Here is a 140,767-nt window from a genome sequence, read left to right on the forward strand (position 1 = left end):
TCTAGAAATCTCTTATTAGAAATAAAGATTATATAGGAGGAGTTTAGATTAGAGTTAATTTTTTCAAGTTAATAACAAATGACGAACCAGTGTTTAATGTATTAGAGACTTTAGATAATAATTATATCTTTAGATGATAATTATATAAATTTGAAATATATGAGTTATAAGATGTCATATAATTATTATACAATATAATATGTATCTTTATAAGATAGATTGTTACTTATAATTAAAATCATTCACTTTTTATTAAGATTAAATCTTTTATATAGGGTGCTTTATTTTGATTTCCTTAGGCGGATACTACGCAAGATATAAAAAAATGTTTCAAATTAAAATTGTATCTCGGAGAGAAACAGAAAAAGGTATCATTGATTTGACTTTCAGTGGCGTGGTCAAGATCAGGTCAAGATCACATTAATTTTTATTTTTAATAAAAACCCTATTTTTGATTACAGATTTTAGTAGCTGATGTTAAGAACTTTTCGAAACACTATAATGAAGTTTACTTTCATTAAATACTTTCGAGTTGTGAGACTCGAAAGTCACAGTATTTTGATACATACAGCTATATGTTTCTCATTTTTCTTGTTAGCCTCTATTAAACACCACACATATGTCTTTACCGAGGGGGAATTCACAACCCAAAATTTTGTACACCAATGCCGATTTTTGGCATTGCTGTAAAACACTGCCGACATTTTTGTACACTGCCGACAATGCTTATTGTTAGTCAATGCCTACAATGCCGTCAATCCTATATTAAAATTAAGGCAATGCCATGCAATTATGAACACTACCGCGTGCCCATTATCATACGCCAATGCCTGCACAAGAATTCTAAAGCTTTCCCGAAGTATTCAAAAATTTTTGTGCTCAACCCCATGATCGAAAAACCGACTCTGAAGTGAGCTCACCACTCCCCAACCACTGACGACAATGCCGTCAATATTATAGATCACTGCTTACTTTTTTCGGCAGTCCACTGCCGAAATTTTGTACACCAATGCCGGCTGTGAATTTCCCCTCGGTCTTTACCGCAACTTTTCGAGACAATATCAATATTATAATAAAACTTTTTCATGTAATTTTCTTAATTTAGTGCCTTTGCATTCATTATATTTTCTTAAGTATCAAAAACCGAGCTTTTATCGTGATTTTTCTGTATAAATAAATTCACTGAATAGGAGGCTTTTAGAAAGTATTTATTAGCAATTTTATATGTTGACATATTTAATAGCGTATCGAATAGACGCTTAATAATGAAATTTTACGGCTGTTTTGTACGTGTCATACAATTATGTTATTATACATTTATACCTATTCTTTCCTAAAAGAAGTAACGTATAGAAAATTATATGTAACTAACAAGTATCTATTTGAGAAAAATATTCGCGTACATTCATTTTTTTTCACGCGCATATGCGGAGATGCAGTATCTCGCATCGTTCTTCCTTTTTCAAAAATTTATAAAATTAAATAAATCAATAAATTTAATCTCTCTCTCTCACACACACACACACACACACACACACACACACACACACACACACACACACACGCACGCACGCACGCACGCACGCACGCACGCACGCACACACACACGCACGCACGCACGCACACATATTATCTTTGTTCTCAGATTTCAAAGAGAATCTTCTGCAATGACTCGCTTGTGACACTTCCTCCATTTACACAATTCTAGAAGGCCTCGCGCATTTCCCACGTTCGTTCTTGCCGCAAACAGAATCAACTAGCTTTTCTTGATATGCGACGAGATCGAGTCGAGGATTCCTCTGATCCATCAAGGACTAAGACAGCGTGGCGATCTGACAGGTCCTCTGTTCAAGCTCGCTATCCTCGTCGGATTCGCTGGCCCAGGAGGACCGTCGCTCGTGTCATATCTCGCCATCGCTGTCCCCGGGACAACGGCCTGGTCCTGACATGCCGTCATCGAGAACCTCCGTCACCTCGTTAAATAGACAATGATGGATAGATGATCGAGGAGAGAACGTGTACACACAATAAATCAATATTTTATAAAGAAAAGAATCAAGAGAGGACTGTAAAATTAAAACTAATTCACGGATTACTTCTTGCAAAATTATTCGAGTGCCGATTTTGGCCACACTTACCAGAACTTCCTCGAAACGATCGTAATTCTCCTGCCTGGAATTCAAGAGGCTCTCACCTACCGAATCGGCGCCGGCGCTCGATTGGCAAGCATCTCGTCGTCCTAGCGCGCTTGATGCAATATGCAATAGGGACAGCACCGCCAACAGACCGGCTGCAAGCACAAATGTCTGTCAGGGGCTCACGGGAATAGAGCCGAAGGAGTCGGCAAGAGTCCTTACCCGCGACATAGGATAGCCAGAGTTTATTGGGTCGCCACGCCAAGAGGCAGGACAACGGTAGGTAAAACAATGCTCTTCGCCAGCCACGCGTGGCCGACAAAACACTGGACCAGCAACGCGTGCAGAGAGAATCCTCGTTCCTAAAAAAAACAAAACGTCGAACACATACTGGGTTTTTTTAAAAAGAGAAAAATCTTCGAGTTCGTAAGATTAGAAAAAAAATAATTTTTAGGACAATTCCTGTAAGTATAAAATCAGCATCATTATTATTACAACAATATTCAATAATATATAACATTTTAAAATGTCATATTTAACGTATACAATATCAATTAATATTAATTGATACAAGCAAACTTTGACCACGGAGCTAATATACGTTTTTAAAACATTTCAATAATGTCTAAAAAAAAATCATGTATCAAATAATTTTTTTTTAATGTTTATATTATTTTAAAACATTTAAAAGATATACATATGATATCAACATTTCTAAATGTTACTCGTTCGATTGTTTCTTGTTTACTGGAAATGCATTAAACGAAGAGAATTTATATAAATAATTTGATATATCTAAAATATTTGTAACTGAATTAAATTAATAAAGCTCTTACGAATCAAAATTATTTCATTATTGCACAATTTTATTTTGGTTAGATGTAATTGCACGTTAAGAATCAAATCTATTTCAGATTACATCTTATTCCACTTGCCAATATATAAGTATTTAAGTTGACGTTTGGTAAGCTCCTTCAGAGCAAGCGAGATGTTCCTCGAATAACTCACGCAAACATTTGTGAAAGTATTTATACGAGTTATCTGATGTTCGCGGAAGTAGAGAATTTGCCCGATTTACATTCGATAAACAGAACTTTTTGCGAAAACGATGTTTCTTCCGCTGAATTCCGCTTGCGAGCAATCAGCGTTTAATCCTGTTTATGGCCATCAATTCCCACTTGAAGAGTCTCCGTCTTAAAGAGGCGCCGCAGTAAGACGATTTTTCTCGATACAACTTTCCGAGTACTCTCGCACACTTTTTACGCGATTACCAAATTGGATACTTGATATTACCAAACTTAATTATACTTATTAAATAGTATTTAAAAAAATAAAATTATTTTTAGTTACTATTAAATATGACATTATTATAAAAATGTTATTAAATATGTAATTGTACAGAGAGAAAAAGATTTCATTGGAATTAGTATTCCCAATGATATTCGACTGAAAGTTGTTTCATTGAAATAACATAAGCTTATACAAAACATTAGTAAATATATGATTAAATATATAATAATATATCAAATAAATAATGACATTATTAAATATATTATTAAATATATAACTGGCATTATTTCATTCAATATTTGATAGCTATCGTCAAACCTTTTTTATCAGTGAATCAGGTACTTGGATCATTATTAAAATCGACCTGTTTGATTTGCAATATTATTTCTATAGCTTCAAGTTATTGTATTCGGTGCGCGGTTCGTTATAAAGCTGAAAATGTATTTAAAATTTACATATAAAAATATAAACATAAAAAAAAATATTATTAGATATCCAGCCTCGCTTTGTTAGCGCTTTTCACTTCACTCGTTCGTGCGGTACACTTACGTAATTTAAATTATTATTGTTTAAATTATATTTCGTTGCGTGGCGGCAATTACGTTCACCGCGCAATTTAGGGGAAATCGTTAAGATAACTATATCAAGTATACGAGAACACAAAATTGCCGGAAAGCGATTTGCCCGAGCCCCCGGGATTATCGGGGAAATTTCCGCGGAGTTAATTATCACGTGTGTTTCGGAGCTGTTATTAATTTGCAAAATTGGCAGCCGTGGTAGACGTAAACTTTCGTAATCAATTCGCGGAGGATTAATATCATTAGGACGGCGATGAAAGGCGTAGAAAGCGCGGCGATCATCTCTGTACAGCGTGCGAGCCTTAATGCAGAGACAAAACCTTCCTTATTTACCTAAACCTTGAAAGACGGTCGATGAGATCGACAAGAGATCAATCGAGGGAGGAACGCTCGCCTTTCAATATTCCTTCGACGATTAACTCGCGGAGATATTTTTTTAATTGAATTATCCTCGATCGAAAGGGAGAGAAAGAGTGGTACTGATGGGACCTTCATCTCCGGGCGCGGTGAACGGATATAAAGGAAGATGTCTCTGTTGGAAATCCTCTTTTCCGCGACGTACGTTATCTCTGCCACCCGTCGTTCGATCATCTCCGTGTAGATCGGAGTGATCGATCGCTCCGGCCAGCGGCGCGGCAGTTTTAATGGCACCGTCCGTCGACGAGGACATAAACTTCCGCAGCAGCAGCAGCGTCGATTCCGGATGGATTGCTAAGCTAAGTTACTTCGATAAAACCGTAGACCCTTGCGAAACTTCTTTTACTACTTGCTCCTTCATTGCTAGCTCGCGAAGAACCCTGGCGACGTCGTCGTCGTCCCATTGGTCGCCGTCCCAAGCTGATCGATATAAACTTGGATGGCAAAAAGTAGCCGCGCGATAATCGAGATCAAATTCACCGAAAAATATGACATACATAATTTACTGACATATTAAATAACCGAGGGGAGATGTACATAAAGCAGAGGATACCGCACGACCGTGTATAATATCTCGAGAAATTAATCGTCGACGAGGAAGCCCGCGTGAGGCGCGCGCGCGCGCGCGCACACACATACACGAGGGAACGGAATACTCAGCTTCCTAATTAATTGTGCGCACCTCCGCAATTAACTTCGAAGACGCGAGGAAGTTTCTGTCTTCATTTTGCGGCTTGCGTGACACATTTATCTGGCTTAAAGATAACTACCGCGCGCCGCCACGCTTCACCGCCACCCCTTACGCATCGTAAAGCGTTATCTAGTTACTGGTAGTCCACCGCGCGTTTTCCGCGCATTTCTCCTCTCGTTGGTGAATGCGGGGAAAACTAGGGCGAACTTCCAACCCCGCTTAGTAATTGCCGGGCTAGCTTCGCGCCGCGCCACGCCGCTTCTTTTCCGTGTTATCCTGTTCGGACCGCGAACGAGTTAATTCCCCGAGGCATCCTCCTCAGCCTCCCGCCGCTCGTGTCCGCCGAGCTTGTATCGTCCCCGATATACCTACATGCGCGGGTCAATTTCCAGCAATTTGCGAAGTCACAGTCGTACACTCGCGTTACGCACCACACCGAGAGACTTATTGAAATTAAACGCTATCTACACAAGAGAAAAAGATTTCATTGGAATTAGTATCCCAGTTACTTGACTGAAATTTGTTTCGTGGAAAAATATAACGTATGCTTTACATTATTTGTACAATGAAAATTTGTATAATAAATAAAACATTATTTGTTTGAATGAAAATGTCGTTTTATTCAAATAGCATCTATTATTTGAAAAAAAAATAATACTATTATTAGTCGTGCTTATTGATTCAAATGTTGGTTTGTTTAAACCGTTCCAAATAAATTTGTTTGAATATAATAAAATTTATCAAGTCCAAAAAAAAATCGTTTTCTCTGTGTAAAATCTGATATATCTGAAAAACCTGATCCTTTTATGTATTTCATGAATTAATTATTTTATTTCTTATAAGTATTTACACATCAAAGCTCAAGCCTATTATTTATAAAAAAAAGAATAAATAAATACATAAGAGATCAGCAACGAGCAAAGAGTTAGATGAAGAGATAAATTGATATATTTATTCAAAGATATTCAAATACAATATCATGAAACGTTTCAACTTTACCAAGTTCTTTTCAGCACAGAAAACCATTAACTTAAACGTCGAATGCAAATAAATTTTACACGATAGAAAGGGCTTACTGTCATTTACATTATAAATTGCATTCGATCCACGACGTTGATCTCAAATTTTTAGTATGTTATTTTCGATCTTTTTATTTTTTTAACTTTTATTATTTATATTAATAATTTAATGCTGAAAAAATTTTAAAATAGTCAAAACGTTTATTGTATTTAAATTTCTTTGAATAAACGTACCAATTTATTTATTTTTTTTTTTATGACCTCTTAGGTCATTTATTCTTTTATCCCTAATATATATTATTAATTCGTAAATAAACCTGCATAACGAGATCTAGAAGCAGAGAAATAAAATAATTACGATTCTATTAAGGTATCTAAAAATTTATCTGAATATAAGAGTTGAAAATTATTTTGATGGTCTAACTAAATTTTTAGATACCTCATCAAAACCGTTCTTTCCACGTAGACCACATCCTTTCCTAAAATGTTAAAATTTATCCAAGTTCATAAAAAAACAAGAAAGGAAACGTACCTGACGCAGACCTGTACGAACATCGTGATGGCCCAAGTTATCTCGAGGAAGAAGATTACACCCGATGCCGCCCTACGATCGAAAATGCACGAGAATTAAGGGACGAAGCTACGTCTGGAGAGACCGAGTGTGTGATACAAGATTTCGCGTCACGTCGATTGAGCATACATCGCAAGCTCTGGCTCTGTCAACGAGGACATTTCGGAGAACGCGGTGGGGAATAAGAGGGAGAGACTGCTCGTCAACGAATTTACGGTCTCTGCAAACAAACTGCCTCTCCATGCGCAGCTGTTTTTCATAATGGTAAATAATTACAAGTGAGGTAACACGGAAAGAACGGTTTTGCTAAAGTGTCTAAAAATTTAACTGCGCGCAGCAGATCTGAAAGTAATGTTTTTAAATCCTCGAAATAATTTGTGAAGAACGCTCAGTCTGGTAGCTGAAATGTCAAAGCTTTTTGCAGCATTGCTCGTCACGCTTGATTATTTTTCATAATTATTTCGACGGATCGACAAAATTATTTTCAAATCTGTAGCCAGCTAAATTTTGTGACATTTCAGCAAAACCGCTCTTTCCGCGTGACAATTCCATCAGGCCGAGATGTATTCGTCCCAATGTTCATATATCAGCCTGTATCGCGGGAACGTGATCCAAATCTTGTCGATTTCCGAAAAAATCGCGATCTCTCCTCCTCGCGCAGCCGCGCGTGATCAATGAGTAAGAGCGCGCCGACGTATAGAACCGCGTAAAAAATGTAAGACATCTCTCTCAATTTCCCACTCCGCGAGATTCTCCACAGCGCCTTTGGGTAATGCCTGTGAAAAATTGCAATGGTCCGGGATATTTTCATTTATTTATTTATTCGTTTCTTTTTCGCGTCGCTCGTTGCGTATACGCGCCCTGCGGGAGATACAGGAGGGTATATGTTTAATCAAATGATATCGCTCTCCTGTGCGTAATGTCGGCGGTCGCAACGTCGCCGACGTCGATTCGTCGCCGTCGTCGCAAACGCGTGGTCGATATACCGGTTAAAAATTGACACGCGGTTATTTGCTCGACCCGAGAGTCGAGCTTATTCCCACAATACGTGAGAATTCGGGACAGAATTTTTACTTATTGATCGCGCGAGAGAATGAGAGATTGTGAGAGATGCTCCTTTAATTCTCCTCAAAATCCTCCTCTCGTGTGTTTCTTTGTACCGCGGGAGCTATAAAATTGCGAAATTGAGGACGAAACATTAATTCTGTGGTTCTGGGGTGATCGAGTGCATCTTTTAAAAGGCGAGAACGCACGAGGACGGGGGGAGAGCCCCGAGATCCTATTAAAAAAGTTATAAGGATATTCTAATGTATGTGCGCGCGTTAATGTTTGAGATCCATCAGACACTGTCGGTCTTCCCATTTTCTCCGTGACCGAATAAATACCTCGTCTTAAAAGTAATTTCATTCGCGACCTCGCGCTTCCGTTGCCGATAATCAAATCGGCCCTAAATTAGATCTCTCGAGGGGTTAAAGAGGGGGAGGGGAGGGGGGGGGAGAAAACGGATCGAAAGTGGATTGCCCGACGAGCGAGATGAGGACGATCGGAGAGATTTTCAGAGTCGTTCGTCGTGCTTAATTACACGCCCGGCCTGGCGTCCGACAAAATAGAATTTTATCGCGGATAAAGGACGCGGCTGAGAAGCTGCGCAAAACACATAACAACAATCTACGAGTAATGGGGAGTAACGTTGCGTGCAAATTGGACTCTCGTGTTTCACCCTCTCTCGTATCACGTTTAGCTAAAAGTGGAATATTCTTTCGCTCTGTCCGATCGATAATTCGCACGTGCGTGAATATTTTATCATTTACACGGAGCGAGAAAGCCGAAAGAAAGGTATTCGGTTCGCGCGGTGAGTTTCAATTATTCTCGTCGGACTGTCCGAACCAGTTGGACGATATCGTCCTCCCCGGCCCTCCTCCCGTGAAGAATCTACCCGTGAAAGCTTCAACGAGCGACGACGTCAGCAGCAGCGGTGTCGCGACTCCGTATTTTTCAGCGTTGAAAACGGCGACACGTAGGTTCTAGGTCAAATAAACGATGGCTCTGTCCGGGAGGGAAACATCCGTTAGCAGTTAGGCGCCTCTCGGGCGAGCGGGCGGGTTCAACAACTCTCCGAGTGTACCGAGTCGCTCGCGTGCAACAGTCGTCGAATGCACGACGATAAATCCGCCGTCTTTGGAACGGACGGATAATAATCGTCCCGCCGCGCCAGTGAGGAAAGGGTAAATTAAGCGAGAGAGAGAGAGAGGAAAGGGGAAAATCTCTGTCCGTAAAAATCGAACTTCTTTGCCAAGCCCAATCGGCTTCTCGAGGGGGGTTGTGCTCGGTCGTCGCGCGGGATGACCTTCCCTGTCGACGGTCTTTTCCTCTCGCGGATCTCCTTCCGTTTCGCGGACTAAGTTTCCAAGTCACCAGTAGAAGATTCGAGTCGGATCGCAGAGTTGGGTCAGAGTCGACCAAAGGTACATGTAAACACAGCACATTTGATATACATACAGCTGAATTTTTATTTATCCCCTTGGCAACACTGCAGTAACCTCGATCGTTTCCACTGAATCTCATTTGGACACTACCCTTAACATTTTATTAGGCAAGGTTCATTCAATTTCAAATTTGATGTTTCCGCCGTAAGAGCGCTCACCCCAACCCGACTCTGACCCTGCTCGAACCCTCGGTGGCGACTTAGGTACTCACAGTCGAGTCTTATATTTAAGATCGTCTCGAGTATCGTCTTAAAATGTCATGAACCAATGGGACAGCCGCATCAGCTTCTCAAGGCGTTATTTAAGACGGTCTTGAAAGAAGAATCGACTGTGAATACCAGTTTTAGTCGCGCGCGAACAGCCGACGATTTGGTCTCTCCCGTGGCGCGAGTGTCGACGCGAGCTAGGATCGCGATCGGAGGGCTGATAATGCGTGAATTGAATTACGGTATACGCATGTTGAATTATCCTCACGTAACGTAAAGCCCCATGACGTGTCGATGGTACGCCACATCCGAGCCGACGCCGCACACAACTGCAACAGATAGAAAAAGGATCAAAAGGATTGCATCCCTGCCCGTCTGACCCTTACATCTCGGCCCGGCGATATATTCAGCCAGGCATCGACCTCTTCGATCGGATTGCTATTTTTTTTTTTATTTTTTTTTATTTATTACGCCGAACGAGACCCGAGCGTAATTTATAATCAAAACTGCAACTCTTGCATGCGAATCGTGCAAGATTTCCCGATACAATAAATGGTTAAATTTGACAGATGTGACGACGTTACTTTTGATAGAAAATGTGAGGAAATTGCGTTGCGCTTTTTGTTTACCGTTATCTATATAAAATTATCTACTAGAAATGACTTCATCTTATTTTTATCTAAATTATTAGAACGTATATTTTCATCATTGAATAAAACAAGTCTCTCTTTTTCAAATTATTCAAGTTATTAATGTAAATCACTACGAGTACGAGTATTATTTTTAGCAACTTTCAATCTGCGAGTTATCATTTATTCTAACAGAGAAATTTTTTTTTAAATGACGACGAAGTAACAACAGATTGTACAGATCAAACAATAATAGCTCAATGTAAAAATTGCTGCAAAACTATAAATGGTTCGAAATTCAATCAAATAAAGCATGTATATTTTTCAACTTTAATTTTTTATCTGCGTATTGATCCATATCAAAAGAGGAACATTTTTCGTCAAATTGAATTATTATAGTGAATTATATTGAAAAATTCTTGTTTTTAAGAAATAAAGATTTGATGAATCTATTACTTTCGTATTCTAAATTGTGTTGCTTAATTGCGATAACTATCTTAAAGTTATCTAGATAAAACGATAACTAATTTTTTCTTTCATTTACACTGAGAAAAAAAAGTTGTTAAATTGACAAAATTTGTCAACTTAATTAAATTTCTTTATTTCAAGTATTTAACTCAAATACATGAGATATTAGAAATTTAAGCATTTATATATTTAAATTAAATACGTAAATACTTGAATCAAAGAAATTTAATCAAGTTGAAAAATTTAGTTAACAACTTTTTTCTCAGTTTAAATAAATTTAAATTTAAATCATCTATTTTTTCATCTAAGATACGTTTACATGTAATTTATCTTATCTTATCTTTATTTAGATACTTTTAAGTTATCTGTGCGCTTCATTCAACATTGCACTTCTCGCATTGTTCTAAATAACACTTATAATAATATTTCTAAGATTATCTCTTTAATTCTAGGACAGTTTCTCGATTTTCTAACTTTTCTGCCAAAATATAAGTACTTTTCTCTTTTTCGCGTCGTCTATCTGTTATCTCCCCGTCAAAGGAAATATATATTTTCGGAATACTTCGCGGCACAAGTTTCGCTCGCTCGTGCACATGCCGGTGAATTAATTAGATTATACTCGTGGAGCAGATATGCACTTGTATATTCCAAACGTGTAGACGCACATGCATTACGGTATTTTTCGCCATTCGATAATGTGATAATACGAGGCGGAACGACACTTTGCGACTTCGAAATGGACGGGAGAGAAAGCTCTACGATATCCCGTGTGCGATGTAAAAACGCTCGCCGTAATGTTCCTTTTAAAAGAGAGAGAGAGAAAGAACAAGATCTCCATTTTCAGGGAGAAAAAAAATATTATTTGAAATGCAACCTGAGAATATCAAACAATACCGAAACACACACACACACACACACACACACACACACACACACACACACACACACACACGCACGCACGCACGCACGCACGCACGCACGCACGCACGCACGCACGCACGCACGCACGCACGCACGCACGCACACACACACACACACACACACAGGGTGATTATTAATGAATGTTCCCACTTTTTACCATAGGAGTATGATTTATCGACGGATACATATTTCTAACATATTATTACATTAGAAATTACAAATGCGTGCTCCTATGATAAAAAGTGGAGACATTCATTGATAATCACTCTGTACATATATATATACACAATATATAATACATATGATGGAATACGAATCGCCCGTGGCAAGATATCGAGAGACCCCGCATTAATCTCCGCATCTCTGCGAATATAAAATTATTCTATTGTATACGCCGGGGGAGAGTGTACACGTTCTGTGCAAGTATCGCGTACACAATGGATCGACTATATTCCTGCCTGACGGGAAATCAATACGCAGCAGGTTCGAACGTCGAATAGGATTTTTTTCTAGCAGAGCGACGGATCGACTTGAGCGTCTAGCGGGGGACAGGGGCACAAGGGGGACACGGGATACAAAGCCGATCATCTCGGATCATTGTAATTGCCCCCGGGAGAAATCGCACGTTTTGTATGTATCGGGAGAAATGTATCGAACGATTGTTCGTAGAAGGATGTCGCGATACGTGAAGCTAATTGCGAGTGAGACGCGTTAGTTGTCTCAAAGTCACAATGACGAAAAAGAAAATTGGTTAGTGATTTGCCGCTGAAAAGGTTGAGTTCTTAATTTCACATCGAATTAATCGAAACGTGTGATAGGAATCAGGAATTGTGGGATTAAAAAAATCGAATTAACAAATAAAAAAGACGAGCTCGTTTTGTGCTGAGCAAGAAAGAGACAAGTCGGCCAATAACGAGCATAAGAAAATTTTATTTAAATAATCAAATTACTTTCAGATAAATGAATGCATATGTTTGAATATGTGTTTCGACTATGCTAAGTTTTCCTCAACGTTAAGAAAATAATTGAGAAATACGATTTTTCTTAATCACGGATAGTTTTGTTTCTTTAAACGTACATTTTTACCTTTCCGATTATTTTTAACATTTGATTTAGCCACGTAGCAATTTTGATTATATTTATTTATTTACTTGTGGTTTTATACCAGAATACTTACTTGTAAATATTTGTTCTAATACTATTCAATTTATTTTTCTAACGCTGAAGACGCGCACAATTAATATAATCGAAACATATTCGAATGAAAGTACTCAATTATTTGAGAGTGAATTAAATTTATTTAATTAAATATTTTTTATGCTCATTGTTGGTTCATGTCTTCTTTGATTAGTAAAAAAAAAATTAATTATTGAATCGTTCTGAGTGTGTTAAGTTAGCATCTCAAGTGTGAGTATCTCACGATTAAATTGCGTATTAATTAGCATCCAGCATAGTTCTTGATAAGTTTTAACAACAGTTTTCTCAAATTTGCTATAAAAATCGCGGTTTTAAGAAATGAGATGCTAACTTCGAACAATGTCAAATAGCATCTCACCGTATCTTGAATCTTTAACGGTGGGAGCGAAAAAATCCGTAGAGCTCTGAAGTCTGGATAGGTTCAGTGAATAGTTTTGATAATTAAAATCCAATAATTATAAGTAATTATTAAAAGAAATGTACAACAGTAAGATGCTACAGTTCTGACACGACTTCTGGGCTGTACAAAAATTTTTAATGGCAAATTACGTCTCCACACATAAGCTCGTGAAAAGTTATGACAACTAGCGCACTTCTAACAATTATAAATAATTATTATGAATCAAAAATCCACATGACAGAGAAATAAAGTGACACTGCCGCGAGTTTTAAGCCGCAAAAATATTTTAAGCCATGCATTGTGCCGTCATACACTAGTTCGTAAATAGTTGCGGCAAATAAATCGCTTCTGATAAAAATAATTAATTATTATAAATAAAAAATTTATATGATAATGAGATGCTGTGACATTGGCGCAAGTTTTGAACCCCATAAGTATTTTTCCTACAGCTCTCGACATATTAAAGCGCCTTCCGAAGAGTTGCGGCCGATTCATATATTAGTTAATCAACAAAAAATTAATAACTTTCGAAAAAGCCGATTTTTCGCATATATGGGTGAAATGCTGATCTTTTTCAAAGAATTCTGTATACGAAAAAATATTTTTCCTACAGATTTCAACATATTAAAGCGCCTTCCGAAGAGTTGCGGTCAATTCCGATATTAGTTAATCAACAAAAAATTAATAACTTCCGAAAAAACCGATTTTTCGCATATATGGGTGAGATGCTGATCTTTTTCAAAGAGTTCTGTATACGAAAAAATATTTTTCCTGCACTTCTCAACATATTGAAACACCTTCCAAAAAGTTGCGGTCGATTCCGATATTAGTTAATCAACAAAAAATTAATAACTTCCGAAAAAGCCGATTTTTCGCATATATGGGTGAGATGCTGATCTTTTTCAAAGAGTTCTGAATACGAAAAAATATTTTTCCTGCAGATTTCAACATATTAAAGCGCCTTCCGAAGAGTTGCGGTCGATTCCGATATTAGTTAATAAACAAAAAATTAATAACTTTCAAAAAAGCCGGATTTCGAACTCCACGTATTTTTTAAATTTGACAAAATAAATTTGACAAAGCTGGTGTTAAAACTTATCAAGAGCTATGCAACTCTGCTGGATGCTTAATACGCAGTTTAATCGTGAGATGTTCACACTTGAGATGCCAACTTCACATACTCAATCGTTCCTAAGAAAGTTAATTTCTTTTTTACATAATAACTCGGAAAAAGTCGGTGATAGAAATTATTAAATAAAACGAGTTAATTATTGCATCATCTTTAAGAAAATTGATTCCTTAATTAGACATTGATTTAATCGGATCGCGTGACAGGGGTCGCTAAATCATTCGATACGATCTCCATAATGTCCAAGTTGTCAAACAACGATGACGAGCGCGTGATGATAACTATAAGTGCTCTGATCTGTCTGGAAATTGTGCTCTCCATCAATCCGCCCCGCCGTCCGTGACGAGTCGACGAGAGGCGAATTGTCGCATTCAACACAACATTTTTTTTTTTCAAAACTCAATCCTCGGAACCATCGAGGCGCGATTTCGATCAATTCCACGAAAATCGCAGGAAAAATTAATTAAATAGGAATCAAAAAAATATCTCGATTTTTCGTCCTCACTCTCTAATTCGGAATCAGTGTATTATTCACTGAAAGACAATGAATAATTTGATGTAAGTGATATAACTATATTAATCAGTGATATATCCACTTTCTTTCAATGACAATACACTGGTTCCGTTTCCCATACAGCACAACATAACGAAAACATTGCAAAACATTGCTACAATGTTGCAACAATATTGCGACAATGATAAAATGTCCGCTCCAGAAATATTGATACGCAATGTTGCTGTTATATTATATACATATGTTGCTGCAACGTTGCTGAAATGTTACATATCAATATTTATGAAGGTGTTTGCTGGACACTCCAGCAAACACCAAGTTATAGTTACATAAACGTTAGTTGTAATTTTCCACTCAACAATATAACTCTGTTATATAACACTCGTTATATTACATCAGTTATATTGTCGAGTGGGATATTACTTATATACTGTAACTTTGTGTTTGCTGAGTGTTTACTTTACCATTGCTGCAATGTTGCTGAAACATTGTAGCAATATTTTGCTACATAGATCAGTGAGAGCATCCCCTTCCGAATCACCAAAAAAACGGTGAATAATCATTGATGATCACTGTTACAAGTATAACACTGCATTGTAAATCAGAAAGATTTTACTCATTCGGATTTAGAGAGCGCGCAGGTTTTACCGTTGCACCCAACAAGCGAAGTTTATCTCAAAACCCCCGGAAGTCGCTTACTGAATCTTCAAAACAGCTTCAAGCCGGCTTTCCGGGGATTCCTGAGAAAGGCGACAGAAGAATATTAGAGAGCAGTCCGTGAAAGTCCGTTCTAATTGCGAGGCGTACTCGATCAAAGGGCCTCTAAAATGAAATAACCGGCATACGAGCGAAATAATTACGCGAGCCATTAGGGGAACTTTCATGACGCGACGCGTTGCGAATGCAATTACCAATAACGATTTTAAGAAAGCCTCTCGTCGAGCCTCGGGTTTCAACTTTAATGGACAGGCGCTTCAGTAGCGATTTCAGTGATCCGATACGCGAAGATCTCATCCGACCGGGAAATCCTGCGGCCCTGGTCGCGACCGATTGACATTACAGTCGTTGATTATGTTAACGAACTCGCCCGTTAACTCCGATCCTCCGCGCTTGTGTTCCCAACTTTTTCCCCGATTCCGGAGACGAACCGCCCGCTCTCGTCCTGCGCGCTAAATCGCTTTGGATCAAAAGCCCTCTAAAAGACGAAGTTTCGCAATTATCGCCCCGCAAACGCAAACGATGTACTCTGCACGTTTCGCAGGAAACTTAACACAACAGAGGATGCGACGTAGATGCGCCTCCACATGTGTGAGTGTGTGGACACGCGAGCGTGCATGTTTGTGAGTCGTGGTTCGTGGGTCCAACGAATTTGGGGAAACGCGAAAGCGATGTATTATTCAGAGGACGGAGTCGCGCAACTTTAATAAAAGGAAAATCCGGCCCAGGCGACGCGCAGCTGGGATACTCGCCTGTCGTCGGGAAGGAAATATTTGCGGAAAATTTTACACTCCTTATCCGGCTACCGTGGCGTCGCGTCGGTGTGTGTTCCTGCTTTATGTATTTATGAGCCAGGGAGCCGGGCGCCGCCGGAAGAAGCCGGAATTCTGCGCGAAATAAGCGTACATGCTGATGATTCACTCGCTGCGGACCTCGCTGCAGGCGGGATGATGCGGAAAACGTGGGTATGTAAGACCGCTCATTAAGCACCGAAAACATTATTCGATTAATTTAACGTTTACTCGCGGCTCTCTTCGATTTCCATTTCTCCGCGCGGTTTTCATTTCCGCTCGACTCGAGTTAAAATGTATAGGTAGAATCTCGGAAAATTCCCCGTGCAACTTAAATTTCTGTCTACGTTTAAATTTTTCTAGACCCACATACACACACACACACACACACACACATACACGATATACGGTCTTCGGCGATCGTTTCGGAAGCTCGCGAGATTCCGGATACGGATTCTCGAGCGTGTTCGCCAGCCGGACATTGTCGGACGGAGGTCCTGCGACTGGCACATGAATTGACCACCTGCGGTCGCGCTGGTTCGCGTCGCGAGTGAATTTCCGGGGTTGCATTGTCCTCCAAGATGCACCGTCGGGATATCCATTATCCTTCAACCGACGAGGGAGGGTCGCCAATCATTTTTCTCGAAAAATCAGATCTCTACGGGCTATACAGACGGAGAGCGCGTGAGTGATCCTCTCATATACGAGCAAGATCTTTATATTACTGCGACGCGGACGGTTAAATCAATTGAGCAATTAACAGTCATTCAATTGCGGATAAAAATATAACATTTTAGCAACGTAGTGGAGGGTCGCCAAATGCGTGCCACTCAAGTTATTTTCGCATTTGTTGTTGATTTGGTACAAAATTGGACGTTGGAAACTGCTTGATGTTTCAGATACCTATTACTGTAATCCTTTATCAATAACAAATTAGTTATATTTAAACCTTTATACAATTTATAGAAGGTATACGTTTTAATTAATCGTCTAAATCATACCTATGGGTTATAAATCGCGTCGCCTTCAAAAGCATCCAATTTATGAATTAAAATAATTAAAAATATAAATAATTATTAATAAATATATACTTATTAATAATTTTAAAAAAAGGATCAAATATTTAATAATTAATACATAACCATAATAAAAACGTAAGCTTGCATTTAATTGCAAACAACAAAATTTTATACGTACTTAGCAATTGTGAATTTTTCATATCAATCTTATATTAATATCGTTTATAATAATATTGTAACATGTTAACATTAATTATAATAAAATTTACGGTACATAATGTGATTTAGGAAATTTGATAAATTTTATAAAAATATCAATTTAAAATTTATAATAATTGCAAATGTAAATACAATAATGTAAAACATTCAACAATAAATCTTGATTTTAAAAAATATAAAAATATAGTATAAAATTGCATGTGCTTACATTATTATCAACTACATAAATTGATTAAAAATCAACATCGGTTGTATCTGATTGAAGTGTTGTTAACACGAGCAAAACAAGATGTTTGTTCAATTTCTGTATATGTGACTCGTTTCTCATTTATTTCGTATTTTTATCGCTAAAATGTTACATTAAGAAAAAATATAAAATATTGACGGGGTATGATGTAGGTGGCCGGTACGCATTCAGCAACTCTCTCCACTAATAGCAACGTCAAATTGCATCGAGACCGTAAGCGGAAGCTGAAGAAGAAACTCAAACGGTGGCGACAAAATGTCGATGAATCCTGGGGGTACCGTTCACGGGCAGCGGATAGGGAAGCAAAAATCTCTCCCTAAGGATGACTAGTGACCCGATAGGTCGTCCTATCTCCCTTAATTTCTTTCTCCGTCGCGGAAACGAAGACAGATTGGCGCGATCGGATTGCTATTTCGCGATCGCGTCACTGCGTTTTTCTCTTTATCCTTTCTTTTTTTCTTTTTTTTTTCTTTTTTTTTCACCGCCTTCCGCCTTCCTCGTCCTCGTTTTCCAGCTGATTTCGACTGTAGAACGAGTTTTCGCGCGCGGTCAACGAGAGAAATCCGAAATTCCCGGGTGCCGAGTTCAATTAGAGAACGCGACGCCGAGGCCTTCCGGTGATGCGTCCCGGCAATGCAATTAGCCGCGGACACCACTCTCGTGTCGTCGAGGGTGCGCCAACAGAATGGGGGCGAAAGTGCGCGCGATAATTAAGACGCCAGACGCGAGGAGACGGCTCTCGAATATAATTAGGCATCAGCTGGCTTCGCCACACTTCGCCGACCGATATCGCTTTGTGCGCAAACAACTCGCTCGCTTTCTCCGCGGGAGCGGAAGCACGCTCGCTTCTCTCCACGGCCAGCTGAGGATCTCCGAAGAGGAAGAAGGAAACCCCCTGAAGGGAATTAGAAATTCTCGGTGTGAGAATGGACGAAAACTTTTAACTCCGGCAAAGAGTATCCCGCTTCTCGACTGATAATTCGATTACCAACTTTCGCGTGTTGGTTCACGATTCGCAATCGGCTCGTTTCGAGAGGACCCAATTCTCTCTCTCTCTCTCTCTCTCTCTCTCTCTCTCTCTCTCTCTCTCTCTCTCACTTTCTCTCTATCTCAAAAAGTCTTGGATTACAACGCTAAGAAATCAAGGAAGTTTTTCCGTACCCGCCGGGACATATAGATATACATTACGGGGAGGAAGCACGCGCGGTGGACACGCGGAGTTCACTGGGAATTAATTTCATTCGCGACGCGATCGAAGGAAATCCGCTCGCTCGCCCGTCCGTCCGTCCGTCGCCGAGAGGATCGCATGCGTCGAACGTTTCCGACGACGGAGCACACGATGGAAATTGAGTTTCGCTGAGTTTTCCGTCGCGACGATTCGATTTGTCCCGCGACATCGTGACGAGCGGCACGAAAAGTTTCCACAGAGAGCGAAAGGGTAGAGGAGAGGAGAGAAGAACGACTCTCTTCGAGAGTACGCTCCCCGAATCGCGCGATCGCGAAAAAGCGAACGAGGGGATGGGAGGGGGGGGGGACGAGAGGAAAATTGGTTGAACATTTCGCGAAATGATGGATGCGCCCTCCGTAGACAGCATCTCCGACGCATCTCTGGCGTGTCTCTCTTTGAGAGATGCCGACGGGCGATATCTTTCCGAGCGCTTGATAGGAGTATATTCATCATAATTTCCAGCGCATTTTAAATCTATTTGCTCGGCAAAGCTCGCTGAACGCGAGATCCCCCGGGGAAAAACCGCTTCCGGAAGCTCAGCGAAAAAACTAACCGGTAACTATGTGTCGCGCAGAATTTCTCTCTCTCTCTCTCTCTCTCTTTTCCTCCCGTTCCGCATCGCATGTAGAATGCATCAACGCGGGAAGTGCAGCGCATCCGTGCGCATCCACTCGTCAGCGGCGGCGAATCTCGTATATGTTTCGCAATGGCCTGCACTTTAGGGAAGGAGAATAAAGGGAGGACAGGACACGGCGGGGTGTAACAAATGCGGCTCTCACCGAAATTAAAATTGAAGAGAACGACTCGCAGTTAATTCCCGGAGTGTCGTGAAAATTTTTGGCTCGTTGCAGCGCTGCGCTGCACCGCGCCGCAACGGACGCACCAGAAGGCAGACTTGTCCCGTAATCTTTTAAATTCGCTGTTCTTTCGCGAATAAGCTCTGCTTCCCGTGTAAATCCAAATTTTAGTCAACGAGCTTAACGTGGAAAAATCTCCGAAAACTCGGTCAATCTTTAGGATCCGAGGTATTTTGTACTCACAATCAGATCCTCTCGTGCCGTTCCGTTTTCAATTCCCGCATCCTCCCAGCTCCCGATCGCTACTTCCTGTGCGTGATATCGCGCGGCGCAATAAAGACGTTTTTATATGACCGAATAAAAATATTTTTACGTCGAGCGGTAAAAATGCATCTACCGCCGGCGCGCATTATCGTAATATCTCGGTGCGCGCATTTCGCGATATTTTTACAGAACCAACTTCAGTGCATGTGAAGACGTAAGAATTTAATACGCCAGGTGTCTCATTACTATTATTTCGCTGTTACCACTTCCGGCTGCCGTCACTCGCGCTATTGTTAGATTATTTAAAGCTGTTGGCCATTTTACTTGACGGATAAAAACCCAGTCCATATTTTATAGAAAAATATCAATATCTCATAAAAGTGTTTAAAATTAAGTTTCGAAGTTAAGTTTCTCCCACTAGAAAAGGAGTAAGTAATAGTACTATTTTTAAACGAATGTCTTCGTCATACCACTTCTGATATAACGAATATGGATAGTCTTTATTTAGAAATCTCTATCTTTCTGTCTCATATGTACTTAAACAAAATTGATTTTTTAAAAATACAATACTGGAAAATTTTTTCTCGTCTTATTGTTATCAAATTATATTTTACTTCTCTTGTTATATTTTATTCCTCTCTTTTTTAATTACTTTCCTATGTTTTTATATCATTGTTCTTATGTTCTTTGTATTATTCTTACTTATATTCTTCGGGCCATAATTTATTGCTTTTTTTATTTTTTTATTTATGTATTTTTTTAACGTTCTTAAACGGTTTGCCATAAAACGAAAATAAACACCTTCTCTGTCTTCTTCTCTTTCTCTTCCTCGCGTACACTTAAACAAGACTGATTTTCTAGAAATATACGTCGAAAAATTTTGTTCTCGTTTTATTTTTTTCAAATTTTATTTTACTTGCTGTTATTATATTTTATTCTTTTCTTCTTTATATTCCTTTTTATGTTCTTATATCATTGTTCTTATGTTCCTGTATTATTTTTTTTCTTATATCGTTCGTGCCATAATTTGTGGCTTTTCTTGTTTCTTTATTGGCAATCTCGTTAACATTCCAAAAGAGTTGACTGTAAAACAAAAATAAACGCCCTCTCCATCTTTTTCTCCCTCGCGTACACTTAAACAAGATTGATTTTCTAGAAATACACCGGATCGAAATTCCTACCACTAAACTGTCTACCATATTAAGCATTAATCTTTCGATTTACGATAGTAAATGGGGATACATATGACGCGCGCCTTCCTTGGCCATTTCTTCGTCCCAAATCGTGAGCGTGACGGTTCGCCTGGCGGCGAAAAAGGTCGATGGCCAATCTCGTCAAGAATAAAGTCTTATTATCGACGACCTTTACGTCCGAGCGTGTGCCCTATATGTTAGAACAAGGGATGGTGCCGCAGAGCCGCAGAAGCCGGAGAGCTCCTTATTCTCCCTCGCCCCGTCGGGCCTTAAACTTCACCGCAATGAGCCTCTGCGGATATAAACTTATGATTCACAGTATGTCAACCCGCGCAAACTTCGCAGCTGCGCGCGTGTTCCGCACGGTTTGCACTGGCTGCACACGATCCCGGATCCTGCAGGTACCGAGTATAACTAAGGCGGGCATTATCTCTTTACGGCAGGAACTCCGTTTTCCACGCCGACGAATGCGACGAGGCGCGCGTCGCTCGTGAAAAATCGCGAGGAACGACTCTTGGGAAAGGAAGAAGACGAAGAGGCTCGCGATTCCTTTTTCCTCCTCCCATTCGCGCGAATAAGCGGAAGGTAACAGAGAGACGCGCTCGGCGAATCGCTCGATTTGTCAAGTTGTCGGCAAAAAATCGGTTGCCACCGCCGTGGAAGACCTCGGTTTTCCTTCGCGATTAAAGAAGAAACTACATTTCGGTAGAATATCTGAGGCCGCGAATAAGCCGAGTGCGGATTGAAGGACGCCCGATTGCGTCGCGGGCGAGAATGTGTACGCGAATTTTTCGCTTGGAAAATTTTTCCGGGGCGAAACTTGCGCGTAAGCGACTCCGCGAGTTTCTCGAAGTCGCGTTTCATCGGAGGAAAGATGAGATGCGCTGTTGCAACGAGAGATTATATTTCAGAGATTCACGTGGTACCTACTTACTGCACCGAAAATATGCGCACGGCAAAAAATTTTATGTTACATTTTACATTGCACGTTCCCTCAAAACGGTTTACTCAAATCTTTGCGTTAATTTGATATTATATAACAAGAAATATGTTAGAAGATAATACAAATATTATGTATGAAACTAATACAAAAAATGTAACACTTTGATACAATCTGGAAACAAATGTTATATGAAACACAGAGAAAATTTTTTTATATATAATTATATATATATATATATATATAATTATACATAAAATATGTCCATATATTCAAATATATATAAATGTACATATTTTATATATAACTATATATTAAAAAATTCATATGTATCTTTATATAAAAAATATCATAAATGTATATTTATTTATAATTCTATGATTATGTATAAAATATAAATAATTATTTAGAATAAAGGCCTTACCTTAAATCTTTAAAAAAATATACTCATTTGATGCGTATTCACTCACAATGAAAAAATCTGGAAGAAAAACAAGGCGATCTGCTACGCGAAGCGAGTTATCAAACGTTAAAGTTAGCAAGTTAAAGCTGCCATACGGGCTAAAGCCATGGTCCGATTCAAAGCGCTATTCACATCTATTTTTATTATTCATTAAGCATAAACACAGGAATATATAGAATGAAGCCAATAGCGGTTTGAACGCGAATCGGACCGCGGTCTAAATGTATCGACATGACGCAATGTGTATTTACATTACCTCTATTGAGCTAACCCCTCCACTAGCACAAAATTAATTTTCAAATATTTAAAAATTAAATGCTAATTAGGTGCTGATTTGGTGCTAAAGTCCGAAATTAGGTGCTCGAATCGTTCGGCAGAAAATTAAACAAAAATTGAATGGGACTAGCTTAACATTAAGCTAGCCCCTCCGCCCTCCTCCAACAAAGCAAAATGAATATTTATCATGTAAACAATAAACAAATACAGTAGAATCAAATGCTAATTGCGTGCTTCAAAAAATGATGAAAATAAATCCGAGATATATATATATATTAACAGAATTTAGAAGCCAGTCGTTCATAAGAAAGAAGTTGTCTTAAAAAATTAGATGCTAGGACAAATTTGACACTAAAAAATTCAGCTCTGTCTCTGCATTTGTTTTCTTTTTCTTATCGCTCACATGGAATGGGATACGATATTTCAAACCTTAAAGAAATTTTACAACTCACCGGACCGATGCGCAGCAGCGGAATTGTAAACAGCTACATTAATCTGTAAAGTACATATAAATCCAAATTATAATAGCGTCCAAAATAATGAACGTAACATTTACTTTCATATTGAGAGTAAAGCAGTGAGAATAATTTGACTACATTTTTTTAATTGAATAAATTTCTTTAATTCAAGTATAACATTTATGTATTTAAATTTCTTCGGCAATTTCAAGCATATTTAACTTAATACTTAATTATTTGAAACAAAGACATTCAATCAAGATGGAAAAATTAGTCAAGTTGACAATTTTTCTTAAATACAAGTAATTTATAAATAATGTGGGAAGTAAACTCACCCACAGGGTTGTTCCGCCGTTGCCCGATGCTCCTCCCGAGCCTCCGCCTCCTCTCAAATTCGGTTAATGCACAACACAACACTCGACTCGCGAACGAAAGATCAATTACGATCACGCACTAATTATCACATCAACGCGCGACACTTTGTTGACGAAAGCACTCCCGGCAAAGCGACATCATCACGTAACGAAAGGGAGACACGACCGCGCGACGATGATCTAAATCGATATTCCGTCGGACCATCTCATCGTCGCGCACAAAAACTCGGAAGTAGCTGCGCGTATAAAAATAAACCGTCCGACATCGATGATAACACACGAACTGGTGCGCGATGCACGTCGACCGGTCGGAGTCCGCGATGATTCGAGCGAGGTGAATTAACGATGACTTTTACGTCGTCCCGCAACAAGAACACGTACGTCTGAGAGCGATCTCGCTGTGTTGTCCGAACGTTTATCTCATTTGCAGTTACTTGTGAAAACTCGTACGTGCAAAGAGATCTCCGTCGACACGATGACGTCACGCGAGGAGGTACACGTACGAACCGTGTGAACGTTGCAGCGAGAGAAGCTCGCCGGCTAACTTAACGCCACTCGCAAAAAAGAGGGGGCAGGGAGGGGGATGAGAGACAGCAGATCGTCGTTCCGTGTATGTATTGAGTACATTTCCTGTGGACGCTCACGCACTGTAAACGTTTATAAGCATCACTTTATCATTCTGTTTATGAATATTAAAGAAGGCGAAATGATGTTTACAAGCCCTGCGAGCGCAAAAGTGAACGCAGCCGTTATCATACACAAGAACTCCGATATACATACGAGGCGAATCCGCTCGACATCGATGACGACACGCGAAGGAGCGGGTGTACGAATGCTGCGAAATATATCGCGAACCTTCGAGGTTACCTTCACACGCGTCGCCCGGCACACAGCGAGGAGTCAACACGCACACGTTTCAGGACGATCGTCACCGTATGTACGCCGACACTCATTTATTCACTCCACACTGCACGTAAACTGTATTCGCTCGACCTGTATGTGCCGAGATACGCACGACGAGATCGGAGCACGCGACGCGCGGTCCGTGCCGGTCGGCCGCGGTACCCGAAATGCGTAGTTGTTGCGTCGCCGCCATGTCGCCGGCCCGTAGGACGAACTGCTGCGTGTTTACGCGCGAATTCAGTTACCTCCCGCGACATACGCATATCGCGGCGAGTCCTCGTCGCACGATTGTCACACTTGCGTTGGAATCGAGCTCCCCGCGACTGTGCTTACAGCGATGAAACGCGTCGCGACGACCGTCGACACGGGACCGATCCCCCGCTTACGCCGTCGACTGCCGCTCCACTACTGCCCAGGCTGTCCACTACTAGCGGAGTGTCGAATAGCTCCGAATAATTCCGAAGCGTTACCAATCGACGATCGGTAACGTATACACTTTCCAGGAAAAATTTTTTCCTGGAAAAAATTCTTCCTGGAAAGTGCGTATGTCATCGATCGTCGACTGGTAACGCTTCGGAATTATTCGGAGCGAATTCGTATACATTTTCCAGGAAGAATTTTTTCCAGGAAAAAAAATTCTTCCTGGAAAGTGCGTATGTTATCGATCGTCGATTGGTATCGCTTCGAAATTATTCGGAGCGAATTCGACACGCCGCTAGTAGTGGACAGCCTGGACAGTAGTGGAGCGGCAGCCGACGGCGTAAGCGGGGGGTCGGTCCCGTGTCGACGGTCGTCGCGACGCGTTTCATCGCTGTAAGCACAGTCGCGGGGAGCTCGATTCCAACGCAAGTGTGACAATCGTGCGACGAGGACTCGCCGCGATATGCGTATGTCGCGGGAGGTAACTAAATTCGCGCGTAAACACGCAGCAGTTCATCCTACGGGCCGGCGACATGGCGGCGACGCAACAACTACGCATTTCGGGTACCGCGGCCGACCGGCACGGACCGCGCGTCGCGTGCTCCGATCTCGTCGTTCGTATCTCGGCACATAGAGGTCGAGCGAATACACTTTACGTGCAGTGTGGAGTGAATAAATGAGTGTCGGCGTACATACGGTGACGATCGTCCTGAAACGTGTGCGCGTTGACTCTTCGTCGGGCGACGCGTGTGTGTAGATAACCGCGAAGGTACCGTGTCCGCTTCACGATATTTCGCAGCATTCGTACACCCGCTTCTTCGCGTGTCGTCATCGATGTCGAGCGGATTCGCCTCGTATGCATATCGGAGTTCTTCTGTATGACAACGGCTGCGTTCACTTTCGAGCCCGCAGGGCTTGCAAACATCATTTGTCCTCGTTTAATATTCATAAACAGAACGATGAAGTGATGCTTATAAACGTTTACAGTGCGTGAGCGTCCGCAGTAAACGTAACCAATACATACACGGAACGACGGTCTGCTGTCTCTCATCCCCTCCCCCCCTCCTCTTTTGTGCGAGTGGCGTTAAGTTAGCAGGCGAGCCTCTCTCGCAGCAACGTTCACACGGTTCGTACGTGTACCTCCTCGCGTGACGTCATCGTGTCGACGGAATTCTCTTTACACGTAAAAGTTTTTGTGAGTAACTGCAATGAGATAAACGTTCGGACAACACAGCGAGATCGCTCTCAGACGTAGTACGCGTTCTTGTTGCGGGATGATGTAAAGTCATCGTTAATTCACCTCGCTCGAATCATCACTCCGACCGGTCGACGTGCATCGCGCATCAGTTCGTGTGTTATCATCGATGTCGGACGGTTTATTTTTATACGCGCAGCTACTTCCGAGTTTTTGTGCGCGACGATGAGATGGTCCGACGGAATATCGATTTAGATCATCGTCGCGCGGTCGTGTGTCCCTTTCGTTACGTGATGATGTCGCTTTGCCGGGAGTGCTTTCGTCAACAAAGTGTCGCGCGTTGATGTGATAATTAGTGCGCGATCGTAATTGATCTTTCGTTCGCGAGTCGAGTGTTGTGTTGTATATTAACGAAATTTGAAAGGAGGCTCGGGAGAAGCATCGGGCAACGGCGGAACAACTCTGTGGGTGAGTTTACTTCCCACATTATTTATAAATTATTCGTACTTAAGAAAAATTATTGAACAATTTGACTAAATTTTCCTTGATTGAATGTCTTGGTTTCAAATATTTAAGTATTAAGTTAAAAATATAAATGCTTGAAATTACTGAAAAAATTTATATACATAAATGTTATACTTAAATTAAAGAAATTTATTCAATTAAAAAAATGTAGTTAAATTATTCTCACTGCTTTACTTTTGAAATGAAAGTAAATGTTACGTTTATTATTTTGGACGCTATTATAATTTGGATTTATATGTACTTTGCAGATTAATGTAGCTGTTTACAATTCCGCTGCTGCGCATCGGTCCGGTGAGTTGTAAAATTTCTTTATGGTTTGAAATATCGTAACGCTTATCTTGTTCCATGTGAGCGATAAAACAAAGAAAACAAAAATGAATGCAGAGACAGAGCTGAATTTTTTAGTACCAAATTTGTCCGAGCATCTAATTTTTTAAGATAACTTGTCTCTTGCGAACGACCGGCTTCTAAGTTCTCTCATATATATTTTCGATTTATTTTTATTATTTCTTGAAACATCTAATTAGCACTTGATTCTGCTGTATTTGTTTATTGGATTACATGATAAATGTTTATTTTGCTTTGTTGGGAGACGGGGGAAGGAGCCAGTTTAATGTTAAGTCAGCCCCATCCAATTTTTTTTTAACTTTCTGCCAAACGATTCGAACACCTAATTTTGGACTTTAGCACCAAATTAGCACTTAATTAGAATTCAATTTTAAAATATTTTAAAATTAATTTTGCGTTGGTGAAGGGCCCAGCTCGATAAGGGTAGTGTAAATACATATTGCGCCATGTCGATACATTTAAGCCGCAATCCGATTCACGCTCAAACTGCTATGGGCTTCATTCTATTCCTCTTTATACTTAATGAACAATAAAGACATAATTATTCATATTTTATATATAATTCTATATAATTATATATAAAAAATTGTTTCTCGAGAAATAATTTCTTCAGTAATTATTAATATTTATAATATTGTGCTAATATTTTATTCGTTTACCTTAAAACTAACGATTTAAAACGACATTATTTTTGTCATTTGTTCATTTTTCTATAAATTACATTATTTTGACACTAATAAATGTTGAATATTAATTTAATACAACAATATTTAAGTAACACAATCGTACCACGTTAAATTAACACTCCGGTAAAAATTCTACACAAAAACTTTTAACAGAGGGAGACGGTTTTTAACTGAAATACAAATTACAAAATATTTTCTGCGAAATGTTCTCGAAAAAATGATGTTTCGAGGGTTTAGCGAAAGGTCAGTGGAACTAACCAATCAGACTAGTCAGATTCAAGTGGTAGAATGGAACAGTTCGTAGGTACAGTATTTTTATATTTCTCTGACATCTCATATTTCCCCTCGATGCTTGTGACATTTATATATTGTTTTCTCTCGCGCCAAGCAAAATATAGGAGATTCATTCCCGAGAGGGTCTTTTTTTACGATGGGCGACACGGTATTGAGTTTCACAGCCAGTTAATTAGGTCAAAATTAGGTCGTTAGGCGGGCGCACGTGTCGAGCCTTTTTTCGCGAAAGTTCACTTGAAAAAAAAAGGGGGGGCGAAATAGCACAGAAGAGTCGGGCTTGTTTTACGGAACTACTACGGAAAATATCGAGTGGCACGTTTCCGGATACGCGCGCGAGACATGCAGCGCAAGATGAATACAAAAGAGAATGTGAAAGGAGGGCAATTGCGAAAATGCGGGAGTAAACGTGAAAATGTATTCGTGAATTTAAAGTGATAAACCGATAAAAGCCAAGCCGAAATAACGAGCAACGCGATGTAGTTTTACAATAAATTTATTTTCATTGATAATAATTAAAACGGAACATTTCAACCTTGCTTAATCGTCATCAGTCGTCGAACATAAATCAATCAATATATTTATATTTTACATTCATATTTATATTAACATTTCTATTTATGTAATCATGTAAATAAATGTAATAAATATATTGATTGTATTTATCAATATAATGATATATCCCTAAAATTGTTCTAAATTAAAAAATTATTAACATTAAATAGTCGTGAGACAAAACTGCGAAAATTTAACTTCGAGTTTTACAACCGTTCATTGTAAAATATGTAATATGTTAGAGTTCTAATAGCATCGAAAGTGTGACTAAGAATTTGTTACACAGAATGTCGGTTAGTAATTTATCGTTGTCTCACGAGAAAATTCTGTGTCCCCGAAATGTTGATACGTGCTAATAGTTAAACTATTTGGAGTAGTAAATAATGGAGTAGTAAATAATCAGGTCCATCATTGTTTGTATTATATAAATAGATAATAAAAGAAGAAAAGTGACTTTTTGTTCACAAAAACTTCGAGATTATTTTACTCTCCTTAAACATTTTTCACGTAAAATCTCGATGATATATTTATCAAGATTCAAATGTAAAACGTGATATCTCCGTAATGTGAAAAAGTTTCTGAAATGAATTTCTCTGCTGTAAAGCATAATTAATTTTAGGTCATATAAAATAATTTCTTTTTCCTCTAATTTCTTATTTCGCTGATAGAAAATTGAAATTGATTGCAGAGAGAGTTTCTCAAATTGCAATATCAATTTACTCTTTGCATTAAAAGGCGAAAATTCTGCTTAATGCCTCATTAATAAAAAATCAATTGCAAATTTATGAAAAGATATGTCTGGTATTGGTTTTTTTTTTATCAGGTTGCAAATGTAAAAAAAAGAATTATAATGAGAGAAGAGAGAGAAATAAAATACGAGAGATAAAATAATTAATAAAACACATTACAAACAAGTATGTGATAAAGTATCTCTCCCTTAATTTCGCAAAAATATTATTTCAGTTTTCGCACGTGCGAAGGTAATTTGGGTCATTCGAACATCGAATCTGACGCAAGAATATCTGGGAGAGGAAATATCTGGCCGTGGAAGATTTTAATGAGATTTTTGGCACGCGCTGCCTTTGGCTCACGTTAATTAACAAGTCGCAAAGTGCAAAGTGCAAAGTGCAAAATCCACCGTGAACATCCCGACGGCGGCTCGCGAGAATCGACTCCTCCACGTTCGCGACGTTGGCAAATTAAACGCTTAACTTAAAACACTTTGCCGCGACGGCGGCTCGCGGCGGAGGCATCAGCGGGGATAAAACATAGTCGCGAGCCGTAGTGAATTCGCGTCAACACGAATTCGCACAGTCGCGCGCCCGGGGACCGGCCCGGTCCGTCTGCATTCGCGTCGCCATACGTTACCCTCGAGTTTCGACGTATCTCTCCGTCAGCCTGGACTTCCCGTGATACCGTTTTATAAGTCGTATATAGGGACGAGGGGAGAAAAAGGAGGGCGAAGAGGAGGGAAGAAACTCGATAGGTTAAGATTCAAAAACACAGTTCGAAAGAATTACAAATTGTATGTAAAATCGCGCAAGAAACTATTATTTCAACAGATCTTGCTACACCGAGAGAAAAATTCTGTTTAAATTGATGAAATCTTTTTTTTCCTTGCCTTTTTTTAAATCTGAAGTGAAAATACCTTTGAGGAAAATAAAAATTTATTTAATTTCGAGAAACGAGATTATTAGCCTTTTTAAAATAAATAAATTATTTATTCAAATTATTACTTTAATTTAATCAAATAATTTTTAATTCAAAAAAGTACTGACAGAGATGTGAGAAATAATTTAGTAGTTCTGGTTTGAAAAATATATTTCTTTTATTGTATTTTAAAAAAAGATTTTTACAATCAAACTGTTTCTTTAATTCTAATGAAAGGAATAAACAAAAAATTTCTTCAAATAAAAAAAAACTTTTTTTTAATTATATGACAATGCACAACTATTTTTTTATTCAAACAAATATTTTTTAACTCCAAGGATGCACCCAGAGAAAAGTTATGTTTAAATCGATGAAATTGTTTCTTTTATATTAAATTTTTTAAGTTATTTAAAATAAAAATATTTTTGAGGAAAATAAAAATTTATTTTATTTCAAGAAACAACAATTATTAGCCTTTTTTGAAGTAACTAAATTATTTCTTTAATTTAAATAAATAATGTTTTAATTCAAAGCAAGCACTGACGGAAATGTAAGAAATAATTTGGTTGCTCTAGTTTTAAAAATATATTTCTTTTATTTAAAAAAAGATTTACGTTGCGCAACCAAAATATTTCTTTAATTCTAATGAAAGGTGAACAACCGAAAAATTTGTTCAAATCAAAGAAACTTTTCTTTAACTGCAATGTACGAGCATAGCAATGCACAAATTTCTTTGGTTCGAATAAATATTTTTTGACTGGAAGAAACTTTTCTCAGGACGTATATTGATCTTTCTCGATTTTAATTGTACTGTATACAAATCACGGTTTTGATTCCAATATTAATTATTGTAAAACTCAGAAAGTTGATCATTTTATTTTTAACCAATTCACAGGCAATCGCGATCTGTACATCTGATAACGTCGATCGAGAATGTCGCGGCAGTCTCGTCCGGGGCGTGTTTAATCCGTTTTCAGCGCAACGAATGTGCCTCGCGAATGCATAATGCACATACCAATGGTGCACGAATGGAGGATGTAATTTGTACCGGCGACTGATTCTCGCCGGCGTAATCGCATCGCGCAAATTAGCACTGATTTACGCTTCGATACGAATGGCAAGTGCACTCGGTGCGGGCGGCTATAAATTATCGCCGATCGCCTAATTGCCGTTTTACATTTCCGTCGTGAATTTCGAGAGAGTAAGAGAGAGAGAGAGAGAGAGAGAGAGAAAGTGAAAAAGCGGCGGATAATTCAATATCCTGAAATCCGTTTATCTATTTCGATCTATCCACGATTAGCAACAGAATTGAATTCAAATTAAATGTATTTAACAATAGAGTCTCGGAACAATTTTTGTACTAATTAGTATTCGATTTATCCTTGTTCATTCGATATGCCTCATTTATACTCACTTGTGAAGAGCTAATTTGCGCGCGCGCGCGCGAGTGAGATGCGCGAGACGATACGTCCGAATTACATTTCAAACAGCATATTCGCTAATTGTCATCAATAAATATGCTCGTCGCGTTATTAACTCGTTTCCCCGACAATTTAGTTCATCGGGCTCGAAGGACGCTGACGGAGCGTACGCGGGATTATAAACTGGAGGGAAGCGGGGGAAGAGAGCCCGCGTCCGATATTTGTGTTGTAAACGAGCCAGAGATGCTCAGAGAGAGAGAGAGAGAGTGAGAGAGAGCAGGGTTAATCCGATTGCAGTTTATAATTTCAGGGGATGCGCGGCAGCGATTTCGACGGGTGCCCGCAGACTCCCGGAAACTAATTAAAGTACACGAATGCGAGATCGCGCGGAGCGAGCACGCTCGTCTAGCGGCCGAGCTGCGGACGAGGCGAGGCGAGGCGAGGCCGCTTGCTCCAGTTACCTGGGGTATCTATCTCCCTTACCATCTCTCCGTGCCTCCGTCGCAGCTCATTAATCCCGAAACTCTGCATGAGGACATCGCGCGGCCGTAGGTCGATCCCCCTCTCCTGCCGCGCGCCGCGACGGATCGCCGGAATGAAATCGGGACCTCGATTTCACATTCCGAAAGAGACGCGACTCTTCTCGCTTCAACGGACAAAGACGAGAAGAAGACTCGAATGTGAATCTTGCTATACATACATTCGGATCTCATGCATTTCGCTCTCGCCGCGAACTCCGAACTCGGGAATGCGCGGGACGAACCGGGGGGGAGTTCGCTCTCGGGTTACTCGCGTAACAAAATATCCCCGGTTTGTTACGACGAGTTACGAGCAATCGAAAGTTCGTGCCCCCCGGGTCGAATCGGGTGAATTGCCCGCGACACCGACGGAATGTATGCCGCTGCCCCGGCTTTGCTATAGCTTTCCCGATGCTCCCCTCCGTCGCGAGATCGCTCGAGATCTCCGGCGATGAGTGTCATCACGCGAGTTGCGACTCGCGACGACGACGAGTCAGCGACGAGTCGAGTACGTGATATGTCATACGGATGTTTTCCAGAGCTCTTCTTCTGGTGACGGCTGATCTTTACTCGAGAACCTTAACCGGAAGCTTTGCGAGAAACTTGTGTTTTTTTTTTTTTATTCGAAAGTCAGGTGCCTAGAAACTGAGAGAAAAAAATTTGTTGAAAACTAAAATATTCAGTCCGATAGGTGCAACTAAATATTGAGTTGGTTTAATTGGTCTTGGTTAAAAACCAGTTGAATAATTGACTTGAATGGATTTGAATAAATTATACCATTTTTTTGTGTAACTAAATAGTACAGATCAACTAAATATTAGATTGGCTCAATAGTTAGGATCACTTCACAATCAACGAAATAAAAAAATTGAACTAGTTAATGAACATGTAAATGATATTTTAATATAATTACACTTTGAATTGTATTTTAGTAAAATCATTATGAAAATTAGATTACAAAAGATACAATTAATTCGAAGTTTATTAATTTAAAGTCTTATTATCTTAATACTTTTCTGAAACGGTCATTTACTGGTGATTGTTCAGCGACTGATGCAGTGATTCTGACTATTGAATGAATTCAATGTTCAGTTGGTCGTATCGGACTAAACATTTTAGCTTTCTAGTAAATTTTTTGTTCTCAGTGCACACGACGTGATGGTACTGGACGTCAACATTGCACACTTAAAGAACTTCATTACGTTATTATTTAATTTGTAACTCGAGATAAATCTGTAGAATGAAATGCTAATCTCTAAATCTCATAGAGTGACAAATTGCACTCGAAAAATTGTACAGGGTTAATTTTCACTCTTTTAAAGTAGATTTTTACTCTACGAAATAACGCTCGTACGCTACCGTTTAAAAAGAATAAGAAAGTGCGTGTAACTAAATGTTAAAATGTACCTTGGAAAAATTTCAAAATGCTCAAAAGTGAAAATGTCTGGATCTTGTAAAATGAAAAATCACTCGAAAATTGTACAAGCTTAATTTTCGCTCTACAAAATTGAATTTATATTTTTATTAGAGCGATAAATCACTCGAAAATTGCACCAGCTTAATTGTCATTCTTTTAGAGTGGCGCTTCACTCTGCGAAATTTTAAGAGTTGTAGCAAGTATTAGCTATTGTGTGTTGGCATATTAGCTACTCCATAACTGGATGAACTACTAAACAAGTGATTCCAAAAATTATAATCACTAGAACTCCCAATAACGGAGATATTGCAAGTATCCATAATACAAGGGCCATAATAATAACACCTTCTCCTCGGCAAATAGATGTTTAACCCTTTTAATCCCGAATTAATTCTATATAAAAGAAAAAATGTTTTTCTCTATTATTGTTCTTAATAATATAAAGATGGTACCTGATTTTTTTCATAATTTTCCTATTAACGCAAATTTTGAGAAATCAAAATATTGTTGTTGTTATTCAAGTATCGATTAGTTTGGCGTCTGGATGAATCCGAAGATTGTTAAATTGCCTCAGGGCGCAACGGCGGGTGCGAAAGAGTTAAAAGCATAAAAAAATGTGTGCAACAGTTTTCTTTAAAAAAAAAATTCCCAAAGATACTTTTCCGCATTTTAAGATCAAAATACCTTTTAAAAAGATTTCGGCCTCTCAACATCACGTGTGAAAGAGCAACAATCTCGCTCCCGTAATTCCGCGAGCGGACCAGTCTCGCGATAGCGATTTCCACGTGCTCCTGTCGTATGTGCTCATTACTTTAAGAGAAACAAACGCACCGAGCGCGACACATTTTCGCTCGCTTAACGGCGCCGCTGCCTGCGCAATTCCGCGATAAGTCCTCGACGGTAAATCAACGGCGTTTTATCGACAGCACGTCCAAAGGTTGCGAGCGCGAGCAGGGTTGGAAAGGGGGAAGGGGGAAAGGGGAGGTAGGTGCAGGAGGGTCGGCGGGATTCGCCATCCACGTCCCGAGATGGATGGCTCGCGTGCTGGCTTGTTTTCCGGTTGCAGGCGCGCAGACGACCGACCGACCGCGCGGGATGGCCACGAAAAAACGGCCGTGGCTTTTCCGCGCCGTCGCCCGGACCGAGATAACGAAATGCCGATACCCAGCCGCACGTAAACAGCCACCCCGCACCGATTATATTTATATCCTCGCGACGCGATGCCCGCGCTCGCGATCGCCGCTCGGCCCCGGCGGAAATTCTGCGAATTCCGGCTCGGAGCCGCGAGCTCCACCGCCGCGAGCTTATCCGCTAACGTAATCCGAAGATTCCATCCACGGGAATATTATACAAGAGTATATACCGCAGAAGAGAGAGAGGAGGGCGGGAGCACGTGGAATCCTATCTCGAGGTCCCCGCGTCCTTTTCAATCATGGATTCCTCGACAAACGGAGCTTATAGTGGCTTCTCCCTCGACTCCGTATTGCTACGCCGGGGCGGGATAGAAGAAAGAAAAGTAATAACACCGCGTGAATGATTTACGCGTCAATTCGCGCGAGCGCGTATTATCAGCGTCGAAATTCTTCTATTTTATCTCCCCCCCCCTCTCTCTCTCTCTCGCCTTTCTTTCCTTCTCTCCCTCTCTTTCTTTTCCTTTCTTTCTTGTTGTCTTGCTCGAGTGTTCTTTTTTTTGCTTTTATTTGGATTAAGCGAAAAAGTCGGGTATCGCGAATGCGGGCAGAGTGACTCCGGTACGCACAACGCGCCGATCGAAAACTTAATTTATCAAGTATTATTTATTACGTTCGAAAAAAATGAACTGTACCAATAAAAACTTCTACCGCTATAGAAAAAAAAAAACTAGAAATACAAAATATTTAATTTTCTTATATTTGGAAGGAGAACTATGCAAAGAAAAACCCTTGCATTTTTTCCTTGTATTAAAAAAAAAAAAAATGGCGAGATTTATTGGCCAGTCGAATTTTTATAACAATCACAAATTGGACAAAGGATACCAAGGGCTAAGCGCGTGTATTTTCGTGCGCTTCATCCTTTATTATCTCACTACACTTGTCGTATCATGAAACAATCGATAAACCTTTTACACCCTGCAAAAGGAGTAATTATTTTACGTAAATTGTAACGCATCGCTGCACCACTCATGCACATTGACAAATTGATTCAACTCCCAATGATGTTGTTCATATCGAAAGCAAAAAAAAGAAACTAAAATTGCAACGCAGTACTAACGTAACATGAAAGGTATGTAACAAAGCAGTTGCAAGCAAGTTATCTCCGCTCCTTCCACTTTTTCTGACTTTCGCGGCGTAAATACCGGAGTTATCCTAAATAACGACTTGATACTACCGTCAGCGGTTTCGCGTCGCTCGCGATTACCGGGTGCACACTGCAGTCGCCGTTGCATTGTGCACTCCTGGCATGCTCTTTATCCGCCGACATCGCAAACATCGCTTCCGGAAAGGGCACGAGGCCGCAAAACGTGGACGGGATGGTTCGAGCCTCGAGCGCGGCTTGTGAGCGCATGATAATCGATAAAACAAATTTAAAAAAAAAAATATATATATATATATCCTGAATACAATAAATACCGAGCCATTGTGTACGACTGTGTATGCGTGTGTATTAGAGGTGCGGAAACTGTCAACGAATTCGAAACAGGCGCGCAATAAAAGCAAACGCGAAACAAGCATCGCACGCGACATTATTACGCAACATGGAAAAGCGTGCATGCGATTCGCGATGCGCCGAATATTCTTCTTTTTTTTGGGGGGAGGAAGGGGAAAAAAATATTTCGTTGCGTTAAATCGCGAGCGAAAATTTTCATAGCCCACTGCGCCACCCACGAGCGTAAAATATTTTGTTTTATACTCGCGCGAACCAATTAAAAAGCGTCCGAGCGAGCTCTTCAACGAGATGCCGAATGGACAGCAGAATTAATCGTTAAAATGAGACAGAAAAAAAAGGTGTGTTTGTTACACTGTACAATATACGATTTTCACGAGACTAGAGCGTTTATTGTTCTGTATAAAATTAGCTGCAAAATTATCTGGATGAAAAAAATGGCTCTTTATCTTTATCGAGATTATCAAAATGTACAATATATTATCTCTATCTCTGTCCTGTTGTTAAAAGAAATGTTTTCTTTTTCAATTATTTAAAAGTCAATGTAAACAGTAACGAGTAGTACGAAGTACGGTACTGTTTAATTTGTTAGGAGAATTTTTTGTAGTGATTTATGCAACAGATTGCATAAGTAAAAAATAGCAGCGCAATGTAAACATTGCCTCAAAACTTGTATAAATGGTTCGAAAACCATTTTATAAGGAACTTTGTCAGAGAGTCATCTTAATGTGAATCATACATTCCCTCTTTTTCAACTTTGATTTTTATTTGCGTATCGATCCCAATCGAGAGAGAAATATTTTCCTTCAGATATTGAATTATTTGAAAAACTCGCGTATTTAAAACAAATATTTATAAATAAAAATATGGATAAATTGTTTTTATATTGTAAATTGTTTTGCTCGACAGCGATATTGTTTTAAAACTATCTAGATAAAATAACATGTGATTTGATCTTTTATCTATAGATAAATTCCAAATTAAATCATTTCTACGTCATCTCAAGATACGTGTGTAATTTATTTTATATTTATTTAAATAATTTCAAGTTATTTTAGCGCGAGCACGCAGCATTCAGCAACCACAATGGCCATAAAGAGATCGCGAAAGGGAAAATCATTCAAAGGCATTCGTTAAACGAGCTAAAATGCGACAGAACTGCGCAAGCACGTTTCATGATTTCGATAATGTTTCACGACCTTTCGCGGTCATTTGGCACCAGGAATAGCACGTAATTAAATGTCAATGGTCGAATTCGAGGTCCGCAGTCCAACTCGCTCTCAGACGCGATTCGTGCCATTCATCCGTTCGATCGGCCACACGTTCGCGCGCGCGCTTACTAATTGCCAGGGATTGGACGCATTAAGCGTTATCAATTAAGAGACGCGACCGAAGCGCGACTGTCGCGTACAATTTATCCCCGTGTCGCTTCCTATGGCTCGCGATGGATGATGAGTCAGCGGCGTCGCGACACCGAGCGTTTCAGCGGCGCGCAGCGTCGCCGTACTAAAAACTTCCGCCATTCATTCGGAGATAATGGATCGTGGGATCCGCCGAGAGTATTTTTCGTCATTGTTTGTCGCGACAGGGGGGGAGATGAAATGGTACGAGAAAACGGAAGAAACACGTGTTATTGGCAGCCGAATCTGATGGAGCGATTTTAAGCGTCCGCAGAGGTCCATTAGAATATTTCTGTCGTCGCTCAATTATTTCTAGAACATTAGGCATTGCCAAACGGCGAGGATTATTTTAGCTCGTGCACAGAAATAACGGTTCCGCTATAAGGTACCTAAAAACTTCCCCCGAGTACAGATCTGCGAATATTCCGTTGGACCGTCAAAATAATTGCGAAAGACGTGATAAACAAAAAGTTTTTGCATGCAAAAAGTTTCGACGCATATAGCAATTAGCTTGGACGTCCTACGCAATCAGCAGACAATGCTTTTTAAATCTTTTATAAATATTGAGAAAATGTTATAATGAAGAGAGAATAAATATTGAAAGAAACATTTATTTAGTACACGATTGTTTTGAAATTTAGTTTTGACATAGGCAATTAAGTCTAATCCCGCGGATGATTTCGCTTGTTGATAACTTTTGTTCAGTGCTTCATTAACATTTTCTCCAGTTCGAACGTCTCGGCTGTTCTTTCAGCCATCTTCAGCGATACAATATAAAGTAATAATGATTTTCTCAAATTGCACGGTGAGATTACCGTCAATTCCAATTGCAAGTGGGTCTTCTGCGATTTTTATAAAAAGAATAAATCAACTTTATTCATTGTTGATATATTCTCTATTCACGCTTTTCTCGTCCCGGTTTCACTTACACCTTCGATTTACAAATAATTATTCTGATGATCTAACAGAATTATTTTCAAATCTGCATTTAGCTAAATTTACTTTGAGTACTTTAGCCAAGCCTTGTATATATATATATATTGAGAGAAGGGCGTTCGGTGTTTGTGACTCTAACTGAATGTTAAAATAATTATGGTTAAAAATTTCATTTTATATGTAATTACTATAAAAATGTTAGCAATAATAATAAACACAACAATACGTTAAACCGATGAAAAAAAAATGATTGCAATTAATTGAAGTGTAATTCAAATGTAATTAATTACTATAATTTAAATATAGTTAACGCCGAAAATAATTATGATTTATAATTATTTTCAGTGCTAGCAGTAATAATTATAAAAATGGAGCTAACTATAATTATTCTAACATTATAGTCGCAAAATATACTTTACAACGTATCTACTTTTTTGTTTAACGTTGTTATATCGTTTCCAAATTATCATCGTGTTATCGTTGCTTGTTGCTTTACTTTTCAAACGACTTGCTCTAAGAATTCAGATAGTCTGGAAAATAAAGGACGAGCTCTGGAATTTTCGCGGAGGTACGATAATGTGCGCGGCTATTTAAAACGGAAACCCCCATCACCGAGCGGATCGCGAGGGAATTCGTCTCGAGTTAATGTCTTCGACTAAGCTATAACGACCCATTAATATTAAGAAGGTGTTAAAGAACTTCGTCGACAGGTACGGAGCCCTTTTACCTTCCCTAAGCGGTAATGAAAAAAGCAGTGTCCGCGCGCCATCCCCATTCTCATTCGAAGCAGCAGAGAGGATCATTTTCATTCCGCTGCCACCGGCGCCGACTACCCCTTCCTACCGAGATGAAATTTATATTCAAACAGCGATAGTTCCCCCTTTTTTTGTACATGTAGTTATTTTGTATATGTCGCGCTATTAATCCGTGGCCTACCTTCTCGTCTAATCATTGAATTTTTAATTAATAGTTAGATATTAAAACAACAATCGGAATAAGACCGCGATGTGTATAATACAATCAAAATTGAGAAAAGACCGACAACGATTATAGCAGGATCTTGGTGTTCAAATAATATTTTTTATTTGATTTCATATGCGTTTTCTAATTCTGCGCGCCGTTACTTTCGGTCTTGAAACACTTAAATTGAATCAGAATAGTAATATCACAATAATGTGTTAAATCGATAATTAATTTAATAATATTGATACTAACAGGCATCTATACACAGTTGGGAAATTTGTATTCAATTTAATGTAAATTGCATATTTAATATATGTATATATTGCATATATATTTAATATATGTATATTTAATACATATTTAATATATATTGTGTTTTCCAAATAGCCCACTAAAGTTTTCATGTTAATTTAACGCAAGATGAATACGTTAGAAAGTAATATAAATATTTAAAAAATATAATGCTTCGATACGATTTGGAACCAGAGTATGGAAACATATGTTTCCAGTATAATAATATTAAAATATATATAATACGTTGACGTACATTTTATTCGTTTTTCTTCGTTTTTATGTTTTAAAACTACGTTATTTTCACGTTATTTATTTGTAAATTGAGTTATTTTAACACTAAGAAATGTTGAATATCAATTTAACATAAAATATTAAAATAACATAATTACGTAAATATTATAATAACATAATTATGTAAAATTAACACTTGGGCGTGTTAAAAATTCAACACAAAAATTTTAACAAGAATCAACATTAACATAAGTGTACAAAATGTTTTCTACTGTGTAGGATCCCTCTTCCCCAAAAAGTAAAAAAATTCAATATTCTTTTATTAGTTTTATTAGAATATAAAATTAAATTTCTTAAGATAATTATATATTGATATTATTAAATATATAAATTAATAATTTTTCAATTTCAATCTCGTGTACGCTCTACGATAAAAAGTTCAATCTTTCTTGACGAAAAAGTAATACTACCGTGATTGTACATCGGGAAGATGAAATGTACGCGTTAATAAATGCAATATAAGTAATCCAAACTCACCAATAGCGGTGCACACCCCTACGATCCTCGTTATCGTCGGCAAATGCGCTTCGCACGGCCTGTCATAGGGAGACATATCGCCGGTATTTTTCGCAAAGTCCTTCATCTGCGTTATCATGAGTCGTCCGATAGTTTCGCACCCTTTTGCGCCTCTTCGCAAAGTTCCTGCGGGAGTACATCACTTGTAATTACTTGAACGATATAATTTTATAAAGGCCTTTATAAAATTATTTTATTCCTTCAAGCTCATTACACATAATCATCCCCCGAAGAACGCGTGGCATCGCGACATTTACATCCGATATCGAAAACAAATTATTGCTTTTTACAGAAAAGAATTTAATTGAAAATTTATCTAATCAACGGACGGTTTACTTTTTTCCCTCCGATTCGAGGGGATAAAATCGCTTGCGAATTGTTAAAAATCCGCGTCGGACTCTCCGTAACTTTTTTCCCCCCTTTTCCTTTCTCTTTCCGTTGTCACAGCTAATGCAATCCGATCGTATCGCGTTATTTATAATTCCCTCTTGACATACCGAAACCTTTCACCGGCCGTTAAAGCGTCCTCCGTCGTTGCAAGCTCGCGCGAAACTGAATCGCGCCGCGACGCCGAAGAGAGGAAAGCCCGAACTTGCGCAAATGCCGTTTCCCGTTCGAAACTGCTGCGACTCTGTTTGTGCCATGTGCCCCTCGAGGCGAACATCGGTGTGGCTGCAAGAACACGCGGATTATTTATTTAACAAAAGATCACGCGTTTGACACACACGTGTAACCTTTGCTATTTTATTTCCTCTTCACACGACACACATACTCGTACACACACATATCGTGCAATATATATTTTTAATCTTAATAATGTCACATGGCGTAGCCACGTGACAAAAAATAATGACCTTATTTTATATTTACAACGCGATCGTCTATAATACACCGTTTCAAGTTTTAATCTTCGAACATCAGAATTAGAACAGCGGGATCAGTAATGCGATATTGTATTTATTCAACAACAACGTTACAATATATATATATATATATATATTTATTCACATCCAATAAATTTGTAATTGTGCGGCTTATACAAAAATATATCCATTCGCGATAAGCGTGTAAAACACGGATTGAACAACACGGATACGTGGCGACGAGGTAGAAACAGTTTTGCAACTACGGAATTGCAACGGTATTTAAAATACATACGCCGTCGCGCATACGCGTACGCGCGCGACATTCATCTTCCGTAAATATTTCACAGGACGCGGTAAATACACATATATATTTCATACTTTCAAAGCGTTTTACCGTGCTCCAAGCGTTATCCTGCTGCGAAACCGAACGCGTCAAAGCGGCACTTTGCACTCCTCGGTTTACTCGCAATTACACCTTGCAGGATACACGTGTCCGGGTCGCATGGATTTTAAAAAAAATATATATCTCTCGCATGCAAGTGTTCAAAGCGCTTCCGATTGCGTCGCGTCGAGCTCTCTCTCAAAGTCTCTCCTTCGTTCGGGCCTTCTTCTTGCTCTTGGCCGCTCTGGAACTGCAGTCCCAGCCAGCCGAGAGCAAACTGATCCTCGATTGCGCGGGAACGATATGCTTTCCTTGAATCGCTAAAAATTCGCCGCCACGATCGTGAGTCGCTTGGGCGGATTTCGGTATCGTGGAACGAGAAATCGGGCTCAATGGTTTTCGGTAGCAGTGCAGGGCGACAGGCGACGGTGCCAATGACCTGAAATTTAGAATTCCAATCATCCTTTGTCGCTTAAATTTCTCGATTATTTCAATACAATTAAATTATCAACTATTTAAAGACCATTTAATTATATTATTGTTAAATTATTTTTTTAATTTCTCGACTATTCAATAGCTATATAAACAAACGTTTTCATCCGTGCAGTCAACGCACCTATTTTTGCTGCTAGGAAGTCTCGAAGTATCTATAGGAGCGAGTCGTATATTTTTTGGCCAAACGGTAGGAGAGACGGGAGCCTGCCAGACGGAATGATTATTCGGATTCCTCAGAGCACTCGACTTTCTCGCGGAACCTTGGAAGCCAATGTGTCGAGCTGATCCTGAAAATATTAACAATTTTTTGCGAACGTTAATCTTAACGCATTCGTCATCCGATGTTGAGGCAACTTGGTGTGGCGTCTACCTTGGCAAGAAGAGATTTCCAAATTCTCGTTCATGAATTTAATCGGGATAGTCTTTAGAGTAGAGAAGCTCTCTCGCGTAGATACTTTAAAAGGCACGGGGGTCACGATGATCCTCTCGTTGAAGATAGTGCCGAGCTTATTTCTGCCTATATGTGGCGTGCACTCCTTGAAAGAGTCATCGTCTTTCGCGTCATCGAAGTCCCTTAGTTTATTCGCGGAGATTGAATTCCTCGATTTCCTGGAAATCAAATTACATTAAATAGATGCAAGGACATCCGCGACACTATCGATCTTACTTCTGGGCTCGTTGATGGTTCGCGTCGTTCTTTATTGTCTGAAGGGAGCCTTCCGTATCCAGCAGTCGGTTCCTTATGCTTATAGACTTGTTCTCGATGTAATTGGGCGAGATCGCCTCCTCCGCCCAATTCGCTTTCGAGTTTCTCGACGAGGAGTTTCTGTTACCGTGAACAGGAGCGGGAGCTATTCTCAGGGCGTCGCTCAGTTCGTCGCGCAGGGACTCTTCTGTATCGCTCTTCTCGTCGGGAAACAGCTCTGAGATAACGCGTTCCATCATCATGTCGAGGACGTCTTCGAATTTTGCCCTGTTCACTTTGTATTGCACAGAATCCTCCCCTTCCTGCGAACAATACGAATACGGTACACACGTATAAAGAGATTGTACGCCTCACACGCGAATGGGAGCCTCCTTCTTTACCTTCATTAAAAGATCGCGTTCCGAGAACACTTCGTCGTTCATCTGCGGATCATCGAGCCCCTTCGTCTTCCCGTCGGCCGAGCCGACGACGTCGCGCTGCGTCGCACCTGCGTTGCTGTCGCAGTCCCGACTATTCCTGCCGACTATTCTCAGGTACGGTATCTGCGTTCTCCACTGCGTACACTCGTCCAAAACGGCCGCCTGGGGCAGCTGATCGTCCTCCTCGTAGAAGGTCCTCTCCACGGCCGTCCATTGCTCCTCCAGCTTCTGAGTCGCCACGTTCTCCACCTCCTGCGACCAAGAGACGGACGTTGCCGCGCTGTTGCCATTGGACAGGACGTCGTCGTCCCTCCACGACTTCTGCCGCGGCAGGCTGGGCAACCGGAAACGTCCGTCGTCCCGTTCGTCCTCGCACCCGTCATCCACTTCCTCGTCCTTGAGTCGCAGTAGGTGCTGGGGGGCCCTTACCTTCTGCGTCGTCAACGGACTGATCCTATCGAAATAAACAATTCGGTACAATCGACAAAAATTTCCTCGACGATCACGCGAGGTAAACAAAAAGGGACTCACGCGCTTCTCCTGAGACTGTTCCTTCGCATTTCATGCTTTCCCCGAGGGTCTCCCCCATCAACCAAGATCCGATCGGCGACACGGGAGTGCTATAACGACAACCCCCGCGTAACCGATTTCGGCGAAAGAGAGAGAGAGAGAAGATGACTCACTGACGCTCCTCCGATTTCTGACGTTCGTAACGTCCTCGACCGGGACCTCTCAGCGGAGCGGTGCCGCGCCTATTTTTGCCATTCATAATTTCTGTTTTACACCGTATCTCTCACGCGAGCCCGTTATCGATCCCCGCGTGCGACTGAAATATTGACCACGATACACAACACGAGCGGGCTCGCGGACTCGCTCCACGAGGCTCGCTTCACCCCCGCGCGCATGATACTGTGGCCACTCAGGGCCGCGCGGCGTGTGTATTATTCAGCCAAGACACGAACCCACGTCGACGATACGAATCTTTTCCACTAACGACGTAGGGAAGAAGGTTAATTTACTATTGCCGGTAAGACGGTTTTAATTTATGCGGCATACCGGGTGTCCCGTGAATCCAGCGCCTTGGGAGAAGAGTTAAAAAGACGAAAGGAGGGTTTTTAATCACATAACCTTATTCACATAACGGTGTGTTCACTGGATTATTTTCGAGATGGACAGTTGGATGTTTTACTCGGTGAAACAGCAGACGTTAATGTCATCGGAGATGCTGACGTTACATGCATTAATGAAAGATATAAAAATATATGTTAATCCTATAACGTTAAATTTACGGGACACTCTATATAGTCTATATAATGCCATTGGTAATCAAGGTTGGGCGTTTGCGGGATAAAAAAAAATATAATCTAATAAACTCTATGTTTTGCGTGTCATTTATGCAAATAATTCCTGGATAAAAGAAAATTCAAATTTTAAAAATAGTGAAAATTATATTTCACTTTCTGTCTTTAATGTATATGGTTATTTTATAAGCAATATAAAATCATTTAACAATTTTATAATTTAATTTTTCTATATTATTCAATTATAATTTACATCGCTTGTATTGTCTACGTGAAAAATTTGTGTAAATAATACGTAAATAATTCATGGAGATGTAATCTTGTTGAAATTTACGGCAACCTTGAGTAATATCCTCATCGAGAATCTAAACTTTGAAATTTAATTCATTGCAATTATGTGCATTAAGTACATTTTGATTATTGTTACTCATTCTGTAATTTAAAGCAATTACTCGTCGATTACACACTTATTAACTGTGCTTTATAAGAAATTACAATCATTTTCTGTACGGGTGTTCATAAAGTTTAAAATAAAATTTTTAAGGCCGGTTTCGCCAGCTCTAATTAACTAAAAAAATTGGCCGAATAAATTTACGATTTGCCAAATGCAAAACTTAAAAGCTTAACATCTATAACCAAATTTTTTAATACATGAATTATAATTAACAGAAAAAAATGAACAAGGAGGACGAAATGATACAATCAGATTCAAGTTCTGCAATTAGCAATTCATAAATTCTAAATCCAATTTTTAATTAATCGGAATTAGTGAGGCCTTTGTTTATTACTCCTAGATATGTATGAATAAAATTACATTGCAAATGATGTAATCGGATTATTTTGTATCAATTGATGTGTTCTTTATTCACCATCCCTATATGCACCATTTGTGTAAAAATATAATTCATTATAATTTATTTTACAATCGTTGTAGGACACAGCTTTACATATATCGTTAAAAACGCTGAACAACCAACGTGATTATTTTATTCACAATTATTCATTTGATTAGTCACTTTTTTTTTTACAATATTACATTTTTATTACTGTATCAGCAACATTGATAATTCAACATATAATCAGTGTCGATTCTAGATATACAGAGACTGGGAAGTTAACCCAAGTTAACAGAAACTAGTGCGTGCATAATAACTATTTTAATTTGCAAATTGTATGCTGCGGTGACCGCAATGGAATAAACAATGAATCAAATTGTTAGTAAAAGGTTCTCTTAGTCTTAAGTTTCATTATAGATCGCTTTGGTTCACACCATTCATACGCACGAACTGAGCGTAAAGTCATTTTATTAAACATTGAAATAAATTTGCTTTACACATTGAATAAAAGATTACACTACTCTACTTATATACTGACTAATATCACCAATTGATATAGACCAATAGCACCTCTCTTTCTCTCACTCTCGAAGGAGTGTATTTCATGTAATTATTATTGAGAAGAAGACACAATTTCAGACTTGCCTCATGTGTAAAACTCAACAATTGCAAAGTCTTTTTGCGAAATAACAATCATTCATATTAACTATATACTGATCTTACAAAAAGAAATTATATTGGTTGTATACATTTGCCTATTATTATTATATTCGATGTAAGACTTAACTAAATTGGCGAATTGCGATCAGATGATATCACGGATGATAATGAAAAACAGTATAATTTTAATGAAACTGTACAATTTGCATGAAAAGTACTTATCACATAACGATGACCAGAGGCAACAATATTTTATAAACGACATGCTTGAATGTTAAAATATTTAAACATAAGCAAAGATATGCTAATCTAACTCATCTTGTTTGCAGAATATAAAAAGTTTAGATAGTCCAAAAGTGATCTCTTACATTTGATATAAATTATTGCAAGATTATAAAATTATTATATAAAATAATCTTATAATCATTTTATAGATTAGTGCATTCTTGATAAGACACCATATCAGATAAGAATATACATATGTGTGTGTGTGTGTGTGTGTGTGTGTGTGTACACACAGCAAAAACTCAATAAGTTCGAATATTTCAAGATTGTGAAAATGAAAAATTAATGAATGCTCTAAAATGGTCTGTGATTGTCACGTATGTATTTACTACTTTTAAAAAATCGATTTTTTAATATAAATTTTTTATATAAATTGTTTATATAAATTTTTTATATAGCTTTTTTATATAACTTTTTTATATAACTTTTTTATATAAATATATAATTTAAACATTTAAAATTTACTTTGCTTTTTACAAAGGCACAAATAGCAAAAATGCATCCCAATACAGTTAAATACCTTGCACAAACTTCAAAAAAGACTATACGTAATGCCGTCTCTGGCTATCGAACGTAATTCAACTAGTTATTCTATTTAGCAGGACATGATGAGATGAAACTCACCAGATGAAAATTATTGAAGATATATGAGAGGGGATTTGGCTGAATATCATTACTAATGTCGCTTGAACGAATCAAGTATCAACTTTTGACTCTCACACTTAAAAAAATACTTCTGTATCTTTCTTTATGATACCATTAATATGGCTCAACTCCAAACATCACTAGAGTATCGCTTCTGCGACTCCATTTTCTTGATGTAATTTGCGGCGTCAACTTCCGACATATTGCCACGTTCCTTAACCATTTTGAGTAATATGTTGTGCACGTCGCGAGCCATATTTTTTGCATCTCTGTAAAAAAAAACACAAGTCACCCATAAAAACTTGAATACATGAATTTACTTTTCGTAATACAAAGATGGATATTTTAAACTAACCCGCAAACGTAAACATGTCCATTTTGCTCGCCAATGACACGCCACAATTCTTCCTTGTTATTCTCGAGCAAGTGTGTGACATAGACTTTTTGCGCTTGCTCACGGCTGAACGCAGTGTGTAACGTTAATAAGCCACTCTTCACATATTCCTCTAACTCATCACGATAAATAAAGTCCTCTTGACTTTTTCTGCATCCGAAGTACAGTATCGTGTCGCCCACCTCTTTACCTGAAATTAAAAGATTCAAATATTGGTACACTCCATCATGGTAACAATGTCGCGCATCACCGGATATCGAAAACATAACGAAAAAAACAGGCTCACCTTCCTTTCTCGCGAAATCCCGTTCTTGTATAAAACCTCTGAACGGCGCTAGACCGGTGCCCGGACCAATCATGACGATAGGAGTACTCGGGCGTGTCGGCAAACGGAACTGAGACTTCCTTACAAAAATCGGTACGAGACAGGGCGGATCGGTGGGATGTTTCTCCTTCAGCCAGGTGGTCGTCACACCCTTGTTTGTTCTGCCAGTCGGGGTTTTGTATTCCACCACCACTGCCGTAATATGAACTGAATTTGGATAAATCTGAAACGAAAATTATACTTTTTACTTTAAAAAATCCAGTTTTTAATAGAAAGATTTATTCTCTTAAGATCGATAGAAAGAGATACCTTCGGAGACGAGGATATTGAATAGTATCGACACTGTAACCGTGGCAAAATTTCGCACAAATGATCTAATGGTGGCTTCAAACTGTGAATATCCTCCAATATATGCACAATGTTGCGATTATCTTGAATTATCCATTGTTGATAGGCCGCTTTGCCCTCCACGGTGGTCGACGCCATCAGCTTCAGCTTCTCCTTTTCTGCGGGATCAGTCGCGTACTCTGCCAACTCTTTAAGAACGTGGGTGCGCGGGTTACTCGTAATGTCTAAATAATGTGTCAAAGCAGTCCTGTAGCTACAAGGGCAAGGGAACGGATGCTTCTTCGTAGATTCCTCTGTAAAGCGAATGACAGATTGTTTAAACGAACGAATCGTCGCGTATAAAAATTTGGAAAAGAAAAACGAGAAAAAGTAAGAAAAGGATAAATAAAGCAAATAAATACCATCTGTATTCGTAAGGGTGAAAACAGTATCCAGATTCACGCCGCATTGTTCGCCAATTTTGTTCACTAGCTCTGGGTTGTTCACAGGATAGACGGCCAAGTGATCGCCCGTCTCGTAACGCATCTTAGAGCCGTCGATGTCGAACTCTATATGCATGCACGATCTGTCGGACGCCGGGCCGTGCAATTCGCGATTCATTTTCACAGGAGCCAAAAATGGGTTCTTCGCATCATACGGCCTACAAATAAAAGATGAAAAATACTGAAAATAGGAAGAGAGACTATTTCCTGCAATACCGCGTAAATGATTAAGGGCTTACGGTCTCTGATTCGTGAAGGAATGAAGACGCGCGATCTCTCCGGTGTAGATACGATCGTTCGGCAGATCCACGTGCTCTGTGAGCTTGTACTGTCGAATACTAACATCCTCGCCAGCTCCCTCGATGCCAAAGAACTCGCAGACGGCTGGCCAAAATTTATCTTTCCACGTGATAAAATCATCCTCTATGCTGTGACATTGAAATGAGTTGTAAGAAAAAGAAATTCTAAATTGTAGAAATTAGGAATGGATGATAAAGTAAAAGTGAAATACATTTCTTTTAACACACATTTCAATTAGGAAATTGGCGCTGCCATTCGAAAGCGAATTAATGCTCAATAATAATATTTAGCTTACATTAGTAAACTATAGAAATAAATAATGAGGATGAAAAAGAAGCGCAACAGGAACCTACTTTGCGTCGTCATCCCCAAGACCCAGCTCGACAACGCGCGTAGCACCCAGTTGCTCCAATCTATTATCGACATATACGCCTATCTCATTATAGTGCTCGTAAGTCTTGTTACCCAGTCCGAATACCTAAGAAAAAAAATGATTAAAATTTTAAAATAGAGCCAGACATGCAGAAGCGCATAATTCATTTGTACAGGGAAATCAATATTCATTTTCATCAATGTAGATTAACTTCACGTTTAATTGATAAAACAAGTCTGTCTTGTTAAGCCGTTCCTACACGATCAATAATACTGTACGATATTCCTCTATAATTCAATATGGCCTTCAAGCGATCAGTAATATTGCGCAACAATATTGAGCGTCTACAAACTACTTTATATAGATACGCAATTAATTAATTTTTCTATGCATTAAACGGTTATGTAAGTTCGACTGAAAATAAATAGCCTCAAAAACCTGTTTTATGAAGACCGTTAATTTATCGGTAAAGTTCAACACTGTAGAATTTCAATGCTTTTTTGTTAAATAATATCCTTGAAATGTTAATAAAAAAAACCATTAAATGTCCACTCGTGATAATATATGAATATTATATGAAGAAGTAAATAATATTGTTTAAATGTAATAATTATAAATTTATGAATATTTTGTGGATAATAATTCACATTAATTTTTTACTATAATAATATTCGTAAAACATTTTCACAATATTTCGCGGATATTGAAGTAAGATACCAATTATATATAAACGGACATATATAACATTAACACACAATTTAATATTAAAATAATATTAAAAATACTGAATAATATTCTCGAAACGTTATTTTAATTTTTAATAATATGCGCCCCATATTTTAATAATATTGCATAAACTTATAGAGAAATTAATGGTTACTCTACAAATTAGGCTCAAGCAACCAAACGATGCGATTGTTGTCGACCACGTGCATGCGTGCCTACAAAGGTCAATTCTCAATTTTCCAAATACTTACGCGTTGAAATATTTGAAAACGTTTGTAATGCGTATTACAATTACGAAAAATATTCCGTGGATTCGAGAGACGCGATGGATCGTGCCGGATTTTGCCAACGCGCGACGATTCGAATGCTCGTCGATTCTCGAACCTCGATACCTCGTGGAGTATCGCAACGCGCCGTCGCGTCATGATACCGTCGGTACGGTAGCGATGCCGCAGAGCGAGATGGAGGAACAGTTTGCTGCACGACATGCGTCCGATGTTCATGACATACGGCGTGTCATGCACGTATCCGATCAAGAAGCGTGATATCGAGAGCAATAAAGCAATTACGCTCAATATCCACGTACTTCTGATGTTACCGTACACCGGGCACTTTCACTTCCTATCAGAGAAACTGCGATTTCACACATCAGGATCACACACGTTGACCCATGGCGCTCGTGCGCGAAGCGCTATACTACTTCAACTGCTTGACGAGCCATCTACTGGCATCTAGTATAAAATCGCGACTTCTATTATGCAACATACACGGTATGTGTATCACATTGGCGTAACAAACGAGAGGGTTCCTGAAATGGCCGCGAATAAATTTTAATAAGCGAGGCTTTCGGAGCATTGCGAATTTCTTTCGTAGCCAGTGGAGGGGACGGTTATAAAAATGACTCTTGACTATTATCGCTAATTTTAATCATTAGATTAAAACGAAGAAGTAGGAATAAATACGAGTGTGGGAAAGCAGAGTTGGGTGGTAACTAGTTAAACAGTTAAAAGTTAAATAATAAAATAAAAAAGTTAATTTTTAAACTTACAAATCAATTTTAAATGATTTAATTTTTAACTTTAACTAATAATTTTTTAAACAGAAACTTTAATCTATTAACTTTTCGTAAGTTAAAAATTTCAACCTTTATTTCATGTAAATTACTTACAAATTTATAAATAAAGTATTAAGTTTATTTGATGATCCATATTATAATTGTTTTGAGTAATCTGAGTAATCTTTAAACATTTATGATTTTCTAATTCAGCATGAATAAAACTTTTTAAATTGACTTTTCACTTACCTTACGTTAACTTAATCTTAACGTAACTTTCAACAAATTAGTTTTGTGTTTATGTAATCTTTAACGTAATTAAATTAAATTTTATAAGCCATTAACTTTAACTTGATGTTAAAAAAATATTAACTTACTCAACCCTAAGAAAGCAAGGAAGAAAGTAAAAACGAGGAAAAAAAAAGAAAAAGAGTGCGAAGACATAGAACGTAAAGAAGAAGGAAAACCAATTCATTTTTTGCATCATTTGCAATCTTGAGTTACATCCGCATCATTCTTTTGCCATGCTCATTATCACGTATATTATTATTATACTATTATTATCGAGACTATCACAGAGTGCTCATATAAATTAAATGCAGAAAGCTATACTAAGACGAAGGACGAAATAATTAAGATAATTAAGTTCACGTGATTGCAACGTGATGTATACCATCCGGATATGAGAAAGTATATGTACGTACCGCGTAATTTAGTCCTGTGAGATCGCCGTCACCGTTCTTGAGCCAATCAATGAACTCCATCGCATTATCAGTGGGATCACCCTCGCCATAAGTGGCCAAACAAAACACTGCCAAACTGTTGGGGATAGTTTTCAGGCGTACCAGCTCTTCCTGTCGTATCAATAAAAAAATCATCTCTTGCATCATTGTTATTATGTCTTTGCGTCGCAGATGATAAATGAATCATAAATCATTACGGCAAGGTCGACGCGAGGTTGTTTCCTACAAGGCAAGACTACCAATTTACATGTTTCAATACACGTGCGAGAATCGTGTATATAAATTACATAAATAACGAGAATCTCTCAATTGACTCAACAACAGCTCGACAAATCTCGCTCGATAAAGTTGCCGTTGCTCGGTCAATTAAGTTGCATTGGAATAAACGTCTTCGTGCATAGAATGAATGTATACAGAATCCGCAAATTGCGACTTGAACTAATCTTTTTCTTGCTCTCTGTCTTTCCCTCCTGAGATTAATGATTCATAATCAGTCTAGTTTTTCACGTACCATGTCACACTCCTCGGGATCGGCCACCATACCCTTCATCTTGTACCTGATGCCCTCCTTGGCAAGACGACCGGCGAATTCTTCAGCCGTACCTGTCTGGCTGCCGTAAAATACTACCAGACTTCGCCCGGAGGTCTTTAATTTCTTAATAAAGGAATTCTCTGACGGTGGCACCGCGGCGAATGACGTCGGTCTACAATTAATGAATCGTTGGCTAAAGAAAAGTCCGAAAACGGTCATCCCGATCTTTCTCGTGTAACCGATTGTGTCCGACAAAGTGGATCTAGCATAGACAATTGCGCATCACGTTCACTTTTGACATGACATTTTCATTGGCAACGTCGCAAAATGAATGTGATACACAGTATCATAAACAAAAGTGGACATCATGATACTAATGCGTGAGAATTCAATCAGTTATACGAAAAAAAAGCCGGGATTTCCGTTCTTAGACTTCTCTCTGCATAGGCGTTGATGGCGCATTACTATTGTAATCATCCTTGCGCGCTCGAGAATACGCTGGGTAACGGATCTGTTTTATCAATTAAATGCGCTGTTTGTCGCAACAAAGTAATCTTTTTGTTGATTACACAGGAATATGAATCCTTTTCCACAATTAAAGTGTAAACATTAATGCAAGGTGGAGTCAACAATTTCATAGGAAAAAAGAAACAAAATGGGGGGAAAATATTAATCTTGATATTGACGTATGGCGTCGACTCGTGACAACGCTTACTTTATATTAAAGATGTGTACTTTGTACGTATAAAACAAGCATAGTTTCCACTCAGGATAACGTAAAGAAACAATCAGGCAGGAGCTGTGTTTTTAGAAATCAGCTAGGAAAACCCTTTGTCTCTCTCTGAAAATTTACGTATACGTGTACGCGCGTTATCAATGAAGTATTATGTAACATGTTTACTATTACAAAAATCGCACACGTAGGTCAAGTTCCAGTTGATAAAAATTAAGTGATCAATATTTTCTCAAGAAGAATCTCTGTTCTATCCATTTTGAACATTGTAGATTAATCTCGGTTTATTTTTACTTTTCATCTTTTTCTAGCTGTAAAAGTTAGTCTTATTTGCCTCAGTAATTCTGCCTCAACCAAAAAAGTTTGAGTGATTTCGAAGGAATCCCGGACTACCAGCTAATGTTAATATTCGATTCGGATCTACAGATTCTCCTTTCAGGCAAACCAGAGAGCTACACTCGAAGGCTGCGTTTCGAGCAAAAGAAAAAGAATAATTACTGGATAGAGTAGGATTTTGTCACTTGTGTGAGGTCCTCCCGCTTTGTCCTCTTGAAGAGCCACCATGCCGCCACTAACAAGAGACTAGCGATCAACACTATGTCCAGGATGGCAAAGAGTGGTTCGTCGAGCGCCTCCGGCTCGTTCTCGCTCTCCGATGATCCTGGCATTCTTATAGCCTTTGGTTGCGACGCGTCCGCGGTCTGCAAAAAATCCAAGACGAAATCCAATTGATTAAAACGTTCAATCTCGATAGAGGATCGATTTCTCGGGCATAAGCACTACGGTAGTTTCAAAGTTGTATTAACTCGCTCGCGACAAAAAGATAAAAATAGGATTCGATATATTGCACATTTCATTATCTTGCCAGTCTCGATTTAAAGACGTCGCTATATTATAATTAGCAATGCAATTTATTCGCCATTAATGCAGAGTGCATTATAGAATATATGTCGTCATCGTCTTCAAGCCGGCTTTCAGATACAAAGTCCGAAAATTATCATAAATAAGAGCGTGCTTAGACTACAAATGAATATTAAGAAATGTTCCTGACCCCCTTATAGTATTAACAACTGCATAAATAGTGTAAAAAAATTCACTATGCACTCAAAACAGACACAGCATGACTCGACTTTTGCTATCTCGTTTTTATCAAGGTTGAATGTCAGTGATAATGATAACACTAGTTGCACAAATTGTCCCGTCGAACCGACTTACTTTAAACCGATACACTTTATATTCTGAATTTGAAATCGTCGTTATCTGAACATGTTTTCTCTTTCCTTTCCATCTTTCCTCATCCCCTCTCACCTTCCCTTCCAAAGTGAGAAAAATTAACAAGTATAGCGAAATTTGTGTAAACGATAATAATTTTTTGATATTAATTTTGATAATAATTTTCTTTCGCAGGTTTTAAGATGACATTCGTCTGCCATTATTCTAAACGTCGATTTTGTATTTTGTTTTCGCGCCAGTCGTAACTGTCTAATCGTCTTATAAAAAAAATTCATACGGAATTCGCAGATGTTTCAAAACTATCTTAACTCCCCATAAGCAGGTTCCCATCTTTTTCCTTTCAGTTTTAATCATTTTGACGAATTTCTTGACTTTAAGCACATTTTTTTGTTTGTTTTCATAGAGTCCTTAGTGTATAAACAAGAACAAAAAAATATAGGCAAATTTTTATTTGCATAATTGTAAACAAATAGTTAAAACAATTTGCGTTTTTTTGTAAAAACAAAAATACTACTAAAAAAAACAATTATCAATATTGAAACCGTAATTTAGGCATTTATTTAGGATACTCAAAAATAATTTTCAAAGTTTTTCCAAATTTTTTTCGCTATGCCATTTTTTTTATAAATTAATAATCTTTGAAAAATCAATATTTTCTACTGTAAATCCAAAGTAAATATTGATGTTTTGAAGGTTTTATAAATTACTGAATCCTAATCTGAGATAAAAATTTTCAAATATTTAAAAATCATGATAAAAAAAAACAAAAAAATATTTCCATTATTTTGAAAATCTTCTTTTTAAATTTTAAAATACTGCATATTGATTATAATCGACCCGAAAAATGTCTGGGTACAAAATCTATATATAAAAAAAAAAAATCAATTTGATAAAAAAAAGTCACAATGCTGAGAGTTAAAAATATAAGAATTAACTATGAATAGCCGGCCACAATGAGCGATAAGAAGAGGGGGCATCAGTTTTAAACACAAACTATTATCAACTGTATTTAATTAAACAAACAAACCGGGAAATCAGTCAAATCAAGCGGACAGTGTTAACTCCAGAGCTCGACTTTCATGGACACGTGCACTAGAACACTTCTGCCTGATAACGACAAAGAGAAGCGAATGACGGATTCGAAAGATCATCGTGACGGACAAACATTAATGGTAGCCATGCACTGCAAATCGCTTTGTCCGACGCTTATCGCAATTATTCAAAAACAAAGTATCGAGATCCCCTCACCGGCTTTAAACGATGAAGACGCTGTTTACTGGCGTCGCCGCGTGTTGCTACTGTATTATGTGGAATGACTGGCTCACGTTGTCGGCACGATGGGACGACGGATTCCAAATCTCGGCATTCGGGATTCTGAATTATCATTCGTGCGACGTTCGGTCGAGATTCGACAATAGCGTGTCATTGTCTCGGGATGACTCAGGCCCGCGATCACGACGATAACAACGATAACGATTATAACGCGACGGTTACATTATTTCGCGATATTACACGTTACCTTTTATTGCGCGCTTTGTCATCTTGTCGCATATTATTTTGTCATTCTGACATTGAAAAAACAGTCATTACGTGACGCAGCGAACACACACACACACACACACACACACACACACACACACACACACGGGCGCGCGCGCATACATACACACAGAACTTACACAATTATTATTGTCCGGACTTAACGTAATGCGAATGGAATCTAAATCCATTAGATTCCCGATCGAGTCTTGCGCTTGATGAAACGAAAAACAAAATTACTTCACATTGGTCCGAGAACCATAACGTGTAAGAACAATAAGCCCAAAACACTACCGCTCATTTGCATCTCTATATATTAATGCTGGTTTATATTGTCTATCTTCTCTTGTTCATATATCCGCCTTGTCTTAAGTTTATTCCGTAATTTACTTTGATAGCTCGAAGTAGCGTCACGATGACTTCTAAAAGCCCTCCGTGCTGAATGAGAAAAAAGTCACGTAACCTGTCTGCTTTAGTGTGCAATTAGCTTTCCACTCTATTGTGAAAACTTGACGAGCGTCGTTATTTTCCATAAATTCTCTGTGATTTGAATCGTCGATGATCGAAACATACTCATGAATGTTGATAATATATTCGAAATTAATCGTTGTTAGTTAACAATTTATAAGCCAGCCGAAAGCCGATCGTTTAGCAAATCACGTGCCTTATGAGTGTTCAACGAATTAATATCAATGATTATGTCACGGAAAGTTACGCGTTTATTTTCTAAGAAATAGTAACATTTGCAAAAAAAAAAAGAATACGGAGTTGATAAAGTACAGCTCTACTCGTTCTATCTTATTAAATATTTATATAGTACTTAATATACAGTCTTCAAGCGTAGATACTCATTAACTACTTACTAAGACAGTCTCTCGCTAAAAATTGCTGTAACTAAAAAACGAAAATCAAAATTTCGAAGATTGGTACTCGGTCCTCATTTGTCGATTAACGTATAATCTCGTTTGATACTCAACAAACTCCTGATCTGAAAATTATATCTGTTACAAATTTAGAATATCTATCGTGAGAAGGTATTCATTTCTCGAAAAGATTTTTTCTCTCGAAAGTATCCTTTTTCTCGAAAATGAGTGAATTGTCGACATTGCAGGATACAAAATTCTTCAATTTGCTTTATACTGTTAAGAACTTTGAGCTTAAGAACAAAAAAAAAGAATAAAAAAATTATCGACATGCTAATTTTTAATTCCTTCTTCTTCTTTAACTCAAGTTTATGATCCTGTGGTTTATTCTTTCTTGTGTATACTTTACACATGTATAAAAAAAAGTTTTCAATTCTGTGAACAAGATTTTACGAAAGATTTATTTTGTATTATTATATTTATGTGCTAAGAGAAAAACTACTAAATTTCAATGAATATTTATTCAAACAGTAATGAAATATTTACTAAATGTAAATATTTATGTATCGTAAGTAAATATTTCATTAGTACTATTCGAATAAATACATATTAAAATTTAGGACTTTTTTCTCTCAATATATTAATTATAAATTATTATTATTGCTCGGACAGAGTGTTTCAATGGCTCGCTTGGTTCGTAATGTTCGTATCAGATAGCTGTGTATCGGAAACTCAAGAGCGAAAGTCCACCGATTAAATTTCGTCACACGTACGCACGTAAAGAAACAAACATCCGATGCAATAAATTACTATTGTCAAACTCATTGATATTAATTCCCTCATTCCCTTTCATTCGTTTCACTTCGCATACGAAGAAGGTACAAGCTAAAATGACTAGTGACCACGCCGCATTAAATTTCGAACGGAATAATTTATCGTTTTCGCCCGTTCGAGTCGCAATAAATTTTATCATTAAATCGTCAAGTGGCACGATTAAATCGGGTAACACCCAATTCCTACGTCACTAATTTAACAAAACCCCCTGATTGTCTGTTCCAAGAAAGAAATTGCGCTGTAAATGACTATGGTCAATTGCAACGTGGTCAAACGGAAGGCTCCCATTAAATTTCATAAGTTACATAAATATTCAAGAAAAATAACCAGAGGTATTTTTAGCAAAAAAAAAAAAGAAAAGAAAAGAAATGAAGATCCAATATTAGAATACCTTTTGGTTTACTTTTGATTTTTTTTTTTATGTGAGTTAGAAAGAAGAAATCAGCTCTTAGTATAGCCAACGTGTGACAATGCATTTCGCAATCTACGTTTGGCTTTCACAATTCCCCAACATCGCGATCACGAATCGTACGTCTCCTCGCACGTCATCGCGCGTACACAGTTCATTGATTCGCTTACCGGAAGCTCCATGCTGTTTGTGCTTGAAGGAATGTATAAGGAATGAATAACGATCGTAGAACGGTGTAAATAGTATCTTAGAAGCGGAGTGCACGTGTCGCCGCACGACGTCCGGAGCGCACGCACGAACTTTCCGCGACAGCAATCGGCGTGCAACTGAAGCGCAACGCCTTGTACAGCAATGAGGCGAGTGCAAGCTGCGAGCTCGCGAGAATTTCGCGATATCGTCGCCGACACATGCATATGCATACATCGCATATACGGGCATCGCCGTTGTCATTGCCGTCGTCGTCGTCGATGACGTACGCCATTGGATCGCGACAAAGTGGCAAGTCATCATGCTTGAGTGCAATCAAACGTCCCCCCTCCCCCCCCGGACACGTGTATCTCTGCGTCGCTTCTGCCTGAAAAATCCGCCGCGACTTTCCCTCGCGCGAAATTAGCGAAATCTAAGGATTCCGCGGCGATCGCTCAGAATCGCTCGACATCGCCCGCCATCATTCGCGCGCACGAGAAACGCTTTCCAGTGCCACTGGATCAATGAATGGTGTGCATACGTGTGGAGTCACACGTGCCTATACAATCTCAAAATCTAAAACCCCGATTAAATTTTTACGATTAATGAATCCGTACATGACAAAGTTATTTCGCGAACTTGTGATTAATCCACGTACATACACTGAGGAAAAAAAAAGTCGAAACGTTAACAAGCAAATGTTATTTTCGATATCTATTGGTTTTTTTTTTTTTTTTGTTGATTGTGATAAAGAAATATGTCTCATTTTTTTATTAGTTGGTTTATTTGCTATAAAATAAAATTTTATTTTACTGTGTTTAAACGAAGATTTATTTCGTTAAAATAAATATATATCACTAAAGTAAATTTTGAAAAATCTTTTAAAAAAAATTCTTTTTTTTCGATGTGATTATTCTCTCTCTCTCTCTCTCTCTGTAGTTGATTAATCTTTGGAAGTTCTATGCAAATCCTACTCGATATAATAGGCCTCCACGATGAATTATGTAAGAGGAAAACCAACGAGTGATGCTATCGTCATTGGATGAACTTGAGTTTCGTCATGTGTACGTGGCGATTGATTATTATTCGCGAACGTTTAATGGCACTTCGGTTCAAACTGCAATAGACAATTACTTTTTTTACTTGACTGAAACGTGCCTTTTATTTCTTTCGAATTTTCCCCAATGTATTTCGAAAAAAAATTGCATCGTTAAATTTTTAAATAAAGAACATTGTGTACACGCAGGGACGGCATTAGACTTTCAGTGCTCCTACATATAGGAAGAAAATGCTGTTGAATCAAGAGCAGCAGTCTAATTTGGAAATATCTTCTTAATTCAATAACAGTTTTAATGAAATAAAAAGTTTAAAAGTAATGACAATAATAAATATAGTTGAATGAATAAAATTTAGATGAATTAACTACATATATTGTGACAGCTCATAATTCAATGTTTAATTGGATCAAACTACGTTTCAATTCATATTTTTTTTAAGCAGCATTTTTTTTAATGTATGCAATAAATCACCTGAAAAATTTTTTTCCTTAGTTTTAGTCTGACGATATATAAAACTATACAACTTTAAAATAAAACAAAAAATATCGAAAGACACCATTTTTCATTTTATATTGTAGTACTTAATTTAGGAAAAATGTTTTAAATAGACTTTTTAGGTTCTAAAACAGTTCCTTGAAACAAATTGATGCAAATTTTATTTTCCATTTCAAATTTAAAGTGAATAAAAACACGTGTACCGTTTGTTAGAAGGTCATGCACATACTTTTAACGGTAATTTTTCGCAATGATATTAACTTTCTTATATAAAAGCTCTTTTTTACAAAATGTTTTTTTAACTACGAAATTAAAGAGTTTACAAAAAAAAGAAATAAGAAAAAATTTTCTGTTTTATTAAAGACTTCTTTAAATTTAACTTTTTAAAACACATAAAAAAAGTCGCAAATATTCCCGGATTTGTGAATGGTAATATATATTTCAGGAATACACTAAAAAAAAAAAGTAATTTAATTAAAACGTTAACGGCCTTTAAAAAAAATGGCCTGCCATCTACTTAATTCGCTTATGTGTTACGTTATCTCTGTACGCGTTATGTATTTCTAGCAAATTCACATTTATAGAATATACAGTTACATAAAACTCTCCGTAATACGCATTACGTCTCAATGCATTATGTCTCTATGAATTTTTCTCGAGATCTTAAACTTTCCCTATGCTGGAAGGTTCCGTATTTTTATGGTATTGAATATTGTTAAAACATAATTATAACGAATTTAATTGTATTTAATATAATTTAAGTAAAAGAAATTGTAAAGCTATGTGTATTTCAGTAACACATATTTATGATATAATACATTTCAGTAATATTTTGTAAATTAGAACAAGAAATTCTATTGCCAAAATATCGTCTTCAGACGAATTATAAATTACAATTAATTAGTTGTAGAGCTTATTTTGTTCTCAATGAATTTCTAATTACACGTAACTAGATTATATGCATACACGTGGAATCACTCCTAACCTGAACCTAATAGAAACCTTAAATCATTGCAAAGCAACTTTTAGCAAGCGGTACAAAATTTAAACAAAAGATTTTTAAAGATTGTCCACATATATAATTAATATGAAAAGAGATCCGACGTCCTTAAACCTGCTCCTGTTATATCGAACAGTATCAAAATCTCCTTTTTGTTGTGGAGGACCAAAGATTGTAAGAGAGTCATCGATACAAAATGTCTAATACGCCGTTGTGCTTTCTTTCAGTTTGGTAATCAAACATATACAAGCAATTAACACGCAAGCAGTTTACTTTCTACGTGTTATTACTGAGATGAGAAGACTGCTCAATTGCGGTCAGGCAAAAACATAAAATTACATTCGGTCCCGGAATCCCCGGAATTGCAGTAAATGCACTCGAAAAACTCGACGGCGTGTATGCAGATAGAAGTCGCCGTCGCGATCGAGAAAGTGAAAGCCAATAAGAGGAGGCAAGTGAAAAGAGATATGGACTTGCGTCGTGCTAATGTAACTGCGTAATTAAGCGGATTTTGTTATCCGTCCAGCCTCGCGACACCGATGAGAGGAATTTCTCAATGTGTTTCGCGTCCGGCTGTCCTCAAACCCATTTATCTACAATGTTATACGTCCATGTGCAGATCAACTTTGATCTCGATTTGCGTCTTCTTCCAGCTTGTATCTTTTACGTATATTAAAAAGAACAAGCTCTTAAATCGATATCATGTTTATCTATTTATGTTGATAACGAACGTCAAGAGAGTGCGAATCTATTCTACGCAGAGTTTACGTTCTGCTCGGTCCCTCTCTTTCCTCTCCTTCCGACAAACGGAGGAAAGGAGGATAGCTATACTGTCTGCAAGCACGAAATCTTGAAAAAGTCTTACGGTCGCACTTTTATATCTCCTCTGAACTGAACGAATCAAATTATTTGATCAATTTATCAGCAAGAAATAAATGACATATTTCTCTCTCTCTCTCTCTCTCTCTCTCTCTCTCTCTCCACTTCGAAGCGTGCTTCGCAATAGCCGTCCCATCAGACGGATCACAGTGCACGTTTAGTTAGATATATCACGTAGTAGCGAATTACGAATGTTAACTGCAAGGTCAGTTTTTTAAACACGTCCGGCGGTATATTCGCGCGTACGTACGTCATGCATCTAATCTGCAGCAATCGTAGAGGCACGATTGTACTATGTATGTACATACATGTATTTATATGGATTGTAGGCCATTTTACGAGCACTTTGCAATAAGCATTTCGTTGAAAATCCCGGAACTACCATTCAGCTAGATGGCAAGGCGGCAGCGTGTCGAAGTATTAAATCTAAATATATGTATGACAGTGTCGCCTTTGTGAGAATACCGATATATCGAAACTTCGGTTGTTTTATCGTCCGTTCGCGACGAGAGCTCCGTTATGATGCGTGCTTCGCTTTTTCGGATCATCATGTGTCTCCCATCAAAATTTCGTAGATAATTCTCACGGACATCCGCGATCCAATAAATCTAATTATCAATGGCGCTAATAGATTGGGACTGTTTTAATCACAAGTGCATGCTCGTCATGATGTCTCTTCACGCGCTGTCAGCCTTTATTCTACTCTCACAACGGAAACCCGCAGGCGAGTTATAATTAATTTATATAACAGCTGAACTACTTAAACTCCATAAACGACACGGGACATTAAACGCGATTAAATAACATTACATATGCAAAAAATGTTCTCGTCTTGAGAAAAGGCGATTACTCAATTTTAGTTTTCTTCTTTCAAGAAACGTTATCTTTGCTAAGAATATTTTATTAACAATAGCAAAATTCACTCACCATTTACTTGAAACAAGTAATATTAGAACAAACTTTTGCGTACACACAGAAAAATGCATATTGTAAATTACTCGAATTAGGTAAATATGATATCTACACTGAGAAAAAAAATTAAAAAATTGCATTGGTTGCAATTACAAGAGGACAACCATACAAATTTTATTAATAGAATTATATAGTTAAGCGAACTATATTATAGTTATTGCAACTAAGTTAATGATTGAAAGAACTAATAAAAATATAGTTGTAATATGCTATATTATATGGTTGTCTCAAGTTCTCTTAACTTAATTGCAATAACTATAATATAATTACAATAAAAGACATCGATGTATAGCACTCTCAAATTATCAAGTAATCAACTATTAGTGAGCTAATAAGAGTAACCGCGGTTGTTGGTGCATAGAATTAACAATTTTTTTATTCAAAACGGACGTGTCGACTCAGCTTCGAGTCATCTTCAGCTACAATTTCTTCTCTCTCGAGCGCAGTATACATACGTTTGCTTTTACGAGATGCTCCTCGGCTGAGCAATTCATCGATTAGGACCCACGAACAACTTTCATGGAAAGATATGGGCGGAAATTAATCTTCCCATGAAAATTGTTCGTGGGTCCTAACCGGTTAATTGCCCAGCCAGGGAGCATCTCGTGAAAGCAAACGTATGTAACTGCGCTCAAGAAAGAATGGTAGCCGAAGATGACTCGAAGCTGAGTCGAAACGTCCGTTTTAAATTAATAAAATTGTTGATTCTATGCACCAACAACCGCGGTTATTCTTATTAGCCTACTAATAGTTGATAACTATAATATAGTTCATTTATCTATATATTATAAATCTATTAATAAAGTTTGTATGGTTGTCCCCTTATAGTTGCAACCACAATTTTTTTCTCTCAGTGTACCGTAAGTTCATCAGAGGCATCAAATTTATTCAAAATATATGAAACGAAAATTCGATTTGTTTATTATTCTGACTTTTCTTCGATAAAATTTTACAGTATTTACCGAAAGAGCATGAATTTCTTTTCAGTACACGATAAATGAGTTTTTTTGCGCATATTTTAAAACAATTATTCAAAAAATGTCCTTTGATCAAGATAACAGTTCCTTGCTGAAAGAAAAAAAAAAGATAAATAAAGTAATCGTTTTTCTTGGAAGCAAAAAGTTATTTGAATTTCATATTTGCACTTTCACAGTTACAATCGAAAAGGAAATTAAACCACGAGTTGACAGAAGGCGAGAGTGCTGATTAAAGCAAAGCAAAGTTTAGCAAGGCAAATCTCTGTTTCCCGAGGCCTAAATATTTCGGCAGACAGTCAATAGTCATGGCAAGCGAACCTGAACGGATGACTAAACCCGATAGAGAAATAGCGGATACTACAGTAAGCGTTCTTTATGTTTACATGCTGTTTATGTACTTACGGGGAGACACGAAATTATCATTTCACCGATAATGTACTATCTCCCATTCATTGAGCATTGATATTGATATTGAACCCCCCAACCTCTGTATGTTATTCTTTATTTACTTCAATTTAAAAAGCTTTCTACAATGATAGCAATTAATCTTAATATTTGAAAACGACTCCAGCTATCAACTCCAGCTTATACAACTGAATAATAACTAAACATGCCATTAGCATGCAGTTAGCATGACAAAATAAGAAATAAAATTATTTGACTGGAATACATGATTTACTTTCATGAAGTAAGGAAGTAGATGAATATCTAATCAGTAAATACGTACAGTTAAAACTTGTTATCGAGAAGATTGCATCAAAGTAAAAAAAAAAGTTGTTCAACAAAATTCCGAGCAAAATTCCTACTAGTGACCTTTCGATAGTAGAACATTATTTCACATGCGATAAATACTGCGCTTAATAGCAGGGCTTAATGAATGACGAAACGCAGAACGAAGAAAACATCGAGATCGAGACGACGTCGGTAAATTTGAAGCAGCAGAACAGAAAATCGACTTCGGAACAGGAAAATAAAAAACTACTAAAGGCCTGCGACGAGGATCCTTATATCGTGAAGCTATTTAAAAGTCTAATGAAGCCTCCAGAAAATCAGGAAAGTAGGGAGGAGAAAAAAAAGTAACGTGCAAAGCATGTTAAAACTTCTATAAAATTTTCAATAAAAACTAGACAAGCAAAAAAGCAGATGAAGATTATTATAATTAAAATAATTATACATTTTAGATTATAATATAAATTATAATTTTAAATATCCGTGCGAAATCTTACATTTTATCAGGACCGTATCGATAATTAAAAAAATTGATACCTTTATGCGATAATTATTTTCAATAATTGCACAAGTCGTGTCTATATTAATAGGATTATATATTTGACACTTTACACAGTAATGATAATTTTATTATTTTCGCATGTCCCAGACAGCCCAATCTAAATTTTAAGTTAAAATAACTCAAAAGTTAAGTTAAAATAACTTAAAATAAGAGTTATTTTAACTTAACTTTGGAGTTATTTTAACTTAAAATTTAGAGTGAACTTTCTGGGACATTTTATTTTTTTACTGTGTACGTAGACAATGGTTTAGTGCAATATGTGTCAGTGATTTAACTTTAAAGCGGTCCTCCAAGACGCTCAATATTACTAATCGTTTGTAGGCTATACCAAGAATTTGTGCAATATATTGTGTGAATAAAAAGTCTATTGAGATATATTCCCTCTTCTAAAATAAAGACCTGTCTGCGGATACAACATTTTTTCTCGTCTATGTAATAAAAAGTGATACCATAAATCAGTTAATTTTGATGTCTGTTAAAGTCAAAACAGTTTATAGTTGCATAGTATAATGTTGAAATTTATGATGCTCAAAACTGGTTTTAATTGGTTTTTAACGTTAATAGATACATTATCAAAAATGCTAGTGCATAGAATCACTTTTGATCACGTACATTGAGAAAAAAAGAGTGATCTTAATAAAAATGTTCTACTTGATTAAGTTTCGTCAATTTAAGTATTTATGTATTTAGGATAAATATACAAATGCTTAAATTAAAGTTCAAGTATTTTATATATTTGACTTTAAATACATAAACACTTTTGAACCAAAGAAAAATCAAGTTGAAAAATGTATTCAATTTAACAACTTTTTTCCTCAGCAGAGCATTGAGCATTAACATAAAAAAAGCATTTATATTCGTTCCGGTTATTTAAGAATAATTATAATTTGCATTATTTGAGATCTAATGGTAATATGGGTAAAATTCAACACAAAAAATTTTAATAAAAATAGTTTTAATACAAATGCAAAACATTTTCTGCTATATATTATAAGAGTTTAGTATCTAACTTTGATCTTATCTAATTATTAACATTATTTATCTAATTGCCTTTAAAAACACATAGCGATTGCGTTCAATAAAATATTTATGACAAGGGTTAATCAACGTCTAATCATCGAGCAAGTTAAGATTTAGTGGAAATAAATTGCACAATATATTATGTATAGTCTCCAGATGATTAATAATGTCCTGCAATACAAAATATTGCACAATATATCTAATTTAATTTCTTATAATATATAAGAATAATTCCGAGATTTATTTTATTAAAAGCAAACAAGAAAAGAGAGATCAAACGACGAGCAAGATTTATTATTACTAAACAAAAGGTTGTTTAGTAATAATAAATCGCAGGATACTTAAGAATGGAAAAATTAAAAAATTATATATTTATAATTAAAAAATTTTTTCCTTAAAAATTCAAGTTGAATATTCCGCAATTTATTCGTGTGCAGATATAAAAAAATACATATAAAAAATGCATGAAAAAGTTTGCGAGTCTATAAAACCAATTCGGAGAATTTTGTAATGTCGAGAATTCTGTCATTTTAAGACACGTCGACAATGCAACACACAAGCCTAATATAAAAATCCAAACAACATAATAAATAAGGAACATTTCAATATACGTTGAATAAAAAAAAGACAAAACATTCCTTATTATTCAACATACCAAACTGTTTTTTACTCCTTGTTTCCTGTTTCTTATTTCGTTTATTGTTTTTAGTTTAAAAATTCTCTGAAAATATGTGTATCGCGAGAAATGGCCAAGGTTGATACGTGCTCACTCATGTTCGCATATTTGAGGATTTCAAACGCGATTAAAGTGACGATGTGTCTGATGTAACTTAAGCTCTCCGGCGAGACACGACGCCACGACGTCGACGTCAACATCGATAGCGCTAGTGCATATCGAACCGGTGTTCCTGAATAATATTATCTTGATATATTCAGGATCAAAGATCAAACACGTGTTCTTATTTGACTTATTGTCTTGGCATGGGACAAGTATCTAATAAAATAACAAGTATCCAGACCCTGGGCGAAATTTAAAATTATCTTGACTTTAAGTTGTCGCAAAAAGCAATCACAGGTATTCATAATCGAATTTTATTTCAAGATCATCTTATATTACGAGTAATATCCTGAGATGGTAATACAGCTCTGTGATTGGTTGATAATATCTCAAGATAGTATTCGAAATGATCTTATCCATAAAAAAGTGTTTCGATAAATAAACTGAACTGATGAAATTAATACGGTTATTGATACGGTACCTAATCAGTTTATCAAAACACTATCTCTTTTTTTATTCCCCCCAGGGAAAGCCCAAGAATCGACTACAGAGCCATAGTATCTCAGGACAGTACTTATGTCGATTTTGAACGAGACCGGTCTTAAGAACGAAATATGAATATCGAATTGGAAAAAAAAGAAAAAACCGAGTCACAAAAACTTGGAACAACTTTCGAGAGATCGCGCCGGTTTTTTTTTTGTCTCGTTTTTACGAAGCGCTTTACGAAGCGGGCAGGAACAAAAAAGGCAATAAGAGAACGATTGTTATTCAGAGGACAGCTAGATAAATAGGTATTCATGTAAACTGAAAGATAAATTTCCAATTGATAAAACACGGAAACTTATCCTTATCGGACCGGGTGCTATCTCATCCAAAAATAAACTTCAACTTGAAAATGCTAAGTGGACGCTGACAAATGCAGTCTTAACATAGCTGTCACGTAGGCCACCCATGAGCGCGAGCGTCTACTTATATATTTTTATATATTTCACATTCGTCACGAGTGACGCCCAGTGAGAAATCGTGCGTCGAATCGACGTTGACTTCGTTATTTCTCACTAGGTGAAAGCGAGCTTGACTCCCCAAGGAAAACTAATGCGCGGCTGCGACTCGCATTGTCCACTTCCACGCGCCAATTGTCGCGTTTCACTCACGCATACGCACGCGCGCGCACACGGATGAAACAGAAAAAAAGGGGGGGAGGAAAAAATACGCACGTGTTCCCTTATCACGAACCACTCCGCACTTGCCGAGCACTTTTCGGAAAAATTTGCGCGTTATCTAACGACGGATACGAGCTTGCGTCGAGAAATGCAAGATGCCGAGTCACCGCTTTTGCCACGCGCGCTTATATCATTCGCGGAAATAATCGAGACGGGGATCGAGCGCAACGACGACGCGCGTAATTTTCCGCGTATCGTTTCCCCCAGAATAATCGTTTCGATCCTCGTTTATCTTCGCGTGTCGCTCGACGCAACACAGTCGGAGGAGTTAATAGTTCAGTCGTCAAATTGACGTCTATTCGGGGCTCCTTCGAGCACGTTTAAATCCCGCGATTAATTATGCAATCAATTGAGGATACGCGCCGTTTACGCAGAGAGAGAGATCCGGTTGTCCGATAGCAAGCGTCGTGCGCAATTCGATGTATCCGTTTTACTGATAACGTCGTACTGATATCGGGTATCTATGTTACCTGTGTCAGCTAATAATTGGCATCCCTATCGATAGACCATCGAGCTGACGTCAATTCGCGCGATAGCGAAATCGGGACGCGAGCACTTCGGATTCGACTCGGTTTTTTAATCGTTTGTCGAGATTCATGAAAGATCCGAGCGCACACCAACGCACTGACCAACACAGACGCGCGTTGCACTCGATCACGTGCTTAGATCATCTCGTCCGTGTTTCCCGCGTAGATCGTACAATTCGCGAGAGTCATTCGCGCAACTTCGTGTTCCGATTCCAAGAGGCGGTCACGTGACTGCTGCAAGCCTCTTCTCCCACTGCCTGCAGCCCGTCGATCGCTGCCGCTGCCGCTGCCACCGCTCGTCATCCCCACCGAGATTTATCACCTGTCGGAATGCGGTTTAAAATTTACCTGTGAAAAGCTAGCCGGTTATTCGGGTAAACGTTCGATGAACAGTCACCGGTCTCCAATAGCGACAGCCAGGTGACGGCAGACGCTGCGCTGTGCTCGCGTCGCAGCAGCAGACTAGTTCGATGTTGATCGTACGTGCGTGTTTGAGAACCTGAGCGTCGCCGAAGAGAGGCCACGACGTCGTCGCGATCGAGAGCGACGCATACGTGCGCCGCGCGCGACCGACCGGACGATCGGCCACGATCGGCGACGGTCGGCGCGGCGGTGCACCGTATAGCCTTTTTTTTCATGTCTCTTCTCTAGAGCGGAAATTCGCAGGATGGTTGATAACAAAGTACGCGTGGTGACGGTGGCGCCGCGCGAACAATGCGCGAAATTTAAAGGGGTGCGGTCCAGATTCCCGCTCCCGCCCGGCTAGGGTTTTGCGTTTACGCGTGAAATGTAAACTACGCGTAAACAACGTAAATTATGTTAACTATGTATGAAACGTCATCTATGTAAACTGTACCTGATGAACATTTTTTTCAGAATTTTTCAGAATATCTGTATAATTTTACGATAGGGTCGATTTCTAAAAATGATTTTTATCTTTTTTAGATTTTATAACGTTCATCAGAAATTGTAAAACAAAAAACCTTGGAAATCTTAGGATATTTCATATTTAACATATGTAAAAGAGTCTGAGAAAAAATGTAGAGACTTTCTGAGTTTCTTCGGCGTGTTTCTGATAAATGTTCCAATTCGTTTGCAGAATCTTAGATATCTATAATTTTAATATTTTATTTTCTCAAATTTTGCAAACGAATTGGAACATTTATCAGAAACACGCGGAAGAAACTCAGGAAGTCTACATTTTTTCTCAGAATCTTTTACATATGTTAATTATGAAATATAAGATTTCCAAGATTTTTTGTTTTATAATTTCTGATGAAACGTTATAAAATCTAAAAAGATAAAAATAGTTTTTAGAAATTATAAGATGAGAAAACTCAGAATATTTCAGAATTTACATGTATGAAAAATTTTGAGAAAAGATGTAGACTTTCGAGTATTTTTAAGTATTTCTGAAAAATGTTTTAATTCATACAAAAATTATGACAAAATTTTTCACCCGAGATAACCTATGGATCAATAGAAGATTGAAATTTGATATGTAATATAATGAAAATTTAATATCATTTTCTTTAATTTTTAATATTATATATATTTAATATTCTATATTTTTATTATCAATGCATTAAAATCGGATATATTAACAATTTTAAAACTCAATTACTTTTCACTGTATTGTGCTCTGTATGTATCATCAAATTTACATATTTTACACGTTTGTATTGTCTACATGAAAAAGGTTCGTGTAATACATCGAGTATTATTTACATAAGAAGCACGTAAAAAGCCGTGTAGATAATCTTGAAATATACGACACAATTCTGTCGAAAGCTGTTATTTCCCAGAAAACGAAAATAAATTTAAATGAATTGAAAACTACAATTTATTTTAGTTTACTTGTGTTCATGCTTTAAAATCCCGGAGTATTTTTATAGACCCAAGTGGATTCAAAGACAAAATGCATTATTCATCATTTAAAATTCGAATGGATTCACGTCCCCATTATAGTATTTTTTGATTTAATTTAAATCAATTGAAATACGAAAGGAGCTATTCATCACGTTGAATTCGATTGTTTTAAGAAAACAAGTTGCAGGTTTCTTAGAATTCTTTTTTTTTTTTTTCTAATCAACAACAACATTATTTGGGTGAGAATATCAAATTTTGTCCCGACATTTGCCACAAAGAAGAAAACAAAAAAAAAATTTATAATGACTATGTAGCGAAAATAATATTTGCTGTGCAGTTTAAAATAAGTAATGTTTAAACGAGTAAGGATCCAATGAATTTTTGCACGAATGTTCATTAGAGTTTTATTAGTATACATAAAAAATTTGATTTGTTTTATAATGCAGCTCCCTGAAATTTGCAAGCGAGTTTATTTAAAAATCAAGAGAAAATAAAAAATTAAATAACTTTTAAGAACTTTAATAAGAGAATCAAATTTTACACAGATACTCAAACGTAGTAAAAAAAAAGAATGTATCAAAAACTTAAAATATTTGCGTTTAGGAAAAGAATTGTTGAAAAACTAAAATATTTAGCCCGATATGTTCAACAATGGATTGATTCAACAATTATTCAGTTGTACGAAAAAAAGGTGTAGGTCATTTATGTAAAAATTTTTTAATCAAACATTAACTAAAGCAATTCAATATTTAGTTGAATGTGGATTAAATATTTAAATTTTTTGACAATTTTTCAGAGTGTGGTAATCACTTTGTGACATAACACGTACATCCTTAAGCGGAGAAATCGCGTTCTTGAAATTGTGATTTGATTTTTTATTTAATATCTGGATCCTACGCACGTGTCCTCTCCATTGTTAGTATAGTAAGCGTATATTTTCTGTTTAATTGACCGTTTTTACATATTTTCTGTATTTTATCATCCATTCTTTACATATTTACATTGTCACGTCGAACATCTGGAGCACTTCGGCGCTCTCTGCCGCTTCATCTCGGCTTCCTTTGACTGTTTTTTTAACGCTGAAAAGAGAGAAATTTTTATTCTAGCTACAACCGACCTCTTCTCCGCTGTGTGTTTATGTTTATACTGTTAATATGATGAAAAAAATTTTTCTTTGAAAATTTCTTGCAATTTTTCAAAATTTTTGTATGTAAATTTCAGAATTTCTGTATATTTTTATCTATTTTTAAAAAATGTCTTTTTAAAAAATTGTAATTTTTTTATATGAATTAAAATGCTTTTCAGAAATATTTGAGAAAATCTATAACTATATAATAGCATTAACTATCTTTCGTACATCACAGAATGATAGAAGAATATTTATAGAAAGTTCAAATGTTAATAAGATGTTAAGAATATTACATAAACGTTTCTTTTGTACATGTACAATAATTATATAGGTATATAAAATATTTTTTATACAGTCTAAACATTCTGATTATTTATAATATACAATAATTACATCTATTTTAATAAATAAAGGTGCCATCTAAAGAATTCATAAAATTACTATAATTTTTTAGAATATAATGAATATCCTGAGGAATATTTTAAATTAAATTAACAAATATTAATGCACATCTGTCTAAAAAGTAGCACGTGGATTGTCCTATAAATATTTACATGCTTGACCATTGAATATTCGTGAAAGATTCAAAAATGAATTAAATATATTACAAACATTTGAATATTATGTGCTTTTATACTTAAAAAATATTCCGGAACATATCGGAATATTTTTGAAATATTACTTTAGGAGCATCTCGTGAATATTACAGAAATATTCAGCGTAAGCTGAGTATCTTTTCTAAAACTCTTCATATATGTATATGAATTCTAAAATGTGAAATCTATGATTTCTAAGGTTTCTCGTTCTACGCTGAGAAAAAATTGTTAACTTGAAATTTTTTAACTTAATTAAATTTCTTCTGTTTAAATATTTTAGGTATTTAAGTTAAAATATAAATGCTTAAGCTTAAGCTCAAGTCTTTTATATATTTAAGTTAAATACGTGATAACTTAAGAAATTTAATCAAGTTGAAAAATTTAACAACTTTTTCAACTTGAGTGAATATAATTTCTGCTAAAATCTTCTAAAATATGAAAAAAATTTAAGAGTTTTTTTAAAAAATTATAGAATATGAGAAGTCTTAGAAATCGTAAAATACTTCATCCACATGTACAAAAAAGTTCTACGAAAAGTGTAGACTCTCTCAACATTTTTAAAGGCGTTCTTCCAACAGCAACAAAAATTCTGAGAAAAATGTTTACCGGGAAGACAGTCGAAATTTCTACCTACTTATCATTGCCGAGCCGATGTTGATCGGCTCCAGTTTCAGGCTCTGCATCTCTCGCAGGGCCATCGCGTGAAAGGAGAGCGCAGCGACTCGCGTGAACAGTTCGGACACTCCGTTACCTGTTCTCGACGAGACCGCCCAATATTCCGCCCGCATCTTCCTCGCTGCCTCAATCGCCCGTTTCTCAATTATCTCATATACTGGATGAGACTAGAATTTTCCCCCCAAAAAGGCGACAAATTATAATATTTACCAATAATTTATTATAAATCTTTCTTAAAAATATTCAACTGTCCTAAGAATCCTACACGAAAAGAATAATTTTGCTAAAGTGAGATAAATGGCTCAGAATCACCGATAGTGTCCCACAATATTAAAAAATCTTACAAATGCTTTTGTGATATGTAAATTATGTTATTACATAACTGTATTTAATTGTACTCTTCAATTTTTAAGGAATCCATTTATTGTTATAACATTTTGTTAAAAGTAAAATTGCACTCGTTAAATTAAATTTAAGATTGAACATTTTAGCATTTGGCCTGCTTATCCTATAACCTAAAAATTTAGCTAGATACAGATGTAAAAATATTTTTGTTAGACCATCAAAATAATTATGCAGCTCAAGCTAGAACGTCAAAAATTTTTTGTAGCATTGCTCCTCACGCTCGTTCTCCTTCATAAATCTGTATCGAGCTGAATTTTTAGATACTTTAGCAAAAAACCTTTCCGTATATGTATTACTAATAGAACTTACTAAAAGGTCCTTCTTAGCTCCGACCAGAAAGATATGATGAGGACCGACGTTGCTGCGGCTCGCCTCGTTCAACCATTGCTGGCAGTGCATCAGCGACATCAGGTTCCCCAGGTCGAAAACGACCATGATTACTAAAATGAAGTACGCGTGGGAGATATGGGATAAATAAATGAGGTTTGCGTACAGAAAAGAAGGAATTTTTACCATTAGCGCCGCGATAATAGGACGCCGCGATGCACTTGAACCTTTCCTGGCCCGCGGTATCCCATCTGCAAGTGTATTACGTTTCAAATTATTATAATACATTCATCAATACGTTCAATTCAATTCAGCTCATACGTTCAATTTAAGCTCGTAAACGTCTCTGAACGCCTATGCGACTTTGATTACATTTGTAAGTGGAAAGGCACGCCGAGGATGTCGAATCTCTCCACCTCGAAGTCCACGCCGATGGTGGCCTTGTAGTTGTTGTCGAAGTGCTTGTGGCAAAAACTGTGGCAGAAACAACGAGATTATCTCGTCTTATTATCTTGAGTTTTCGGATCACAACGGAGATGAATTAATTCGGCCTTGCGAGCAAAGTTTACTAAACGATTGTTGATCGCCGAAATATTACCGGTTTACTAATGATGTCTTGCCGACGGCGACGTCGCCGATGACGATAACCTTGCAGATTCGAAGAGTCAAGCTCTTGCTGTCGCAGGTCCGCCTGATTAAGCTGCCGAAATCGTTCTCGCTGTACGGCGTGGTCTCGGACGAGAACGGTGGCGGCCAATCGGTTATCTGCATAGAAAAAAAATTTTTGTTAAAAGCAAGTTTTCAATCTTCAAGTTAAAAAGAAGCATTTAAAATTGTGTCTTCGGTATTTGGACCATACACCTATTTAAAAATTCAGTTAGATTGTTAGATACATATAGATATGAAAATAACTTTGTAAGATTATCAAAATAATTATGTAGCTCAAGCTGGTTGCTAGAATGTCAACTTTTTGCGGCATTTTTGTTTTGAAAACGTCTTTACTTTCAAAATGTTTAATATAAATCTTTTCATCGAAAAGAATATTTTTTCAGTATTCATTAATAATTTTTATGAGTTGAACGCAAAAAGTATCATAGAAGAAATAACAATATCTTTAAATCAAGAATTAAAACCATTATAAAAATAATTAAATTGTACTCTTTAGATGACTCTATTATAATATTGAAATAAAAATATATAATATTTTACTAAAATTTAGGATGATCAAAATGTTTTAAAGAAAAGATTAATTATGTATATCAAAATTATCATTGTTTCATATTTCATGTATAAGTGACAACATAATTTGACATAAATGATTGTTAAATAAAATGTATTAGCTTTAAAGTTGATACTAATTTTTGATATTATTTTTATCTGCACTGAGAAATAAGTTGTTAACTTGACTAAATTTTTTGATTGAATTTCTGCAGTTCAAACACTTTACGTATTTAAATTAAATATATATTACAATTTAAAAAATGTATATAGTTAAGTTAAATATATAAATATTTTACTAAGTTTTTATGTAAGTATTTTATGTAAGTAAAATGCATAAATAGTTGAACTGAAAAAATTTAATTGAATTGAATAATTAATTTAGTCAAGTTAATAACTTTTTTTCAGTATAGGTATGTGTATGTGTGTGTGTGTGTGTGTGTGTGTGTATGAAGAAAAACGTGGCACATTCCACGTTCGTGCATTAATTTATTGTATTAATTAATTCAAACGTGTGCCCTTACCTGTCTCTCATTGTGGGCTTCTTCCTTCATCATCTTGTAAATCGCGGAGCGCGTTTCTAACATCTCTCTTCGAATTCAGGAAACGGAAAATAAAAACACGCTTCTTCTGTTCACACGCGTAGCACAATTGCGATTTTTGCGATTACATATTACTGATTGATTTTTTTATGCGCTGTTATCCGGCACCGTCTACGAAAGACTGGCGTACGTCGAATCGGTATAAGCGGGATGCAATTGATTCCGCCATAAGTAAATGGGAAAACATTGGTTGCTGTGGCAGGTGTCCGATTACGATGCGTGTGGGTTGTAATTCTGAAAAACGACACGTGCCACTTCTAGAATAAGTTATTGTGTTATAGGGACCGTACACGATCAATAATGCTGTCACTACCGACAAATATTGTCAGTATTATTAATTATGTGTGATTAAGATTGGTGAATGCATGTAAAATATTGACATGATGATACGGATTTTTTGATTCTCGAGCATCGCTCTACGATAGAAATATTATCAGTAATTATGATGAATGAATTATTTACAGAAATCATACGCAGTCAATAATGTTGATCAGTAATATTAAATCAATAACACTCATAGTATACACAATATTTGTAAAAGATTTATAAAATATTTATAATTATTTGAATATCTTACAAAATATTTTATAAATATTTTTGTGACTTTGAACAGGTCATAAAAATTTATCATAAATCTCGTAAAAATATTTATATTAAAATATGTACAAAATTAGTAATTTTTGGTTTATACTTATGATTGCTTTTACTATATTAAAATATTTATTTTATTTTTACATTTACATTTTGATATTTTACTATAGTAATATTTGAAATTATTATAGTTTATAGTAAAATTTTTTTATATGTTGTCGATAAAGCTATAACCACAAGATTAATATTAACATTATAGCAGTATAATACTATAAAAATAAAAGCTTTTAATCATAATTCTTTCGATATGCAATTGTAATCAAAAATATCAAACACTTTTCTCTCAGCATGTGATTAATATTAATCCATTAAAGCCCATGGCCAGACCAGCAAAGATAGTAAAAAAATAACAATTAGAAATAAGACCGAAACATGAAAAAACATTATTGATTTAACTAAGATGTAATTGAGAATTTGATTGGCGCTATTAGTTTTCCTCTACAGTTAATTTTTAATAATTTGTTTATAACAATTAGTTGCAAAATTTATATTTAAAAAGAGCTTTTTATGTCAATAACGTTTTTTTATGCTTTGGTCTTATTTCCAATTATTATTTTTTTGCTATCATTGCTGATCGATTTGGCCATGGAGTTTAATGGGTTAATGTAATACATTGTATATACATGTATTTTCTATTTATTTCTTCTTGTCCTCGTTCCAATTTACGTAACTCGATTATTTCGAGACCATCAGGATTTTTCTTAAATGAGCTAATCTATTTTTATTAATATATTTATAAATTTAAATTTAACCTTGGGCTAGTCATTTAATTCATTAATTAATTAATAGTGTGATTGATGGATCGGTGAATTAAAAAACTCGATCCTTTTTTAAAGTCGTCTTAAGAACGTTTTGTGGCTTTATAATACCAGTTAAAAGTTATCGAAGTTTAAAGAATGTAGGTTTTCTAGATTTATTTTTTATATTTCTTACGACAAAAAGATTGGGTCGTAAATATCCAAATTTGTGAATTTTGAAAATCTAAAATTAACTGCAAAAAAGAAAACAAAGACAAAGGTTTATGTAGCGAAATCTTTAGCAACAGCTTTAAATAAATAATTTTTAAATGAGTAAAAGTGGACCCAAATAAATTTTTGCACGAATATTTATTAGAGTTTTTGTATTTAAAAAAAATTATTTAATTTGTAATAATACTTTTATATTAAATGTAAATATAATAAATATAAATAAAATTACAAAACGTAATATTAATAATAATTATTTGAATAATTTACAAAATATTTTATAAATATTTACGTAAAGATCAAGAGCAAAAAATTAAACAATTTTTAATCAATAAGAAAATTACCAATAAGAGAATGCTTAAATTTTACATATATATCAAACGTATTAATGTAATAAAATAATTTATAAAATTTTTAAATTTTTAGTTTAATATTTAATTACTCTTATTTTAATAACATTGAGATGTGACACATACATCCTTAAGATTGACATATTTTAGAGAGAAAAATTACTAAACTCAATTTAAATAAACATTATTAATACTATTCAAATAACTATTTTCTTTCAAATCAGTAATATTTACATCAAATAAGTAATATTTACTACAAACAAATAATTTTCATTTGTTTGAAGTAAATAAGTTAATTGGGCAAAACTAACATATTTATTTAAATTTAGTAATTTTTTAACATATCTAAATAATTTTATTTTTTATGAATTACATTATTATGTTAATAAAAATATTTTATTCTATTTAAAAAACGTTGATATCAAAGTCTATAATTAAATAATAAGCATGAAAAGAACGCTGTCTGTATTATAATATTTATCTCTTCAAAACAAACTTTTTTTTTTTTAGCATCATTAAAAACAGCCGAGAAAAAGAAATATTCTAAAATGATTAAGTTATAAGAAACGTATATCCTTATAAAAATGTTGCTTTAAGTAATTTTTTAGTTTTTGAATTATTTCACTAGAAAAGGTGATATCAAATGACGTTTAATGATGGTTTATTACGTTAATTTTTTAATAATCTTCTATTTATAAAATTGTAAATTAAATTGCTTTTTGCTTCTAAATTTCTTAATTAATTTATTAAATTTTTGTTAATATATAAAAAAAATTTAAATCAACACTAAATAAGTTAAAATGATTAGAAAATTGTTTAAAGTCATTTAAATTAATCAGTTAATTTAAATTAATTAATCAACTTTCTAAGTAATTTACTATTTTTAAATAAGGATAAAATTAATTTTTTATTAACATATGAATAAACGATTAAATCAATGATAATGAGTTAGAGAATCTAGAAAATTTATTTTAAACGGAATTATCGCGCCCGATTTGATTAATGACTGATTTAGATTAAATAAGCGAGTTTTTTTACTTATCGATTAATCAATCGCATTATATGTGCAAATGCAACTTTGCTTTATAAAAACTGCATTTGCGAATAATACGATTGATCGATCGACTAATGCCTGTTTCCACCAACGTAGATTAATTGTAATTTTATTTACTCTTTATCTTTTTTCAATTCTTAGAGCTTAGAAAGAAAGATAAAGAGATAAAAGTACAGTAAGATAAACTGATATTAAAGTCAATTTGTGTAGGTGGTGGAACTCAAGGTCCGTGGATTGGCGTTGGAGGGGAAGGAAGGTCGTTGCATCCACTTCAGGCTGCGTTCAGATTCCTCACCCGGGTGCACCGTGATGTCGTTTTATCTTTGTTGTTTACCAAATGTTAAACAAGGATAGAATGATGTCTGGGTGCACCCTGGTGGGGAATCTGAACGCAGCCTCAACGATGTGGAACGAAAATGGCGGCGGCCATACTTTTACTGCACACTCGCTCACTCACACAACTAATAGCTGTAGTACCTTACTATCTACGTACATACACTAACACTGACTCGCTGTCTCGAAAATGGCGGCTATGCAACGACCTTCCTTCCCCTTCAACGCCAATCCACGGACCTTGGTGGAACTAAGTGGCAGAATTGAAAAACTCGTCTTTAATCGAAGTTTGAACGGAGTCGCCCTCTTCTGTCTCGTCGATCAACTACGAACAACGAATGACTAGCGTAGTAGGTAGTAGGGCCGGAAATCATTGGAGATCCGTGCTTCCGTAGATTGACGTTCCTTTCTAGTAAAATGGCTCCGAAACCGAAGCCCACGGAGAAGGCAGGTAGGTGGTTTGAAGACGATTTATCTTGACGTTCGTCCCTTTTTCCTTCGCGCGCACGTTCCTCGGAATAAACGACGCCTCGTCGATCGATGCAGACGTGGCATGTCAATATCGCATCGCGTCGCGACGACTCTACGCGTGACTCGTGGTATTGGGCCGCGCGGTCCATGACCATGTGGTCGAATAAGCATACATGTTTTTCCAGCATCGTGTTTGTAACGACGATGATCCTCGAGAAGAACGTGATTTTATTCGTTGTTTCTCCGCGCGATGTACTCGGCAGCGATCTTGGCTGATGTACGATCGCAGCCGCGTGTATCATAACCTATAAAGGGGTGCGAGAGATTTCTCCCGTCCGAGTACAAAAATGTTTGTTATTCACACAGTTGAATAACGAACTTCTATGCTTTTATCTTTCAGTTTTCCAGTTTTACCTTAAGTACGTTTAGATCCTCTACTCGAGTGTCTCCAGGAATCATTTTATCCTTATTGTTTACTGAATGCTAAAGACATGATATTTGAAGGCACTTGATTGAGGAATCTGAACACAGCTTAAGGTAGGACTGGAGAACCGAAAGATGAAAGTACAGTTTTTTCTGTTGGCAAATAATATAAATTTTTGAAAATGCACTTTTGATCTTTGTTCTCATCAACATGTCTATTTGATAATCAAGAAAGAGAGAGAAAGAGTATCTCAGATTTGTATTGCTTTTTTCTACAGGTAAACCTGCGGAGAAAAAGACAGAGAAGAAGGCTGAGAAGAAGCCAGCTACAGCGGCGTCTACCTCAAAGGTGACGAAACCTGCAGCCAAGCCTGCAGAGAAAAAGAAACCAGCGGCTGCCAAGCCAGCAGCTGCCTCCAAACCAGCTGCCAAACAGCCTGCAGCGAAACCTGTGCTTAAGCTTGCCAGCAAACCATTGATTAGCAAGCCCAAGAAAAATGTACAGGCTACCAAAAAGACCCCAAAGGGTGGAAAGCCAGCGACTCCACTTCAAAAGGCTCTTAAGGCCCAGAAGAAGGTAATTATAATGGAATTTTTATTGAAAATTGTTTGATAATTTTAAGCAAAGCATATCTTTTTTAATGATGAATTTTACTGTGGGAATCTCTTTGAATGTTTGTGAAAAGACCTTTTTAACACAATACTGAACAATCGAAAGAACGCACTGTGCTCAAACATATTAGACATCATGGATTTCTTACAGTTTTATTTTTTTACTTCACAGATCTTGAAGGGAGTCCATGGCTCCAGAGTACGGAAGATCAGGACGTCCGTCCACTTCCACAGGCCCAAGACCTTCAGGCCGCCGAGAATGCCTAAATATCCACGCAAATCTGTGCCAAACAGAAATCGGTAAAGACTTTTGAATTCTATTTTGTTCAGAACCATTGGAAAGAGTTCTACGTATGATTCTCTTATGAGAACCTTTGTGACTTTTATTTCAGTATGGATGCATTCAACATCATAAAATTCCCATTAACGACGGAAGCGGCGATGAAAAAAATTGAGGACAACAACACCCTAGTCTTCATTGTGCACACCCATGCTAACAAGTATCACATCAAGGCATCGATCAAGAAGCTCTACGACGTTGATGTAGCAAAGGTGAACACTTTGATCAGGCCAGACGGCAAAAAGAAGGCGTATGTTCGTTTGACGCGCGACTACGACGCGCTCGATGTCGCCAACAAGATCGGCATCATATAATTTCCATCTCCCTTTTTGTTTAGAAATAAAAATAATACATCTTGTACCGATACAATAAAAAAAATATCGATGCGGATAGATTGAGCTTCATTAGTTATTTTGCAATCCTTGCTCGACATTATGAGGAAAACATTTTACGAATACACGTGTAAATGATACAATAAAATTAATTTTTTTCTTATTGATACTTTTAAGATAATTTATTCATTAAAAAATTAAATCAATTTATTCATTAAAAAAATGATCCTTTTCATCAGAAACTTTATAATAAGATATTTTACCAACTGGATGCAAAATATCGGCTGTCGATATTTTCGAGAACATTGCCATCTATCGCGAATAGTATGACACACTGATTAGCTTTATGTTGCACTATCCACCTTCTTGAGGGTATCAAGTGTCAGACGTGTCAGCTGTGTTAGCTGAAGTTGAGTAGATTAACGATGATAGACCGGATACTGTGCGGAAACAGACAAACGCGCAGTGTAGTTATTTAAGTTCGAATGCATAAAATAAGTAATATAAAAACACACGTGTACGGTAGATGAGGTAAGTTGTTATACATCAATTAAATATTTTGTTGAAAGAAAGTAATAAAAAAAGAGAATTCTAATATATGTTATTTACAATATTACAAAATTACAGCACATGCATTAATCATAAAAATTCTGTAATTAGTGTGCCAGCAATAATTGTCACAAATTGTGCCGAAGTCGCACACAGTAGATAAAAATGATAGAGTCACCGGCGTGGAACTCCAAGAAGGATGAGAGCATTTACAAGGCTGCAGGTGCCATGCACTTGCGGAAGTACGGGGAATTCTTCGAGAATCTGGTGGAGAAGTCCTGGAAGGGTGATTCGACGTTGGAATATATCATAGAGGGTCCTCTGCGCCTTGTTTACAAAATGACAGAGGACATCGGCATCCTCTCCCTGGTGGAGATGGAGAACAAGGTTCTATCAAAGCTGCTGGCAGCGGTGGCAGGAACGTGCAAGGAAGTCAGATTGCTGAAGGCGGAGGCCGCTGGCTTCTATGCGAAGCTCTTCGCCCATGGGGAAAGGTGCATGGACGACGATCTCGCCGGCGTGGCCAAGCTACTGTCGGATCTCCTGGACCTGTCCGTTTTTGCCAATCGTATGTCAGCCGTCGTGCACCTGACCACACAACAGTTGGCGAGTCTATCCGGCGCCGTCCACGAGATTTATCTGCCTGTCCTGCTGGAAGCATTCATAGATCTATTCGTGATCCTCGTGATTCTCGATGAGATCGTCGACGCTCAACCGGCGATATTAGACCAATGGAAGAAATACAGGATGCATGCGCGCTCCATGATGCACAATCCGTCGCAGTTCGGCGTTGCCGAGACGAAGCTGGAAACATTCGATCATTTGCTGAAGGATCTGCAGGAGAAGCTGTTGCGAAAGAACATGTTCCTAAAGGCGATCGAGCACGTGATGGACGTGAACAAGGGCGCGGTCATGAGCGAGCAGGTTGTCAGTTATCTCAAGAATCTGATTGCAGACGTGGAGAGCAAATCTAACGACCACGCCGCGCTGAATAGGAACTGGATAAGGGTCAACGTCGGTGTCGCTGTAGTGATAAAGCTGTTCGGCGCTTGCGACAAAAAGCTGATCAAGAGGGTGCTGGAAGCCAACAAAAGGTTCTACGCGGTCACGCTGGTGGGAAACGTGATGTGGGTGCCCAGCAAGTTCCTCAGCGACGTCGTGCCGAAGGAGACCGGCAGCGCCGTAAGCCCGCAAGTGGGCGAGAAGATTCTGCAGGCGCGAACGCAAAGATTGCCGATCACGGTGAACAATCTGATACAGCGTGGGACGACCTGGTGCGTGGAGATGCAGAGTATTCTTACGAGGACGAATCTCCAGGTATCAGACATCGGACAGAAGCGTACGCTGCTGACAGACTTGCTGGCACTGCTGGCACAGATGCGGGAGACCGTCGCGTTCGTGACGAATCTGCACGCCTCGCTGTCGAGACCGATGAGCCGCGGCACGGTGCAGCTGATCTGCAGACTCGTCGAGCTGCAGAAGTCTCTGCAGACGACGTTCTACGCGCTTGGGCCGGTCGTGGTGCAATCGCAAGCGCAGGTGCTGCAATATCTGGCCTACTACGTGCTAGTTATGCTGGAAACAGCGCGCAAGGCTCTCGTTCAGCGGGATAAGGGCTACAGCAGGGAACGACTGGACGCACTCTCGCTGATAGGACTGAGTATGCGACTAATAGGCGGTCCGGCAAGCCCGGACAGGCGACTGATAGTGCGTTGCGCGTTAGCGTGCGCCACCCAGCTGACCGACACCTTCCGCGAGGAGGATGTCGTGAAACTGCGATTTCTGCTAGACAGTTACGACGCCGTGGCCGAGTTGTACGAACTGATCGACGAGCACAGCGACTACTCACTGCTGCTGCACCATCAGAACATGCTGCCCGCCTATCTCACCTCGCTCGTCGACGGCAATACCGGCGTCTACCACGTCGCCCATCTATTCGCCGCCTTCAATAGCGCCGTGGGCGAGCAGGAGTTCGCCGAGCTGAAGATAAAACGCATCGCGGAGCTGCGGGAGAGCCTGGTGAAGACTGTACTGAAACCAGCGTGCCACGAGATCGAGACTAGCCTACGACTGCACGTGCACGCACATCTCAAACTGGACTCCACGAATCCCTTTAACATCGGAGCGAAAGACAGCGGCAGGGTGGTGCGAGCCCCGCCGCTAGCCTTAGCTGAAAACATGGTCTGCGCCAAGAGATTTGTGGAGCATTACCTGGACGATATGTTCTACAATCTGACGACGGTGGCCCTACACGATTGGAGAACCTATCGGATGATGCACGCGTTGGCCAGCTATAAGATGGGCCTGGACACTGTGCAGGACCATCTACCGACGCAGACTCTCGAGCAGGGTCTGGACGCTCTAGAAATTATGCGCAACATCCACGTGTTTGTTTCCAGGTAACCAGAATTGTTAATAGTAAATTAAATCAATGGTAAATTGATAGCATAACAACTTATTATGTTTACAATTAGTATTTAAAAATTAGGCGATATATACAATTGTCCTTCATTGTAGGTACTTATACAATCTGAACACGCAAACGTTCGTGGAGCACAGCAGCAACAACAAGCACCTAAACACCATCGGCATCCGACATATCGCCAACTCAATTCGCACCCACGGCACCGGTATCATGAGCACCACAGTGAACTTTGTTTACCAGTTTCTGCGCGTAAAGCTACATACCTTCTCGCAGTTTCTCTTCGACGAGCATATCAAGTCGCGGCTGATGCGCGACATCAGGTTCGTCCGAGCGCAACGAGAAGCGGGCGCCGCTCCATACACGTACGAACGAGCGGAGAAGTTCCAGAAAGGAATCCGGAAACTGGGAATGACCGCCGACGGGCTGAGCTACCTGGATCAGTTTCGTCAACTGATTACGCAGATCGGTAACGCACTCGGCTACGTGCGGCTGATCCGTTCCGGTGGCCTTCACGCCAGTTCCAAAGCGGTTTCCTTCCTGTCGGATATCGAGAGAACAGTGCCATTTGAATCGCTCTGTCGTGGACTAAATTATAGTGCTACTACGCAAGCTGCAGCCAGACGACTAGAAAATGACATCGCCGATTTAGTGCGTAATTTCACCGAGGGTATTCAATACTTCAAGCTACTAGTCGATGTATTTGCCTCGGCATTTCGCGACACCAAGTCCTACCATCTGCAGCAGTTCTACGCTATCGTGCCGCCGCTAACGCTCAGTTTTGTCGACAATTCCGTATCCAATAAGGAGAAGATGTTTAAGAAGAATCAGACAGGCGCGGCTTTCACCGACGATGGCTTCGCCATGGGTATTGCCTATATCAATGCATTGCTCGATCAGAGCACTGAGCTGGACGGCCTTCATTGGTTTAAGACGGTGGAACAGCACATCGCCCAGGAGAAACTTGCCGCAGAACGCAAGGACGATCACGGCGACGAGAAACTCCAGCAGACCAGGGCACTCACGCTCCAACGTCTCGCCGAGAGAAACGCCGAGTTCCAATTATTGTATTATAGTCTCTCCGGTGCCAGAGTGTTCTTCAAGCAACCTGATACGTAACGCAAGACAATCTGTTCATTTTGATACTTCGATATTGTACTCTTGGACACCAGTTATAAATCGACTTCGTGTTTATTAGGAGAGAGATGGTTCGCACGAATCCCGAAGATTTATATATATAAATGTGCGTTTAAAACCATTTTTTCCCTAATTTTTGAGTGCAAACAAAATTTTGAATAAATACAATCCCCGTTCCAGCATCTCTTCCAATTTATTCTCATATGTGTTTGTCATCATAGCACATATTGTAAATTACTTAGACTGCCTACGATCGTTTTTATAAATATTTTCTACATTCACGGTATCGTTACAATATCAGAGCTTTGTTCAATAAATAATGGCTAGACTGAATGACTAGGTTTTACGTCTAAAGGAGGTGCAATTACTACTTGCAATCGCAAGTAGGATCGAAAGGATAAATGAATGAAGGCATGTAGGATCTCGAATTTTGAATTCAAATCGCAATATATTAAACTGATAAAAACTATTTAACAACGATTGAGGTATTTTGGCAAATTATTTGTAGTAACGCAAATTTCGTAAGAATATAACATAAGCCTTCATCCATTTTTTTTTTTTTTTTTTTTTTGAAGAATTAATTTCTTATTTTACCAGATCTTCGTCTTCCCTAGAGAATCGGATTTTCAAAAGAATCACAATTTCTTTTCAACAATCTGAACAATCGATGTTGCGTTTTTTAATTTTCAATAAACTATTGTGCCTAATTAATATTAACGCACTATCGGCGTACGATGCACATAGATATATATATATATATATATACAACATCAATTACTTTCGTAGCCGTATATGCTAGAAAGCAAATGCCTCGCGTACTTTGCATACAATAAAAATTTTATTCCGTTTCAATTGTCACGCTTACGTGAAACGGTGACCGTCGTTCTCTTAATTTGAATTTATATGTTTCCAATAGCAATGATAATTCTACCAATATTATCGCTCAATAGATTTCTGCAAAAACTTTCTTAACTGTCAGTCTTCAAACAATTATACACAATAATACAGATAATCGCAAGCAACGTACGTCACAACAAAATATAAAATCTATTAAAATAATATTTACGTCACAACATCGTAAAATATCACACTGAATTTTTTATCAGAAACAGATCCTGCATCCTTACTAGAAAATACATTAAGATTAATTAACGCACTAAGATTGATTAATGCTTTAAGATTAATTAATTCTTTAAGATTAATTAATCCCTACGTATATCTGCGTAATTATCGAGATACGGATTTTTTGATAATTTTTTTTTCGCTTCAAGCATTTTCCACTTGATATTCACTCTGTCCGCTGAGACTTTCCGTCTTCTCACTGACGCACCTTCAGGTCTTCAACCTTGTAATTCCATTATCTCTACTGCTAATTGTCAGCCGTCAAGTGCGCTAGAAACTTGAATAGCTAATTAACTTACATCTTACACGACCCTGACGTAAGTTATCTTGTCTCTCGCAAATTACGGCATAGATATGCTTCTTTCCACGACATGTGACATTTAAATTACATTAAGCTGTAAAATGCCATTGAATTTTACCAGTTTCCTGATGACGAGAGACAAGAGCTAAATATTACAACAGGATCGTATAGGAGATCTCTTTCTTTAGGATTGAGGTTTGGATGATTCTTCTGGGTCCAGGAGATCGTCGCAAGAAGCCGTCGGTGGTAACAATTGCCTGCCGCCGCGTTTCTTGCTGCGAGTGAACACCTTCGTAAGTTGCGCAAATTTACGTCGGGATACTGCAAGGATATCGTTCATCATTAGAGAATCAAGTGAATCGCATGCTACATAGCTTTAAATTTAAACAATCATTTCTTAATCTATCACTTACGTTTGCCCATGTTTTTCAGTCTTTCTTTGAACAGATCCTCGTCGTCATGGCCAGTCGTCTGGCTGCTGCCTTTCTCCAACTTTGTGTCTACAAGAGAAAGAAAACGTTTCATTTTTTCCTTTGAGCTAAGCACTTCTGCAATTCTTTACCATGTTCTAACGTGGACAGAAAGTCCTCGTTCCAACGGAGCTCCGCCATAAACTCCTCGTTCTGCAGAAACATGGCGATCCTCTCGTCCTCCAGCATAGAGTTGTCTTGCGAGTACGCCGAGTCGACGCCGTCGTCCGACATTTGCTGGGGGAGCCTGAGAAAGGTGTCCGGCAATGGTCCCAGCAGCGGAGGCTGCCACTTTTGAACACTGCTTTTTAATAATGAAGATTTGCTAGTATCTTTCCTGGGTGACTTTGTGGTGCTCGGAAGCTCCTCCTTCTGCTCCAGCTCACTCCTGATCTTCTCGTTCTCGTTGTCAGTACTCATAGTGAGCAATTGGTCGATTGTGGTGTCCACGGCTCCCTGATTGGATCTTAGCACCGCCTACGATAGACATAGTGGATATAACAGAATGCAAATGTATTATTGAAATAAAATTTGGTTGACAGGGCAGTACGATTAGCCTGTCTCAACGTGGCCCTCTATGCTCTCACCTCTATCACGTCGTCGTCCATCTGCGGAAACATGTTCTTGAAGTCTGCCATCGCCTGGTAGAACTCCAGCGTTGTCTGTTGCTGCTGCTGCTGCTGTTGTTGCTGCTGCTGCTGCTGTTGCTGCTCCGTGGCGGATGCCATGGTGACGTTTTCGGAGGGACGGCGGAGCTGTTGATACGATCGGAGTTAGTTACTATAATTTTATTATATCGAGCATGTAGAAATACGTACAATGATCTTCTGACGATTTTCAAGAAGTGACAGCCACGAGAGCATCGCCCATGCCTGTGAACACCGGTGTCTGCGTCGTTGCGCCCCAAGTACGCGTCAGTCGGCGGAATTTAGCACAATGTCATCCTTCCGAATGGTCAGTCGGTCGAGTGGACTGCGCGCGTGTTCAGAATGCGACGCCGGTGCCGGTTTACGTCATCATACGGACGCGCGTTACGTCGAGAGCACCTTGGAGGTGTCAACTGTCAAAATCTACACCCACTCTCGGCGTGTTTCGACTCGCTCTTCGTGGAACCAAGACTGGAGTAACTCCAGATCGTTCACCGCTCGTGTAATCGGGCCACGGTCGCGCGTCGTGATTGGCCACCCTCTTCTGCCTTTTCAACCCTACGATAGTTGCAACTTGAACGATCGGATATTTCAGTTTAGATTTTAAAAGGGCAGCAATATTGTGGGGAAGTAATTGCGCCTTCGAAATGTCTTTCAAATATCATTCCTTCTGGATTTTGGCTTCAGGGGCGCTGAGCAAATCAAGCATGGCATGGGGCGCCATTTTTTTTTAAAGCCGCCTATATCGTCACATACACAATTAAATGTTATTTTTACACAGTGTAATTGGAAAGCTACTTTTTTATCGCCATCCCTTATATACGTATGCTGCTCATAAGTTCGAGAACATTTGTGATTTTTTCTCGCATTTCTTGAAAAGTTAAATTTTAAAAAAGTCTTAGAAAACGTTTAAACGAATTTATGACACTAATAATTAATAAAATTTTTTCTCTTTTTTTTCTTTTTTCTTCTTTCTTCTAACTTCTTAATTTAAAAAATAAGAATCATTTTATTTACTTTCAAAAATAATATATTTTTAATTGTGAAAAATCATTGTCAAAGTATGTGCAAAACTTTATTTGTAACGTATTAATTTATCCTTTAAATTATTTCAATAAAGCATAAAAACCCTACTTATTTTTTTCGAAATTACATAATTACATAAAATTGAAAATTTGTGTTTTCCAATATTTTTATTTTACTTTGAAGCGCTAAAGCATGAAGTCTTATCGGAAAATTGAGGAAAAAGTATATGTATGTTTATAAGGGCACCGAATAATCTAGCGCCGTTCCTGGTTCTCAGATTTGCATAGTCATCTGATTGCCAGTCGCTGGCGAATAATTTAAAATCACCGTAGCTTCGCACAATGCAGAGTTCTACATTATCGACATTGCTTGCAATCTGTATTATCAACGTTTGCTAAAAAATCATTTGTCTCGGCCGATAAAACAGCGAAGCGCGCGAGCGAGTGGCGAGATGACGAACGGCATGAGACGATCGGCCGGCGTCGCACGCGCCTTCCTCGCCTTCCTCATCCCTGCGTGCGAACGCGCAGGTTGCGTGTTCATTGGCGTGCGTCGATGCGGGCCTGCGGGCGACAATGAGCGGCGTGCCGGGATCATCCGATACGCATGCATACGTAATACACGCGTAATCCGTCGCGTCGCGTCTGACTGGCGCGCGCGGAGGGGTGACTTGTCGCGCGACGACGTCGGACGTCGGAGTTTGGAGTGGTGATTCGTAGTGCTTTGCAGTGCTTTGCAGTGCTTTGCAGTGCTTGAGTGTCGCGCGCGAGACTTGCGTCGTCGTCGTCGTCGTCTCGAGCGGAAGTCGGCGGCCCCGTGGGTTGCTCGGAGTCTCGTGTGTCTGCCGTGAAAGTACCTGCGGGTCGGGACGCGGTCCCGACGCACGATGAGCCGACGTGATAGACGATCTTACGCGCGGTGCAAATAAGGAAAGAGAAACACGTTCACCGAGAGACGAGGCCCGGCACCCCTTCGCGCCGTAGATACGCGGTTAGCGACACGACTTCCCGGAGCGAGCGTCGTTAGATTTGCGAAGCGGTGAGAGAGACTCCCGAGAGAGATTCCCAGGATGTATCGCAAGCTGAAGTTCGAGGTGGAGTACCTGACGGAGGAGCACCTCACGGGGTTCGAGAGCTACAAGGTGAGCGCGTCACCGCGATTTTGGCGATGTGTTATATACTTTTCGCACGTAGGAAATATCGATTCGAAGAAATCAGAACTGTATCAATGTATTGCATAGTCATAGTGAGTCGCGCTCATTAATGCAGAGTTGTGAAGACCGTCCCCGGCACCTAACCGTTTGAAATTCGACATTGCGTTAAAAGCGACTGTACTCTCTCAAAAGAGTAGTCCCTCGAAATGATCGAACACACATTTTGCGTTTTGTATTCTCTGATTTTTCTGAGGAACCGTTTCTGGGGAATGGAAGTAGATTTTATAAATATTCTGTGTCATACAACGTCAAGTCTATAATTTACAATGAATATTTTATCATCACTTATTATATTATCATTATTTATTCTTATCTTACGTATGTTTTTATAAATATTTATGAAAATATTTTATAACGAATTTCTAATGTGTAAAACGACATATAAATATTTGATTCGATTTGAATCAAGCTACTAATACTATGTTGTATGTAACATTCAACTGCGTTACTCATTTCAAATATTCTGATTTCAGTACAGCAGCCTGGATACAAATCCCCTGAGCGTTTATATTATGCACCCCTTTTGGAACAAAGTGGTACAGGTACAATCTCCCCTTCAATAGTGAAATAATTAATATGCCCATAAGATTGTTTTTATTTAATTCCATAGCATTATAGTAGAACAGAGCATTTTTTTTCTTCACGTAGTATTTTTATTGTGAATATAATCAATATAATCTTATCTAGTATATGTCTTGTTTTAGTATTGTCCAAAGTGGATTGCTCCAAACGTACTAACTTTCTTGGGATTTCTTTTTACCGTGCTAAACTTTATGCTATTTGCGATTTACGACTACTACTTTTATGCGTCCAGCGACGACAAACCGGAATACCCTCCGATAGCAAGATGGGTCTTTGCCGTGGCAGCTTTTAATATTTTTATGGCATATACGCTTGGTACGTTTATTTAGAGCTTTATACGTAAATTTTAATATTAACATACAGGATTTGAATGAATGTAAAAATTATAAATATATATATAAATAATAATTGAGATATGTTTAATTATATATGAAATTTACGAAAGATAAATTATATTTATCTTTTGTATTCGAGATAGACACACAAACTCAGTGTTAACAATCCATAAATTTGATTTGAACAATTAAATGTAATTTTGTTGAGAGAGGTAAAATTTCATTGTTTTAATTGTAAAAAAAAGGGATAGTTATGTGTAATCAACAAAAAGATTACATTGTATGAAAAATATCACAATTAGTAAAGCAAGCCTTAGCTTTTCTTTAAACAATAACTTAATTTCATTCATAATTACAGATGGAATAGATGGAAAGCAGGCACGACGCACACAAACGTCTAGCCCCTTAGGAGAGCTGTTTGATCACGGATTAGATAGTTGGACTGCCATGTTGATCACGATGTGTATGTACTCGGTCTTCGGCAGAACGGATCACAGCGTCTCGCCACTGCGAATGTACTTCATACTGTGGAATGTATTTATTAATTTTTATCTGAGTCATTGGGAGAAGTATAACACCGGCGTATTATTTCTTCCCTGGGGATACGATGCTTCCATGCTAGTAAGTTTGCCCAAACAATGTGACTTTTAATTTCAAAAAATATATTATCTTTTTTTATATTATTAATTGACTTTCGTCGTTTTATCGATTTGTTAGGATTAACATCAATCTTGTTTGATTTTGTAGGCAACTGTCATTGTATTTACATTCAGTAGCATAGGTGGACATGAAGTCTGGAAATTTGAATTGCCGGGTGGTATATCGGCGGGAATAATGTTTGAAATGTTGTTCTACGTTAGCGCGCTTGTGTCCAACTTACCGGTTGTTCTTTGGAACATATACAAGTGAGTATTATTACAGCAAATAATATAGTTTTTATAATTATTGGCACTAAAAATATTGTTTAAATAAAAACAGAACAGTGTCGAGATTTTTATTAAAAATAGTTATAATAAGTATTGGTTGAGTAATCTTTATTCAATTATCTATTTCTCCCTTACAATTCTTCTTTAAAAAAATTATTTATTCCTTATTTAAAACATAGTTTTTTTTTTAATAAAACAATTTTTTGCGTTAACATAATTATTTTGGATCGTCTTGCAGATCGTATAGAGATAAGACCGGCAAAATGCGGACATTTCCAGAAGCCATAAGGCCCTTGGTGCCTTTAGTTTTATTCTTTATAATTTCCACAGTCTGGATAATGCATTCTCCGAACAACATTCTAGAAAAGGATCCAAGAATAATATACTTTGCCATTGGCACTATTTTCTCCAATATATGCGTAAGATATATACATAACTTAGTAATTCTCTCTATTAGCATTTTTTATTTCTCATATTAAATGAATAATTTTCATGTTCGATGTTTATGTTGCAGTGTCGATTAATTGTATCGCAAATGAGTAGTACTAGATGCGAAATATTACCGTGGATATTATTGCCAATTGCAGTGGCCGCTGTTTTTTCGTTTATCTTGCCCAGTGTAGATTTGGAAATTATGTATTTAGTCTCCATAGTGGCCTTATTGGCACACATTCATTACGGAACTTGTGTGGTAAGTTTAACAAAAAGTTATATAATCATATATAATTTTACCAATGATTATATAATTATGATGAATTACGTATGATACTCATATATTTTCAATTACATAGAGAGTATCTAGAGTCTCTTATCATATTCATTACCGGTATATTTATGATTCACAAGGTACTTTCAAATATGCCAACGTCATTAATATATTTTGTATAATTACAGGTACGTCAAATGTGCCGGCACTTCCGTATTCAGACGTTCTCCATAAAAGATCATTCCGAATGACTACTTGCCGACGACGCATGTTAAGAACGAAGAGAAGTATAAAAAAAGATCGACAAAGAAACTGACACCGGAAAAGCAAGCAGGAAGAAGAGATCTGACACACACATACACACGGACTTTTTAATAGAATTAATCACGAGGAATTAACTATCATGACAAAAGCACTTGTAAGAGAAAATAAGGAATTCCTAGAATCACGTCCTTTACGAGAACACACGCGCCATTTGCGCAAAAATACGATAGTAATGCTGCTCGCAGAGATTTGATAGTGCGCCATTTTATTCCACATATCTATAAAAAAAGAGATAGTGCCTGCTGGACCGCCTATTTATTTCTATATGCAATAACAAAATTGCCCGAAATATGTTTGACTACTGTGATATACTTATCCGTATCACCGCTTTATCTCCAAGAGCAGCGGTACGTCCATAAACGTTCTCTTCATCGTGGTATTCCGCTGGCTTATAATGTGTGTACAAATACTTTTTCTTTGAATGCTGCCGAGCTCATTGAGCGGTAAACTAAAGATGCACCTCTTCGTTTTCGACGTGTGTCGTCCCTCGGACGTCGTTACTCAATGTACTAGTATAACATTGTATCTATTTATCTAACTTCTTTCCTTTTTTCTTTTACTTCTTTCTTCCTTTTTAGTGTTGGAAAAGCTGTGTGTAAATTATCGGCAATTTTATATACATATATATGTGTGTGTGTATATATATATATATGTGTAAAATTACCGATATATATTCTTTTTTTAATTGTAGAATATTATATGTGTTGTGTAATACTTCAAGCTGCATTTAGTACAATGTGTACATTGAATAAGGCAAGATTGAGTGCGAGTCATTGTTTATATATCGAGTGTACATTTTTTGCGTTAAGATATGTGTACAAACAATTTTACCGTGTATGATTTCCATAAATTGCAATGTAAAATTTTGCTACAATTGAATGTAATGTTGCAGCAATATTGTTATAACTAGTTTCTCTTTCTTCTATTATACTTTAAAACATCTTTTTGATCGCAATTGTAGATACGTCAAAGTAAAGCGTTTTCTGAGCATAATGTAAAATAAAATGCGTTAATATGTACCGCGATAAAAAGTATAGATGGTAAAAGTGAAAACAGCAGTTTCTTTCCAATGTGAGTTTAATAAGTTTTCACGCTTATATGTAAACTTTGTTGGACTATATATACATACGTAATATATTAGTGTAATATAATATTGCGAGACACCGAAGGAGATATCACGGAATAAAAGATATTTTTACAAAGTAAGGCGTATGTGCGCGAATCAATCACTACCTAGAGTTTAAGAAGTCAGCCTTTATCTTGACGCGCTCCTCCAGAGGTGGCAGATATGGTTCGATGCCCTTCAATTTGCGGTCTTGCTGCACGGAAGCCTGTAAAGAAAAATGATCCCGCTGAAGATACAATCTCACATGGACCTGGATTTACAAGAGAAATTACCCAGAAATTTTTACAATTCTTGTAATTAAGAAAATAAGGCTCGCACGCGTTGCGATCTGCCTGATTGGACTCAAGGCACCTTAGGGACTGGAGGTGCTCCTGGAAGTTGAGAAAATGCAACGTGTTAACAGACAAAATGATCACACGAGCTTTGGGTAGCAATCAGAAAAGATAGAAATAGATAACTTTATTATAAAATTAGATAAAAATTTTCAATAAAGATTAAAATCATTTATTATACGTATAAAAAATACAAAATCTAAAAAAAATTAAAGTACATAATACACGTCATACACAAAGTGAAAACAGTAAAATATCAAAATTTAGACAAGACATTATAGTCACATAGACAAAATTTAATTAAAGATTACTAAATTGTAAATATAGAAAGAGATAAAAATTCTGATATTTACGAACTAAAAACACGATAGATTTATACAGATCTTTTCTTATCTAATCTTATCGGATTTTTTTAACAGAATTGTATCGTAAAAAGAAGCACCAATAGTGCGAATTTGCGTTCGTGCGACTGGCGCTCGATAAACGTGTTTGGATACCTTGTAACAAGGATTGTCCGTTTCTTGATTGCGTCGTAATGCGCGCCTACTCGTAACATTCGCTCGTTCTTCAATATCACTTGAATCTCTCCGTGTATCCATTTCGCCGACAACAGGACCAATGTGTAATGTAAACACCTCGTGCCTTCTCGACAATCATGGCGTTTTATTTGCACTTTGCACACTCGGATGTTTCGCTCTTTTTCTTTCCTTCGATGCTCGAGTGTACAGCCATCTCCTTTCGAATGCAGAAAGTATATGGAAGTGCTATTACTCGAAAATCAGCTGATGAAAGGGCTGCTTTTCGTGCATTCTAGCTGCACTTTCCGTATCCGAAATGAAACGAGTACGCGATTACATTAACAAGAAAAAGAAAAAAAAATGAAAAAATGGAGAAATACAAAATACTGGTTCATTTCAATTGTGAGACATCGTTTCAACCTTGACATTTCTGCATGCGATGGCGATGCCTATCTAACGTCTCTCGAGACCGGCTGCACGTGGTCGCCGTGCGGCAGTTTTTAGGTTAGGCCAACACGCAGTGGAGCTTCAAGAAAGTTGTGGTGTGCGGAATGAGCTAAAAAACTCTGAAAGACTTTTTTCTCTCGCACTCTTTCCTCGGGATGGAGGTCAGCGTGGGCGACGTAGTGATGCCGGGTGACAAACTGAGTATCGTCGTACCGGTCAAGAAGGAACGGGGAAACGAGAAGGAGGTCGTGATCCTGGGTCCTGGACTACGCCGCGAGGGCGATACCGTGCTCGTCTGCAAGGCGGGTGTCCTGAGAAAACGCGAGCCGGCCGTCTATTACGTAGATTGCTATCAGAAACGGTACGGAATGTCGCCGTCCAAGATGTTTTCAGACTTGTGTTCCGAATCATAATACTACGCGTGCCGGTATCATCCTCTCCTGCCCCCGAGAAAAACTGATAGATTCTGATAAGACACCGATTTCCTCGTATTGATTATCGGGATGAAGACGAAAGGGAAAGCGGCTCCTTGTAATCACACTCGTATTCATTATCTTTCTAGAGTTAGGTCTGTTTGATTAAGAGGCACTCATTAATTTCCACCAATAATTCAAAATTTATAATTAACGGTTTGTCAGTTATCATAAATTTAGATTTTGTTATAAATTATGAATTACTATTATTATCAAAATAAAGACTTGGCATTTATTCTTTTTTATACTAGTTAGGTCAGTTTGGTTTATTGAAATATCAATTGGTGCTGTTTAGTCAGCCTAAATTAAATGAGTGTCACAGACCAAGCTTCAGTAGCTGTGTTACAAATGTCAACTTCTAGAACTTTATATTTACAAAATATATGCGTTCCACAATTAAATGGAGAAAAGGTCAACAATCAGAGCAGGACTTAGTACTTACGAATATTTCTCGTATGATTTTGTATACATTTTCTTTTACATTACTTTCAGTCTTCAAACACAGTTCTTAAATTGAACCGGACTATTATAATATTAAATTGATAATCAAATTTTAGCTGTGAGGTATTTTTTACAATAAGCTCTTTGCAGTATCTTAATGTGTTTATTTTACCATCAATGTAATTACAATGATGCTTATCAGCATCAGTATTATTAAATTATTAATTTAATATTATGATATTACTATTCTGGTTCAATTTAAGAACTATTTTTCAAAAACGAAAATAGCAGCATAGTTTGAAGAACTAGAAGATGTGTATAAAATCACATAAGAAATATTATTAAGCTGAAATCCAGCTCCATTCTTTAGCTCTCCTCTATTTAGCAGTGTTATGCGAATCATGGTTTTATCTCAATTATTGTATACATATTCCTTTCTATTATTCTGTGTTAAATACACATGTAATTCAATTCTGCAACTCTAGCAAAAACTGGAACTAAATTCGAGTTAATTGGCCCTTTTTTGAAAATGCTAATCGCGATTGATCTATCTTGAATTATTCTTTTATTTTACTCGCAGATATATTCCCAATCGCGGCGAAAACGTGATTGGCATAGTGACGCAGAAAAGCGGTGACATTTACAAGGTGGACATCGGAGCGAGCGATCAGGCGACACTATCCTATCTAGCCTTCGAGGGTGCCACAAAGAAGAATCGGCCTGATGTGCAGGTCGGTGATCTGGTGTACGCCAAACTACTGGTCGCCAGCAAAGACATGGAGCCGGAATTGGTATGCGTGGACTCACACGGCAAGGAGAACGATCTGGGTGTGCTAAGTTCGGATGGCATGATGTTCACCTGTTCGCTGAGCCTCGTGAGAAAGTTGCTCAATCCAGAGTGCCCGTTGTTCAAGTTACTTGGCCAGAATCAGATGTATGAACTCGCCGCCGGGATGAACGGTAGGATATGGATCAAGGCGCGATCGGTTCAAGAGACAATAGCTGTGGCGAACGCTATTCTAGCGGCGGAGTACACGATACCTAGTGAGATGCAAAAACTCTGCACAAAAATCGAGAAAATCTTTCTTTTAGGGTAACGTCTCGCTTGACTTGGACTGTTAATGCGAAAAAATAGATATTTGTTCGAAGGTTCGATGTTTCTTCCCAATAAAGCTGAGAAGAAATTAAAATTTTCTCTTATACATAAATGAACACAAATGCTCTTTGAAAACAATCCCACCATGCGAAATAACAACTACTTGCGGTTATCAATGACAGTTACATTTATTGTATCAATATTTGTAATAAATTCTTTAAATAAGTCTGGAATTTTTCTTAATTGATATTTCATGTGTAAAACTATTATAGACTGAGACAACCATTGTGACAACCTGGCGATCGCGGACTAAAACTATAGGTGCAATTATCACTAAAAGCGGAAACGACAAGTATATGATTGTACAACAATGAACGCAAAACAATATAGATATTGATGTAATTTAGCGATTATAGAAATGAAAAAGAGACTCGCTTCTCGTAGGAAATTCAATGTTTAATTTCATGTTAACAAAAGAAACTTGATGACATTCGGATATTACACATATCGATGTTACACTAATATCGCAAACGGTATCGATACAAAGATACAGAGTGCAGAGCGCCGCTAATTATGATAATTTCCATTACGTCTTGCTGATATGTGCCTAGTAATGCTCTCCTCGGCCCGCTTGTGCCGTGCGCGCGACTATATACGATGTTATTTGCCGTGATAATCTAGACAATGACGGTATTGCACTCAAGCACAACCATTACTTTCATCTTGTAAAATGTTACCTTGAAAAAAAAAAAAAAACAATATGTCTAATTTAGTAAATATATCATTACATTTCCACATAATTCCCATTTAATTAAGATTGCACTTTGTACTTGGTGGAATGTATTCATTGCCATCGCATTTTAATCAACCGTATAAAAAAAATTGACGAAACAATCTCATAAACATCATTCTTATCGTTAATAAAAAGACAGATGCAATAAAATAACAAAATTATCTTCATCTAATCTCTGAGTAGCATGTTATGCTTTGTAAAACTATTGAAAGGCATTTATCGAATTGCTCATAATTTTTTTACGAACTCTTGACGTTGCATAGAGAATGTTTTTGCGCCAATAAACAACAATAACAACTTATCGTTAATTGCATGTGTACTATTTGACTGAGATTTATTGACAGTAAAATAATATATAATACATAATACAGGTCAATTCAAAAAGAAGGAAAACAATAAGTTATACATAAACGCAACAGAGTGTATACGCGAGAAAAACGATAAAAGATCTAGTAAACAAAAACAACAAGTACTGGTAACAATAGAAGTATACTTATTAAAGCTAAACTATTTTTTTGGTCGTTTATAGCCCCTATTCTCCATCTCACAGCGCCGTACTAAAATAAAATTCTATAAGATATTATCTAAATACTATGAAAGAGTACACTGTGATACATTCAGGATCGGATTTTTCTTCACTGCCTACATCACAGATTAAAAAAAAAATCTTAAATCCAACAGACATGCAACAAAACAAGAAAGCGAAGAATTTACAAAATACATAGGCTTTCTAATGGCTTCTGTTTTAATTTACAAAAGGTTTTTTTTTTACAGAGGATAAAAGGAAATAAAAAGTAACAGAATTTTAAAAAGAAGATAAATGGTTACAAACTTAAAAGCTGACTAGTTAAAATCATAAATTAATTACATATAACTATAAATAATTAAATTTATAATTAAAAAATTATAAATTTAATGTTGCAAATAGAACTACAGTTTTAAAAAATTATATTTACAGAATCAATTAGAATTAATCAGAATTAATATTATAATACATAATTATAACTACAATTTTTTCCCTACATTGCGGAATGTATACTAAAATCCGATCCCGAATACAGTTTGTTATACACTAATCATAACAAATTATTGCCAATCGAATCGAATTACACATTCACGACATAAATAATTTGCGATATTATTTGCTGTAACACATCTTTCCCTTCTTCGCAGTTGTCTTCATAAATATAACGTTTAAAGGGTCTTAACAAATGGTATCGTGCCGACGATATGCGGCAAGTGATAATTTTCACGAAAAGAAACAAAGAAGGTTCGCTAGTTGTACAGTAGGAAAACACTCAGTATCCGACATTAATTATATACTATGAAACTATCGGTACATTCTGTCATATCATGGAAGAAGCCGTAGCGTTTTTTTTTCTCTTTTTTTTTCTTGTAGAAACCACACGCGTATGTTCATCGCACGTCGGGATGTAATTAGGCAGGCAAATATGTATGTTGGGGACGATACATGGTGGCACTAGCAACCATAAACATACTATTCTATTGGCATTGTGCTTCGCTTAATATATACGTTTTTCATCAAAGAGTGCACTAATCATCGAGGTATACCGAGGGCAATTATGCATATAGGAGAACGATTGATCGTGCACGCGTACATCTAACGCGGCGGTGCTGTTATATAAGCGATGCAACGATAGTACGCAGATTAACTGATAAAAAACGAATTTCTAGAGAAGCGGGGAGAACTATTCGCGGAAGAGGATGAAAATGCGTTGATGTAACAGAAAGAGGAAAAAAAAGAAACAAATTTAAGATGAGACATCAATGAAAGAAATCACATTGCTTAAAAAAAAAAAAAAAATCTAGAAAAAGATCTCACAAATTGATTTTTTCCCAACGTTAGAAAAATTTTTAGTACTTTTTGAAAAGAAATATTCGTTTTCAGAGTCTTGTATGATATCAAAAGAATGTTTTCTTTACCAAGTTTAATGATAGTTATATAAATTAAAGATACTACACAAAAGAATTAATAATTGAAAGTAAAGCTGAAGATCGTAAGAAGTTATTCTCTCAGGATTGCGTTCTTTCAATGTCTCATCTTAATAATTACAAATATATTGAGAATTGCATCTACAGGAATGACTACAACAGCACATAGATTATTACCGTGTTTATGATATGAATATAAAATATCTGCCATTATTACTGTAGGTATATGTTTACACTTGCAATTATATAATCTCATCATTTTATCAAGTATTTCCCTCTACATCTACGATTCATGACCCAGTTCATTTTTTTTGCTCGCGTTCATCTATCATCGGCGATTTTCTTATACAATCCTAAACTGTAGAAAGGAATAGAAAATATATTTACTATATAAATATATATAAAGCGCGATTGGTGCACGTGTTAATTCTTCATTCATCAGAATGTCATTTCTCGCTTGCTATAGTGATAAGAATTAGTAACGGACGCGTTTTCCATATAAAAAAAATAATCTCCATTACACGAATACGTTTTCTATGTGTGTAGATATGCTATTCCCCCCACACAGTACAATGGCAGAAATTCCATGACGCACGACGTTTTTTACCGCAATCTTTATCAGCTTAGTAGTAGTTATAAGAATAATTTGTGTTGGATTACACTACTGCGCCGTTTTGTCTCCGAGACAAAACGACTCTCCTTAGTAGTTCTTGCTATAGGCATTAGGAATGTTTAATATTACATTTAATAAAAAGCAAAGGGTTACATCTAAAATTTCTAATGTCGGACATCTGAAGAGTCGTATTAGTTAAAGAATCAAGTAGCTTCATTCACAATACTTTGTAAATCGTAAAAGAAATTAATCATAATCAACTATATAATTACAGATGACAATTTTATAATTAGTCATAAATAATCATTATTATATATAATAAAAACTCAGATCTATAATCGTGTTAAAAATCCAAATCATCATAATTTTTGGTTTAAAACACATATATTATTGTTATATATGCGGTTTGCATTTTTTATGTCCTAGACAAAAATAATACGACTCTTCTATGAAAAATTAAGGAGGGATGCACTACATAAGTAACTTTCGTGAGCGAGATTCGTCGATTAGCAAAGCCAGACGTAGTATCGCGTTATAATATAAAGTCTATATATTTTTTATATATACATATATATGTATATATATCGACATATAGATAAATATTATCATCAGGTTTCAGCATTATCGTAATGTATATAAAAAATTGTCTTTACTTATACCTAAAATAGCATGATGTCTCGGTTATATAAATATATTATATATGTATATATATATATATATGTGTGTGTGTATACATATACACATATCTTCATATCATTATTATAATTATTATTGTATTATTTTCTTATATGTATATATATCTATACCATTCACAACACAGAGTGCATAGTACGAAGCTGAATGTCGATTCGCTTACTCTCATATCACCATTCTTTCACACACATGCATGTGTATTCAAGAATGTGTGTTAAAAGGAGAAGCAAATCCAAAGCCTCAATGTAACAACGCACAACCAATTTTTATACAACCTGCGTGCATCAAAGTATCTCGTCACTTTACAGTTGACTTGAAACTTATTTGTGTGTACATGTGTGCCACTATTCTCTGAGTGGATTTAATAATTTCAATTAATCAAACTGTCTCTCACTGATACAAAGAACAGGAATGTCAAATTATTATTTATAGTAATTTTACAAATTATATACAAATTACGAGAATTCAACATATCTAGGAAAAAGCTAACGATATACAAATTAGCGTTCAACTAACATCTCAGGAAACAAAGTGCTGCGTTTCTTTTAACAAACAATCTGTGCAGATAAATCAAAGCAACGGGGGAAAAGTATAACGGACATACAGAAACAACGTATTCATCGACTGCTGCTTCTACATCAAACATTCGTTTTCATTAGCAGAAATCAAATCACATTCATCCGTCAACTGCCACATCGAGCATTAACATTGAAATCTCGTGCATACACGCGAGACACGTAGTCCCGACGCAGTGTTGCAGACTGTCCAGTCGCTCAATTGGAGTAGAGATTCATTCATGTCTAGTACGATAGCGTTATTCAAAATAAGTAATGTGTTTTATCTCATCTTATTTAAACGTTAAATGTATAATTAAGTGCTAGTGATTATTGAAATCTTATTATTGCACGCGATGCAAAGAAAATGCACGTTACTCCTCGCGGGCGCTTATAGGCTGCTGTATCAGGGCGATCCACTTCTCCACCGTCTCATTTTCCGACACTGCTAATGAAAGGTACAAGCGGACTTCTTTCTCAACTAGAAAACACATCGATCGAATATCGTCGGAAAAAACGGTGCCACCGAAGTGGAACGCCATGCATCTCTTCTCATTACGGTTCATTATACCTGATACTTGTGCTTTGCAGAGTTATCTGTTCGTTTCTTTTTTTCCCCCCTTCCTTATTAGTCGCTGTTTGGGAAAATTTGATTTTTTTTTTATTTACGAAACAACGTGTGAGTAGGTGAGTCACAGACGTAGTTGTGATGGTTATTATAAGATAGTGCAGATGTGTGCCGAAGCGATATTGCGCATCCCTCAAACGATCGCATGCGGATTATGGTGAAAAGTATTACGGGCAAATTCTAACGTAAAAACAATAGCTCATACACTAACTATTAGAAATTAAATATTCTTCTCTCGTCTTAGAAAATTTTTTCGAATTCACGGGATTTTTCGCACAAAGAGCACATAACGAACAGTAATATAACTACAGAAATGCAAGAAGTGAAAGTATCTATATATAAATCTATAACAGAACGGAAAGAGACTCTCGCAGAGATTCCTAGGAAGGATCTTTCAACGACTTGTGCACACCTTAAAACGGCAGTAAATTCGTCATACTGTATATATGTATATATATATACGTACGATCCGATATGCTTAAATGGTAAATGAGCATGTTAAAAAAATCTCAATATTCGCATGCTATTTGAGCACATTGCGTTATATTTCCCAAAAAGGTAAACAAGCGCAAAATGCATATGCTTTTTCTTTTAAATATCGTCCGATCATCACATGTGATTCACTTCGAGAGTTCTTTTAGATTATACTCTTAGAGTTACAGTCTTACTACATTTCTTTTGGCTCACAGAAGTTCCACTTCCTCTTAAGCTCGATCACTGAGCAATCATTTGTGAGTGTGTCTCATTAAGAAACTATACGCGAGGGAGACAGAGAACGTCTTGCAGTAAACATCTCTAAAAAATCTACTACCTCCTCTCGCGCGAAGAAATCTGACGTGAAGTCTTACATTCTGGTTTTGAACACTTCATTGTTGCGTTGTAACATCGGAGATCGAACGAGAACGAGAACCTAATTTTCTTTTTTTTTTTCAATTCCTTCCGCTTCGACAGTCTCGTTTGTTTTTATAAGTTTGAAATCATGATTTAATATTATTACGTTTAATATTATAATATTTTGACAAGGGAAGATCTCCCGCATTTTTCAAAAATGAGCTTTAATCTATCTAAATTACCTTCTTCTCTATATTACTGCACATATAAAAATCTACTTATGCCTTATCCTTGAAATTCCTTGTAAATCTTCCAAGAATAATGGAGCAATTTTCTACAAATCTCCCACGGGAATTCTTAAAATCACATTAAAGAGACATGGACTCTACGAAAATTTTAGAATAGAAGCCGGTTCTCTCTCTCTCTCTTTCTTTCGATCTCCGATTGCAAGAGAAGTCTCGAGGAAACTAGCGAAATACTCCGAGCTGTCGACGGTTCGGTAACTCGAAAGCGTTTCGAAATTTCCCTGAAACGCTATTCTCTTTTCGCCATGATCGTTAAGAGTCTTGCATTTAACAGTCTATCGACAAAGTCGATCATTGCTTTTCACTTTTTTTTTTTTAGACAAACTCGAGGCCTTTCCGATAAATTCGGTTACTTACGTTCGAGATGACGTGGAAAACTGCGTCCAATTTACTCACTTTGGAGCGGAGCAAAATGTCTAAGCTAAACAAAAAACGCTAAAGCCGTCTAGGTTGCACGACGCTGTTGTTGTTGAGGCGCGTAGTCGTCTGATTGTTGAAGTTTTCGTCCTGCGGTACGTGCTCGGTGCGCTCGTCGAAAAATCCCGGATTCAGAATGATGTTCGGAACGAGCTCAATCACTTCCTGCTCCTCCAGCTGCGCTGCAATTTCGGAACGGAGATTAATTTTCATTAGTCTAGGCCACGGGTCTTATTAGCTTCTACCCTTTCCCTTCACCGGTTTTTCTTTGTCAGGTATTGTAAAACATTTAAGCCTCACGAAATTTTGTATTACCGTTTTCCTAGATCATTTCTGATTATCGATGCAATCAATAGATAACAGAATACCAGATTTCGATGCCAAATTGAAAGACGTCGTTTGCCTGACAAATGAACCTGCTACCTTTGACCTACCTACCTCGATAATGCCAGAGATCTTATCGATATTACTTAACTAGACCATAATGCTTTCTATGACTATTATAATATTTTCTATTCATTCATCATCACTAAATTATTATCGGCAGGCTCGTTAACATTATGTACAGCATATAAGTGGTATCTAATCGATATAATAGAAAATATTCGTATTCAGTAACCAGATAAGTAAATCTGCGGAAGGAAAATTCTATTGAGAAGTTCGAGATTTCATTCCAATGAGTGCCATATATCGTAAAAGATAAAAATATTGGTTTTACTTGTGTTGTGCTCGTTGTTAGTGTTTGGTGCGGCAATTTGAAAAGTGTCATATTAATATAACTGATGAGATGACATCCTCGCTAATTGCTGTCGTATTTGACGGTAAATGTTTAATCTAATGAAAAGTTTGCAAGGTGCTCAGAATATACAGAAACGAGAGATATTGTAAAGGTATTAATAATTTCGAAAAACATGGCTGTCGCGTAATAGAGAGAAGCCAAAGATCACAGGGTCATAAATAATTGAGCTAGCCGGCTAAGATGCTAACAAGTTGTTCGTTTAAATGAGTATGATGTATGTTATTCAGCTAACTTGCACGAAGGCTTCTATGGAGAGAGAGAAAACGATTTTCTCGAGCATCGTGCTTATTAGAGAGGCCATGAATATTAATGATCATCACCAGCGGAAAGAAGTAGTAGTAGCAGCAGTAAAGAGATAGAGTAGAAGCGGAAGCTCTTACGGTAAGGTTATCAGATAGGATGCTTACAGGGTGCCTTGCACTCGCGATAGAGTAGGTAACATGTACCTAAACCGAGAATCATAAGTGTGCCCATCACAATACCTACGGCTGCCACCCAGACGCGTGTATCGAAATTCTCTACGCCGGCTAAGAGATGTCGGGCGAGCTCTGAAAATTAGTTATAGTCGTATAATCAAGTTGCGTTAGTCTTAGTTCAGAGGCTGTACAAAAAAACGTTTAACAGAAAGGTATAGCTTTGATTTCTACATTGTGTGTGTGTGTGTACGAAAAATATGCTAAAACCATTGCCGTTCATTAAAATGAATTTATAACAACTTTAATTTCTTATTTCGCTTTAGAATAGTCTCGATATTCAAATAAATTTAATAAAAAAGCTACTTTTTAATCTTTTTCTTTTTAATTTACACATTAATTTAGCGGCAACAGTTTCAGCTATAAATCTGTATACAGTCACGAATTTTATTTTCTCAATGAGAAAATCTCCACACAAGAGTTCCAAAGTAATTATATATAATAGTAATTGCAACAAAATACCCAATTCTTCTACACTGTAATGCGTATGACCCTCGACCTCCACGATCTCTCCTTTTCCCAACTGATTGGTTGCCCACACTCGGAACGAGTATGTAGTGTTTGGCACCAAATGATACACATCTATCTGTCTCTTTAAAGCAATGAAACACAATCGTTAGTCTAGTTAATCTTAATTTAATTAATCTTTCTTCATATAAGGGATGAAATAACTCTGTAACGTTATATTAAAAGTATTTCTTATAATCCAAAGAACAATTAAAACTGAAGTGGATACTATGATAAAAAAATTAATATTGCTATTACAATGACAGCGGTATTATATAACATTATCGAGTTATCTCGTCTTGATTTTCAGCATCCCTATTCTCTATTATGCTCTCTTAAGATTGAGATATTTACGGAATTTGGAGGAATGTGTGTTGGAATAATCGGCTTCCATTCTTCTGGTTCTTCACCCACAACTGGTTTCAAACGGTATTCGGCAGTAAAGTCTATGATAGGATACCCGCCGGTACCAGCCACCTCCCAGAGAATGTTGGCCAAAATCGTGGATGGCTTCACCCATACATTGTGCAGGGCTGGAGGGGGTGCTGCAGACAAAAAAAGATACGTTACGCTAAGATAGTTTATGGTCTTATTCCAATGTCTCGGATGATTCTTCGTCCTAAAACATGACGAATAAGATTCTCGAATTTAAAACTTGAATCATTAAAAATTTCCAATGAATCTAAAACTCGTGTTACTCATTGGCTATTTTGTTCCTTGAAATTTTTGACTGCATTTAAAATCTAAAACGCTGTCATATCTATCACACGCGATTATAAATTGTATAGAATTACAACCTACTTTTGACTTCCACACTGATTCTAGCTTTCACAGCGTCGAGATCGTCGTCCAAGGTGCACGAGTAATTGCCGGCGTCGTCCACGCTGACATTTGACAGCTCCAGTATGCCATTCGGATCGACTTTCAACCGCTCAATCTGTCCATCCTCCCGTCCCTCCCTTATCCACATTACATTGGATTCCTCAATATGTGGAAGGGCACTCTCCTCGGAACAGGCCAATTTCAGGCTCTTTCCCACGTCCACAGCGACGTGTCGCATCGGCATGGCCACTACTTCCTGCCATCCTGCAAGTTCACAGATATTTGTTAACATTTTGCCTCTTGCACGAATATTAAATATATTAATGATAAAAATTAATAACAGCTATCAATCTAAGGAAAAGAGATAAATTTATATTAATTGTCTAATATTTAAATAACTAATTATCTAATAGAAAGAAATGCTCAGTCAAGCACAAATATACAGTGCAATAAGTAACTATTCCAGCTGAATAAACATTAATTCATAAATATAAATATAAAAACTATACAAATTATAAAAATCTCTACTTTCATATTCTTCAGCCTTCCCTCATATAAAATGTGAATGTACATTTGTATTATTTCAAGACGTAATTAAAATGAATAGGTCTGTTAATCCGGATCGTCCAACGATTTGACCAAAACGCGTCGTTCTAAGATTTCTGGAAAAAAAAAAAAAAAAATCGGCGAGGGGAGGTACGACAAATAAAGACTCGCGTTGTCATCTCGGCAGGTGGTTCCATTCTCTGCCATTATTTGCGCGGTGACAAGTGACGCAGGTAACGATAGAAACGGAAGGAAGCAGTGCAGCGAGTTACGAAGAGCGGCGAGATAGCCTCTTTACATAACTCGACCCTGAATCGTAACGATTCGTCCTGCCAACCGGTCGCGGATCGCATGATCATCGGATATGGATCGGAGCGTATTATTTCTTGACGGTAGCACGTCTCTTTCTCTATCTCTCTCTTTCTCTCTTCCATCAACCCCTTTTTCTCCCTCTCTCTTTCTGTCATTCGCGATTATTACTCGGCGAATCAGTCCTTACCTGCCAGGAGGAGTATCAGCAACGATAGCAATTTACGCGCATCCATTCTGCCATAATAAATAACCACCTAGACGCCTGGCGAGACCTGTTTCGTCACGGGACTCTCCTCAATTCTATCCCTCTCTCTGTCATGTCGAACGGCCGCTCTCGCGATTTTTTTTTGCTCGCGACAATCCTGGATGCAACGGGAGCGGAGAAGGAGGAGGAGGAGGAGGATCGAAGGTGGAGAAGGAGGAGGAGCAGGCGCGTCACTCGTTGTCGATCGCCGCCGCAGTCGCTGTCAAACTCATCGCGCCGTATGTCGTTCTACGTCGACCGTCCGTCACCCGCGATTGCCCGCGATCGTGCTCCGCGAACACCGCCCGTCGACGCGCCGCCCCATTTTATTGAATTACGTCACCGACGCCCTCTAGCCGGAGTCGCGCGCCCTTCCTTATCCATCGCCAATATGGGATGCGGAATGGCGAAACTGCGAAATTGCGAAGCGTTTGCGATTGGTAGCGGCTTCATTCCGCCGATTACCGCCGTTTTCTTTTTTTCCGTTTTCAGCGGAATAAACTTTAGCGTCATGATGTATTTGTTTTCCACACGTGTTGTTACAAAGAAAACAAAAGACTTAATTATTATAATTAATAAATAATTAATTTATTAATTTTACTAATTTATCAAATAATTTTGTCATTACGATATCGATTTCATGCTATCTCCTGATGCTAAAAACCGCAGTGTTATGTGTAGTCGAGTTTCAGGCGAAATGGGATTACGAATTACTTGTTCCTTGGTAATAGAAACGAAAACTCGGGATGTGAGGCAGCGGAGAAGATGCTAAAGCACGATTAAACGCGACACAACTTCGCACAATGCATCGCATCCGACTGACGACAAACGTTGGCACGAACGCCCGACAATTTACTTCACTTCCGACACTCCACGAAACACTCGCCCGCGTCAAAAACTCGTACGGGACGATGAGGATGCGAGTTGAAATGCGTCGCGACGCGCCACGACATTCCGCCGTCCCTAACCGACCGACTGCTGGCACTGCGTAGCAGCGGCGATAGCGACGCAGCGGCGCGCAGGCGGGGGAGTGGGGGTGACACGCGCCAGTCATGCAGCTACGCAGTACGCAGTGCCAGCAGTCGGTCGGTTAGGGAGCACGGCGGAAGGTCGCGATGCGTCGCAGCGCATTTCAACTCCTATCCTCGTCATCCCGTACGAGTGTTTGATGCCAGCGAGTGTTTCGAGAGTGTCGTGGACTGCCAAAAGTAAAGTGTCGGCCTTCGTACCGACATCCGTCGTGTCGAATGCATGGTGCGAAGTCGTGTCGCGTTCAATCGTGTTTCGCAGCTTCTCCGTTGCCTCTTATTTCGAGTTTCCGACACGCGTGAACACCGGGAGGGTTTCAAGACTTCCGAAAACGAAGGCTCGCGCGTTCGTGCCAAGTATGAATCAAGATGAATCGTCATGAGGAGAATCTTGCATTCTTCGTGTCGCTTAGATGACAAAATGATCGGTCGGGATGGTACGAAATCGCGTCGCGCGCGCATTCAATCGCGTCTTCTCCGTTGCTCCCGTATCCCGTATCTCGAGTTTTCGACGAGCGTGAGTATCAGGGTGCCGAAAACGAACCAAGTGTCGCGCGTTTGTGCCAAGTACGAAAATCGAGAGGAGGAGGATCTTGGATCCCCGAAAGCGGCGACTGAGACTACGAGACGGAGCTGGACGGAGCAATCAGCGAACGGTGAGTCAATTTATTTGTACGAGTGTCTACTGTTTATTTGCCCCCTCATTTCAGTATTTGTGTCTCGTCCTGATTGCGCTCGCATAATAAATTGCGCATAAGTCATTAGGATAGGAAAAATTTAAAGTTCGTGCAGCACTCATCCCTTCGCCAGGTGTGCCAACATACGCGATTGATGTGCTTTTCGAGGTATTGACCGACTGTATGTATATACATTGACATCGTAGTGTATGTTCACGTTTTAGAGATGGCGTATGGCGTCTGATGGCGTCTCGAAAAATCGTATGAGCTAAATCGCGGACATGGCCATTCTCAGACTTTTTTTTTCTCTTCTTCCTTTCGATTTTCTCGTAAAATCTATCCTATCCAAGTTTTTTATGCGTACTTTTATTTTACAGAAGGATTATGATTTTCTCTTTTTTTTGCAATTGTATACAGAATATACAATTTACAATCTTCTGACGCAGTCTTCGTTGATCAAATGCACTATGATTTTATTTTAATTTTTTTAAAAGCCCGCAAATAATAAATAATCTATCAAATTTTATTGCTGAAATGGCAGATAAATAACCGTGTTGTTATGTTGTATATGTATATCTGTCTTTTTGAAGCAAGAGCGAAAATGTAAATCAAAATCGGTATACAAACACAATCGGTACGCAGGTGTCCCTGTGTCCTATAAGAACTACAATATTTTTAAAATAATATACGAATATTAAAATAAAATAAAATTAAAATAATATTAAAATAATATTCCGACAATATAATATTTTTTAATATTAAATCTAATATTTCAGGAATATTATTTAATATTAAATAATATTGTGTTATAGGGTGTTTTTATAAAAAAAATTTTTTTTTAAGTTTTCTGTATAAATTGTGTGCAGGTGTTTTTTGTAATAGTTACGCAACGATGATGACATCGTTAAGGTTAAAGTTACAGAATTGACCCCATCAAATTACAATTTTTTTCTGTCTTATCAATAATATATAGTCAAAGAAATAGTCGATAATGTTTAAGTAGATCACTTAAAGCCCCTTCTACATGAAATGCATAACAGAGCATAAGCACAACATAAGATCGTTGGACCAATAATCATCCAGCGTTAAGACGCCATTAATTTATATAAGATTTTATTGGTCTAGCAGCCTTCTGTTACGTCTTACGCTTGTGTTATTACTGCATTTTATGTAGAATGGATTTAAAAATCTATAATTTACGTAACGTATACTATAGATACTACAGATCTTTTGTATGCACTGTACGTACATAGCAGTAAATTTTGAAACGTAGCCAATAGCCAGCAGCTTTGCGTAACTTCGCCAAAACTCGCTGGGTCCGTTTTATTATATTGTTCGCTTTTTCATTGGTGTGTTTGCTGTTAATTTATAAGGATTTTGGAGTTTTTTTGGAAAAATATTGGAATATCGATTACTCGACAGATATATTTCTTTTTCCTCGAAATCGTCGCGATAATTCATGTAGTTTTAAGGTTTTAAGAGTTGTTTAGAGTCATGTTAAGCGCACATGATGAACCCACAAAAATGAAAAAGAAAACAGAGAGCAGAGCGTACCCAAAGTATCGTTATGAGAGTCCATTAAACGCTTTTAAAAGAAGGTAATGATTGACAATTGGATTTTTATATCGAAAAATTTTATAGTGAAGTCCAATGAAGTCTAATGGTTTTTGTCAACCAGCTTGGAGGATCTTACAACCATGGTTAGCAGGTTAACAGATGAAAAGCTGCAGAAATTGAGTGCAGGACAATCTTCTAGAACATCATCGTTACAGGATAGTGTAATTATTATTAATGACAGTGATAGTGAAACAAACGATGGAGACAATGAAACAAATGATAAAAATGTAAACAACACCTCGGTCAGTATTATTGAATGTAGCTCAAAACTGGCCTCCCCTTCAAAACGAAGAAGAAAATTAAGAATTTCTACCAAACAAGATGCGAAAGAACCCGAAACATCGTCTCATAACGATTCATCTATCCTTTGCTTGTCAAACACTCAGGAATCTTTGTTAGATGGAGAAAATATAGGTGAGTCAACTCTATTCTCATACAGCACAAAAGGCTGCAGAAATATTGTTGCAAGTTTTGTGCTTTATGGGTTCAGTTCCCTTCATAAAAGATTGTGACAAGATGATCTATTTTACTCAATACTATTCTAAAGTAGTACTTATATATCCTATGACATCTAGCTCCAACACAAACGGAGGATGATGTAGTCGAATTGTGGTCGTGCCTGAAGCAGAAGCCGAGAAAAGTAAAAATAAAAAAAAAAAGAAGTTCAAACTTTATAATAGACAAAAAGCCAAATCTGAGCCTTCTCAGTTGTTTAATGACTGAAATGGAAAATTCACAGAAAAAGAAGAAGAAGAAGAAGAAACTAAATCTATTACACAAAGAAACTCCAGTTAAACCAGTTGTTAAACCCTTTGAGCAAAAAACATTGAAACATTTGAGTTGCAATCGAAGAAAAAGACCATGTGAAAATGATGCATCAAATTCAAATGAACCCCCCAACAAAAAGAAAATTATTTCAAATGAGGGGAATCACAAAACAAATTCAAAACATAAATTAAGAGAAATAATTGTTGATGGTTGCAATGTGGCAATGGCGTATGATTCTTTTTTTTTTAATCATGCATGTTGATAAATTTTCACAAAATGCAAAATTGGTTACTTATAAAATTTAGACTGCTGCACATTTTGATCTGTATTCAGAAGGCGCTTATAAGAATATTAGCACACATTTTTTCATTCTATTCTTATTTTAATGACCGATAAAATGACAAACGGTAAAGATAAAATGACGAAAAAGTGCCCTCATATTTCTATAAGCATATTCTGTTTACAAGCTTATGTATTCTGTTTCAATTTCGATTTGATCAGCATATATATATATTTTGCTTACTTTATATTTTAGTCATACAAACGGTAAAGAATTCTCAGAAAAAGGAATCGAAATAGTGGTAAATCATTTTAAAAATCGGGGTCATGTTGTAAAAGTTTTCTTGCCGCAACACATTCGAAGAAAAGAATATTTGCTTCTTGAGAAATTATACAAAGAGGGTATTGTCATTTTTACACCCAGCCGTAGTGTTGCTGGCAGACAAATTACATCGTATGATGATCGGTATATATAATTCACATTTTTTATTAAATAAATATATATTTTTTACTATATTTTTTTAATACAAAGTAGAAATTATTTCTGTACAATAAAGTATTCTTTTCAATAATGTAATACTATGTATATATACATTTTTTACAGTAATATAAGCTCATTAATATCTCAATAATCACAATAGCTTCAGTTCTCATTTTAATCTGTTAACTTTTGTTTATAATACAATGATATTCAATTAAGTTAAAACTCAGCAAGAAATGTATATTTCAGTAGATTTTTAGTTAATGTTATTCCCCTTACCTCGCAAACTTACACACAGTCCAAACGTCAATCAGCATTTGGATTGTGCGGAAAGTTTTAAGTTGAAAATCAGCCGAAAATTGCATTTTTTGTCGAGCTCTAAGTTAAGTGAATAAGTTGTAACAAATTTTGTCTTTTTGGTTTTATTGTTATATGGAAATAACTAAAAATTCCTTTTATATATTAGAATGCTTATTTTACTTTCTACCGCAGATTTATCTTGAAATATGCAACATTATGTGGAGGAATAGTGATATCCTCGGATCAATATAGAGACTTGTACAAAGAGAAACCGGAATGGCGGGATACAATTATGAACCGTTTACTGATACCAACCTTCGTCGGGGATTACATCATGTTCCCGGAAGATCCGTTAGGCAAGTTTGGACCTAATCTCGAGAGATTTTTGCGACACTAATTACTTATAACATTATTTCAGTAAACAGGACATGTCAGAACTGATATCAAAAGTGTATGTTTTTTGTACTATATTCTGCTTTTTCATTTTTTGTATGTATGTTTTTTTCAAAATGTATAAAAACACATGCATATTCATTTAATAATAATTTATAATAATAATAATAATTTACATTCTTACATATGCATTTTTATAAGAATGGAATTATATACTACAAAGAAAAATGAGTTAATGAATTCGTTTTGTATAAAACGATGTATGAAATATTTATATAATTTATATTTCTATAATGAAACGCATTTGTATTTACAAGGGATACAGTTGTATGTTATATAAAAAATCATTTACTAAAAAAAATCTTTATACTGTTAAAATATTGTATTCTGCAATGCAACTAACGTATATGAGGTAAAGTTGTAAGGAAATAAAAAAAAAGATAATTACAAATTTTATTTTAAATGATGTAATTATGATTTTCTCACAGCACATCTTTTTTACTTGAATTATGAAAATACTATCTTATAGGTGTATAAAATTTATGTAAAAAAAAATGTACAAGACTGCCACAAACTATATCGTTTGTTTCTTATGCTGGTCTCCAACAATATTTTCCTGATTGATGAACGAAATCCATGCTTTCTTGCGCCGATTCACGTGCAAAACGTTGCATTGTACTCTCGCTGTCGCTATTAAGACGCGCATTTGATAATACTGCTTCGTGTTGGAACGCTGAACTAACAGCTGAAACAGTTTAAAAATGCAAAGGGTATTGTATAATATTAAAAAGCATAATTTGATAAAAATATCAAATATAAGTATTCAATTCTCTACGAATTAGTAATTAGAATGTTTTATGAACTATTTATAAAATATATCGAATACTATATAAAAATATTTTTCTATTAAATAAAAAATTAATAAATACAAATATAAAATATCCTTTTAAATATATAAAGTATTTCTATTTACTTGATTTGGCGAATAGCTTTCTCAATACATAATCGTCGTCCATGGTCGAAATTGATTCTTCTCTCTCATTGGAACGTCCTAAACGACGACCGATCAAGCAAGACACGCGTTCTCCTTCAAACATCGCGGAAACATTCCTGTCCGAATGTGAATCTTTTTTATGTTTCTTACGTTTTTTAGTAGACGATATCGTGACGTTATCGTTATTTAAAACAAACTCTTTACTCTCCTTTTCCACTGAATTGTTATTCAGAGCTCTCACTGGAATTACATCCTGTTTGCAATTATTCTTAAATGTATTTTCATTTTCTACATTGCTGTTTTTTTCAATGTCTGCATCAGAATTCGTATTGAAATCTTTATTACATTTGCTCGAAGATTCTTGTGTATTGTTTTGATCGGAGGGTAAATTTTGGTCGACAGACAAATTGTTTTCTGTATTGAAAGTTTCGACGCATCCTGAATTGTCATTTTGTTCATCGCGTTTTTCTTCGCAAGTGCTGTTTTCTACATTTTCACTTTTATCGCTCGTCAATTTTACATTAGCGCTTATCTTCTTACTGAGAACTGACGCTAACTTTTTCATTTGTTCGATCTTACTAAGAGAAAAGCCACTGGGTGTCAACTTAGATTCTTTAAATAAGCGATCCGATTCGGAAAACTCACCGTCCATCGGCACATTCAGATTGAACAACTCCACCAGATCTGTCGTTTTGAATAGACGACGTTGATTTGGTTCGTCAAGAACTTTGTTCGAAAGCAGTAACTTAAAGATCTGTCTGTGATATATCTGAAAAGAAGCAGATTATTATTACTCGACTGATCAAATCTTATAAATACATTGTGTAACATCTTTCTTTAAAATTTGTGAAACATGTTAATCTGCTGCTACCAACCTTTTCCTCGATCGTACCAGCGGTAATTAACCTGTAGACAGTGACTTGTTTATTCTGGCCTATTCTCCATGCGCGTTCCCTCGCTTGAGCATCCGTGGCTGGATTCCAATCAGGATCGTAAATGATCACTCGATTCGCCCCAGTCAAATTCACTCCCAGACCTCCTACGCGCGTCGTCAGCAGGAACACGAAATGCGACGTGTCCTTTAGAAAAAAAAAAAATTAATTTTTCAGGAATATTTATCTCAGTCACAAATCTGTCCAACGATTAGCATGTACATTGTTAAATTTGTGAATCGTCTGCTGTCGTTGAGACATCGCTGTTGTTCCATCCATTCTCAAATAAGTATATCCCTCGCGTTGCAAAAGAGACTCCAAAATATGTATCATCTGTACAAAGAAAGGGAGGTATTTAATAGATTAATTAGATAAATATATCTAATATATCGTAATTCTAATAAATAATTTACAAAAACTGAATCTTTCTAAAACCCATCTGAAAAATTATCTTTTGTAAAAGAATTATATCACTTTGATTTGTTTATCCAAATTGTTTATCATATTTTAATTCGCTTGTCTTTTTTTTAGAAACATTCTATGCTATTGATACTTTTGAAATTCAATGAATATTTCAAATATATAAAATCTATATGTAAAAAGAGAAAAGATGAATTACCTGTCTTCCTTGAGTAAAAAGTAGCACCCTGTGTCCTTGCTTCTGCCAGATTTTCAAAAGAGATCGAACCACTGTCATTTTTCCAGAACGTTTCCAATAACCAAACTTCTCTAAATTTTCTTCGGACAAATCGATATCTTCATCAGAATCCTTAAATAGGAAAAAATAACATTTATAAATCTTATAAATTAAATGCTATGTAAGTTCATGAGCTTACTTGTTCTCTAGTATACAAAAATAAGTCTGGATGATTGCATATCTTTCTTAATGCTGACAAGGCAATGAGAAATCTTGCTCTATATCTTCCAGTGTCGTGATAAGTATTTCTCTCGTGAAGAATAAAAGACACATCATCGGAGCACAGATATTTTTTATATAATTTCTTCTGCTCATCCGTTAAACTGCAGAATAATACCTGGGAAGAAATAGATTTATTCAATAACAACTGATAAGCTCGTTTTGTCGGTATTTTTTAAAAAACGGTATTCAGATAAAGATAAGATGGAAAAACAATATTATCTGTAATGTAGTAGTGAAGAATAATATTCTATTAACAACGCATATCTGTTATATAAAAAAGAAACAAGGAGAACCTGCTCATTTTTCTGTGGTAGAGTGAGATGATGCTTTACATCGGTCTTTGTTCTTCGAAGCATGTACGGCGTGATAGTGTTCTTCAACATAGTGGCTACTTGGAGGGCAGTTGCTTCCTGCAACGGTGTGGCGTTCGCATAACCGCCTCGCGTTATGGGAGCTGCGCAATGTTCCAGAAATACAGGCAGGGTACCGAGTTTGCCAGGTAAAATAAAATCGAACAAGGACCATAATTCTTTCAGGGAATTTTGCATTGGACTACCACTCAGCAGCAATCGATGTGGTGTCGAGAATCGCTTCACCGCTCGGCTTATCTGCAAATTTAATATAAGAGATAATATTGATATTTGCAACCTTTATGAAACAGACATTTGTAGAATAAAAGATACAAGATACTAAGACTATAGTAATATGTGTAAAAATGTAAAAAATGGAAATTGAATAATTTTAATTCTTAACTCAATTTTTAATCAATTACCTTCGCTTGCGAATTACGAATCTTGTGACCTTCATCTAGAATAACATAATGCCATTGACTAGACACAAGCAAATCTTTGTGTCTGAGGACTCCATTGTAAGAAGTAATAAGAATTCCACCAGTTTGTAGTGATTCTATCAAACTTTCTGGATCACCTGAATGAAAATATCATATTTATAGTTCTGACATCTTCAGAAATATAGACCTATTAATTTAAATTATTAACTTAAATATATAAATTATTTATTTACCGTTGTAACTACTAGAATGATGAAGCACAACAACTCTGAAGAAGGGCCACCAGTCGTGAAGATGCTTCACCCATTGTTCCATTAAAGTAGCGGGACACACAACTATAGTCGGGCCTAATCCTCTGTATCTATCAATGGCGAGTAGAACATTTATTTTTTCAACGCATTAATGCATTTATATAATAAATATAACGATAAACCTAAACAACAAAACTAAAACAATGTAGAAGTCTGTCTCCTCTCTTTTTCTCAAGAAAATACTGTTCTACAAAATTTTTCACAAATTCCATGAAGAAGTAATTTAAAAATATGTTATTAAAAAGTTCAAGATTCAGAGAAAAACATGAGTAATACCTTCCGTTATGAGAGAGCAATTCGCTGCAATCCAAACCCACGAGAAACGCAATAACTTCCACAGTTTTTCCTAATCCCATTTCGTCGCCCAACAAGCCACCTAATTTACGACCGTGTAATTCCCAAAGCCACTTAACTGCGACCTTTTGATACCTACATAAATAAATTTTATTATAAAATTATATTTATGGTTATAAAAATGTGTCGATTTACTCAAATTAATTCAAATCAAAGTACGTAAAATATTGATTTTAATGCAAAAAATGGATGTTAAAATAATTCATAACAAAAATCTAAATATGGAATTTTAATCTTTAATTACTCTAATGTTTAATTGACTTGGCGCGAGACATTATCATCTTGTATCATAAAAGAAATTTGTTTTATAGATAAAAAAAGACTTTTGCTAAAATAACACTTCTACCTGTATAACTTTTCCCAAATACATTGCGGCACTTTAAAGATAGTATCAATTTTGTGCATTGCTTCATCTTTGGGATAGGTGTTTGTTTCTACTCTCTGCTTGAATAGTCGATTATCTCCATCATCTCGAGCTGAATAAATTTAAAAAGTAATAAAATGAGTAATAAAGCAATAACAATAGTAAAACAAACAAATAACTTGTTAATTAAATATATAATACATACTTCTTTTCGGGCGGATGTATCCTGATTTAACTAAAGCTTTTTTCTTTTTAGATGATGCCTTACTTTCCATATCTGAAAAAAAATTTCTTGTTAAGTGTGTCTCTTTTGAGTTTACCTTGAGATATTAAATATTAAAACGTTACCGGAATCTATTTCATTATCACTAGGAACATATTCGCTTCCTGAACTTTTATCAGAAATATCATTTGCTACATTTAAATCTGCATTGTCTGCTGTACTTTGCAGAGAGTTATCTTTGTCATTCTCAACTTTAGACTTTTGACATTTTTTATTTGTTTTTAGATCAGTACTGGATAATTTTGCTTTTTTAACTGGCACTGAGTGATCTTTGTCCGAAGATGTCTTAGATACTTTCTTTAATTTCCTCTTTTGTTCAGCAAGAGCAGCTTGTTGTTTAAAATACTTCTCAAGGTCCAATAATTGAGACCCTTTAGTGGCAGTTCTAGAATAAATTAAAATATAATAAATCATTATTTATAAATTACTTAAAAATAACTAATAAATTTTTTATTTAACAAAAATTAGGTAATTAATTACATTACAATTAAATTAATATGAAAATGGACTACATAAGTAAGTTAAATCATTTTATTATGCTTGTATTAAATTTTGAATTATTTAAATATTGAGATTCAATTGCCACATATCGTTTTTATTTTAAAGTCAAATTGTCACAAATAAAACAAATTTTGTTGTACCCTTCTTTTTGTTCCAATGTCGACTGTTTAAATACTGCTTCAAATGGAGTAATTTCTCCAATTTCGACCTGCTTTTGCAACTCTGCCCTGTGATCCTTTCCGCTATCAACTTCAACATTCAGTTCGACATCATCCTCTTGTATGTCAATTTGATTGTTCAACTTTGTAGTGCATTTGATATGTTCCGACACCTCTTGCAAAATACTATCTTCTGTTTTGATAGACACTATCTATAGACATTAGCAAATATTTTACATCTTAAAAAAAAGAGAGGAGAGCTTAAACTTAAAAGCTATTTTTATTTTCATGTGATATATTCTATAGAATATTAAGCTTCAACGACTCGTTTAGCGCTCTAACCTAAATGACTGCTCAATAATATTGAATTACCTCGCCCAAATCATTTGGAAACTCGTCGTTTAACGTACTTCCCATTGCATCGACACCAAGACTCGACACATCCTCGTCGATGTTACTCGTCCCTGCCATGCTGAAATGAAATCACATAACTTTTCACGCGACGAGTATCTATTGCGCGAGATGTGAAATCATAACACCTGTCTGCTAGCAGACACACTCATGCAGGCTCGTACGTGCATACAATATCCTGGACGTAAATCGCGCAAATCGATCATGATTTGTAAAAATCGTTATTTTAATCCAGCTCAAGGCTACAAAACAAAAACCCTGCGAATGTTTTTATCGCGCAAATATTGCTACCTATTTTATCGATCGAATGTCGATTTAAATTCAAAGTGTAGATTTGAAAAGAATGCGAATTTAAATCGCATATTGTACTATGATGTAAACTGTAAACGATTACGTAATGAACAATAAAAGTTTTAAGATATCTTGATATATTATGTATGTTGCATTTGCATTGATTACTTATTTGCTAGAACATTTGTGAGATATTAAAAAAAATTCAACTAAAACAGTTTGTTGCTAAGAAATTATATATATTTAATACGTAATATTTAACGTACATTTTGATGAGAATTCGATAAGAAATAACGTATTAAATTACATACGTTTAAAATACGTAATGTATATCTTTGTCCGAAATTACAATAAAAACAAATTACACTTTTGTGATACGTTTGACGAGATTATTCTTTTAAGTTGAAAGAGAAATTACGATAAAGTTCGCTACGTAAATTAAAGGAGACTACTGCGAACTTGGTATAACATATTTCTGAAATAACAAATAAAAGAAGAAAATTAAAAAAAATAAGACAAAGTTTACTTATAGTGTAAATTAAAGTACATTACTGCGTACATGAGATAATTTTCTTCTTTTATTCGTTTTTCATAATGTATAATATTATGAAAACAGTCTTATAATATTTAAGACTGGTCAGGGAATCGAGTTTTCGGAGGTCTGCGGCCAGGAATACGAAAACCATCAGCGTTTCTGTACTGCTTCCTCAAATCGAACGACATGGGTGTTATATTGGGAGTTTTAAAAATTTCCATTGAAGAATCCATGGAATACCTACAAGCAGCAAAAAAAGGATATTTAGACATTCGAAATATTTATCGAATAGTTTAATTTAATTTGTACGCAAAATGAATCTGCGTAATCTTTTCATCTCGCTCGGAAATATAGTACCGTATTGTTCAAAGCTTTCACATTTTACCCTGATATGTTCGATGGATTCATGGAGACACCTGAGTCGGATGGTGTCTCCTGCATTATCTGAAACATTGGTCGCGGAGTTTTCCTTTGTTTCTCCGAGAGCAGCAACTTCTCGTAATCCTTAATTTTCTCTTTTAAAATCATATTCTTCTCCATCAACTCTTTATAGACACGTCGTTGTTGCCAATAGTAGGTCTTCAGTAGCTCGTATTTTTTATCCTTGAAGCGTACCGTCGAGTTAGAAAGAAAGATAACAGTAATGTTAGAAACGTGATATATGAATGTTCGATAACAAATGAAAGTAAGTTTAAAGAGTGATTCTAAATGACATAATCGTTTATTTGTATTTATAAATTTTTAAGTACTCGTGTGCTTTGGGCTATTTATATGAATATTTAAATTCAGAATTATAAAATCAGGAATAACAAAATTTCGATGAAGGCCTTTTAATTATAATGACTAAATATTCAAAGTGCTTTAGGCGCTTTTTATATAAATTTTTGAATATTCATATTTTTAAAAAACAAAGTGTTAATCGCAATTTTGTTATTCATAATTTCCGATTTATTATTTTATCATGTAGAACTACTTCTTAAACTTTTTCTTCTCTACTGCCGAACACCGTGATAATGCGATGAGAATCCATAAAAAATTAAAACTTAAAGAGAAATCAATGGGCAAGAACCCAAGTAGAACAATAAGTTGCAATAACGTCAAAATGATGTGAAAATTAATTGTAATTAATCGACTTTTAATAATCATTTTCGGAACTCCATCTTGACGTTATTTTGACGTCACGATGACTTTTTGTTCTACTTAGAAACAGATGACGCAGGCTAATATTGTAAGTACGAGTTCATTGAAGCGCTGCAGCAATATTTTCAATTCATTGCTGCGGAATGATTCCATCTTCATCAATGTTTCCAGAGTCTCTCCGATGGGCTGGAAGTATGGTATCAGCTTTTGCGGCAGCGGCTCCTCCAGCGGTAATGATATGCAGCCAATTCGCTGGCACTGCGGACACTGCTTCTCGGCTGCAAATCATCGGGTCATGGGTGAATATTCAGGATCGTGGAAAGAGGATCGTAACGCGAAACTATTCTTACACATTTTTTTTTTCTCAAAGTTATTATTCTTAAAGTTTAAAACCTTGCTGCACACAACCCTGGCAGAAGATGTGGCCGCACTGTGTGATGTGGTACGGAAGTTTTGCTCTGTACGTCGGCGCAAAGCACTTGTTGCAGATCAGCGCGTTCATGTCCATCTTGGATGCTGAAATAGTCAAGTGTAATTTTTGTGAGACCATTTATTTCTCTTTATCTCTTTTGAAACAAATCGCGACCGTAATTCGCGTTTTCTTCATTACGCGTTACATTTATGTGCTGCTTTCCCTTTCTCTTTGATTAACCCGGTGAATGTTTTTCTCAAAATTCTTCATATAATTTTTTTGAAATTTTACGGAATTTTTGTACGATTTTATAACTTGCTCAGATTTTTATACGAACAGGCACACTTTTCAGAAGTACTCAGAAAGTCTACGTCTTTTCTCAGAATATTTTACGTATGCTAATTATGAATTATCTTAAGATTTCCAAGATTTTTTGTTCTACGTAATTTCTGATTAAATGTTATGAAATCTAAAAAAGTTAAAAAGTATTTTTTAGAAATCATGGGATGAGAAATCACAGAGTATCCTGCACAGCATGTAATATTGCAACAATATTGCGACAATATTACAATATCGCAGTAACATTACAGCGATATTGTAATATTACAGCAATATTGCAGCAATATTGTTATATTGCAATATTACATGCTGTACGGGATATTTCAGAATTCACCTTCATGAAAAATTCTAAATGAAAATGAAATATTGCAGTAACATTACAGCGATATTGTAATATTATAGCAATATTGCAGCAATATTGTTGTTATATTGCAATATTACATGCTGTACGGGATATTTCAGAATTCACATTCATAAAAAATTTTAAATGAAAATGTAAACTTTCTGAGTACTTCTGAGTTTTGATAAAAAATTTTCCAATTTGTATGAAAATGATGAAAAAAAAAAATTTCACCGCGGTAATGGCGTCCAACCTCCAAATGTATGGCATTGAAATTAGACTATGCGCAAGTCTCCGATTTCGTGAAAAGAAAAGTCCTTCCGCTGATGAATTGAAACAATTTCGTAAAAAAACTTATTCCGCTGACAAATTGATGTAAACGAGTAGAGTATGAACTCGATGGAACGCGATACGTGTCCGTGACGCTATTAAACCTCATCAATCTCACACGAATAGCTAACTGCGACTTTCGAATCGCATCCTGAATCGCGAATCGCGCATTGTCTAATTCAAACTCGAGGCGTATCGTTGAGTACATCTAATGAACGTATATACTAAATAAAATCGAAACTCACTGCGTATATTTGACTCTATTAATCAGACGCTATTCCTTCGCGGAAAAAGAGCCGGTAGAATTCGAAATTGCTCGGTGGCGCTTAACAAATCGCTCCGCTGGAATTCGCGCCTTTCGTCACGGTGCAAGCAGCAACTGTAGATTCGCGACTCGCGAGGTAAAACTGAACGGGAACGATTTTTCCACGACGGACAAAGAGTTTTGATTAAACTTGAGTTAAAGAAATCCTTTGTCGCAACATCTTTTAAGTTGAATCTTCCCTTACATTTTTTTTAAGTTGATCTTTAATTTTATTAACTCAAGATCTCTTAACTTGGAGCTATGAAAAGTTATGCCGTTTTTTATAATGTAAGATTAAATTTTAATTTTATTTATTTTTTATGTCTATGAAAAGATAGAATTTTTCTCTCATGAAAAAGATATAATAGAAAATTAGTAATAATTTGAAATTAAATCCACACAGCACTGATCTAGCAATGTTTGTCGTTTATTTACATAAAATTATAATCTAAATAAAGAAATATATTTATTTTATTTGTATCTAGATAAGTTTTAGTTATCCAAGCGCAATACCACCTTCTAAAGATGTTCAAAGGATGTCCTTGAAACATTCTTAAATAAAGAATGTGTGCTGTGCAGGATATCAAGGATGTATCCTCAATTATTACACAAATTAATCTATTTATTACCCAAAGAACCCTCCTTATTGGATGGCTATTAATTAATTTGAAGTATTACATTTTACATAATTATAATTTGCAGAAAATGGACCAGGAAAACCAAGTAGTACAATATAAGTTTTGCAGTTGATTATTGTAAAATTTAAAAACCGGCCTATATGCTGGCATTAATTTACATATATAACTTTGTCAACAACATACAAGATTATATAGCATTTAGGCTCTGTTACATTAACTATTGTCTCTTTTATTAAGTGCTTTTCTATATTTATATTTGAAATTCGCGGTTTCTTGGCTGTCACATATTGCGAATTCAAGCGACCAATCAAAACCGCGCTTAACTATTATCACAGGAACTCTATCCCGGTGCTGCCGGAAATCGTTCGGCCTCGGGAAAACTTGGCGAGTCGCGCCGCTATATCGCGCATAGTAGCATAGCCGCCGAGTCGCAGATATATCGCGATATATCAGTTTCACGCAGTACACAACGCATCGGCTGTTCACGACGGCGACGATAATCGGGCGCACGTAAGCCACGGTTGAGCGATTGATACGATAATCTCGTGGAGCACTGTCGCGGCCCCCTCCCCCCGGGGTAGCAGGTCATCGTGGTCGATCGCGAAAGATGCGACAGCCGTGCGTATGAGCGGGCCCCCCTAGGTAATAAAAGTACAATAAAATAAAAAAAAGAAGCGACGCGTTCCTCGCTCGTCACCTGCGCGTACGACGCATCCGTGCCATTGCGCGTATCTCCATTGCGCGTATCTCCACGTAATAACATCGCGACCAGGGCGGGCGATTACCATATCCGAATTCCGATTCTTTCGGTCGCTCGGAGTCCCGGCTGTCCTCTCTTTCTCTATCGTTCTCTCTCTATCTCTCTCCGTCCTTTTCCCTCGAACGCGCTTCCTAACGACGCGTCTCGCTCTCTCGCAGCTACGACCGGATCGTCGCGATCGCCTTCGTGATTCGATGCTCCGTCCTCGAGGTGCGATAGCCTCCGGTTGATCCGTGAAATCGAGCTCGATAGCCGCCGCCTCTTGCCCCTCTTCTTCCTCGCCACCGCCTCCATCTCCTCCACCCGCCGATCATCATCCCGTTTCTTTCGCGATCGTGAACCCGCCGCCCGCGGTGCCTACCTCCTCCTCCTCTCGCTTCCGCTCGCGTTGCGTGTCCGCCGCTTGCGTTTGCGACGCCTGGTAAGTGATTGTCGTACGATCGAACGACGCCGAGTGCTTCGACGCCTCGCGAGCCTCTCGGCGGAGCCGATCGACTCTGTAAAACAAAGCAAAAGAAAACAAAGCAAAAGTTCGAAAAGATTAGAAATGGATAAAGTTGACGAGCCGATCGCGAATGAATTATTTTAGAGACTTTGAGTCGATCAGTCCGCAGTCCGAGAGACTCGTGTCTCCGTAGTCGTGGAGGTTCTCGCGGTCGCTGGGCGTTCCTGAGAGAGAAAGAGAGAGGAGGGATCTGGTGACAGTCTGTTCCCCTCTGCTGTGCGCTGCACTTGTGCTTTCTCGTCGCTTGAAATGAACGTCCTCTCGCAAAGATCGTAAATGATTGCGGCCGAGAGGAATCGGTTTTGACAAATCTATTGGCTTTTCTTCTCTACACAAAAAAAATTTCAAATTTTTCACATAATTAACAATTAAGACGAACAAACGTTTGTTTATTGATTCGAGCGCCCAAAAATAATAACAAATTAGTAAGATTAATAATAAAAGATATATTAATAAAATTTACAATAGAGGGGAAAAAAGTTGTTTTTAATTTTTTTTAAATTGCTTAAATCTCTAGATTTTATTATGAATGATTTTTGTTTTATCTTGCTTTTTAAATCAACTCAGAAGTTCAATATTATTTTGAAAAGAATAATTTAATATTGTTGGCAGGTGATCAATAAGTTGTGCCACAATCCTTGAATCGTGCAAAAAATACAATAATCATGGAATCGTCAGACAGGAAGAACGTATATATTACGAAAACCGGCGATAATTCCTTGAACTCTGGAATGAGAGAAACTATGATAGTTGGCCAGACTAATATTGCACCAGGTATATAGCGGAGATAAAAATTTGTTGTGTGAATTTATCCTGTTGTGTATCGTAGCCCATGCTGTGGATCCTCTTTGCTGTGCAGAATGTGGTGCGGAAGGTGTGATGAAGCCCAACAATGTGTCCAATGTTTCCACTAATCAGACAAAGTGGTCTAACAACAGCGGCCCTAAAAATTATATCATCAATGCGGTGCCTGTGAAGAACGAGGTAATCAATATAATGTCTTAATAGTACTTGAGTTATATAACAGCTGTGTTTAGCAGAAAAAGTAGCTTTGCAACTGTTGTAAGAGTCATTAATATGATTGGTTCATGTTGGCTCTAAATAAATAAATTTACAGTTCTATTAAAGAATCTTGCAACAGCTGCATAGTTGCTTTTTCTGCCATACGCATTGGTTACAACTTAAACCATTGCACAGAAGGACATTGCAATTTAAAAAAATCTTTAAATCAAAAGAAAGAAAAAGAGAAATTGTTATTCAAATTAAAACCGGTATTTCATCAATACAAATGGAAGTTATAGAAATAAAAGTTTCTCATATATAATACCTTTATGATGGTTACAATTAGAAACAATCCATTTTGCAGATCGTGCATCTCGAGGACGGTAATGCACATTGCAACAACAAGAAAATGTATTACTATGATAGACATTACACCGGACATGAGGAGCCAGAGAGGCCAACGCGCAGAGGAACGAAGAGATACAGAGACAAGGATGCACCGAAACGAGCGCTGTACGTACAGTTGAATTATACTCAACAGAATCTGTTGGACCTCAAAGAGATGTAGCATTAATAATATTTGAGTTTTCTTTATTGTAATTGTATCAGTGAGGATTTTTGTAAGCACCTGGATATAATTTGTCAATACAAAAAAATATTCATCCAATAGGTGTGTTGAAACACTTATGATGATACTTATCGCGTCTTTACATCGATATATTACAGATCTGCGTTTTTTTACTTCTGCCAAGAGTTACGTGGTAAGATGAGAGAATTGCATCCCGAGATGGGAGTAGGTGACATTGCAAAGGAATTAGGAAAATTGTGGATGAGCACAGATCTGCAAACAAAATCTAAGTATATGGCCATCGCGGAGGAAGACAGAGCCCGATATGAACGAGTATGTGTCGTTTATACCGAAATATTTTGGGTAATTTTAGTATATTTGACAAATTTAATTGAAACGATTTTCAATGAGCAGGAAATCATCGCGTACAACAAGAGAGTTAAAAATTATGACCCGGAAGAAGTTGGAACCGTATAAATTGCAATACGGACCCACTGGAACAAGAATGACAACTTTATTCTAATTCGAGTATTCGAATACTGCAAGAGAGGAAGGAGTTCAGGTTTTATTACTAACCTAGAATTATCGTTGTATATATTATGTATACTGTTGATATTGTCCGGAAAAGAATGAAATTCTCATAAAAAAGTTTCCACAAAATTGGCTTTTTTTTACCATCTTGAGTACATAAATATTTTATATACTTAAGATGGTAAGAAGCCAAGTTCAAAAGACGAGTGAGTTCCATTTTATAATGAATTTCTACATCATACGCAGACGCTATATATTACATACATACTAACATGTGCTTTTATATGTAATTATATATATTATGTATTACATATTTTATATATGATTATGTGTAACAAGCACAATAGAACTTTTATTATCCAAATCTATTTCATCAAGCGCATTTGATTATTCAAACGTTCTTTATACTATTCCGTGTAATCTAGCATTCGGTCGATTGAGCGTTCGAATAGTCAAGATTTTATTACCTTTTAAGAATAATAATAATTCAAATAATAGTAACTGCTATTGTATTACATTGCATTAATATTAAGCAACGATAACGACAATGGTACCATTCGCGAATAATAAAAACGTACATTTTGCACCATGCACCTATATTGCAATGTAGATTTACAGTAGATCGCTTTGTCGAGACATAAGAAATGATGCGAACAAGAGATTAATCAACCGGAACAATAAGGAATGGAAGATAATACTGTATTAAGAGAGAGACAGATTTGACTATGTGTAATGCGTGAAAAAAATTGTAGAAGGATAATTTCGCTACCTCGTAATAACTGATTTTGTCAGCAAAAATAATATTTGATGATGCAGTGGGCAAGAAAAAGTATGTATTATAAAATTGACTGTTACTTGTTTGATGTACTTATTATTTCAGTCAGAACATAGAAATGCTAAATACATACTTAAAAAAAACTAAAGAACGGTAATATAGCAATAACTAGCATTTTTAACATATAACACAATGATTATCGTAATAGAGAATTTTTAGAAGTTTTTTTGTATTTATCAGGATTTAAAATTTATTGCAAATGATTTCTAATAAAATATCTTTATGAAAAAAAATATCTTTTTAAAAACATTTAAATGATTCAGAAAAACTTGTCAAATCAAAATGTAATGTCTAACAAAATATTCTTTTATTTCACTGCTGTTAAAGTATTTGTCGTATTTTGTTAACTAAATATTTTTGTTTCTCGTATTATATTGTACTCAATTAGCTAATTACACATTGTTTTCTGTTTTTACAATAAGTCATTGAACAAAATATTTAATATTGTAGTGATCGTGGCGCAGAGAGTTGTGCGTCTTCTCTCTGTGCCGAAAGCATTCCCCATTCGGGTTTAAATTTCTCTGACCAGAAACATCTAATTTTATTCATTCGCTACCTCTCGGAAAGTAATGACGAACCACCGAGAGTATGCCAAAAGAATCCTCTAAAATTAAGCAGTTTGTAATCTGCATTTAAATTATATGTGTAAATTGTAAAAAAGCACACATCACAGAAATACATTGAGGAGTCGCAACACTCTAACAAGAGCCAAAAACTAGAAAGAGAGGGAGATTAAACAAAAGTGTTATGTACTGATGTTTTCTTACATTTAAAGAAAAATTCATACGTTTCTTTTCCCACTGTGGATGTTTTTCACGAGTTAAATTTATACACATGCAAATTTTATTTCACGTCGACGGACAGGTGAGAGTCAAGAGATTCAATAAATCGATCGAAAAAGCGACTTAATAATTGATAATAAAATGATTTCACTACTAAGGAGCATAAAGGTACAATAGAAAGTAACAAAAAACTCGAGGTTTTTATATTTCTAAAATGCAATTGCGAGCACATATTTTGTACGTTTATTTCGCGCCAGCTTACACTATACGAGAAGAGCAATGAAAAAGAAAGTAAAATAACCAATGAGTTTGATATTGGCATACATTTATACATGTCTTATCGGACGCTACACATATTCATACTTTAAGCATAGATATATAAATATATCAGGGAATTATATCAAGATCCCGAAACGACGGAACGTATATTCTATGTACTTTCTTTTTTTTTTTCAATAAAGGTAAAATAGATAAAAATACATTGTGGCTTCACAGAAGTCGTTTATTTCTGTCATAATTGCGCACTTGTCTTTTCCGGCCAATTTTTTTCTAAAATATATCGTCGCCCACAATTTCTAAAACGCAATTGCGAGCACGCATTTTGTACATTTATTTTGCGCCAGTTTCTTACACTATACGAGAAGAGCAATGAAAAAGAAAGTAAAATAACAACCAATGAGTTTGATATTAGCATACATATATATGTGTATATATGTTGTGCTGTGCACGGAAGAACATGTGTGTATGTATGTATATGTATATATATATATATATATATATATATATATATTTTGTTTTTCGGCAGAACATATATACTTTTGTAGTGTGCACGGTAGAACATATAGACATGTATGCTTGTGATGTATATTTTTTTACATATATTATTGTATATACATCTATTTGTCATATATATATATTTTTTTTAATGCACAGTTTCTTATAAAATAATAACAAGTAAAAATTGATATTAATCCTTAATTATCACATAATAATGTATGACATACAATATTACAATAACGACGTATGAAAATTTCTGCCACATAGCGTTACGTCGTGTCACTGCTGCTTAAACCGTTCTTTTGGTCTAACTTATTTGCATTTGTCTTAACTGTATATATAAAAAAGCTCAGAGCTTCCTTCTCCACAACGGGGATGGTCTTGAAATGCTTCATGAGGGTCTGCAACAAGAACATGCGTGTATATGATTTTTTAAGTTGTCAAAAAGCAATTGTTCACTCGTTATTAGTTACCAAGTTATTAAAAAATAATAATCAATCGTACAACCAAAAAAAAAAAAATATATATATATATATATTACAAAATGGCATGGCAATATTATTCGTCTCAATTTTTAGCAAAAATTCAAATGTTATTTATGGAATGTGAACACAAGAATTTGTGGACGAACTATGAATTAGGATCAAGACAGACAGATTAGGCAAATTCAAGCCGATAAAGTAGCTAGAGATCAGAAAATTCCTGGACTGAAGATTCCTTAACTGGACTTTTGCTAAAGGTCACCTTTTCCAACAGAAAAAGAAAAGACAAACCGTGCAAATTCAGAAAAAAAAACAGGCCTTAAGCCTGCTTGAGCAGGCTAAGAATTATAGCTAAGAACCAATCATATTCAATCGCTCGTGCCCACTTTGACAGATTGAATTCGCTTATTAAATCTATTTTTTACCTAAATTTACATAGTTGTTTTTCTTTTTTTTTTTCAACAGAGAAAAAGGAGGATAGATAAACAGGTCTCTATTGAAGTGGATAAAGCACAGAGAAGGGCTTCCTTTTGTCTCCAATAAATTTTTCATGCTTTGAAATATCTATTCATACGTCCATTTGGATTTATGATAACCATTTTTCTTAATAGAATTGTCTATCGATGCATTTTCTTCAATTCGGATCCTTTCGTGGTAGGAATGCACATAGGGGAACTACGCAGCCTACTTTTGGCGCTACAAACACTTCAATTCTTCTTGATTGGTCAACTCATGAATTTCTTTATTCCGGTTTAGGTCAATCAGAAGCTTCGAAGTAAACTGCAGCCTGGACCACCTGCTAGTTAGTTTCAAAAGCCCCGCCTGAAACTGGCTCTCGGTTAATGCTCTGAGCCACACCGCTCTTTAAAGCTGAATTGTAATGTCGAAAGATTTCTTATTATTACACGACGCTATTTTTATAATATATGTACAAAAATAAAGTTAGTAATACAGTTGTTATTATATAGCGGTTTATGTGATCAATCACAAGCGGCTCTTTAATTTACAAGACAGTTATTATGCGTTACTAAAGACAAAGACTTATAAAACTTTGTCTTGAGCTTTGTCCATCATTCTACTAAGGCCTTTGCTAAGAACGAATAATTGTGCCATTTTATTGATATTTTTATTATAACATTTCATTAGCTTCTTTTCTTAATAGCTTCAAAAATAATAACGAGTGACAATTAAAACTTACACTACAGTATTCATTCAAAATCATTAGCGATTACATTAAAATGTATTATTAGAAATTAGAATAAAGGAGATAGGTGAAAGACGAGCTTAAAAAAATGAAAAGAATATATTTAATTAGAAATGAAACAATATAAATATAGATACGTTTCGACTTAATTTAATCATCTTCAGCCTAATAGATGAAACTATAATTAATATTTATTATTATTTATGTTAATGATTCTTAATAATTATTGGGAAAAGTAAAATGGAAAAATAAACTGTTTATTTAGTATTTTTCTATAGCCTGAAATATTTTAAAATATATTTTATATATTTCTTTACAAATAATTTAATTCATTTAATAATTATATCTATGTTTATATGTAAAATATTTATTATCTGTATATGCATGTACATAAATTATTACATATATGTACATATATCTTCTATTTAGCGTGTTTACCCTTGGGCTTTTAAGGCTGAAGCCCTAGAGCACCGTAATGCCAGGAGCGCTTTATGTAAAAAAATGTTTTTTTAACTATTTATCCTTAACCGTAATTTAATTATTTACTATTTATTTATTAAAGGAGGAGAGGGAAGAGGGGAGAAAGAAAACTAGATTAAGGCATTCGAAGATCACAAGCCCTTGGGCGTAAATTTTGTAAACGCAGCTCTAAAAATATAATTGACAAAAGTAAAATAAAAATTTGAATATAGTAAATAAAATCAGATATTTATAGTAAATATAATTGTTTCTTTAGCATTCGCTTGCTATTTAAATAATAATAACTAATAGTTTGCATGATTAAAAAACAGTAAATATATATTTCACTGAAAATGACTAAATTATAGTTATGATATTTACAAACAGTTTTTTTTCTCAATATAAGATAGACCTTCATATATTCATTCATAAAAACTTATTATTTATCTCCTTTACTTGTTGCGCCCGCCGTTCGCCAATGTACTCGCATAGCTCTAGCTCACGTGCAACACTCTCGTATTTGCAAAGGAAAAAACTCTCGTGTCTTTCTTTAGAAGATCACTTTGTGTTCACATCAGGAGTTCTCCCTGATGGAAAAATTTTAATAAAATTTGGATGCAATGACATTTTTTTAAATTTTACATTTATTATGAAATATTTCGATTTTATTAAAAAATACAATTTCACCAAAAATGTCTTGGAGTCTGGTCTTCCTAGAAGAACACTGGAGGATTGTCGGGGCGACAGTCTTGAAGAGGGAGAGCAAATGTTGCCTCCGCATTGAGCTAGCCTCTGAGGATAGAGATTGGGTTGAGAAGTTGCTATGAAGATGACGCGAAGCGATTTTAGGAAGACAAACTGCCAGTTGTTTACATTTATGTCCTACTTGTGTTTTAACATTTTTAGGCTATTTTTAGGCTCGTTCTTGTTGTTTATTACGATTGCGAAAGTGTGAACATGAACTAGAGCTGTGTTGACGAGCGGCAAACCCAACAATATGTATTTTTATAATATTAAAACTTAATCGTAATCTTTAAATACCCTAAGATATTTCCAAGATAGATTATTTTAAATATTATAAAAATTATATAACATGTGTACGAGAATAATAACGATAATAAGTAAATACTCACGTCCGCTAACTGAGCCTTGTTAAGACCTGGCCGAGTAGAAACCTTGTAGTGCCTCTTGTACCTCCTTAAAGTGCCGACTTGCAGCTGGAAGAGATCGACCTCCGGGACGTCGTTGTCAGTTTCGCCCGAGTCCTCTTCAGAATCTTTGCGCCTTCGCTGCTGCTGCTGCTGCTGCTGCTTCGTTCTCGCACACTGGATCACTTGCTTGTGATAATCACAGATGTATATATGCCGCGCCTGTGCACAGTATACAAAAGAGAGGATGTAACGGAGCAGTGATAATAGTTGGACGCGGATGTAGGATGTCCATTCGAGTCGGGAGTTCATCCCCGATAGAAAAGTTTTAATGAAAATTTTAGTGGGACCTTGATGAAATTTCGACATTTTTTGTTAAGTTTTACGTTTATTTTGAGATATTTTGATTTCATCGAAATTTGATCAAAGATTCATTACAGTTTCAATGAAATGTTGATATTAAATAATTTAGAATTAAATAATTTAGTTAAATATTAAATAATACAGAATATCTGTGATTTCATAAAAAATTATTACAATTTACAATAAAATTTACTCTAGTTAAGATCTAACTGTGGCCGTTTAGGCTTGTCAATTATTTGTGTTTTCACGTAGCAGTCGAGGTATTAATTATTAATATTATTTAATGAAAAAGTTTTATTGAAATTAAATAGTAATAAAAGAAAGTTTTATTGAGATTAAATAGTAATAAAAGTTGTGGAATTTTTTTGAATGATTTGTTACTCTAATAAAAAATAAAAGTTTGCTTTTATAGTAGAATGAAAATTCACTTCTATATGCAGTGAAAATTGAGCCTGTGTAATTTTTCCAGTGATTTTCTATTCTATGAGATTTAGAAAATAATTTTTTCAACAAGATATAACTAAAATTTCATTGCAAATTCATTGAAATTCCATTGAATTTAATGAAACGTTAAGTTCATTACAATTGGATTAAAATTTCACATTAAAATTTTTCTACCATTTTCTAGAGCTGTTGCCTGAGATTTATTTTGTTAACTATCAATTCATTGCGTGTGAAAAACTCTGCATGATTAATAGAAAAGGGAACAGAAGATATGCCTATTCTTTATTCAATAGAATAACTTCCGTATGGTCAGTGTGGAAGCGTGGCAAAGAAATCAAGAGTTTCGTGGAATTCTGTTTTCTGCTCCATATTCTGTTAATTTTGATGTTCGCAGCGTTACATCATTTCGTGTATCCTTGTTGTTTATCAAATATTAAACTTCCAAGTTACACATTAAATTTAATATACATTAAATTTGATGTTTAACTTAAATATATATTGAATTTCATGACATTTTGAACATTGCAGCAGTACTCATGCAGTAAATACAATTACAGGATCGACACCGATTAAATTTATGAATTACCAGTGGCAAAACTTAAAACTGAACATCCCTAATCATTCAATCTTTTAATTGTTTTAATTAAGAAATTACTTATTAAGAAATTATTGTTAATTAAAAGTATTATAGATTATATAAATTATAACTTGCAAGAAATGGAAAAAAACAAAATAATTAATTTTACAATTTGGTATTTTTAAATGCAGGGTTGGGTAGTACACTAGTTAAAAAGTTGAAAGTTAAATAATAAAGTTAAAAAGTTAATAACTTTTTATTTAATTAATTTTAGATAATTTAATTTTCAACTAGTTATTTTTAAATACATAAACTTTAATTTATTTTTTTTAAGTTAAAAATTAGTTTAAGCAAATAAAAAAAATACATTCACATAAAAAACAATTTCTTTGTCATTTCGTATAAATTTAATTTACAAAGAAAATATTATTTGTTTGATAATCTATTTGATGATTATTGTTTGATATTTTGTTTTCAATAATCTAATTTTAACAACTTATTTCTAATTTAATATGAATAACATTTTTCAAAATTAACTTTTAACTTAAGTCAATTTAATCTTAATATAACTTTTAATTTTACCTAGCTTTTTAGTTAGTTTTTTTTTGTTTGTTTATGTAATTTTTAATATATAACTAATTTTCTAAGCTATTAACTTTTGTTAAAAAAATATATTAATTCACCGAACCTTGGTCTTTTGTATAAAAGCGTTTGTTTCAAAAGCTCGGAAAAAATCGGAGCCTTAATTTCAATTGTTTCGTAGATTTTCTTGGTTCCTTTCCGAAGCAAAATTTATTGGAAAAATTCACCAACAATCGAGAAAATCCATAGAAAAAATAAAAAAATTTTTTCCAAACTTTTAAAATTATAACATTTTGTTTCACTTTTAATGTAACTAAATTAATTTCATAAGCCAAAAACTTAATTTAGTTTGAAAAAAAATATATTATCCAACCTTGCTTAAACGTAATCGGCCGATCAAGCTAATCGATGAGACAGGGCCACGGTCATACAAATTTGAATAATCGCGTGAGTTACGTCAGATATCAATCGTGTCCGACAATGTCGGTCAGCAGTGATCCTCGCAGTGGAATCGAAGCGATATCTGCCAACAATTTCCAACACTGTTCTGAAACGCAGCGCGCAGCGCGGGACATCGCATCAGTAGATGCTCGTGCTTTCGAGACAAAGAATTCTATCTCGTCCATTGTACGGCTGATCGGCTGCGGCATAGAAGTTTGCGCCAAATGTAGCTTAACTTTAAACTTTCAAATTTTTCAAACTAAAGAAGGATATAGAAAATGAGCTAAGTCGAGTTCAAAGTCAATCAAGCTACATCGGAGCAAACGAGACTCGAGAGGCGGAGCTTCGGCAGCCAATCACGTAAAGTTCTAAAAACGTAGAACAGCCGGAGACAGAGGGGAGAGGAGAAAGAGACGGAAAAAGCGAAAGAGAGAAAGAGAAAGAGAGAATACTCGGGCAACAGCGGTTCGTCGCGGCGCGTTTACAGAGTTGTGTACTACGTACCATCTGATCCAGGTTGAGCTTCAACCGCCGCTGAGTGACGGTCTTCTGGATGCGTTTGCTGTAGGACGCGTTGCCGGCCGGGCGGGAGCATCGCTCGCCCTCGTCGACGAGGCAGCAGATCTGATCCGCCGCGCCACGCGAGTCCTCCTCGCCGGTGCTGAAGCCGTTATTCATTCTAGATTTAGTCCTTGGGAACAGTCTTCCCGATCGCGATCGTTCAACTGTGTGTTCAGTGCCGTCGCCTACGACGACGACGACGACGACGACGACGACAACGGCGACGACGACGACGACGACGACGAGGATGATGATACGCACGGTCGGTGCACTCGTGTCAAAAGTCTTCGCTGGAGCAGCCGGCGATCGCGGGACGATGACCACGACGATGGTGATGATAGCAACGATGATAGCAACGGCACGCTGAGAAACGTCGCTCGCTCATTCTCCTCCACGCGCGCACAGCTCCGTGGAGAACTCGCCGAGCCGCGAGTTCCCCTACCTCTCCTCCCCCTCGCGCGAATACGTCCGCCCTTTTGGTCGCCGGGACGGCGGATGTAGGTGGAAAATACCTCCGTACGGAGAGCTAACCGGAGTCGGCCCACCAAGCCACGCCGCGCCACTGCCGCTGAAAGCGTCGTGGCGTCGCGCACTCGCACGCCGGGTCGCCGATCGGACGCCGATCGGACGCCGACGTGCCCACGCGTCGCGACGAACCGCCGACGCCCGGAGCTCACGCCGCCCGGAGTTCCGGGATGAAAGTGATCCAGGTGATCCACCGGCCGATACTCTGTCACGCTTCTCGTATAAGTACGGTACTCCGCGACACTGATTACGGAGGCTGCAGACACGCAGCTGTCGCCTACGATCGTAAAACTTGCCGCTGAGAAATCCCACCGTTCAATTTTCACTTCGAACAATGCCGCAACACGACGCCGACGAGAGACCCTCGTCTGTGACGACGCAACGACTAGCCGAATGACGCACCTACACGGACGCAGGTCTTGCCCTCGACTGACGACGACAAAGAATGCGTTCAGGAACGTCAGAGGGAGCTCTGCAGCAAGGCTGCGTTCAGAAACATCGCCCGGATAGCCTGAATGCGCAGTACCCACATATTATTTTAACTTCGTTAATCGTTATTGAACATTCGATAAACAACAAGAATAAAATTATATCTCTTGTGTTTCTGAACATAGCCCCAAAAACGCAAATTAAATCGATACAGGAATCATTAGGCCTTTTATTTTTAACACTACTTCATACTTTATCTTTTTTTTGTCATGTTGGAAGAAGAAAGATAAACTTTGAACTAGTGCAGCCAGTTCAGCTAAAAAGAACAAGTCTATTATTTGTGTTCAAAAAAACACCTTTGCAACTGTTGAAATGTTCTTTAACACAATTGGTTCTCTTCTTTGATTTCTGTCAGATCTAAATATATGAGCAATTATATGTAAGAATTTACAACTAATGCAAAGTTGCAGTTTTTTATTGAACATAATTATTCTTTGATATTCAGTGAAAAACAGAATGGTCACATTCAGCAAACTCAACAATTGAGCATTAAACATTAGGCTTGTTCAGCAGATTTAACAGTTAAGTTGAGCGCTCGCTATTATTGGTGTAGTCTTCTGGATCTAAAGGTCTGATTGGATGATCTGGAATACTGGGTGCTTTCCAGCTACGACACAACGTCGCCAAAGGCTGTATCCGATGTTACGCCATACTGATTTATAGAAGAATAATCGACTATGATTGGCTGCGTTCAGATTCCTCACCCGGGTGCACCGTGATGTCGTTTTATCTTTGTTGTTTACCAAATGTTAAACAAGGATAGAATGATGTCTGGGTGCACCCTGGTGAGGAATCTGAACGCAGTCTAGAATAATCGACTTGATTGGCCAATTTCTTACGGTTACGACTATTATCAGTTAAAGGGTTTCGCACATGAAATGCATAACATAACATTAGCACAGCGTAAGACCGATGAACCAATAAGCATCTAGCATAAAGTTGCCATATTGATTTACATAAGATTCCCATTGGTCCAGAGGCCTTATGCTACGCTTATGCTCTATTATGCATTTCATGTGCGAAGCCCTTAAGGCTATAACACACACCTTCCATAACCGTAACCATAAGACGTATCGTAAGAATTAGCCAATTACAGTCGAGAATTCAGATTCTTATTTCTTAATTCTCGACTGTGATTAGCTAATTCTTACGGTACGTCTTATGGTTACAGTTATGGAAGGTGTGTGTTATAGCCTTAAGCCCTTCACACGAAGAATTTCGTAGCGACGTAAAACGTAACTGTAAAAATTTCAACTATACAAAATTTTCGATACTACGGGTACGGACTATGGACTAAATGCATACTCAATTATGATTGGTTTATTTCCTTATGGTTACGTTTTACGTCGCTACGGAGTAAACACAAGACGTAAGGGTGTAACGTAAAAAATAAAAATTTTTTATTTGCTTACGAGCTTTTAAAACCACACCTTACAACCTTACAGTCTTGTTTATACTATTGTAGAATAGGCTTTATAAATCAACTCTAATCTGATCTACATAAAAGCATTGTCCAGTTTACATACAATACGCATACGCCATTTCATGTACGATAGACCTAAAGTAATCCTTAGGGCCAGTTTTATAACCTTCGATTAATTTAATCGTCTGATTATTCTATCAGAATTGACCAATCGTATTTGTCGTTAAGTAGAAATGACCAGAAATAACCAATCACGGATTAACTGGTCAGTTAAGTTAATCGGTGATTGTGAAACTGGCCCTTATTGTTTGACAAATAACAAGGATAAAAAAATGTTTATGGTCAGTATTATATTAATAGTACAACAAATTTTTTAAGCACATTGATTAATTGTTGAATAGAGAAATTCTTAAGACTAACAATTTTCTATCCTGCAACAAATAGCACCTTAAATTTTGTATAAGTACCAAACCGAACGCAGCCGAAGAGAAATTTGAATGCATGTCACCAATTTGTTATAATTTTTGATTGACTGATGAACTTAAAAATTTCAAGCTTTGGTCGCTGTGAGTCGCTATGATTAATTTGTTTTTTAACTGATCCACCACAGATCAATCACAATCGTGATCAAACGAAATGCTTCTAACAAAATTTTTTGTTTTGTGGAGTAAAAATATCAGACAAGATATAACTACCTTTTCAAGAGAATGAATTTTGTTTCGTGTCTCGATAGAGTCGATAGAAATAAGTTTGTCGCGTTGCTTGCACTTTTTGCACTCAGTACTTTCGTTTCTTTGTGTATCCTACGCTTGAATATACAGGCCTGTTCGTATTGCTTGCACTTTTTGCACTTAACTTTGCACTTTGCTTTCTCTCTTTTTAACCGCCGAATGTATATCTTGTTTTAAATGCAAACATTTTTGGATTTTTTAAGCAACACGAATAGATCTAATATTTATCTCGTTTTAATTATAAGAATTTTTAGGGATTTTGAGCAACGCGAACAAACCAATGATAATTCTCCGCCTCAAGATGTAGATATTTTTTTTTCTCCTAGATCATAAAGCGAGAAAGAGCGGAGGACGCAAGTTTTACCCATTGGTTTTTCCGCGTAACGTTGGCGACAGTGCGTCGTAACCGCCGTTCCGTGTCGCGTCGGTAGCGTCGTCGACTGGCGCCACCTACGATAGAAACGATGCCTAACCTCAACGATCTCGCGTAGATGGCCGTAACGATCTATCGTTGAACGAAACAAAGGACGGCGCACGGTGTTGATCGTTCAATCGGTTGTACTTGGATAAGACAATCGCGGGGGCGGTAAGAGTGGCCACGTTTGCCGTTGAACAATCGGCTTTGCACGCACGCATTTTCCCGCCCTTTCGACCGGCCGACATTTTATTTGGTGGGGGGCAAAAAGAAACGCACCAAAACATAAAAGGTGGGCGCTGATTGGCTTACTTTTTGCGGCTTATCTGAAATAAGCCAATGGTAATGTCAGGTTTTCCCCGTACACTGGCCGTATGCCGCACGAGTGGCGTGGGGTCGCGATATTCGAAGCTGAAGAATCCTTTTAGCCGTAGCGGATCTCGTTCCAGGTAAGAAAAATCCAAATATTTTTCGCGGACCGCGTTGACAGATTCGTGGGACATTGCGTGGACGATCCTTACGTACATACGCACCGTCGGACCCGCCCAACGCGAGCGTGTCCGCTGGCTGTAGCCCGCTACCGTGCTGCGTTCCTCGTACGTATACCTTTTATTTCCGTACTACCGTCAGCACACGGCAGCAAATGGCTGCCCGGACGGACGCGTCGTGCGCGTACGCCTCGTCGTTGTGCCGTCTCGTCGCGCGTTATCGAGATACCGTGCGACGTAGAAACGAACGAGGGAACGACGGCGAGTCTCGTCGAGTCGTAGAACGGCTCGTGGAGACGCTCGCTGCCGCGACCGCTTACTCCACCGCCGCCACCGCTGCCTCCACCGCCGCCACCGCCGCTTCAACGACGTGTTGACGTCAAAGCATACGCGCGCGTGCACGTCCCGGGTTTTGCGTTGCTCGCGATCTCGCTGTTTGTCGCGACGGGCGAACCTCTCCGACGAGGATGATGTGGCCGTAGCTGAAAAATCAATCGCATTCTCTGTCATCGTTCCCACCATGCATGGCGTGGTGTGTGTTGGGACGCGCCGCCAGAGGTTTTCCCGCTTCCAAATTTCGCGAAAGCTGTCAAGAACGATCGTGCGAGCGAACAAACGAGCGAGGTAGTCCTCGGGATCTCGGAGAAGATCGACGTCTCCCTGTTTCTATCTGTCTCTCTCTTTCTTTTTCTGTCTGTTTGTCTGTCTGTCTGTCTGTTTCTTGCTCTCTTACACCCTCTCTCCTCCCGCGCTCGGAGTATTTTTCTCGACGATCGCGTACGAGCTCGTTATTGCCCAGCGAAATAGATCGTGGATGCTGAAATAGATCGTGGATGCTTGCGAGCGAACGACCGCGAAGTTGGCGGGAGGGCGAGATAGAATAACAGAAAGAGAGAGAGAGGGAACGAGAGAAAGACGGAGACGGAAAAGTGTTTACACGTAGGCGTTTCTCCTACCGACGGTGTATCTCGCGCGCGCGAAGCGAAGCGCGGCGTAGCGTAGCGTTAAGGTGCGCCTGGACTCGTCCACACTGCGCATCTTGTAATTGTGACGACGCAACATGTTTGTAAATTCATCGCCGTGTCATATCAACGCTCGACGTTGAGATACGAAAAGGGGGAGGGGGAGAGGGGGAAAGAGCGACAGGTTTACATCTTTTATTTATTTAAGCGTCATCTTTATTCGGCGCAGTGTGAGGTTACGAGTTTGGACGCAGCTTAAGTGTGTGACGATGGCGGCGGTGAGGACGCCAA

The 140,767-nt window shown here is 37.0% G+C and overlaps 16 protein-coding genes and 1 long non-coding RNA gene across 39 annotated transcripts; 7 read left to right on the plus strand and 10 right to left on the minus strand.

Annotated features, from left to right (window-relative positions):
- Positions 1-1,187: 1,187 nt before the first annotated feature.
- LOC105194050 lies at positions 1,188-41,333 on the minus strand. Its single transcript, XM_026139955.2, has 7 exons — positions 41,107-41,333; positions 40,571-40,735; positions 9,662-9,722; positions 6,663-6,734; positions 2,358-2,497; positions 2,139-2,290; positions 1,188-1,973 (listed from the first exon to the last, which is right to left on the minus strand). Exons 2-7 carry the CDS (start codon positions 40,686-40,688, stop codon positions 1,902-1,904), a joined length of 615 nt encoding a protein of 204 aa, XP_025995740.1. The 5' UTR covers positions 40,689-40,735; positions 41,107-41,333; the 3' UTR covers positions 1,188-1,901.
- Positions 41,334-41,546: 213 nt separating this feature from the next.
- Positions 41,547-44,228, minus strand: LOC105194049. Its single transcript, XM_011158766.3, has 6 exons — positions 44,009-44,228; positions 43,439-43,931; positions 43,020-43,360; positions 42,723-42,961; positions 42,474-42,639; positions 41,547-42,296 (listed from the first exon to the last, which is right to left on the minus strand). Exons 1-6 carry the CDS (start codon positions 44,035-44,037, stop codon positions 42,056-42,058), a joined length of 1,509 nt encoding a protein of 502 aa, XP_011157068.1. The 5' UTR covers positions 44,038-44,228; the 3' UTR covers positions 41,547-42,055.
- Positions 44,229-44,416: 188 nt separating this feature from the next.
- LOC113005044 lies at positions 44,417-64,801 on the plus strand. 4 transcript variants are annotated; one of them, XR_005576275.1, is made up of 3 exons: positions 44,417-44,504; positions 63,836-64,021; positions 64,524-64,801. It is a non-coding gene; the product is annotated as an uncharacterized LOC113005044 (long non-coding RNA). The 4 variants fall into 4 exon arrangements; XR_003269345.2 differs by lacking the exon at positions 44,417-44,504 and adding an exon at positions 60,559-62,434 and having other exon boundaries at positions 64,527-64,801; XR_003269344.2 differs by lacking the exon at positions 44,417-44,504 and adding an exon at positions 60,562-62,434.
- Positions 45,679-69,030, minus strand: LOC105194048 (NADPH--cytochrome P450 reductase-like). Of its 6 annotated transcripts, none has more exons than XM_011158763.3 (11): positions 68,847-69,030; positions 53,713-53,915; positions 52,461-52,653; positions 51,911-52,060; positions 49,407-49,531; positions 48,993-49,181; positions 48,673-48,911; positions 48,233-48,564; positions 47,885-48,146; positions 47,560-47,788; positions 45,679-47,473 (listed from the first exon to the last, which is right to left on the minus strand). In XM_011158763.3, the coding sequence occupies exons 2-11, from the start codon at positions 53,880-53,882 to the stop codon at positions 47,329-47,331; spliced, it is 2,034 nt and encodes a 677-aa protein (XP_011157065.1). In that variant the 5' UTR covers positions 53,883-53,915; positions 68,847-69,030; the 3' UTR covers positions 45,679-47,328. The 6 variants fall into 6 exon arrangements, with proteins under 6 accessions (XP_011157065.1, XP_011157066.1, XP_011157067.1 ...); XM_011158764.3 differs by lacking the exon at positions 68,847-69,030 and adding an exon at positions 68,442-68,623; XM_011158765.3 differs by lacking the exon at positions 68,847-69,030 and adding an exon at positions 67,966-68,091.
- A 1,738-nt stretch (positions 69,031-70,768) lies between these two features.
- Positions 70,769-75,851, minus strand: LOC105194051 (ras-related protein Rab-34). The gene is made up of 7 exons (XM_011158769.3): positions 75,242-75,851; positions 74,098-74,264; positions 73,872-73,973; positions 73,686-73,750; positions 73,482-73,612; positions 72,727-72,934; positions 70,769-71,446 (listed from the first exon to the last, which is right to left on the minus strand). Exons 1-7 carry the CDS (start codon positions 75,302-75,304, stop codon positions 71,373-71,375), a joined length of 810 nt encoding a protein of 269 aa, XP_011157071.2. The 5' UTR covers positions 75,305-75,851; the 3' UTR covers positions 70,769-71,372.
- A 3,143-nt stretch (positions 75,852-78,994) lies between these two features.
- LOC105194052 (60S ribosomal protein L23a) lies at positions 78,995-80,912 on the plus strand. Its single transcript, XM_011158770.3, has 4 exons — positions 78,995-79,123; positions 79,845-80,143; positions 80,351-80,478; positions 80,571-80,912. Exons 1-4 carry the CDS (start codon positions 79,090-79,092, stop codon positions 80,830-80,832), a joined length of 723 nt encoding a protein of 240 aa, XP_011157072.1. The 5' UTR covers positions 78,995-79,089; the 3' UTR covers positions 80,833-80,912.
- Positions 80,913-81,191: 279 nt separating this feature from the next.
- On the plus strand, positions 81,192-85,137 carry LOC105194053 (WASH complex subunit 4). The gene is made up of 3 exons (XM_011158771.3): positions 81,192-81,381; positions 81,511-83,798; positions 83,917-85,137. The coding sequence occupies exons 2-3, from the start codon at positions 81,565-81,567 to the stop codon at positions 84,938-84,940; spliced, it is 3,258 nt and encodes a 1,085-aa protein (XP_011157073.1). The 5' UTR covers positions 81,192-81,381; positions 81,511-81,564; the 3' UTR covers positions 84,941-85,137.
- A 370-nt stretch (positions 85,138-85,507) lies between these two features.
- Positions 85,508-88,176, minus strand: LOC105194054 (CUE domain-containing protein 1). Its single transcript, XM_011158772.3, has 5 exons — positions 87,670-88,176; positions 87,439-87,606; positions 86,944-87,328; positions 86,795-86,881; positions 85,508-86,702 (listed from the first exon to the last, which is right to left on the minus strand). The coding sequence occupies exons 1-5, from the start codon at positions 87,712-87,714 to the stop codon at positions 86,566-86,568; spliced, it is 822 nt and encodes a 273-aa protein (XP_011157074.1). The 5' UTR covers positions 87,715-88,176; the 3' UTR covers positions 85,508-86,565.
- Positions 88,177-88,996: 820 nt separating this feature from the next.
- On the plus strand, positions 88,997-93,812 carry LOC105194057 (ethanolaminephosphotransferase 1). The gene is made up of 8 exons (XM_011158777.3): positions 88,997-89,665; positions 90,211-90,279; positions 90,442-90,634; positions 91,013-91,275; positions 91,402-91,559; positions 91,819-91,999; positions 92,095-92,271; positions 92,475-93,812. Exons 1-8 carry the CDS (start codon positions 89,594-89,596, stop codon positions 92,535-92,537), a joined length of 1,176 nt encoding a protein of 391 aa, XP_011157079.1. The 5' UTR covers positions 88,997-89,593; the 3' UTR covers positions 92,538-93,812.
- LOC105194056 (coiled-coil-helix-coiled-coil-helix domain-containing protein 7) lies at positions 93,670-94,764 on the minus strand. Of its 2 annotated transcripts, none has more exons than XM_011158775.2 (3): positions 94,566-94,764; positions 94,009-94,107; positions 93,670-93,941 (listed from the first exon to the last, which is right to left on the minus strand). In XM_011158775.2, the coding sequence occupies exons 1-3, from the start codon at positions 94,665-94,667 to the stop codon at positions 93,840-93,842; spliced, it is 303 nt and encodes a 100-aa protein (XP_011157077.1). In that variant the 5' UTR covers positions 94,668-94,764; the 3' UTR covers positions 93,670-93,839. The 2 variants fall into 2 exon arrangements, with proteins under 2 accessions (XP_011157077.1, XP_025995741.1); XM_026139956.2 differs by having other exon boundaries at positions 93,670-93,962; positions 94,566-94,746.
- A 336-nt stretch (positions 94,765-95,100) lies between these two features.
- LOC105194055 (exosome complex component RRP40) lies at positions 95,101-97,799 on the plus strand. Its single transcript, XM_011158773.3, has 2 exons — positions 95,101-95,394; positions 96,528-97,799. Exons 1-2 carry the CDS (start codon positions 95,189-95,191, stop codon positions 97,042-97,044), a joined length of 723 nt encoding a protein of 240 aa, XP_011157075.1. The 5' UTR covers positions 95,101-95,188; the 3' UTR covers positions 97,045-97,799.
- A 354-nt stretch (positions 97,800-98,153) lies between these two features.
- Positions 98,154-107,852, minus strand: LOC105194058 (protein sidekick). Of its 2 annotated transcripts, none has more exons than XM_011158779.3 (6): positions 107,477-107,852; positions 106,411-106,695; positions 105,964-106,154; positions 105,565-105,694; positions 105,037-105,177; positions 98,154-104,007 (listed from the first exon to the last, which is right to left on the minus strand). In XM_011158779.3, exons 1-6 carry the CDS (start codon positions 107,520-107,522, stop codon positions 103,985-103,987), a joined length of 816 nt encoding a protein of 271 aa, XP_011157081.1. In that variant the 5' UTR covers positions 107,523-107,852; the 3' UTR covers positions 98,154-103,984. The 2 variants fall into 2 exon arrangements, with proteins under 2 accessions (XP_011157081.1, XP_011157080.1); XM_011158778.3 differs by having other exon boundaries at positions 98,154-104,012.
- A 2,514-nt stretch (positions 107,853-110,366) lies between these two features.
- On the plus strand, positions 110,367-113,539 carry LOC105194059 (probable ribonuclease ZC3H12B). The gene is made up of 5 exons (XM_011158780.3): positions 110,367-110,836; positions 110,917-111,269; positions 111,431-111,851; positions 112,159-112,368; positions 112,876-113,539. The coding sequence occupies exons 1-5, from the start codon at positions 110,733-110,735 to the stop codon at positions 113,078-113,080; spliced, it is 1,293 nt and encodes a 430-aa protein (XP_011157082.3). The 5' UTR covers positions 110,367-110,732; the 3' UTR covers positions 113,081-113,539.
- On the minus strand, positions 113,516-119,373 carry LOC105194065 (DNA excision repair protein ERCC-6). Its single transcript, XM_011158792.3, has 15 exons — positions 119,055-119,373; positions 118,665-118,894; positions 118,089-118,408; positions 117,946-118,017; positions 117,723-117,852; positions 117,299-117,451; positions 116,945-117,072; positions 116,694-116,848; positions 116,215-116,529; positions 115,839-116,036; positions 115,622-115,771; positions 115,225-115,335; positions 114,946-115,149; positions 114,050-114,839; positions 113,516-113,821 (listed from the first exon to the last, which is right to left on the minus strand). Exons 1-15 carry the CDS (start codon positions 119,151-119,153, stop codon positions 113,667-113,669), a joined length of 3,210 nt encoding a protein of 1,069 aa, XP_011157094.1. The 5' UTR covers positions 119,154-119,373; the 3' UTR covers positions 113,516-113,666.
- Positions 119,374-119,602: 229 nt separating this feature from the next.
- Positions 119,603-124,338, minus strand: LOC105194062 (chromosome stability protein 9). 6 transcript variants are annotated; one of them, XM_011158788.3, is made up of 5 exons: positions 124,208-124,338; positions 121,453-121,575; positions 121,156-121,337; positions 120,305-120,522; positions 119,603-120,159 (listed from the first exon to the last, which is right to left on the minus strand). In XM_011158788.3, exons 2-5 carry the CDS (start codon positions 121,565-121,567, stop codon positions 120,012-120,014), a joined length of 663 nt encoding a protein of 220 aa, XP_011157090.1. In that variant the 5' UTR covers positions 121,568-121,575; positions 124,208-124,338; the 3' UTR covers positions 119,603-120,011. The 6 variants fall into 6 exon arrangements, with proteins under 6 accessions (XP_011157090.1, XP_011157088.2, XP_011157089.1 ...); XM_011158786.3 differs by lacking the exon at positions 124,208-124,338 and adding an exon at positions 124,120-124,154; XM_011158787.3 differs by lacking the exon at positions 124,208-124,338 and adding an exon at positions 122,726-124,153.
- LOC105194060 lies at positions 123,796-128,882 on the plus strand. 8 transcript variants are annotated; one of them, XM_011158782.3, is made up of 6 exons: positions 123,796-123,932; positions 125,300-125,461; positions 125,517-125,671; positions 126,054-126,202; positions 126,416-126,590; positions 126,672-126,905. In XM_011158782.3, exons 2-6 carry the CDS (start codon positions 125,353-125,355, stop codon positions 126,732-126,734), a joined length of 651 nt encoding a protein of 216 aa, XP_011157084.1. In that variant the 5' UTR covers positions 123,796-123,932; positions 125,300-125,352; the 3' UTR covers positions 126,735-126,905. The 8 variants fall into 8 exon arrangements, with proteins under 8 accessions (XP_011157084.1, XP_011157087.1, XP_011157083.1 ...); XM_011158785.3 differs by having other exon boundaries at positions 125,547-125,671; XM_011158781.3 differs by having other exon boundaries at positions 123,840-124,064; positions 126,672-128,882.
- A 4-nt stretch (positions 128,883-128,886) lies between these two features.
- LOC105194066 (histone deacetylase complex subunit SAP30 homolog) lies at positions 128,887-135,596 on the minus strand. The gene is made up of 3 exons (XM_011158793.3): positions 135,387-135,596; positions 132,461-132,697; positions 128,887-129,583 (listed from the first exon to the last, which is right to left on the minus strand). The coding sequence occupies exons 1-3, from the start codon at positions 135,558-135,560 to the stop codon at positions 129,452-129,454; spliced, it is 543 nt and encodes a 180-aa protein (XP_011157095.1). The 5' UTR covers positions 135,561-135,596; the 3' UTR covers positions 128,887-129,451.
- Positions 135,597-140,767: the final 5,171 nt, after the last annotated feature.

The sequence above is a fragment of the Solenopsis invicta genome, chromosome 14 (genome assembly GCF_016802725.1).
Source record: "Solenopsis invicta isolate M01_SB chromosome 14, UNIL_Sinv_3.0, whole genome shotgun sequence".
Classification (NCBI taxonomy): Eukaryota; Metazoa; Arthropoda; class Insecta; order Hymenoptera; family Formicidae; genus Solenopsis; species Solenopsis invicta.

Coding starts and splice junctions, on each gene's coding strand:
- LOC105194055 (XM_011158773.3), top strand. CDS start 95,189: ATGGAGGTCAGCGTGGGCGACGTAGTGATGCCGGGTGACAAACTGAGT. Junction 95,395..96,527: donor GTAGATTGCTATCAGAAACG/GTACGGAATGTC, acceptor TTTTACTCGCAG/ATATATTCCCAATCGCGGCG.
- LOC105194049 (XM_011158766.3), bottom strand. CDS start 44,037: ATGCGAAGGAACAGTCTCAGGAGAAGCGC. Junction 42,640..42,722: donor GGAAATCTCTTCTTGCCAAG/GTAGACGCCACA, acceptor TAATATTTTCAG/GATCAGCTCGACACATTGGC. Junction 42,297..42,473: donor CTTCCTAGCAGCAAAAATAG/GTGCGTTGACTG, acceptor TCTAAATTTCAG/GTCATTGGCACCGTCGCCTG.
- LOC105194053 (XM_011158771.3), top strand. CDS start 81,565: ATGATAGAGTCACCGGCGTGGAACTCCAAGAAGGATGAGAGCATTTAC. Junction 83,799..83,916: donor ATCCACGTGTTTGTTTCCAG/GTAACCAGAATT, acceptor CCTTCATTGTAG/GTACTTATACAATCTGAACA.
- LOC105194056 (XM_026139956.2), bottom strand. CDS start 94,667: ATGGATACACGGAGAGATTCAAGTGATATTGAAGAACGAGCGAATGTT. Junction 94,108..94,565: donor CGGACAATCCTTGTTACAAG/GTATCCAAACAC, acceptor CTCAACTTCCAG/GAGCACCTCCAGTCCCTAAG. Junction 93,963..94,008: donor AGAATTGTAAAAATTTCTGG/GTAATTTCTCTT, acceptor TTGTATCTTCAG/CGGGATCATTTTTCTTTACA.
- LOC105194050 (XM_026139955.2), bottom strand. CDS start 40,688: ATGATAACGCAGATGAAGGACTTTGCGAAAAATACCGGCGATATGTCT. Junction 2,498..6,662: donor TTCGTACAGGTCTGCGTCAG/GTACGTTTCCTT, acceptor TGTTTTTTTTAG/GAACGAGGATTCTCTCTGCA. Junction 1,974..2,138: donor ATCGTTTCGAGGAAGTTCTG/GTAAGTGTGGCC, acceptor CTATTTAACGAG/GTGACGGAGGTTCTCGATGA.
- LOC105194060 (XM_011158782.3), top strand. CDS start 125,353: ATGGAATCGTCAGACAGGAAGAACGTATATATTACGAAAACCGGCGAT. Junction 126,203..126,415: donor GATGCACCGAAACGAGCGCT/GTACGTACAGTT, acceptor GATATATTACAG/ATCTGCGTTTTTTTACTTCT. Junction 126,591..126,671: donor ACAGAGCCCGATATGAACGA/GTATGTGTCGTT, acceptor TTCAATGAGCAG/GAAATCATCGCGTACAACAA.
- LOC105194051 (XM_011158769.3), bottom strand. CDS start 75,304: ATGTTAGAAACGCGCTCCGCGATTTACAAGATGATGAAGGAAGAAGCC. Junction 74,265..75,241: donor AAGCCCACAATGAGAGACAG/GTAAGGGCACAC, acceptor TTTTCTATGCAG/ATAACCGATTGGCCGCCACC. Junction 72,935..73,481: donor GAGCTAAGAAGGACCTTTTA/GTAAGTTCTATT, acceptor GGAAAATTCTAG/TCTCATCCAGTATATGAGAT.
- LOC105194054 (XM_011158772.3), bottom strand. CDS start 87,714: ATGCTCTCGTGGCTGTCACTTCTTGAAAATCGTCAGAAGATCATT. Junction 86,882..86,943: donor TCTGTCCACGTTAGAACATG/GTAAAGAATTGC, acceptor TTTCTCTTGTAG/ACACAAAGTTGGAGAAAGGC. Junction 86,703..86,794: donor ACTGAAAAACATGGGCAAAC/GTAAGTGATAGA, acceptor ATATCCTTGCAG/TATCCCGACGTAAATTTGCG.
- LOC105194048 (XM_026139950.2), bottom strand. Junction 49,182..49,406: donor CTTGGGGATGACGACGCAAA/GTAGGTTCCTGT, acceptor TCAATGTCACAG/CATAGAGGATGATTTTATCA. Junction 48,147..48,232: donor CAATATCCTCGTCTCCGAAG/GTATCTCTTTCT, acceptor TTTTCGTTTCAG/ATTTATCCAAATTCAGTTCA.
- LOC105194062 (XM_011158788.3), bottom strand. CDS start 121,567: ATGGACATGAACGCGCTGATCTGCAACAAGTGCTTTGCGCCGACGTAC. Junction 121,338..121,452: donor CCAGGGTTGTGTGCAGCAAG/GTTTTAAACTTT, acceptor GATGATTTGCAG/CCGAGAAGCAGTGTCCGCAG. Junction 120,523..121,155: donor TGCAGCGCTTCAATGAACTC/GTACTTACAATA, acceptor GTACGCTTCAAG/GATAAAAAATACGAGCTACT.
- LOC105194057 (XM_011158777.3), top strand. CDS start 89,594: ATGTATCGCAAGCTGAAGTTCGAGGTGGAGTACCTGACGGAGGAGCAC. Junction 91,560..91,818: donor GTTCTTTGGAACATATACAA/GTGAGTATTATT, acceptor ATCGTCTTGCAG/ATCGTATAGAGATAAGACCG. Junction 92,000..92,094: donor CTATTTTCTCCAATATATGC/GTAAGATATATA, acceptor TTTATGTTGCAG/TGTCGATTAATTGTATCGCA.
- LOC105194065 (XM_011158792.3), bottom strand. CDS start 119,153: ATGGCAGGGACGAGTAACATCGACGAGGATGTGTCGAGTCTTGGTGTC. Junction 117,853..117,945: donor ATACATCCGCCCGAAAAGAA/GTATGTATTATA, acceptor AAATTTATTCAG/CTCGAGATGATGGAGATAAT. Junction 117,073..117,298: donor TTGCTCTCTCATAACGGAAG/GTATTACTCATG, acceptor CGCCATTGATAG/ATACAGAGGATTAGGCCCGA.
- LOC105194052 (XM_011158770.3), top strand. CDS start 79,090: ATGGCTCCGAAACCGAAGCCCACGGAGAAGGCAG. Junction 79,124..79,844: donor GAAGCCCACGGAGAAGGCAG/GTAGGTGGTTTG, acceptor TTTTTTCTACAG/GTAAACCTGCGGAGAAAAAG. Junction 80,144..80,350: donor CTCTTAAGGCCCAGAAGAAG/GTAATTATAATG, acceptor TTTACTTCACAG/ATCTTGAAGGGAGTCCATGG.
- LOC105194058 (XM_011158778.3), bottom strand. CDS start 107,522: ATGGATGCGCGTAAATTGCTATCGTTGCTGATACTCCTCCTGGCAG. Junction 106,155..106,410: donor AATCAGTGTGGAAGTCAAAA/GTAGGTTGTAAT, acceptor TTTTGTCTGCAG/CACCCCCTCCAGCCCTGCAC. Junction 105,695..105,963: donor CACACATTCCTCCAAATTCC/GTAAATATCTCA, acceptor ATTGCTTTAAAG/AGACAGATAGATGTGTATCA.
- LOC105194066 (XM_011158793.3), bottom strand. CDS start 135,560: ATGAATAACGGCTTCAGCACCGGCGAGGAGGACTCGCGTGGCGCGGCG. Junction 132,698..135,386: donor AGCTCAACCTGGATCAGATG/GTACGTAGTACA, acceptor TACTGTGCACAG/GCGCGGCATATATACATCTG. Junction 129,584..132,460: donor ACAAGGCTCAGTTAGCGGAC/GTGAGTATTTAC, acceptor TTCTTGTTGCAG/ACCCTCATGAAGCATTTCAA.
- LOC105194059 (XM_011158780.3), top strand. CDS start 110,733: ATGTTAAGCGCACATGATGAACCCACAAAAATGAAAAAGAAAACAGAG. Junction 110,837..110,916: donor TTAAACGCTTTTAAAAGAAG/GTAATGATTGAC, acceptor TTTGTCAACCAG/CTTGGAGGATCTTACAACCA. Junction 112,369..112,875: donor ATTACATCGTATGATGATCG/GTATATATAATT, acceptor TTTCTACCGCAG/ATTTATCTTGAAATATGCAA.